At 47.1% G+C, this 132203-nt stretch overlaps 33 protein-coding genes across 33 annotated transcripts in view; 16 read left to right on the plus strand and 17 right to left on the minus strand.

Moving 5' to 3' along the window:
* Positions 1–6702: 6702 nt before the first annotated feature.
* Positions 6703–7731, minus strand: F5Y00DRAFT_227052 (mitochondrial import inner membrane translocase subunit TIM21). Its single transcript, XM_048006424.1, has 4 exons — positions 7354–7731; positions 7114–7298; positions 7009–7063; positions 6703–6958 (listed from the first exon to the last, which is right to left on the minus strand). The coding sequence occupies exons 1-4, from the start codon at positions 7612–7614 to the stop codon at positions 6767–6769; spliced, it is 693 nt and encodes a 230-aa protein (XP_047868510.1). The 5' UTR covers positions 7615–7731; the 3' UTR covers positions 6703–6766.
* Positions 7732–7938: 207 nt separating this feature from the next.
* Positions 7939–10053, plus strand: F5Y00DRAFT_227054 (GTPase-activating protein ZNF289). The gene is made up of 4 exons (XM_048006425.1): positions 7939–8153; positions 8219–8354; positions 8434–9351; positions 9417–10053. The coding sequence occupies exons 1-4, from the start codon at positions 8082–8084 to the stop codon at positions 9755–9757; spliced, it is 1467 nt and encodes a 488-aa protein (XP_047868511.1). The 5' UTR covers positions 7939–8081; the 3' UTR covers positions 9758–10053.
* Positions 10054–10549: 496 nt separating this feature from the next.
* Positions 10550–12160, minus strand: F5Y00DRAFT_258430 (Ribokinase-like protein; the record flags this gene model as incomplete). The annotated part of the gene is made up of 2 exons (XM_048010704.1): positions 10550–11703; positions 12073–12160. 2 exons carry the CDS (start codon positions 12158–12160, stop codon positions 10550–10552), a joined length of 1242 nt encoding a protein of 413 aa, XP_047868512.1.
* A 629-nt stretch (positions 12161–12789) lies between these two features.
* Positions 12790–15277, plus strand: F5Y00DRAFT_227058 (adenylate cyclase associated N terminal-domain-containing protein). The gene is made up of 3 exons (XM_048006426.1): positions 12790–13177; positions 13301–14417; positions 14496–15277. Exons 1-3 carry the CDS (start codon positions 13134–13136, stop codon positions 14937–14939), a joined length of 1605 nt encoding a protein of 534 aa, XP_047868513.1. The 5' UTR covers positions 12790–13133; the 3' UTR covers positions 14940–15277.
* A 14-nt stretch (positions 15278–15291) lies between these two features.
* F5Y00DRAFT_176097 (acyltransferase ChoActase/COT/CPT) lies at positions 15292–18185 on the minus strand. The gene is made up of 4 exons (XM_048004932.1): positions 17668–18185; positions 17543–17594; positions 15807–17469; positions 15292–15720 (listed from the first exon to the last, which is right to left on the minus strand). Exons 1-4 carry the CDS (start codon positions 17746–17748, stop codon positions 15594–15596), a joined length of 1923 nt encoding a protein of 640 aa, XP_047868514.1. The 5' UTR covers positions 17749–18185; the 3' UTR covers positions 15292–15593.
* Positions 18186–19424: 1239 nt separating this feature from the next.
* On the plus strand, positions 19425–21960 carry F5Y00DRAFT_258433 (glycoside hydrolase family 16 protein; the record flags this gene model as incomplete). The annotated part of the gene is made up of 8 exons (XM_048010705.1): positions 19425–19525; positions 19597–19814; positions 19866–19974; positions 20022–20091; positions 20144–20422; positions 20473–20585; positions 20644–21003; positions 21069–21960. The coding sequence occupies 8 exons, from the start codon at positions 19425–19427 to the stop codon at positions 21958–21960; spliced, it is 2142 nt and encodes a 713-aa protein (XP_047868515.1).
* Positions 21961–22358: 398 nt separating this feature from the next.
* Positions 22359–23882, minus strand: F5Y00DRAFT_176122 (Metallo-dependent phosphatase). The gene is made up of 3 exons (XM_048004933.1): positions 23027–23882; positions 22878–22959; positions 22359–22823 (listed from the first exon to the last, which is right to left on the minus strand). Exons 1-3 carry the CDS (start codon positions 23551–23553, stop codon positions 22455–22457), a joined length of 978 nt encoding a protein of 325 aa, XP_047868516.1. The 5' UTR covers positions 23554–23882; the 3' UTR covers positions 22359–22454.
* An 81-nt stretch (positions 23883–23963) lies between these two features.
* Positions 23964–26876, plus strand: F5Y00DRAFT_227062 (DUF590-domain-containing protein). The gene is made up of 4 exons (XM_048006427.1): positions 23964–25331; positions 25381–25489; positions 25544–26531; positions 26583–26876. Exons 1-4 carry the CDS (start codon positions 24348–24350, stop codon positions 26665–26667), a joined length of 2166 nt encoding a protein of 721 aa, XP_047868517.1. The 5' UTR covers positions 23964–24347; the 3' UTR covers positions 26668–26876.
* A 317-nt stretch (positions 26877–27193) lies between these two features.
* Positions 27194–28602, minus strand: F5Y00DRAFT_176138 (uncharacterized protein). The gene is made up of 2 exons (XM_048004935.1): positions 27646–28602; positions 27194–27475 (listed from the first exon to the last, which is right to left on the minus strand). Exons 1-2 carry the CDS (start codon positions 28078–28080, stop codon positions 27227–27229), a joined length of 684 nt encoding a protein of 227 aa, XP_047868518.1. The 5' UTR covers positions 28081–28602; the 3' UTR covers positions 27194–27226.
* An 805-nt stretch (positions 28603–29407) lies between these two features.
* Positions 29408–30945, minus strand: F5Y00DRAFT_176131 (Pex12 amino terminal region-domain-containing protein). Its single transcript, XM_048004934.1, has one exon. It carries the CDS (start codon positions 30790–30792, stop codon positions 29503–29505), a length of 1290 nt encoding a protein of 429 aa, XP_047868519.1. The 5' UTR covers positions 30793–30945; the 3' UTR covers positions 29408–29502.
* A 492-nt stretch (positions 30946–31437) lies between these two features.
* F5Y00DRAFT_258438 (uncharacterized protein) lies at positions 31438–33208 on the minus strand (the record flags this gene model as incomplete). Its single annotated transcript, XM_048010706.1, has 4 exons — positions 31438–31678; positions 31747–31894; positions 31950–32856; positions 32951–33208. The coding sequence occupies 4 exons, from the start codon at positions 33206–33208 to the stop codon at positions 31438–31440; spliced, it is 1554 nt and encodes a 517-aa protein (XP_047868520.1).
* Positions 33209–34619: 1411 nt separating this feature from the next.
* F5Y00DRAFT_273161 (fungal-specific transcription factor domain-containing protein) lies at positions 34620–38197 on the minus strand (the record flags this gene model as incomplete). Its single annotated transcript, XM_048013122.1, has 3 exons — positions 37553–38197; positions 36586–37488; positions 34620–36522 (listed from the first exon to the last, which is right to left on the minus strand). The coding sequence occupies exons 1-3, from the start codon at positions 37888–37890 to the stop codon at positions 34620–34622; spliced, it is 3144 nt and encodes a 1047-aa protein (XP_047868521.1). The 5' UTR covers positions 37891–38197.
* Positions 38198–47899: 9702 nt separating this feature from the next.
* F5Y00DRAFT_258441 (mitogen-activated protein kinase HOG1) lies at positions 47900–49517 on the minus strand (the record flags this gene model as incomplete). Its single annotated transcript, XM_048010707.1, has 9 exons — positions 47900–47975; positions 48063–48246; positions 48301–48379; positions 48430–48786; positions 48853–48952; positions 49011–49054; positions 49121–49250; positions 49347–49394; positions 49462–49517. The coding sequence occupies 9 exons, from the start codon at positions 49515–49517 to the stop codon at positions 47900–47902; spliced, it is 1074 nt and encodes a 357-aa protein (XP_047868522.1).
* A 4509-nt stretch (positions 49518–54026) lies between these two features.
* Positions 54027–58004, minus strand: F5Y00DRAFT_227081 (glycosyltransferase family 35 protein). Its single transcript, XM_048006428.1, has 7 exons — positions 57206–58004; positions 56772–57092; positions 56437–56702; positions 55864–56373; positions 54890–55806; positions 54763–54835; positions 54027–54700 (listed from the first exon to the last, which is right to left on the minus strand). Exons 1-7 carry the CDS (start codon positions 57357–57359, stop codon positions 54299–54301), a joined length of 2643 nt encoding a protein of 880 aa, XP_047868523.1. The 5' UTR covers positions 57360–58004; the 3' UTR covers positions 54027–54298.
* Positions 58005–59901: 1897 nt separating this feature from the next.
* Positions 59902–61619, minus strand: F5Y00DRAFT_176385 (G protein alpha subunit). Its single transcript, XM_048004936.1, has 6 exons — positions 61248–61619; positions 60809–61154; positions 60627–60755; positions 60439–60568; positions 60152–60390; positions 59902–60093 (listed from the first exon to the last, which is right to left on the minus strand). Exons 1-6 carry the CDS (start codon positions 61372–61374, stop codon positions 59994–59996), a joined length of 1071 nt encoding a protein of 356 aa, XP_047868524.1. The 5' UTR covers positions 61375–61619; the 3' UTR covers positions 59902–59993.
* A 5195-nt stretch (positions 61620–66814) lies between these two features.
* F5Y00DRAFT_273167 (uncharacterized protein) lies at positions 66815–67705 on the minus strand (the record flags this gene model as incomplete). Its single annotated transcript, XM_048013123.1, has 1 exon — positions 66815–67705. One exon carries the CDS (start codon positions 67703–67705, stop codon positions 66815–66817), a length of 891 nt encoding a protein of 296 aa, XP_047868525.1.
* Positions 67706–69022: 1317 nt separating this feature from the next.
* On the minus strand, positions 69023–72214 carry F5Y00DRAFT_251173 (uncharacterized protein; the record flags this gene model as incomplete). Its single annotated transcript, XM_048009805.1, has 5 exons — positions 69023–69276; positions 69404–70081; positions 70142–70229; positions 70295–71880; positions 71980–72214. 5 exons carry the CDS (start codon positions 72212–72214, stop codon positions 69023–69025), a joined length of 2841 nt encoding a protein of 946 aa, XP_047868526.1.
* A 4104-nt stretch (positions 72215–76318) lies between these two features.
* Positions 76319–77819, plus strand: F5Y00DRAFT_176482 (alpha/beta-hydrolase). The gene has a single exon (XM_048004937.1). The coding sequence runs from the start codon at positions 76662–76664 to the stop codon at positions 77688–77690; it is 1029 nt and encodes a 342-aa protein (XP_047868527.1). The 5' UTR covers positions 76319–76661; the 3' UTR covers positions 77691–77819.
* Positions 77820–80736: 2917 nt separating this feature from the next.
* F5Y00DRAFT_227107 (uncharacterized protein) lies at positions 80737–81952 on the plus strand. Its single transcript, XM_048006429.1, has 2 exons — positions 80737–81140; positions 81209–81952. Exons 1-2 carry the CDS (start codon positions 80922–80924, stop codon positions 81533–81535), a joined length of 546 nt encoding a protein of 181 aa, XP_047868528.1. The 5' UTR covers positions 80737–80921; the 3' UTR covers positions 81536–81952.
* A 595-nt stretch (positions 81953–82547) lies between these two features.
* F5Y00DRAFT_227108 (uncharacterized protein) lies at positions 82548–84925 on the plus strand. Its single transcript, XM_048006430.1, has 3 exons — positions 82548–82980; positions 83038–84272; positions 84332–84925. Exons 1-3 carry the CDS (start codon positions 82780–82782, stop codon positions 84504–84506), a joined length of 1611 nt encoding a protein of 536 aa, XP_047868529.1. The 5' UTR covers positions 82548–82779; the 3' UTR covers positions 84507–84925.
* A 1599-nt stretch (positions 84926–86524) lies between these two features.
* On the plus strand, positions 86525–89919 carry F5Y00DRAFT_176528 (vacuolar protein-sorting protein BRO1). The gene is made up of 4 exons (XM_048004938.1): positions 86525–86892; positions 86956–87385; positions 87437–88588; positions 88641–89919. Exons 1-4 carry the CDS (start codon positions 86615–86617, stop codon positions 89775–89777), a joined length of 2997 nt encoding a protein of 998 aa, XP_047868530.1. The 5' UTR covers positions 86525–86614; the 3' UTR covers positions 89778–89919.
* A 2141-nt stretch (positions 89920–92060) lies between these two features.
* Positions 92061–94454, plus strand: F5Y00DRAFT_258451 (transport protein Avl9-domain-containing protein; the record flags this gene model as incomplete). The annotated part of the gene is made up of 4 exons (XM_048010708.1): positions 92061–92266; positions 92335–92761; positions 92818–93030; positions 93081–94454. 4 exons carry the CDS (start codon positions 92061–92063, stop codon positions 94452–94454), a joined length of 2220 nt encoding a protein of 739 aa, XP_047868531.1.
* A 1234-nt stretch (positions 94455–95688) lies between these two features.
* Positions 95689–97951, plus strand: F5Y00DRAFT_227114 (uncharacterized protein). The gene is made up of 2 exons (XM_048006431.1): positions 95689–96451; positions 96515–97951. Exons 1-2 carry the CDS (start codon positions 96060–96062, stop codon positions 97653–97655), a joined length of 1533 nt encoding a protein of 510 aa, XP_047868532.1. The 5' UTR covers positions 95689–96059; the 3' UTR covers positions 97656–97951.
* A 241-nt stretch (positions 97952–98192) lies between these two features.
* F5Y00DRAFT_227117 (Protoporphyrinogen oxidase) lies at positions 98193–100758 on the plus strand. The gene is made up of 3 exons (XM_048006432.1): positions 98193–98781; positions 98860–99522; positions 99588–100758. Exons 1-3 carry the CDS (start codon positions 98278–98280, stop codon positions 100401–100403), a joined length of 1983 nt encoding a protein of 660 aa, XP_047868533.1. The 5' UTR covers positions 98193–98277; the 3' UTR covers positions 100404–100758.
* Positions 100759–102577: 1819 nt separating this feature from the next.
* On the minus strand, positions 102578–106764 carry F5Y00DRAFT_273176 (SNF2 family N-terminal domain-containing protein). Its single transcript, XM_048013124.1, has 2 exons — positions 104024–106764; positions 102578–103971 (listed from the first exon to the last, which is right to left on the minus strand). The coding sequence occupies exons 1-2, from the start codon at positions 106466–106468 to the stop codon at positions 102655–102657; spliced, it is 3762 nt and encodes a 1253-aa protein (XP_047868534.1). The 5' UTR covers positions 106469–106764; the 3' UTR covers positions 102578–102654.
* Positions 106765–107194: 430 nt separating this feature from the next.
* F5Y00DRAFT_227123 (uncharacterized protein) lies at positions 107195–108515 on the plus strand. Its single transcript, XM_048006433.1, has 4 exons — positions 107195–107304; positions 107384–107661; positions 107821–107912; positions 108087–108515. Exons 2-4 carry the CDS (start codon positions 107555–107557, stop codon positions 108218–108220), a joined length of 333 nt encoding a protein of 110 aa, XP_047868535.1. The 5' UTR covers positions 107195–107304; positions 107384–107554; the 3' UTR covers positions 108221–108515.
* Positions 108516–109004: 489 nt separating this feature from the next.
* F5Y00DRAFT_273178 (uncharacterized protein) lies at positions 109005–110643 on the minus strand (the record flags this gene model as incomplete). The annotated part of the gene is made up of 3 exons (XM_048013125.1): positions 109005–110055; positions 110109–110192; positions 110262–110643. The coding sequence occupies 3 exons, from the start codon at positions 110641–110643 to the stop codon at positions 109253–109255; spliced, it is 1269 nt and encodes a 422-aa protein (XP_047868536.1). The 3' UTR covers positions 109005–109252.
* Positions 110644–116378: 5735 nt separating this feature from the next.
* On the minus strand, positions 116379–117138 carry F5Y00DRAFT_258457 (60S ribosomal protein L33; the record flags this gene model as incomplete). Its single annotated transcript, XM_048010709.1, has 5 exons — positions 116379–116476; positions 116537–116637; positions 116694–116789; positions 116957–116966; positions 117114–117138. The coding sequence occupies 5 exons, from the start codon at positions 117136–117138 to the stop codon at positions 116379–116381; spliced, it is 330 nt and encodes a 109-aa protein (XP_047868537.1).
* A 2876-nt stretch (positions 117139–120014) lies between these two features.
* Positions 120015–121925, plus strand: F5Y00DRAFT_227134 (glucose-6-phosphate 1-dehydrogenase). The gene is made up of 4 exons (XM_048006434.1): positions 120015–120445; positions 120508–121447; positions 121502–121613; positions 121709–121925. Exons 1-4 carry the CDS (start codon positions 120158–120160, stop codon positions 121710–121712), a joined length of 1344 nt encoding a protein of 447 aa, XP_047868538.1. The 5' UTR covers positions 120015–120157; the 3' UTR covers positions 121713–121925.
* Positions 121926–122923: 998 nt separating this feature from the next.
* F5Y00DRAFT_227136 (P-loop containing nucleoside triphosphate hydrolase protein) lies at positions 122924–128176 on the plus strand. The gene is made up of 11 exons (XM_048006435.1): positions 122924–123398; positions 123462–123539; positions 123613–123640; positions 123703–123790; positions 123845–123899; positions 123961–125860; positions 125921–126099; positions 126164–126333; positions 126398–126825; positions 126952–127817; positions 127904–128176. Exons 1-11 carry the CDS (start codon positions 123228–123230, stop codon positions 127928–127930), a joined length of 3990 nt encoding a protein of 1329 aa, XP_047868539.1. The 5' UTR covers positions 122924–123227; the 3' UTR covers positions 127931–128176.
* A 320-nt stretch (positions 128177–128496) lies between these two features.
* On the minus strand, positions 128497–129123 carry F5Y00DRAFT_273182 (uncharacterized protein; the record flags this gene model as incomplete). Its single annotated transcript, XM_048013126.1, has 3 exons — positions 128497–128704; positions 128780–128898; positions 129004–129123. 3 exons carry the CDS (start codon positions 129121–129123, stop codon positions 128497–128499), a joined length of 447 nt encoding a protein of 148 aa, XP_047868540.1.
* A 511-nt stretch (positions 129124–129634) lies between these two features.
* On the plus strand, positions 129635–130938 carry F5Y00DRAFT_258461 (uncharacterized protein; the record flags this gene model as incomplete). Its single annotated transcript, XM_048010710.1, has 3 exons — positions 129635–129657; positions 129725–130859; positions 130915–130938. 3 exons carry the CDS (start codon positions 129635–129637, stop codon positions 130936–130938), a joined length of 1182 nt encoding a protein of 393 aa, XP_047868541.1.
* Positions 130939–131348: 410 nt separating this feature from the next.
* F5Y00DRAFT_176805 (uncharacterized protein) overlaps positions 131349–132203 on the plus strand; it is a 4646-nt gene continuing 3791 nt past the window's right edge. Inside the window, exons 1-2 of the mRNA XM_048004939.1 lie at positions 131349–131683; positions 131733–132203. The exon at positions 131733–132203 is cut by the window's right edge and continues 275 nt beyond it. Coding sequence (XP_047868542.1) covers positions 131513–131683; positions 131733–132203 — 642 coding nt within the window. The 5' untranslated portion in view covers positions 131349–131512. The remainder of the gene's footprint in view (positions 131684–131732) is intronic.

Consider the following 132203-nt stretch of genomic DNA (forward strand, 5'->3'; position numbering starts at 1 on the left):
TGCACGCTAGCCATACCTTTAATGCCGCTTTCCCGCAGGATGCCCGTCGAAACCTGCCCCGGTATGCATTCCAACCCTAGAGTCGGATCTGTGTATTGGCTGCCAGGTCTCATCCCATCCGTCGATCGACTCGGGCCTTTAGCGATCTTTATTTGGCATACAAGACAACGTCGAACCATGGATACTATCCTGCCTCCGAACACTGAGATGGTGCAGTCCTTCGGGAATATCCCCTTGACCGCGGAACGAAGTGGACTGACAATGAGAGTTTCGGAAGACCAGGCATCCACCATGCTGTTCCAAAAAGCCCACACGCGCCCTTCTTCCATATACCTACCAACTAGATATCATATGACAACATTGTAGATATACCCTGATGCGTATCATCATTTCGGCCCCTTAAACAGCACAACGCGGCATTAGATAATTCTGCAGGAGGGTAGGTAGGCTTCATAATACCCTCCCGAATTTTAGATATGGGAATGTCAATGTGTGTAGGCGACCAGGTAAAGCCTCGAGATATACCATACCCAGCGGAAGACAGGAAACCAGGTTACGGATAGTACAAGTTGATAGAAATTCCCCATAGCCTCACGGAGCGGGCTCCGAGTCTATCAGAGAGGAGAAACACACGTCCGCATCCGTCATCGAACTACTTCCTACCGGCAACCGCACATAGAGCTTACCTTGCCGCAATAGTCCGATAGTTCAACTAGAGATTTGAAGAATATAAATAATTTAAATTTACTCTTTATAATTCGTTGGCGGTATAGTCATCAATTCCTATGTAGTTAATTGCCATTTTCTGGGATTGCCCCGGGCCGTTTGTCTCAAGGGAGGGCGATGAATATTTCACGATACTTAGCTGTTCCAAATAATAAAGTATTCATGTATAAGACTTGATCCGGTATCTATGTGTCCGAATTCCAATGCCTCTAACGGCCTCTTCAATATAAGCATTATCTTTCAGAAACTAACCCCTATTCATGATAGAGCAATATATACCTACAATTCAAATCCTGGACTACTTCTCAAGTAAGGTACCTAAGGCATTTAACACACGCATATATCGTAACCCATAGAGGTACAGTGAGTAGAATATTATTATATACCTAATATATGAAGAAGCTCCCTTTTGGATTAATTTTAATAATTTTGTATCCTTTTTGTTCCGTTAATATAGTGGCTATTTTATCGCTAAGCGTGCTTCTTAGGATGTAATAAGGTGGTAAATTGAGTCTTTTGCTTAACCTCGATGCATATTAGTAGGATCTAGATTACTTCACTTGACAAGTAGCTTGTTAATATCTTATGTTTACCCAAGTAATATGAATATGTGCTTCAACTTATGCCATTGCCCTCTTTATAGCTTCGCTGTCGCCGAAGCCCTCTGAATATTGCCAGAATTATGCCAGTTGGCGTTCTACCACCATACTCCAGGGGTCAGCTTTTTGCCCCCCTATGCTAGGTAGTATACTAGCTCTGCCTTGTTACTCTCTATAGCTGCGCGCCGAGCTGTCTCAGTATGAATACCAAATACTCTTAGGAGGTAGATAGTCTATTACGCCCTCCAGGCGTTACCGATTTCGTCATCAAGAGGGCGACATTGTAACATGGCTCAGCGGGCATTGAAAGCGTATTCCGTGCTACAAAGATAAATCTGACGAACTTCGGTATACATATAGATGTCTTATAATTATGCGTAATCGGGTTCTTCATAAGATACACACTCGGATATACTTTCTCTTTCTACCCCTATGCTGGAGCTGGTATGCCAACCCTCCCCAATAGGTTGAGTGACTAAATCTACCACTAACCTGTTAAACGGCCTGTATCGTAGGCATTCCTAGCATATAAACGATGAGTAAATCTTCTCCTTTAAATTTTCATTACTATTTTAAACCTAAAGGCTTCTATCTTGAAAATGGTGCCCTAAAGGGCATGCTTGAATGTTACGCCCGCGTTACCAGTACAGTCATAATCAACTATTAACACTACCTTACAGCAAGAGGACTCACAGAGACCAGCTTATAAGCTTCACAATGTAGATTAGCAAATCATTTGCCGGAGGCTTGGATAATCACTTGAAACATCGCCATTTACCTTAAAGTCGAAGGACCTGATTATTTCGACTTACGTGTAGCAAGTACAGATCTAACTGGAAGTACGATTATAACTCGCTTAAACAGATTCACTCTACCTAAATCACGGATTCAATTCATTCTGTCAGTGAAAATACCTAATATAGGCATACGAACTTCCAGTAGCTAGGATCGTTGAGTAGCTGGTTGAAATGTAATGTAACATAAGTTTCAGAAGTCCATTCTATATCGTTTTCCGTCGTGCCTAGAGGTACCTTAGGTAGGTAGGTAGGTTAGATAGTTACTATTCGTCAACGTAGACTACTTCCAAGGCAAGGTCATAACCAGGGCTGATATGTACCTAAAGCCCACCGTGACGAATGAATAGCAAGTATAGCTTCACTGCTGCTTTATTTATTTAGTATACAAATATAAACGGTCCACTGATTCTTGGGATTCCCACTATACCGGCGCGATTAAATTCACACTAGTTCACGAATATGATAAATGGAGCATGATGCCTGCCCCTTCTAAATTGAAGAAATTTAATAGTTTCGTATCACAAAGGTAATTGGGTTTTAAACGCTGTTGTAATGGAAAATCAACTAATCAGCATAGTATTATTCTCTCACTAGACCAGTATTGTTACCCCTTTACATAAAGTATATCCCTAACTACTCCTCGGCTATGAGATAGACATCTAGGGGACTTGGTGCTCTTGATGACATATTCAAAACTAGTAATATCTAGCCTGGTGACTTATCATAAGAACCAATTTAGAAATAGGGGTTCCAGACTCCGTTAACAATTCGTAGTTCGAGGTGGAGTTAGCTTGCTCCGGACGTAACCTGCTCAACTACCAGCACGTACTCTTCCCCGGCCAACCTGCAACCAATCAAGCTAGCGAACTCATATTCGGATGAGCTCCCTTCCTTCGGGTCATAACTATCCCGTATCTAATTTAGCATAGCCCTGGGCTTCCCTGTTCACATGTTGATCATGACATGATTTCCTAGCCGCATAGTCATCTGATTACCGCCGGCCAACCGGTAGGCCGGGTAGTGGCCGAATTAGGTGAAGTAAGAGAATGATTCGGGAAAAATATTTGATTGCAACTACACGTTCTAGGCCACGTAAACCCTGTACAGTTTACGGCATTTAGCAGTCCTGTGTCTCCCGGAGAGGCCTATGGAGGCCTAGATCGAGATGATCTGTCGCGGCTTAGCCCTTCGGAGGCTCTCAGCTTAGATAGCTGCTAAGTTTGTCCATATCTTACGGCCGAGCAGGAGACAGGCGATGTCCTGGTAAATAGTCGTTGGGCACCGAAACCTACATATCTGCTAGTAATCTAGCAATCTGGCCCAACTACCTGGAAGGACCGATAGGGCACCACAATTGAAACGGTTTGAAACGCGTCGAAGTCCTACCGCATTACTGGAATTCGTAAAGGGGGAAGCCTGAGAGGCCCGGCAAGGACCAGTTCGAGTATCACGACACCATCGGGCATGACGAAACAAAACGAAATCGTTGTGCTACCTGAAGTTTAGAAGAGTTCCGGATTCTCCGTCATACACGAATTATCTGTTAGTGGCAGATGTATACATGACCCATCCAGTTCAATGGCAACATGCCTGCTTACCCTATACCAAGATCGAACCCCAGATGAGTGAGGCGTTGATCAAAATCCGGGAATGCGGTTAGGTAGTCTTGACTATGAGATTTTCCCTACACCATTTCCCGTTATCAGCTTGTTCTTGGCCCCCTATAATAAATAGACGCCACCTGTAAGTGCGCTGAACACCGCAAAATGCACCTTTTGTTTTAGACTTTGTACCCCCTTGGCAACTTCTCCAGGTTCCGGGGGTGATCCCGACTTGTCTTCACCCCACCTAACGATAGCCCAACGAAGTACACTGGTTGTGAAAACCCAAAATACTTAATGTATGTTTAACCTTTAGGCTTGACCATGCATTAGTTTTCGACCCAGATCCTCAGGCTCGGTTCCGGTCCAGCATATAAAGTATTCCAGCTGATTTTCCGCTATAGGTTTCATTTTCTAGCCTAGAGATATATTTGGGGGTTTCTGTAAGTCCTACATGGTGGCAAATCACTTATTTCCTTCGGTACTTTGCGATAACTACGTTAAAACCTGGCAGTACCAACTTATATACTTCTCCTAGTATACTGAGTTCCTTTCTAACATGTATCTATACGCTGACTTAGTCTTAATAACTTATTTCAACCGTATCCGAGGAACTATTTAAGTAAATTCCGAGGAAGTGACCGTCAGAGTCCTCATGAATATTAGAATAAATGTTTCTATATAGAACAAGGAAATACTGTTATACGATGATCAGGCGCCATATAGTCCTAATGAGATACTATATTAATATCCTCTATATTTGTTCTAAAAATCAGTTCCAACTTTACGTGGTTTGCCGAAGAATAGTATGTACGTATCACAAACAACCCCGGACTTTTCTCCGTTAGCGTTTTATGTGGATTGTATATGTTTTCATCCTCTATCTCTTGTGATACAATGTCTTACAAGTTAGAAACTTGACCGAATTAGGGATCGTCTGCTTAAGGCCATTGCAGATCGTTTGTGAGCGGCAATTCTACTTCATTGAAACAGATACGAGGTACTACGGACATCGAGAACGGGATTGTCGAAGTTATTATTAGAGATCACATTACTTAAGCTAAACACCTAAAGATCCCTTGAACAGTAACTCAGATAGTTTAACCATATTACATGAAATAACGGCACGTTAAGGAAGAGTACATATTTCCGTATGTACCTAGGTAGGCAGGTATAACTCGGCACTTCCGATAAGAGTTAGAAACGACATAGCTGAAAGACTATCCATATATGTGGTAGTGTTAATAAATATACTCAGGTCTCTCAGCTGTTACTTATATTCTAATATTTCATTGTCGGCACACATCTCATAGAAGATTGATAACAATACAAGTTCTCAGCGTAAAAGTGGAGGCACGGATTCAGTAGCCTATATTTTCTCAACTAGGTAAGAGAACTCGTTAAGTATTAACTGAAATGCAGTTAGAAATAAGCGTATCTTAAACACATATCAATCTACATAGTATAAATTGATATGGGAAGTATATTCAGTAACATCTAAATATATTGGCTGTTAAGGGGCAAGAGCACGGATTACGTAATCCAATTCAGTAGGTAGTCATCCACGTAGAAAATCTCATGGCTTATAAAAAGAGATAGATATATAACTATATGCTCTATTTAACTAGGTACCTATTGGCAGACTCGTGGTTTGCTACTATATTCTACAGGCGCCATGAACATGAAAATTGGAGGATAGTCTTAAGTCGTACTACAACCAAAAGGAACTATCTTCCACGATTTAATGTTGCTACCTTATTATTCAAGATAGCCTTCATTAATATAGTTATTCTAACAGAAATTACAACTAAGAGAAATATAAGAGTTTAGTTATAAGTATTTAGCCGGAAGAATCTTCTTGTTAGGAGACACCTCTAATCATTTAACAGAGGCCAGCCTACTCCTTACTAATTTTTAGGATATAATTATACTCAACTGCAACCTACAAGAAATAACGATGGCCTTGGAAGATAGAGATATGGGAAGCAATCTAACGCAGTTATCAATCTGAAAAACCACTAACTTTGTTCGTATTCTACTTAGTAGGACTTCGAGTTTGCCTCGTTGTCATATTTACAGGTGTATGTAGTTATCTTATATGAGCATAGGCCTTTCAAATTGAATGAGATACGGCCTAGCTGTCGTAGTTACTGGCCCGAAGGGAAAATGTTTCTCTGCCTGATCGGAGTATAGCCTTGAGTTTTTGTTACTTATATGAACAGTCTTTCTATTATTGCTAGGGGTAACCGCATGATTATCAACTGGCTCTACAAGGCTGGCTATGCTAACGTATTTATGCATTCATGTAAGAGATAGCTAGAACTTACTCTCTTAGTTAATTAATGATTACTCTTACTATACTCATATGATACTTTCACTGACACAGTGACCTTGGCATGGCACTTGCACTGTAGCTCCTTTTTTTGGTGAGTCTTAAGGCTGCCTACTATAAGCCTGTTATTGAGCATGAATGTAAATATTGGTTCCAAGAGAAAATGAAGTGCTGTAATAGTATATTAGAATACCGGCTTACCATTTAGTAACAGGCACTCACTGCTGATCCACCCATGTGTAGGTATGCGTTAGATATTTAGGTACCTAAGACAACTAAAACATCCAGGGCAACCCCTATTTTAAAATATTCAAGAGTATTCCGTGAAGCCATTGGACATTTCGCGATTACGAAAATTTAGATTCATTTGAGCTACTGAACGGGCAAGTAAGAGGGATACTGTTCTGAGAGTATTATATACGTAGAGCAGAAAAGAGCTTTTTCGTCGTTATATGAATACGGAAGAAGCGGCGGAGAGAATGGTACACAATGAGTCTAAATGCACTTGTGTTGGAATATATAATTCAAGAAAGATAATTTGAACTTATAAAAGCAGTTCCAAAAGTAGATGAAGGGCACCTAACTTGAATCTTCATAGAAGAACGCCCACGGAAGCCTAGTCACCTCCTAGTTACTTTGGGACACGATTTACTTGAACGGTCGTTTCGATATCTGTTAAGCTAACAAGGGAGGTGATATATACAATACACCCTATTTCCAGTTCACTCCGAACAGTTTGAAATTCCTCTTCCCTTCACCCGCAGGCTTAGAATCGGCGTTCTCTAGGTAAATCCTCGAATGGCCCGTGATGTCAATACAGAAGTACTTGTATTCAAAGTCGTCGCGGTTGGCATATTTTATTAGATGCGCATTCACCACACCGTTATTTAATGGTCCTTCAACCTATACGATGTTAGGCCCGTTAAACCCCACAGTTGAGGAAGTAGACTTACATAAAAGTGCATGATTAGATGCTGGTTACCTTGTTCATCCTTATACTGGGTTGACCTAATATCGTTAGCTAGATAATAGACAATTCTACTTGAAGGGTATCATACGAAATCGGGCGGGCGCGGCGCCACTTATTCATAGTCTCTTCGCCGTGTGCTATGATTTTTTTACTATCGCCAAGCAGCCGTACGCATTCCGGATCCTTCTTGATTCGGTCGACGGCTCGGTTGAAGTAGGCAGTTTTACTATCAGGGGAGAATACGTCCGTATAGAGGAAATAGCCAACACCTCCCTAATTAATAATACCTTAGCATACTGTTAAGTGATGCGATAGACGGGAGCTATACCGTCAAAACCAAACCAACTACGACTAGGCCGAAGTTGAAGGTTTGCTGCGTGGCACGCGACGCCTTCTCACCGACGGAGAGCTCACTCCAAGGTACGAATCCATTGTCGTTGAATGGCGTTACAGCTCTCCTCTTGGAAGCAGCTGAAGCAGCTGAATTGGTTGGTTGGCTATGATGAGTAGCGTAGGTACGATAGGCAATTGTAGGTTGTAATCGTGGGATGATAGTAGGAGAACCGAATGACCGGATTGGGAGCTTCATTACGGCGGTCTTAAGTCCATCGGTACTTGTACTGTCGATAAGATTGCTTTTTGTGATGGGTTGAAGCTTTGCGCTTTGCGACAGAGAGAGAGAAGCAATGAATGGAGCTTTAAATTGGAAGTTAGTTGAAGCTTCTGCAAATGCGCCGTAATGTGGGTACCTACGGCCCCACTCAACTACCGTACCGTTGAACGGAGGAAATTTAGCACTATTCTAGTTCTAGACTAGCCCTATTTTGTTTAATAGCATGTGGGTCCAGTGGCCCATTCTTTTGAAGTTGGCATTTCGCGAAATCTGGCCGAACTCCCTGATTTCAACGTCGACTTTCGACTTTCAACCGCCAGCCTATCCCCCTTTTTTCTCCTCAGCACGTCGAATAACAACGAACAACGACGTCTTCCCCCTACGCCTCAACACCTCTATATCCTATACTGTGCATCCTGCCCGAACGGGGCTTAATCAGCAAGATGAGTGCGCTTGCAAGCAAGCAACAATCGCAGAAGATCTTCGAGAAGTTGAAGACCAAGTCAGCAAATAGGGTGCGTGATAAGCCACTTATCGTCGCGATGAATACGTGTTTTCAATTACTAACGCGCACCCAAAGATATGCTTCGATTGCGGCCAGAAGAATCCGACTTGGACCTCGGTACCCTTTGGCATTTACTTATGTCTCGACTGTTCCTCTAACCACCGAAATCTCGGTGTCCATATCTCCTTTGTCCGCTCCACCAACCTTGATCGTACGTCGCTTTCACGAGTTTAGCCTCGAGTCCCAGGTTCCCAGGTTCCAATAAAACACAACGCTAATAATATATACAGAGTGGCAATGGGATCAATTGCGTATTATGAAAGTTGGCGGCAACGAATCCGCCACCAAGTACTTCCGCGCAAATGGCGGTAGCGCCGCACTCGCTAGCAAGGACCCAAAGACCAAGTATCAGTCTAATGCCGCGACCAAGTACAAAGAGGAGCTTAAGAAGCGGGCCGCACGAGACGCGCTCGAGTACCCAGACGAGGTCGTCGTCACTGACGTGGCTGGAGAAGGTGCCGATGGGAGTGCAACTCCTTCTAGTGAGCCAAATGACGACTTCTTTTCTTCATGGGACAAGCCGTCCATCAAGAGGCCTACGCCGCCTATCTCGCGAACTAATACGCCGCCCGTTGTCGGCCGCACTGCCTCCCCATTTCTCAACGCCGGTGCCAACGGCAAGGAGATTTCCAGGTCTTCATCCCCTCTATCTAAGTCTGACTCCGCATCCGATGCCAAACCTGCTGCCAGTCGAGTCACCACCTCTGCTGCACTTCGCAAGACAAACCCCTCAGCGCCTCGCAAAGCCAACGTTCTGGGCGCAAAGAAGACTACTACTAAACTTGGAGCAAAGAAGGTTACAGGAGATATCATTGACTTCGACGAGGCCGAGAAGAAAGCTAAGGAGGAGGCCGAGCGAATTGCGAAATTGGGCTACGATCCGGAAGCCGAAGAGGCCGAGGTAAAGCAGACCACTGCATCCAAGACGGAAGCTTCCAACGTCGTCTCACCCACGCCAGTGAATCCGCGTGGATACGGATCCGGTCACTCTCGCGAGAAGTCGGCAGCCGAGGTTGAGAGGTTAGGCATGGGTGTAGGAAGATTAGGCTTTGGACAGGTTGGAGGTGGCAAAGCCGCCGCCGGCGCCGCGCCCAAGAAGAACGCCGGTGGATTCGGCTCGGTTGGACCAGTCAAAGCAACTACCGAAGGTAGGTTCCATCATTTTTACAATCGTGTTTACCGTTTGGCAATAACGTACTAAAATGTCTACTAGATGACGACGAGCGTTATGCCCGAAACAAGTTCGGTAACCAGAAGGGAATTTCCTCAGACGAGTTCTTCGGAAAGGGCTCTTTTGATCCTAACGCCCAGGCCGAGGCAAAGACGCGTCTGCAAGGATTCGAAGGTGCTACAGCTATTTCGTCCAACGCGTACTTTGGTCGGCCCGAGGATGAAGATCCCGCGGATGACTACGGCGACCTCGAAACGGCTGCCAAGGATTTCGTCCGCAAATTCGGTATTACCGCCGGCGATGATTTGGATAACCTCACAAGCGCGTTAGGCGAAGGCGCTACTAGACTCCAGGGCGCTATTCGTAACTACTTGAACGGTTAAGTGATCTACCTACCTAAATAAAGGACAGTAGTTAGAAAAACGTAGCGGGAACTTCAATATCACAAGCGGAGAAAGAAAAGCTGGATTCGGCCTCTACACTATCGATGGGATTGGCGGGTCTTAGGAGGCGTCGTGGTGGTGTCGCTATCAAGCTAGCGCTGAGACCTGTATAGGAGATGGTCGGTCGGATGGTAAAAGGGCTGTTACGAATATAAACGGCTTTGCCAGCCCACGACTTGGACGTTATAGAGCAATTGGCACGGTACGCATAGTAATGAAACTTGATTATATACCTACCTACCTAGGTACCTACCTAGGCACCTAACATATTGCGAATTTGGCGTGACGTATGTCAGAAAGATTTATAGGGGGCAGTTAGAAGATTTGTCTAGGTTAATAACTCGGCCGTCGACTTTTAACGCGATTATATTAAAGGTTCAAGTGCTTATAATCTTGTAGCTGTTACTCATTTCTAGTCTAATCAACCCGGCAGTATAACAATCCGTCGCCACTCTAGACAGGTAAAAAGATAAAAAAAAATAAAAAAAGTCGTAACCAGACCCCTGACGTGATTGATTGATTGACTGTTGGATCTATACCAAGCCACACATACCCGCTCTCATTTTTCTATTACCCTCGCGTCTCCGCAAGACAAACAAACATCAGATCCTTGAATTCATCTAACCTTAGGTACCTAACCCTCCCGTCTATACATCCATCCATTCGTTCCCCCTTTCACTTTTCCCTCTCCTTCCGTTTTTTGGTATTTCCTCACGCTATGTAGTTCGCTAGCTAGCTAGTGAAAGCCAGCCTATCCTTGAATTCTTGGAACCTATCATCGACGCGGACTCCGTTCCACGTTTCGCCGCCTTCCGTCATCCCTAGCGTCGGCGTGCCGACTTGCTCGATGGCGAAGCTGGCCGCGACGCTGCCCCACGCGGCTGCCTCTTCGAGGCTCTTCCCCCTGGCCAAGGCGACGGCTAGGGCGCCGAGGAAAGTATTGCCGCCGCCGGTAGGGTCGACGACGCGGTCGGGAGAGCCGGCGTGGTATGCGGGGAGCCAGCGCTCGACGCCCGGGTCGACTTCGATTTCCTCGCGGGCGACCATGCCCTCGGGGTCCTGCAGGAGCCCCGCGAATAGCGCCTCCATGTCCGTATCAGGCTGCAAGCCGCCATGTAGCAAAGCGGAAGGCTTCTTGCGCTTCGGCTGCTTGCCGGGGACTTTGCGCTTTCGCCCGCCGTTCCGCGCTAGGTAACAGCCCTTCTCGCCGGCGCGGACCACGATGGCGAAGGACTGCAGCGGCATGGAACCTAACAGCTGCTCGCAGGCGCGCTCGATAGCTTTCGTACTAATCTCACCCGTTTCTGGGTCTAGCCCCGAGTCGCCCATAAAGCCGGCTAGTTCGGAGTGGTTTGGGCTCATAACGTCGATGTGAGGGAGGGTGTTAGTACAGTTTAATAGCTCGTCCGAGGTACACAGATCCGGTACGGGCTCCCAGATGAAGATAGGCCTGGGTAAGGGGCCACCATCTGCGCTGCTCAGACCGCTCCGCCTAGCGCGGATCTCGGTCACGAGTTCGCGGCACCGAGTCGGCGAGCAGATGAGATGAAAGGAACGGGAGGCGAGTAGAGTTGGCGTGAGATCCTCGGCGGTCAGGCGCTTCTTGGGGGTCATATAGCGGAAGGCACGATTCTGATGCTCGTCATAGCCATTCCAGCCGCGTGTAGTAAGACGCTCGGGCGTAGGCCGGATCAGCACGGAGGTCTCCCAGGTGGATATGAGGTCTTGTAGGGCTTCCGGGAAGTCGGAACCTTTGTCGATGATCCAACCTACAGTGTTTGAGAGCGGCGGCGGTGAGAACAACCGTGCCCCTAGGGCGGAGTAGGTGCCGGCACCGCCGAGGATATCTCTTACCGGGGGTTGCGGCGGCTGATATTCAATTTCATCTTGAGATTTAATTACGTTAGTTAGAGTGTAAGTTAGAGTGTATTGGTTAGTTTTAGAGCATAGCGATACTGGTCAAATATCACCGTGGATATCACCGTGGCGTATGCTCGAGAATTCGAATAGTAACATGTCCCAAGTCCATGTCCCAAGCGTACTTAAAGTTTAAGTAGTATCATAGCTTTCCGTTGATCGATCCCACTTGGTCCAAATGCAGTCAACCGATCCGACCCTCAGGTGCCACCAAAGCACCAAAGCACCAAAGCTTTGGCATTCACGATCACGGGTCGATGGATGACGACGAGCGGATCCAATGAGAAACGAGTACCTGTTCTCGAGAGACGAAACTAAGGAAGGGGGATGTACCGTACCTATAATAAACATTCCTAAGGTGACGAAGTCTATCTCTTGAGAAGGCGTCTCGCCATCCTCGGTTTTGGGCACATTTTGGTCATCCATAGCTTATCCTTCTGTCTCTCTTTTTTCGAGTCTTAACTTAATATTTCTAATTCTCCTCGGATGACTGTTAGGTGTCATATCATGTCATGTACGATATCATACGGTCGGTGTAGATTTTGGAGTGCATGAACCTCAACCCTAGACCGCCCTCTTTAAATGTGGCAGTGGTAGTGAGTAATAGTTATGTACCGTTAAGAAGGTTTGCGCCTCAACGGTCAAGGGAATATTTGATAGGCAGAAAAGAATCGACCAGGCTGAGCTTCTGCATGCAGCCTCACTTTTTGACGGTTGTTTTTCATATGAAATTTGTTGGTTTCTTGGTTTTCGGGTGGGATGTAAGTTACAACATTCGAGTTGTATGGAATGTGAGGTAGCTAATAAATTATGTATCAAATTATGTATCTACCTAAGGTACACCACTGTACACGCTTTCGTTTAGGTCGTTTGGAGGGACTACACTAGTGTAATGCCTGCAGGTAAAATGCATCTATAACCAATCAACATTACAATAGCATGGACCCACCTATACTATTTAGGATAAGAGACCAATCGCGTTTGGTAAGGGGAAGCCTGGAAGGTGAAAAAGGGTACGTATCCATCCCCTGTTGGTAAAGCTTCAATCGTGCAGCTTCTTGGCCGTTGTCTGAATTTCGATTTCGAATTTCCTACTTTTATTATTGTTGGCCTCGTCGTCATCATCTCGATTATTTCTCCTGCCTTTCATACTTAGGCATCAGCATTTTACATACAAGCACATAAATCTCTGCTCATACTAAGTTGCTAGTTCGACTTGAGTATTGTTCGTTCCTTTCTGTATCGAATTAAAGCGCCCATCTATATCGCGAGTTCAACGTTGTCTCCCCCTCCCCCCTCCCCCTGATCGAAGCTTCGAAACGTCGTAACGTTGTTTAAGTCCTAACTTTAGAAATCCTTAAGCTGCAACTGTCACTTTCAGCTAGGCGCAACTGCCAATATGGCTCAGAACCATATACATAATTTAGTTACTCTAATCAAGAGGTATGTTGTGTTATGTACCTCCTTATGACAAGTTGACAAGTGTTATGCATCCTCGGCATCTTAGCTCTTATATCTACCCCATCTGCAGCTGAGATCTACTGATATTCTAACTCCCAAACTTAGGCTAGAAACTGCTACTACTCGCCTGGAGGATATCGCTTCGTCGACGATAGAACTACCTCAAGCTGTCCCTGCCCTCACGGCTACAGTCGCAACCCCCAGTCCGTCTCACACGTCGAGCCCTATAACGCAGCAGGCTATCACCGCGCCGTCCCCTCCTGCACCGGTGCAAGTGCCTCAAGAGCCTTTACCCGAGTCTATTGAAGAATTCGATGCTTTCATCGATCAGTCGGTTGATAAATATGTCAAGGCTAGCAACAAGTTAGGCGGCTTGATCGCCGAACAGGCTTCTAAAGTCTTGGAGGGGTTCAAGCAGCAGCGCCGGTTCCTGCTGATATCTACCAAGGCTAAGAAGCCCGACATAACGGGATCGGAGATGGTCGTCTACCAGGAACTGCTCAAGCCCATCAACGAGGCCCTCATGGCCGTCGGCAGCATTAAAGAGTCCAACCGCGGTTCTGATGTTTTCTCCCAGCTAAGCGCTGTTTCAGAGGGTATCATGGTGCTAGCTTGGGTCACAGTCGAAAACAGGCCGTACAAGCATGTTGAAGAGTCTCTGGGATCAGCGCAATTCTTTGGGAACCGAGTGTTGAAGGAGTACAAGGACAAGGATACCGACCAGGTTGAATGGATCCAGTCCTTCTATAAAGTATTCCGTGATCTTGCCGACTACGTTAAGCAATATTTCCCCAACGGTATCCCCTGGAACCCGTCCGGACAGCCCGCCTCCGAGGTCGCCAAGTTACTGGAGTCCGCTCCGGCCACTGGTGCTGCATCTCCGCCGCCCCCTCCTCCCCCAGCTGCAGGTGGTGCCCCGCCGCCGCCACCCCCGGGTCCGCCGCCTGTTCTTCAGATCAAGGATCAAGCCGCGTCCTCCAAGCCAGAAGGGATGGGCGCAGTGTTTAGTGAATTAAATAAGGGCGAGAGCGTGACCAAAGGCCTCAGGAAGGTCGACAGGTCAGAAATGACACATAAGAACCCGGCGCTGAGGGCAAGCTCGACCGTCTCGGATTCCTCCGCCAGGGGCAAGAGTCCCGCGCCCGGGAAGAAGCCGAAGCCCGAGAGCATGCGCCTGAAGAAGCCTCCCAAGAAGGAGCTCGATGGCAACAAATGGTTAATCGTACGCGTCTCCCCTCGCCTCTTCTTCTACTAGAGGTTTATTTACTCCCAAGTGTCACGGAAACTAACAGCCCACCAGGAAAACTTCGAGAAGCACCCCGAGCCGATCGAGATCGAGGCCGAGATGTCGCACTCGATCCTGATCAGCCGATGCAACCAGACAACCATCATTATAAAGGGCAAAGCAAACGCGATTACAGTCGAGAACACGCAGCGACTTAGCATCGTAGTCGACTCTCTCGTGTCCACCGTCGACGTGGTCAAGTCGTCCAACTTCGCCCTCCAGGTCCTCGGCACTCTGCCCACCGTCCTGCTCGACCAGCTCGACGGCGCCCAGATCTACCTCAGCAAGGAGAGCTCTTCCACCCGCATCTTCTCCTCCAAGTCCTCCGGCATCAACATCAACGTCGTCGCCGGCCCCGACGACGATTACAAGGAGATTCCCCTCCCCGGCCAGATCTGCTCGTATTACGACGAGGCCAAGGGCGACATGGTTAATGAGATCGTCGACCACGCCGGTTAAGGGGTTATAGGGGTTTGTGCCCTGTGTATGTACCTACATAGGTAGGTAGGTACATATATGCATACTTAGGTCATGGGCAACTGTGGAAAGTAGGATTGGATTGTGCAGCTCGTTTCGATCTACGTAAGGCCAGATACGTTTGAAAGCACGTTCTACCGGGGGTCGAGAGCGCGGTTGAAGAAAATTAAAGTAGTGTAAAGCCAGGATATACCCGGGCGTACTCGCGACCTCTGGGTGTCTACAGTTCAGTGCCTACCGTATCGCCTAAATAGCATGTCGTATTTAAAGCATTCACAACTAGAAATATTCTCATATTTAAACATAAGAATTGAAATAGACCATCAAGTTATTGCGTGACTTGTCTTCTTGAATTCTTAATTTATTCCACAAAGCTACACGTTAGGTAGCTACTAAAGCTAGCTTCTAGGTACATCATATAGAATATCCACCAACACCGATCCGATGCTTTACACTAGAAACCTAGGTAGCGAAACCAACCACAACTGTCGGGGAGAAATGCTCAACGCGCCAACAAGTTGCGCGACTGCATGTACCTAATATATATATGGGGTGAAAGACGGTAACATATCATATCTTCTATTCCTCTCGCTAACGACATAGATAAAAGCGCACGCAGAAAAGGGCCTATATTCCTTACAGCTTAGCCTTGGGCGGCTCGATGGTAGGGAGAAGTAGGTCGCGGAGGTCGTTAGCGGCCTCGTTGATGTAGTAGCTCATCTTATCGCTGCCGAGGCCCTTGGACACGATGTTGAAGTTGAGACTGTTAAGAGTAGGTACGTTAGCATTTTTGTCTCTTGCATATATATATATGGGCGACTAAAAAAGAAAAATAATAATAAAACTCACCTGTTCTCGTTGATCATATACGCAATTCCGAACCCGTCATCGATGACCTGGCTCCAGCCGTAACCATTAAAGAACTCGGAACTAAGTTGGCTGGTAGACAGGAACCAGGAGCTGCTGTAGGCGTAGGCCGGATCCTTGTAGATGGCAGGGAGATCCTCGCCCGGCTCGAGCAACTTCTTAAGGCCGAAGAGGTGGCGGTCGACGCCCTTGCCGTCGGACGCAGCGCTGATGTACTCGATATGCGCCGCGACGGCCTTGCGGAACAGGTCCGCGCGGTCTTTCTCAGAAACCTCGGGGTCGGCCATGGCGTTGCAGAAAGCGACGCTCTCGTCTGAGACGGTGCGACACGTCTCTGTACGCCCCTGCTGGAAGCGCCGGGTTGCGGCAGACTCGTACGTTGGTCGGTTCTTGCCGTACATCTTGTGGTACGCCAGCTGGATCACCATCTGCACATACGCGTCGGGTGAGCACTTGAACTTCTTGATCAGGCCCTTGCCGTAGGCCTGGTAGGCCTGGACCGCGAGCTCGTGCTTTCCGATAACCTCGTTGAAGTCTCGGATCGCGCGGTCGATCTCTGCCTGCACATCCTTTGTGACTTCAAAGTCGACTGGAGTTGGCTCGGGTAGGCTGGATCGCACCGACGGGTCGCTGAAGTCAAGCTTGTTGCCGAAGATGACATCGTTGACGTAGTCGTTCAACCGGTGTGTGGGTGTGCCGTCCATCATGCTATGCTCGCCCAGGAAACCGGACGTACCGTTGTCGTTCACAATAAACTGTAGGGGCTTGTCATACCATCGGTTCTGGCCGTCACCGTGCCAGTACTGGTGTGCGCGCTCCTCGAGAGTAACTGGCGAAGCATCGTCTAAGCACACAACGAAAGAGGCGGATTCAATGGCTTCGATAGCCGCCTTGTTCTTAGGCGAAGCGTCTAGCAATACCTTGCGCGCGTCCGTCCAAACATCCCTGTTCTCGGAAGTGAGAGCACCTACTGCAGGGGCGCCCTTTGCAAGGTCATAGATGCGGGCGAACTGCGACTCGAGCTCAGAGGTGTTGAGCTGCTTTCCGTCGACTTCGTGGGCAACCTTGAAGAATTGGTTCTTTCGAATGACAATAATGTGCTTGTGGTCCTTAGGGTCATATTTGACAGGGTGATCGGCAGGTCTCGCTGGTACGCGGCTGGTGTTGAACATCCACTTGTAGCTGTCCATGCAAATCGGCAGTTTCTTCATGTATTCAGGTTCGAGCGAGCCTGTGTCAACTTGCTTCTTGAATTCGAGCGCAGCGGTGGTCAGGGCCGCGGCGCGCTTTGCGGGGTTTCTCCGCCGTCGGTCATCTCGGTGAGAGTAGAAGTAGCTGACATAGGGAACAACGGGGTCTCGATAGCTTAGGTACGCTGCGTCGTTCCACCACTCGTATAACCAGTTCTTGTTATTGGGGTTTTCACGCCGCGCGATCAGTTTCTCCTGTAGCTTCCGTCCTACACCCCCAGGTTTTATGAATTCGTCGACGGCCTTCTTACTTGCGGCATATTCGACGGGGCTTAACAAGGGATGTAAGCTCTTTACGTAACGGGCGGCCGTCTCTTCGAGAGTCGGGACCGGTAATCGGGGAAGCGAATCTTGGAATCGGAGCATTGCGCCTTTTGACTTGTCCTCCACATACCCTATGCCGTTTTGTTAGCAATTATGAATTATGAAAAGTCGAGTCGCCTTCTCTCTTGCGCTTATAGAACTAACCTGCGGGGAGGGAGCTGTTGCTCCGTCTCGCTGCCGGCGCCATTAATATACTCTTTATAGTCGATAAAGGTTAGCTTTGCGCTGTTACTCGATGATATTCAAAGATTAGGATTCAGAGCACGCACCTTGGGTGTTATACTTTGTCTTATCACGGGTATTCTCAGAGCGGTAGCCTGTGCCCGACTCTTTGCCAACGAACTCAACATTACCAAAGGTGTTGTCTCTGAATACAGAGTAGAATACGAAATGAAAAAGGGAAAAAAAGAAAGCAATGACCAACAAGCTAGGTCGTACTAAGGCTATCTCGCGAGTCGTGGGTACTATGTAATGTAATCAAAGGAACCGCGGTATGATGCGGTACTAATGGTGTCCTTGTAAGTGTGGAACCTAGGCTATTTTCCTTGAACGGGGCTCCGTTAATGGAGTGTTGTTAATTAAGGGAATTAAGGGAATTACATAAAGGCGGGCTGGCGGGTTAAGAGTACCCTCAACTTCGTACCTACTACCAGCGGTTAGCCGATAAACCGTAGCTGCTTCAACCGCGAACCTTAACAAAATGGCGTCGGCACTGCGGCACTGCGGCAGTATGTCAGTAGTGTATGTCCGGAAGGACGCAAGCTACAGCCGCATCTGGAAATTGGCTGTGCAAAGTGGATTGCTTCGGCTGCCAGATCCCCGATGCCGAGGTAAATCGAATCTATGGATCTCTCGTTCCCCAGATTTACGTACCCAACTTATTTTAACGCTTTAACCGCGACTCGCGGGAATTTATCTTGTGGCTTGGCCTCACAAGATCAATTGTCAAATGACCTAACCCCATAAACCGTTAGCCACACCCTGTTGATTTCCATTTTCACATGCAAAGCGCATTTCGCATCCGATCCACATCGCGCTGCTGCGTAACGCTTACTTACTGCTTCATATGATTTCGAAATATTCTAGAACGATGCGACCCAGATGTTTGGTTTATTAGACTTTGAATTGATTGGATGGATACCATTACACGGACCAGACCTGCATATAGAAGATCTAGCTCACAGTTGAGCGTTTGTTATGTTCACTCAGATCTATCTGTATTGAGTGCCAAGCGAAATGCAAGCAACTCGACAAGTTCGCTTTTCGATCCTCTCCCTTGAAAACCAACAGCAAAGATCTAAGAACGGTCTTGATTAGGTGAAAAGGCTATGCGATGGCATTATGGTATTCTAAATGTTATATTATCCACCTATTGTTCTGTTGAGTGGCACAAGGAATGGAGATCCGTGCTTGACGCGTGGGAACATGGAATCTTATTTATCTATACATGAAAGGTATTGAGTTAGTTCAACATATTTCAAAAAGATTATACTTCAAGGCTGATTAATCAATCTATTTTTCATATATTGAAGTCGATATTGCAATCTTCAAGAGACTATCAATCATTTAACCTCTACGTAATATTAAAGACCCAGTAATGAAGATGACGAGAAGTCTTCACGAGCAAGTCAGCATCTTAGCTAGACCTGAGACTTTTCTCCGCGTTGCCAGAGCATCCATGTCTCACCCGCGTTAGCTATAGCTTCCGCTGCAACTTCAGGTCTTATTAGCATTCTCAATCCCACTACCGCGTCTTTGTTGTATAGACATTCCACCAAAACCGCGACCATGGCTATCTCAACCATTTGCTTCAAATGCTTCAAATACGGGCTTGAAGTCCTTCGTTTTAGTCTTCCAATCCCAGGCCAGGTCGTTTCTTACAGTTCATTCTTTTCTCTGCTAACAAGCTTAGTCACTCTTTTACCACCACCTTCTCTTCTTACTTCGCTCTTTTCTGAGTCTTCAAGTCGCTCCTTTACTTTATATTTGTCATTCTGGACATTCGTTTGGGATAATAGTCGCCGCAATGGCAACGGGATATTCACTCACTACGCATTATGCCGGCCAGGGGCTGCTTGATAGCTTCAGTTTCTTTACCGGGAACGATCCCAGTCATGGCTTTGTTGAGTATGCATCCGTGTCCAACTGTTATGGAATAATGTTGTCTTATATATACCTATCTAACTATATTGTAATAGTTATCAAAGCAAAGAGGAAGCTTTAGCTAAGAACCTGGTTTCCGTTGAGAGCGATTACAATAGCGTGAGACTCGGTGTTGACTCAAACAATACATATTCGAGCAGCGATAAGGGGCGCCCAAGCGTACGGCTAACGAGCGATGATGCCTTTACCCACGGCCTTTTTATTGCGGATATCTATCATATGCCGGCGTCGACATGCGGCACTTGGCCTTCCTGTTTGTTCTGATTATCCCACCTATCGTAGTTTGATCTGACATGTTCGTTAGTTTGGGCTTTCAATAACCAAGAAAACGGAGCGGAATGGCCTTCGGGAGGTGAACTAGATATTATAGATGGCGCCAACACCGCTCAACGAAACTTATACTCTGCTCATACGTAAGTACATCTATCTACAAGCCATGAAGCCCTACTAAGTGGAGCAGAACTACAGGATGCAAATCTCCCAGTGCTGGTTTCACTGGAAAGCAAGGTCGAGCAAACTGCTCACCAACAGTAAGTCAAGTGTGATAACTGTTGCAGGACATAGCTAATACGTAGAACTTAGCTTGATAACACCGGCTGCGATACCGTATCCCCTCCATCCGATACTACTTCATATGGCGATGCCTTTAACGCCGAAGGCGGCGGCGTGTACGCTCTAGAGTGGGATTCTGAAGACCTGAAATTATGGCATTTCCCACGCTCTACGATTCCCGATAACATCGTATACGCTCACGTCCTAGGACCAGACCCCTCGACCTGGGGACCACCACAGGCCGTTTTCGGCGGCTCTTCTTGTAGTCCTGATGAATACTTCTTCAACATGAGTCTCGTGTTAAATATAGTAAGTTTGCATCACTGGTAAGGCTACAATATACTCATACGGGGTAACAGAACTTCTGTGGCGATTATGCAGGCAAAATCTGGGGTAAAACCGACCAATGCAATCGTCTCGCCCCTACGTGTGAGGAATTCGTTGCCGGGAATCCTGATAGTTTCCAAAACGCGTAAGTAATCATATAAACTACCTAAGGAGTGTCGTTTAGGAGCTAAGTGTAATGGAAGTTACTGGGATATCAATTTCATCGACGTATATCAAATGGGACCGTTGTCAGACTTAACGATACCGCCCCTTTCCATAAACGCTACATCCACCAGTATTTCATCAGCACCTAGCGAAATAGAGACAACAACCAGCGTAGTTCCAACCCATACCCGCACCATCACGTTATCCACGGTAAAGCCTACCGAGACCGGCGGGGTCTCGACACATCCAAGGGATATTAACGGCCACACTCTTCTCGGGTGTTTCCAACCCCACGCGACCTACGAGTCGTTTTCTCAGGTTAGATCGTCGGCAGATATGGACAGCAAAGCCTGCGTGTCTGCTTGTGCCGGACACAAGTATGCCGGTGTGCAGGGCGAGTAAGTACCTAACCTAACACATCAAGCAACATACTTGTCATCGGTTATACTAACCCGCATCACAGCACATGTTACTGCGCCGATACACTCGAAGAAGCAAGCGGAGTCGAGAATGAGCAATGCAATACGCCGTGTCCTGGAAACGGACATGAAGTCTGCGGCGGCCTCGTCAACCCTGCTTCTACACAAGGTCCACCTAGCCACTCTCTCCCGACGAATTCCTCTGCATCAGCACCTCAACCTCACCACCATACCTCCTTGGACAACATCCTACTAACCGTCTACGGAAACCTATCCAACGAACCAGCGCCTCCAGCCGCACCCGCAATGGGCGGCCGCTACGACGACCACGACCACGACTACCACCCGTCAGTAAAGCCAGCGCATAACGCGCCGGTAACAACAGACGTAACCATAACATACACAACCGTATGTGCCTCGAACCCAGCAAAACTAGTAGAAGTAGAATACCACACAACAGTAACATACGCCCAATGCACCTGCACCAGCACCAAATCCCAACCCGAACCAGCCTACCCGACGACAACAAACGTCCCTCCCCCTCCCCCAGCAGCAGCCCTCGCCGCCATACCCATGAAGATGTACAAGGCAACATGCCACGCGTGCGGTCCGCACGGCGAGAGCACCGTGACGCTCACCGTGCCGAACGCCGTGTATACCTCCTCCCAGGCCGTCGTTACCGCTACGGCCGTGCAGACCGTCATTCCCCTCGTCAGCAACGGGACTGGGACTGGTCTCGCGAACGGGACGGCCGCGGCCGTGGCGATGGCTACTTTGACTCCCCCGCCTCCACCGAGTCCTCGACCTACTAGCAATAACGTAAAACCCCTCGTGGCTGCTGCGGCTCCTCGCAGCGAGACTTTGAGCGCCGCGCAAATTGTTGGCTGGGGCGTGGCGGCGTGGTTTGGTCTGTTTGGGATTATGCTTGTCTTATGATGAAGTCTACTTACTTTCTATGTTTCCTTCCATTGTCTAATTTCATTTCTTCGGGTTGGTCAGCTGTCTACGTTTCCTTTCCTTGGGCTCTCTTGTATAACGTGTATGATGCGGAGTTTATGGAATTGGGGGAGGTCTGGCGTGATAACGATGACGAATTTTTAAGGATTCGGGTTTATAGGCTTTTATGCTATGTTCGATTACCGGCTAGCCCGTGTCAATACCCAGTAAACACTTTTCTTAACTATCAAATACAATATTATCTTCGTCCTCTATTTCGGTATTCACAAATGTCGCTTTAAACTTTTCAACCTATATCCAAACCGGCACGGTATTCCGTTATTAGTCCAATAACTATTAATCTCCCGTAAACTCGGGTATGACGGCATCAAGCCCCTGAGATATAAACCCGCCTGTCAACTTAGGATGTGGGTTTAATTACCACTTGGATGCTATTCCTTGCCAATAAGCCTTCACGTAGCCCTCCTATGATCTCAAATTGTGATCGTTATAGGGGCCTTTCTACTCAATTTCCCCGAAGTCCCGTTCTGCATACCAGCATTGATCAGGATGCTCCGGTTTGCAACTCCTCCGAGGAATAGCCAGTGCCATAAAATGCTAGTGACGCCGTAATACAGCACCCTGTATACATCCAGCCAGGCCCGGTAGTCGAGTACGTTGTAAAACAACCCTGGCTTCGGACGAGACATGGCTCTCTCGTACTGCTTTTGACACTCATCCCAGAACACGTGCTGCAACCCCCGGCCACAGTGGACATGGCCAAACATGTGCACTTTGGGCTTTTTCCGCCATATCTCTCGAAGTAGATGAGGACAACCAAGAGACAGATCCAGATGATGTTTCTAAACCGATATATTTAGATACAGTTGTTGTAACTCACAAGGGTGCTTACTTACTGGTGGAGTATGCGTAACAAGAATATCCGTATCTATGGGCACGGTGTCTTCCCACGGGTTTTGGTACGATGCGTATTGGAATCTGTAACAGTAACTTATATTTAGAAAGCATATCCAAACACCATAAAAAGGGGCTGGCTTATACATACGCATTATCGGGCCCACCGCACTCAGGTATATCAGGGGCACCGTAGATGTTCAATTTCCGCCCCTCCTGAAAGTTAAGGGTGATAGATTGGTGCTCAAGATAATGTATTGTTCTCATATCAACAGAATCACCACGAATCTTGTCTTCCTCCGTCCTAGAGCTAATATCGAACCAGCTATCGTGGTTACCACAGACAACAATCTTGTGCTGGTGTGGTAAAGAGGCCAGCCAGTCGATTTGTTTTTGAATGGAGGCAGCTTTACCGTCATTCACCAGGTCACCGCAGTGGATTAATAGGTCGCCATTAGGAACATTTTGAACGATAGACTCATGCGTATCCGATAAGCACACAATCTTGATGGGGTGCTTTCCCCGTGGCGGTCTAGTTCGGTTACTGCGTAGCCATAAGACTATGTGGTATATGTAGAATATAAGCCCCTGAAGAGGCGCCTCTAGAAGCCAATCTAGTATCGTCGGACGCTCCCAGATGATGGGGCGGCGTAGGCCGAGCCGAACGAGCAGTGCCATGGCGATGGGATTTCTGTTTGCTGCTCTACGACTTATTGGGTAGTTGATGAGATATGAATGTTAAGGGTTAAATACCAAGGGGGTAAGAGTAGCATCGCTTTTTATCAAACAGACAAGAAGCAACATAGTGTCATAGCTATATCCCGGTTCCGAAGTTTATTTTAAAGTTGGACCTGACAGAGATGTCGTCGTGTTCCTGCCGCCGCAAAATGTAACAGCAGCAAGGATCCCAGCTAGCCTTAGAGGCCCATTCGGCACAGATCCCAGCGGAACGTGCTCGCTAATGACACCTACGAACCCTGTAAAAATGCGCTAAAGCTTGCTGTGGGCGACAAGTTTAAACTGTTTAGAGCAGTTTATAGCGCACATCACCCAAAAGTTTATCGCGGGGCATCTGGGCATTTACAGGGGACGCACGGGCCAAGGTGGCATGTCATCAATCTGTTCAATCCAAGTGGTCCCAATCGCATCAAATGCGAGATGACGTTGATCAACAACTTGATTTTATTGTTGCCGATTTTCCTTGATATCGGGCCATTCAGCTACACACATGTAGGCGTATGTAACACATGTACACTTACCAAATTTAATAGAGGATCACAATCTTATACACTTCCTACAATCGCCCCTCCTAAGAAACTTTTCATACCCTCGATTTTCTCTATTAATACTTTAATATCCCACCAAATCCAAATCCTAGACCTAACACATCACAATTAGTTGGGCGTCTATACTTGGGCAACTCAAGGCGAAAGGCCTCACCGAGCCGACATAACTACGACTATTGCCAGATCATGTCGAGCATCCGGTCTCTCTATGCCTCCGACGGCGGTCACCTCGGGGGCAATATGGACGTAGATTATGTCGTTCAGTACAAGGTTTCCAGCGACAGAGCTGAGGCCGCGGCTGGCTTCACTCAGCTTATTGAAGCCCTCACTAAGGTTGGGCTCGCTACAGAAGTTCGATACGGCGACGGGTCTTCCTTATTGGTCTTTGTTAAAGTAGCATCTGAGAAACATCTAACCAATCATATCTATCGCGAACGTGTTCAAGATTGGCTGTATGGCGTGCGCATTACCACCCCTAACAAGGACGTGGCTAAAGAATTCGCCGACCAACCTGTCACTGAAGCTGAGCGCCTGCGTACCGTTTACTTACTGATCACGAAGCCCAAGAACCAAGGCGGTGCCGGTATTGCGCCTAAGATTGGCGTATGGAAGGATGTGGAATCTATCTTCCCACTTCATAACCACGCCTTCAACCGACGATGGATTAAGCAATGGAGTACTAAGTACTTCCTAGACGACCGAGACCTCGACCAAATTCGCGATAAGTTCGGCGAAAGCGTTGCTTTCTATTTCGCCTTTATGCAATCCTATTTCGCATTTCTAATATTCCCGGCAGCATTCGGCTTCGGCGCTTGGCTTATCCTTGGTCAATATTCCTGGTTCTATGCTATTGTTAGCTCCCTCTGGTCTATCATCTTTTTCGAGTGGTGGAAGAAAAAGGAGGTCGATCTCGCCGTCCAATGGGGTGTTCGTGGAGTATCTCGTATCCAAAGGCCCCGAACGCAGTTTAAATGGGAACATGAAGCCATAGATCCCATCACCGGCGAAGCTGTGAAGGTTTATCCCCCAATGAAGAGATTGAAGACGCAGTTGTTGCAGGTTCCCTTTGCATTTGGCTGTCTGGCAATCCTTGGGGCTCTCTATGTCTTCTGTTTTTCTATCGAGATCTTCCTTACTGAAATTTATAACGGCCCATTCAAATCTTACCTGGTTTGTAGAACCTCCCAGTCGGGTGATATATTATCTAATGCGTTGCCAGACTTTCACGCCTACCATAATACTCACCGGATTACAACCAGCACTGTCGACTATTCTTAGTAGTTTTGCAGAGAAGCTCACTGATATGGAAAATTATGAGACGATAGACAGTAAGTGGAGTCTTCCGATATTCTCTGGTTTATATATCGTTGACATCTATATAGATCATCACGCCGCCCTTGTTCAAAAGTTATTCATTATTAACTTTATAACCTCTTATACCCCCCTTTTCTTGAGTGCATTTGTTTACATGCCCTTCGGGAACCTTCTCGTGCCATACCTGGATATTTTCAAGATCACCGCCGAACAATTCTCTAGCGAGGAGTCCATCACTACTCAGGGCTTTCAGATCAACCCTGATCGTCTGAAGAAGCAGATGATATATTTCACAGTAACAGCGCAAATTGTGAATTTCGGTCTTGAGGCTATTGTTCCCTACGTGAAGCGCAGGGCATTCAAGGAAGTTGAGAGAGTTCGATCCGAGGGTAAGGCCTCAGCATCCAGCGACGTCCCCGAAGAACACGAGTTCCTCGAAAGAGTTCGCAACGAGGCTCAACTTGACATATATGACGTTACTGTTGATTACAGGGAGATGGTTGTCCAATTTGGTTACTTATCCCTCTTTTCGGCGATTTGGCCACTTACGCCGCTTTGCTTCTTAATCAATAACTGGGTTGAACTCCGATCAGACGCCATGAAAATTGCTGTTAGCAGCAAGAGGCCTATTCCTTGGAGAGATGACTCAATCGGACCATGGCTTAACGCCCTCGGCTTCTTATCTTGGTTTGGAAGCCTCGTGAGCTCCGCCATCGTGTATCTCTTTAGTGGTGATTCCGAGGGCCCCGGCGGCGACCCGTCCAACATTGCTGCGTGGGGTCTCTTATTAAGCATACTCCTTTCCGAACATGTCTATTTAGCCGCGCAATTCGTGGTTCGATACGCATTGAAGCAGATGGATTCCCCCGGGCTTCAAAAGGAGCGAGCTGAGCGTTTTGCTATAAGGAGACAGGTGCTAGAGGAGAGCTTGGGGCCTGAAGCTATTGAGAAACCCCTGCCTCCCACACCACAAGTTGGGGAAAGGATTACCCGGGAGTCCTTAGAGGACCAAGCTCGTGAGATATCCACCGTAGGTGGAGGAACCCCTGAACAACTGTAAGTTTCTTCCAAGGCCCAACTAGAGAGCATTTATACTAATTTCTTCAGATTCTGGTTAAGACAGCAAGGGATGGATGAAACGATCCAAATAGGCCGTAATCTAATTTCACAGGCGAAAGCGGCCAAGAACTAGGTGCCTGGGCAACTTTGTATCACCTAGGAGGTTGTAGAAGAAGTCCTTGTAGTTGTGTTGTTGACTATAACGGTGAGCTTGGTGGCCGAGTAGTCGAAATTGGTGTTATAACCCAAACAATAGTAAATCATTATTCACGTACTTTACACTGTTATATAAGACAATTGTAATAATAGAAGACAACTCAGTAAGCTGCTGTCATTATCTACGTAAATATATGGTCTTCCCGAGAGATCGAAGCATATATTCCTCCTATAGGTTCCGATGTGCGAGACTTCGAAACACAAGTCAAAGGCATAAATGTATTGAAGTATGGGTTGATATATCATCTATCAAACTTTTAATAAGCCCACACCCCATCCAATACAAACCCAACCCATGCCGCTAAACAAAAAGGAACAGAAAGTCAATGTTTTCCGCTAAACCCGCCCAACAAGAATAGCTTGCTCGGTTTGTGTCTCCCATTCGTCTCCGGTAAGACTAACTTAAAATAAATAAAACTAAATAACTGTAGAATAACGAAGAAGAAGAAGAAGAAAAATAAGAATAAACAATCTAGTTAACACCGGCGCCAGACGTAGCTCCAGCTCTCAGAGGCAGTAGTATCAGGGTCCTTGCCGAAGTAGCCGTACTGAGCGCCGTCGGCCTGGAGAGCGACGCGGAAGTTGACGTTGAGCAGGCCGACGTCGCCCTTGGAGCTCGTGCAGGGCGAGTACACGACCTGGTCGTCGGGAACGGTGCTATGCGCCGTAACGTCTTGGCTCACGCGGCCGGTGCCGCTGTTGGCTAGGGAGCCCCTGATCGTGGCCTATGTGGACATGTTAGCTACCTAGGTAACTATCTCTACTACTTATTCACTTGGGTACTTATATCAAGTACAAGCGATAAACCTTCCTTTAAAATGGCAAAAGAGAAGAGAAAACGATAATAATAATTTTTTTATAAAAAAAAGGCAAAGTAGTTCAAAACAAAACATACCGTCTTCCCAGCATCCTCGCTCCAAAAGCTCGTAACGTAATAATCCAGCGCGGCGCCCGGGTCGAGCACCAGATGGCCCTTAACATACACGTCCTTGACGCCGACCTGCCAGCCGGCCGCGGACCCGGCGATGGACAGGTGGGCCTGGCAGTTGACGGATGCGTCGGCGGGTGCTCCGCCGGACGTGGTGCTGGTGCGCGCCTCGAACGAGTTCAGCCGCAGCGATATGTCGTCGAACCCGCCCGTGCGGTCGACCGCCGGCGAGGCCGACGGGCACCCGCTGCCCGAGTAGGATACCGATACGATGCGGGGCGGGGGCGACGGCGCGTCTTCTCGCGTGAGGAGGAGGAGTTGGGGTTGGGGGTTTGCGGCGGGTGCGGCGGGTGCGGCGGCGGCGAGGCTGGCGAAGATGGGGAGGAGGGTTGAGGTGCGCATTTTGGGGGTTCTTTTTGTTTTATATCGTGGGTGAGTTTGTTTGGATTTGGGATTTGGGTATAGATGAAGTTGGGGATAGAGATGGAGCTCTCGAGGACTTCTGATTAAAATATAGATATATATAAGGCAACTTTGCTTGTCCGTACGATTATCTGATGAGTACCTATGGAGATCTTCTATTCCAACAACGGGCGGACAATACGAGTCTTTATAGAAGACGCCTCGTCCAATACATCATCACATGAACATGAGATATCCCAGGAGCGCAACTCACGCATCAGCTCCGCGAAGCTAAAAAAGAAATCTCGAACGCCATCGACATCTGCAAATCGAAATCAAGACTGCCATTCTGGGCCAGGGTCCATGGCCCAGCCCTTTTCGATAATTTCGCCTCCTAATCAAGAATACCATCCCATTTCATCCCATTGCCATCACCTTACCTACCTACCTAGGTACCTACACGCGCGTCTGTCCGCCACTATCGCATCCAAACGAAGTAACAAATAACGGTAGCGAACTTCTTCGCTAATTCTCGCGAGCCCTACCAGCCAACGGTAAGAAGGTAGCTGGGGCGTGGGCACTTTAACCATATTAACCAGCTGCCCATCGCGTGTCCGGGAAAAAAGGTCGTTGGAGCCCCGGGGCCCTGAAGTAGTTAGGTGAGACTCTCAATCTTCCCACTAGATCCCAGCGCCCCGGGTAATAAGAAAAGAGACGGACGCTGCGAGCAGGGTATCCGTGATAGCAGCTGGTCTAGAATGCCTCGCTCAGTCCAGATGTCAGGTTTTAATTAGCGGTGCGCGAGACTGGGTCAGTCTAAGAAGCCTTTCGACCCAGTGCTCGGGCGTGCATTGTGGACAGTTTTGCATCGAAAGACTTGGTAACGAATATATTCCTAGTATATTCCTGGGCCCGTTCCGACGTGCTGCGTCGGCGACGAAAGCGTGGTGTTTATTTTCGCATCGAGTCTAGATCTCGTCTTGCTTCTATTTATGGAATGTGTCGTCGTGGCTCTAATCACCCTTGCCGGCGAGTAGAGCAAGCCTAGACCAACGTAATCGGTCCATTGCCGTCTGAATTGCTTGCACCATTGCAATTATAGACTATCGAGGAGCTTTGCAAATGATTGACAGCTCTTCTGGAGCCACCTGCAGGACCAATAGACGAGATTACTCGTTCGTTGTAAGAAGCTCTAGTCGGGATCCATGGCCTGTTGAAATAAAACCGGCCCATCTAGACGGATATCTTATGGTGATGGACCTTGATAAATATATGTCCTTCATTAATAGTATACCTTAAAGCCTCATGTTGTTCATCAGATACTCCGCCTAGGCTGTAGCTTTTTGTAGATGCTACCCCAGACGCCGGTGCCTGACCCAATGACACATGCAGTTGCAATATAATCCAGATCCCAAATCTTAATTAAACCATAATACGTCTTAGACCCTCCGTGCCGCCGAGGACCCGACGTCCTGTTACGGCACATCTACCCTGGCCGCTTTCCCACTTGCCGGCTTGATCGGCCATAAACTCTTCCTGTCTCTGATGTGAACCTTCGATCCACCTATGTATGCAGGCATAGCAGTAGACCACACCCGTCTGGCAAGCCGTCGCCGTCGTGATTTCGTCTTCGCAGATGGGGCATAGCTCAGAATCTTCTGGCGCAGGTACAGTGAAGATAGGGAGCATTGATGGAGTAGCAATTGGCGCATCCTCTGCTGACGGTATCTTAGGTCGTTCCTCTTCTTCCTTCTTACTTTTCTCGTCGTGACCCTTCTTCTGCGGTACCTTAACTCCCAGCGCGGATAAACCAGACACGACAGGTGGCGGTAGCTCGAGGTTCTCGGCAGCCTTCCTCGACAGCTGCTTCGCAAAGTCCGATGCGTACCACCATTCGAGGAACTTCAGCGCAAATATGCTGGTCGGTAGTAGGACTGACAAACTGCTTAACAACCTCGGTCCCATTATTCTGGGATTGAGGAGACTGGAGGCCGTAAGGGGCGGGTTTCCCGCCTTTGGTTTGCTTAGCGCCTCAATGGCCCGGAAATCTGCTTCATTCATCCTACGCATCCTAGTGCCGATGAGCCATAGGAATGGATTATGGTATTTACTGCCGTCGAATAGATAGGCTAGATTAAAGGCAATGATGCTGAAGTAGTAGGCGGCATGTACGCTTGGATAGATATTACGTATGAACCACTTGTAATAATGTAACAGTCGCTGCTTAAATGTCGGATTCGCAGGCATACGGGTATAGTTTGCACCGAGAAGGGCTCGTGGGGCTTCGATCTCGTGGCTCTCGTCCAGCTTCCGCTTTAGGTACGGGAGAGCAACCATAACAGCCAGATTCTTCCAAATATCCTTCTCGCTCAACTTAAGAGTTTCCCGTACCAGCTCCGGGGCGCGGGCGGTAGCACGAGGTACCTCTGCCTGCAGCGACTTTTCTCGTTTAAGGCCATAGAAGTGTTCAGTAAAGCTGCCGCCGCGTGTTCGTAAATAGTGGCGCTCGATAACGAGCATTGCGAGCGCGTAAAGCTCATCGAAGGAATTAAGGACACGTAGTAAATAACGGGGGTATCGATGAGTCGCGACGGTGAGAAGGTATCGTAATGTCGGTGGTAGAAGTGAGTTAAGCTGTTGTTCTGAAAGTAATTCAAACAATGAGGGTTTCTGGTCGTCAAAAGTGCCCCGAAGGGCTGTGACGAATTCCATCTTGGCTATTACTAGCGCGAGGTATGCGAGGTATGCAAGCTATACCTCAATTTTCTAGGTTGCTTGATTGTTAAGAGCAGAGCATGTTTTTGTAGGAATTTAAAATGTAGATTGAAGCACAAGCCGACAAGACACGACCCAATCCAAATAACAACTTTATCTATGGAAGTTACGAAGTACATTACTCGGTACAAGATCGACGAGATGCCGAGGTTGACGTAAAATGAAAGGAGCTCGGGCCATGATTACTGCTTACCTAATATAACCCCATAGCCTATCGGTACCTGCTGTTAGAATAACGTAAAAAGGATGGCGCACCTACCAGCATAATTGTTAGTAGACTACGCCAGTTATTTGACGCATTTCTGCTGTGCATACCTAGGTAGTGTATGTACCTAGGTTGACGTTAGATACAGCGATGGTATCAATCCTACGTCCTTTTCCCTTTTTATATAAGCCGTAATACATATCCTTTAAATTGTTGAATGAATTTCTATCATGTTTCTAATTTATAGCTATAGGTAGAATAGTCTTAATGCATACTTGAGCATCAACAAAATATATAGGAGGAATCATTGTAAAGCACAGCATACCTCTCCCGACTCCAACCAGACCGAGTTTAGAAATAGGATAAAAAAGTCTAAGCTAGTTATCCATCCACGTCGCCCAAGCCATGCCCGTAAATCCAGGCTCATATTCTTCATCTTCATCGTCGTCCGATCGGTAAGCCGGCCGGTCAAATTCGTCCTCGTCACCTAGCTTATCGAGGGAAGTATCATGGATACTGGGCAGAAAATGCTGCATAATTTCGCTGTATTCTGCTGTGACATCGTCCGAAACCTTCCAAAATGCACTTGGACCAGCTGGGCCATGCGGATCGAAATCCCTAGACATCTATTTAGCATACACGCGACACATAGGTAGGTAATAGCAGCTAAGGTCCAATTAACTTACTTATCAAACCAATGACCCAACACTCCCTTAGAGCTCTTAACACCACCAATCTGGACGCTCTCACTACGCCATCTCTCTTCACCGTTGAAAATTGAAAAGGTTGTCCAGTGTACCTCGCCTTCACGGGTCAAGCGAACGGTACCTTTCTCTCCAAGCACTTATCAGCAAATTCAGATATCCCGGAAGCGAAAAGGGGAACGTACCTTTCATACCTCTCAAATCCGAATTGGCATTTTCATCATAGCTGTCGTCAAGCGACTGGGAAATTCCCTTGAAATGTACAACTGGCAGTTCTTGTCCATCCTCGGGCCCAGGGGGCTCGATACCAGTCACACGAACCCTCATAAGGATTAGGCGCGTGGCTTGGCCAACATCAAGAGCAGGTCGAGGGACATTCCGTGGAAGTTGTGCGCCTTCGGCGAAGTTATATATGTGAAAGTCTGTATAATCCAGGAAGCATACTATGCGTAGCCAAGTCCCTGTGACTCCATACGGGTCCTGATGTTCTAACGGATTCGGGACTTTCAAAAATTCCGGCTTTCGAGAGATAGAATGTGGTATATAGCTTTGGGGCCATGTTCCTGCGAACGGTGTGTCCCAAAAGCTCCTACATAGTGGAAACCTCGCAAGGCCAAGCCTCTGAAGGTTCGATCCGATCACGATCATAATGGCTTCGGCTTTCTCCCAGTCCACACGGTCTGTGTCGTCATCCATAAACGGGCCCCATTTCGTGTTTGCTGTGTATCGCCTTAAGTCGTATACCATAGAGCAGGCATACGGGCTCATCTTGCTTTCTCTTGTCTGATGGGACTCTGGCCGCGCATACAAAATCGGCACTCCAAAAAGGCAGTGTAAATGTGCACTCTTCTGGTGGTCCTCCTGTACGGATGAGATATCGCTATCCGAACAGACGCATTCTTTCCGAGCGCGCCCGAAGATGGCAGACCGGCACAAAAAGGCAGATTGGTTAGTCTCTTCCTCGAATATGGAGTGTAAAATGTCAGCGTTACGGGATCTCAGATGGGTTGTTAACGGTAATCGCTCAGTATCGGTGGCAGCGTTCTGGAGGAAAGACTTGACAGTGTCATAAACGAAGGAGAGTTCATTTTTCTACGTAGGAAAGAGTTAGAAATTGAACAAATTCGAATTATGAGTCAGCTAGACATAGTAAACACAAGCATGTAAGGTTCGAGAAGTATCGTACCTTATCTTGGACACGATCTCTTCGACCTATACCCTGTAAACGGACGACATCGTGAACTGCCTGCGTCCAATTTACGACGGGCTTATTTAGAGGATTATCATAATTATTAAGATAAACAATCCTGAAAAGTGAGGTATTCCCATTGACAATATGATAGAGGTACTTGCAAACGCGGGGGATCCATCCTAAGTCGGAGGGTTCGACGTAGCCAAGGACATGTTGCACGATCTCAGGTGGAAGTTCAGTTAGAAGGACCATCTTTTTGGCATATACCAGAGGGCAAGCGAGGCAATCTCTCGCTCTCTCGCTTCTCCTACCAAGGTTGTGATGACGGCTCGTTGGGATGTAAGCTTAAGCCACGAGGGGGACCATACGGAAGTTTTGCTGATTGGGGTTCAATGAAGGTAAAGAGGTGGAGAGTTGGATGATTACATACTTACGATTGGGAATTGCTGCAAACTAGTCCTTAGGTAGGAACCTACATCGGAATTAATAATTGCATATAACCTTATACATCCATATGTTAGGTAAGTACTCGGATTTAACACAAGAGCGTGCCTTCTACATACGAATAACCCATTGCGCCATTTCCATTATTTAAACCTAGGCAATTCTAAAAGTCCGGCTCTTACCTGCTTGAGCTTAGAATGAATATCGCTTTCCTACCACCGTCGACGTATGACTTCATAAATTTAGATGTATAGTGTATGTATTTGTACCCATGGAACCCACGGACTTTACTACATAATGTATTTAACTTCAGTATTTAACTTCACGACGCTATGTACCTACCCAATTAACCGGCAGCCAGGGTCTCGCTTCCATTGCGACAGCTACCATGTACATATGGATACCTTATGTAGTGTCACATTGTCCAACAAGGATATACCCAACTGCACCTTTACTAGGCAGTAGTTTGTACGGGGTATTAAACCCCCCACGTTCCGCATTTCCAACTATAATAGCTAATGTAGCTCGCACTACCTAAAGGCGTGTGTAGTACTAGTACATATATAGTCCCGACAACTCACGATAAAATGCAGTAAGAATTTTAGCCTTGGCAGAAGTATTATAGATTCAACACTCGTGCTTCTTTCCGGACGGCGTTAACGCTACGTGCAATACCCCAAGGATTCCAACTCGACCAACACTATTTGACCTTCCTTCAGCACTGACTGCTAAACTGAACATGTCGGCACTTAGACTGCAGAATATCAAAATGAAAACTCCCCCTATATTCAAAATGATGATGAGTGTATGCCTCCGCATGCTTTGTAACGAATATTCGAATAATTTTCTCCAGTTTTTGGTATATTGTAGATTGTGTATATATATGTATATATCAAACAGCAGTAAATATCACATAAATGCGACAGCGATGTGGTTGTGCGACACCGTTACGTCGTGTTGGGTATATGATGCGAAGTCGCGGTTTTTGCGTAGTTACAATAGTAAAAAGTCCAAGGGTCCAGGGTCCAAATACTCTGGTAGACGCTATGATCCTCGTTAAGAAATGTTTTTAATGTCGCTTGTCCGTAATCCGTTCCTCCTCATACATCAGTTAGCCATCCTCAGATTCTCGTTCATCATGCTTCTGTATATTCCTTGCTTCTTCCTTCTCGGGAGAGGTTTTTTTTGTTTCGTTGTATTTTATCCGTAATGGGCTTCGCTAAACCACGGTTGCACCACTGTTGAGCTGGATACAATTGCTCAGTAGCGTTGCTCCTTCGTGCAGCAGCTCCCACCGTGTCGACTCGAACGAGTCCTTAAGAACTACAAGTAGAGTACTGTTATTGTTGACACCCCTCATCCCTTTGAGGTCTTCCGGTGATGCCACCGAACCAACTCTCAGCAGGTACTCGCGCATCTGGCTCATTTTCTCCTCGGTAGTATTCGGAATGGGGACACCGGGACAAGGGCCCTCCAACGCGAAACCGTAGCACCATACAACTAATGCTGCGAAGTAGAGCACCCATGGCCGGTTCAGGAGGACGTCGTCTCTGGCTAGATACATCAAGATACCCGATTGGTGGCTGTAACCCTCCGAAGGCGATCCTGCATTTTCGGGGAGCAAAACTGAGCATAGGAATTTAGCAGCGTAAAATGTGGCGTCGCGAGCTTTTGCAGACGGCGCCCAGAGGTCCTTCATTCGACGCTGCGCACTATTTAAATCCTGTGTACCGATCGCTCTACCAAGTAGGCGTTTGGCGCGAGCAAATATCTGACAGTCGACGATATCCACGTGCATTGCCATGTGTGCTAGATGATGTAGCACCGTCCTACTTTCGAATACTACATTAGCTTCGTTCCGCTTGTCGTAGCTATACGGATCGACCACCGTATCAGCGCGTTGCAGCGACTTGTCGAAGTCTGTCTTCCACGAGTCGAACGCTTTCGTAAGTGTTGAACGCCATTTGTCACGGCCCCCAAGCGCTTGTTGCACGCCACCGCCGAGCGAGCTGACTTGCAGGTCACGCTGGTTCATATGCCAACTTACGCTTAGCAAACCTGCCATGAGGATCTGTCGGCCGAAAGGATTCGTCTGTACTTCATGCCCCGCAAGAGTCCGCTTGAGTCCTTCGAGAAATGAGATAGGCTTAATTCCATTAGACATAAGGTTCGCCTCGATCCTACCGACCTCAGCGCCGCTTGTAGCCTTCCATAGCTTATCGTCACAAGGGAGGGGCAAACGCATTTCGTGTGCCACCATCACGGTCGAATGCCCAAACATCGTAGCATGAATCGAATCGATAAGAAACGCCGCGAAAGCTGCGCGCCTAGTAGTCTCGTTCGTTATCCAGTGGTTCCACCACTCATCCGGCGTATGCGCGAGTCCCGAAGTAGAAGAATGCCGAGAACTGTTCGCTCCCGACTTCTCGTCTCGTGGGTTCGGCGGCGAGTCGAGAGCAGATTTCCCAATCAGGGCCCTCCCTCTCCGCATGAGCGTAATGGTAGTCGCATGGTGGATGTGTGCTCGTTCGTGGAGCTCCCTCGTTGAGTACATCTTTTCGTAAAGTTCTAGTAATAACAGAGTCTGGAAGGCCCAGATCTTCGCTGGCGGTCGGCAATTCACGTCCATGAATATTTCCCACCTCAGGTGCCACGCAAGGAAGTTAGAGAGTTGAGACCCAGCCATGATGACCTTCGGCCCGTGCGTTCTATCCAGGCAGGCAGCACCTATTGCCATCACTGCTATTAACAACAAATTCGGCGTCCTATCCGGCGAAAACGTCGGTTTGTGGAGGATAGGTATCTGATCGCTAAAGTGAACCCAGTAAGAACCTATATACTGCTGCATCATCTTTCGGCTTAACATATGGTTCTCGTCACTTCTGTCGCCTTCTAATATGCTTTCTCGTTGACGCTCCACCGGCGCATGATCGTTCTCGTGGAATCTCTCCTTAATAAAGTCAAAAATCTCTTGGCTCTTTTCTTCAGATAAGAGCGACTCCGGGAGGTTCGGGTCGAGAAGATTTGTGACGGCCATGACCTGCTGCGGTTGATTAGACGGCGGGAAATATCCCAGAGATGCACTTTCGTAATACGGCATGCCATATTGATGCTCCGCATAGCTAAATCGGACTATGTTAGTTCGAAGAATATTACAAGTCTTAAAATCAGCCATTGATACGTACTTAGCATATTGATTTGGTGGCATTACATGGCCCACCTGTGGTGACCCGTTAGGATCATTGGTATTAAAGAGATATGCAAAAAAGTCTTCGGGAATAGCAACGTATGGGGACTTATTTAAGACGCCGTCACTACCAAAAATTGGAATGGTAGTTTGCGTCGCCATCTGATCCAGCAGTACCATTTCGCCATTTGATTGAGAATGCGAATGGTCATAATCGTTAGAACTTTGGGGTGCATAAGCTTGTCCAGATTCCCTCGGCATGTTACCAGCGGTTGTCGTTGCGAAATCTGAAGGAGGTAAGGTGAAAGGCGTTAAATTTTGCTGAGTGACGTATGGCATCGTCGGGGCAGACTGAGGGGTATTGGCGAGATGCCCATGATAGCCGCCGTGCTGGGTGGGAACTGGCGACAAAACGCCATAAGGGGCACCGACGCCGGTTTGGATTGTCGGTCGTGGAGGGCCCGAAGGAGAGTGGTGCGGATGTCGCGCACCATGGGGAGCGGGATAACCCTGCTCATGATGCATATAGCCGTCAACTCCGTTTGGATGACCGGCATGAGAAAAGTTGGCGGGCGGTGTATTTGATATCGGAGTATAAGGGGTACCGATAGTATCTTTTGGTGACTGGTATTCATAGTGAGCTCCGCGTCCTTGAGTATAGCTTGGCCCGAGTCTATCGGAATCGGGAGAAACGGCACTGGGCGTAGGGTACGGAGGTCTTACGTTGTCGACAGGAGAAGACTGGCTAATCAAAGAATCTTTCCGATTCAGCGCAGACCCTTTCGCAGTATGGCGATCCTTATGACGGTTACACAAGTCGAGTCGGACGAACTGGCGCTTACAATCCTGAAAGTCGCATCTATATATCTGTTTCGGCGAATGATTCAATTGGTGCCGATAACTTTTCATATCCCACCCAGTTAGTAGAGCAAGAATATTAGTATTATATACGGAATAAAACTCACAGATGTTCAGCCCTTGAATAACTCTTACCGCATCCCTCAGTAGGACATTCGAATTTCTTATCCAGACCTTTGCGACTCCGTCTTCGCTTTCTCACGGGACCATCCGAGTTGGACGAATTACCGTTTTTCGTGTCACCGTCACCTGCCTGGTCGCTCTCATTGCCATCGATATCCCTGTCAGGAGAGCGACTCCGACGACGCCCTCGCTGCGGGTCATCTTCATGCTGAACGTTCTGAGGCGGCGTTGGCTCCTGGACCTCGGTCATGATGGGGCTCGATCGCACGAAAGGTATAGATGGTTTAACGTCTCTAAGCAGTGCGGGGAGAACAGAAGTCATGTTCTGTTAAAGCATCATGGTCTTGCAAAAAATCGTAGCGCTTCAATTCCGGGCCGTTCGCGGCGAATGTGTCGCACCCCTCGTGGGAAGGCTTCCTGTCGCACCTCGAACAGAATAATAATTGGCCAGTAACGCTTAGAGTCGCACGCGCACACCTTCTCTCCACCTCTCTCTATGTGCAGTCCTAAGTAGAAAAGTATTGGACTAAGAAGCCACTCCAAGACGCCCGTTGGTGCCACAGTCGGACGATCTAAATGTGTTACAACGGAAGAGCCAAACTACTGCAGGCGTGCAGGCGCGCAAAGGGAGAGAGAAGGACAAGCAAACGAAGAACAACTTATTCGTCCCAACCCAAATAATCGGCTGCGCTAAGACCTAACAGTGACGATTGTTTAAGATGACCTCGAAACAAACGACATGGTCCAAATTAGAGGATTATGGTATGGTTGCCACATAACAGTCCAACAGTCCAAATCAAGGAATTATGTACCGAGGGGACTATATCTTGAAGGTATCGATCGCCGGGTAGTAAGCGAGAGAACGGAGCTGAAGCTGGAGCTGGAGCTGGAGCTGATTCGATACGAAGCTAAGGAGGGACACGCGATGTTCGAGCCAGAAAGACATAAACTATCTGGTCTGAATTTACCTGGAATGTCTAGGCCGGGAGGAAGATGATTAGTCTTTTTAGTTCTGGGGGGTCCCACGTCTAAGAGAGTTCGAAATTTGTAAATGCCGCCCATTGCGGTAAATTGCCCATGGAACGGAAGGCGCTCTTTTAAGGAGCCCAGTACACACCTAGCAGCCTATCCTCGTAGGTGGCTAGGTACTGGTAGTTACCTTAACGAAGCTAGCGCGGCTGGGCGGGGTTCAGGTGCGATGCAATTAAGTGGGAATTCTCGAGGCAGTATGTAACACCGAGGAGGAAGGAAAGTACCAAGTTGGGTATGTTGGGTATAAAATGCGCTGGGAGGTACATGATTTAATAGGTTAGAGTACAATGCCTCGGATACCCAAGTAAGTACCTACATGCAGGTAGGGGGAGGGTCCCGGAGTAGACTGGAGTAGGAGTCCAGTGACAAGACATGGGGGAGTCTTGATTTGTAGATGCAGGGAAACGACAAGCGGGAAGACCAATTAGCTACAAAATAGTAAATAGAAGCACGGAGCACACTATGCGCCGTTCGGGATTGGCTAAGAATTTATATAGCAAACGATCGGGACAAATACTAAAGTCGGAACTACCTACCTGTAGTTACCCAGTTGAAATAGAACTACTATTGCTAAAGGATAATAACTGAACTCTGTATGTGGTATATATGTGTATATACCAACTAACAACATGAATAATTCATAGTTAGTTATATCAACCGCATACTAGTTGGTATAGTACATAGACAAGTCAGGTATATACGAAATACAGAATCCTCAAAAGTAAAAGATCGGTTAGGTACGTGAACCAGGAAGACGCTTATATATGGTAGAGGCAAAGAGAACAATCCATCCGCGCTCGAGTACCTACTTGCTTAGGGTTCCATTGCAGAAAGGAAAAGTCTCGGACTGCACGTTGTTGCGAAGACATGACACTCGACAAGGGGTCTTGACTGGTCCGCCTATGAACAGGAAGACAGGGGGAGAGGGCTATTGTCGGAGGAGATAGAATGAGTGTGTGTTGTTGAGCGGGAAGAGGTCGGCGAAGATAATAATGCGGCACCAGAACTTGGTCCGAAACCGTGTGTCTAAGTCGCACGCGAAACCGTAGGACAAGTAGGACGATAGGTCGGTAGGACAATGTAGGAAGGATACCAACTAAGCTAATGAAATAATGAAAGAGACGCATATGAAACGTACCGAACTAAATGACAGCTTCTTACAAACTATCATGTACGAACCATCTCCAACAATACCGATAAATGCTGCACGGTAAATCCTTCGTCTGAAGTTGCCCCCCTCCGAACGACCCGGGTCTGACCGGTATTGATCGGTATTTGCTGAAAACCGGCGGTTAAAGTCGATTGAGGAGAAGTAGACACTTATGTACGAAACACTCGTGTGATGATGAATCGGGTGAAGCGGCTGAAAAGGGGAGTCGTAGCGGCGGAGGGTCGAATTGCTAAAATAACAATTAAAAGACCCAGAGAATAGGATAGCAGTCTGAAAATGTGGGAGAAGGCGGAAAATCGAGGTGGGGGTCCTCATTCTTAATAGCTGCTAATACTTGAGAGCACATATGACTATTTCTAACTGGGATAACCCAACTAGGCTGCTAGGCTGCTAGGATAATAGGAAGGATGCTGATGGCTTGCCCAAATTGTGGAGTGCAGTCCCCTGTACGAAGCCAAGACAACCACCTGCGTCTAATAAATGCATGGATCGTTATATGTAAGTAAACACATGACGCTTTGTACGCCTCTCTCCATTCGATCGTATAATCGTATTCTGGGGGCGAACAGCACACGAGAGTCAGAAAATAGAAAAATATGACATGTATGCATACACGCAAGCTACCTCCCCGACCTATCAACCATTTCTTTTAGTGTTTGTTATAGGAGCACACGTTGAGGTCTGGGTTATTCGTTGCTTAGTTAGTTACCCCTGACGTCTCCAATTGCGAAGCAAGTCCGCAATCTTTATTATTTATTACTTACCTCCAGAAGACAATATCAAGCCTTAAAGATACTCCCCCTCATTTTTACCACAGAGGAAATTCACAACCAGGGGAGGGGAATCGAGCAATTAGCATAGCATTCGTAGGGTCGGTTGATATTAGAGTTCTTCTTATAGGTTAACGACTATGGCAAGCGAGGTAAGACGGGCCTTCGACTCCGTCCGGGTGGGATGTACTTACAACAAGTTAATTTGGAAATTATTAGTTATGTAGTCTTTTGTTTAACTCTAACACAGAATCTATAAGTCAAGTCGAAGCTTGTATATGATTGCGTATAGACCTAGGTAGTCAGTCATAAGCCCGTAACTAAGTTATTTACTTGGCCGGCACCATCTGTCATTCTCGAAGTCTGAACTTAACAAAAGTCTTGACTTAACTACGTATTAGTGACTTACCGCTTTGCTGAATACTCCGTGGATATATTACATACATAGATGTGTGATCCAGTCGCGTGGACCCCTCCATTCGGAAAACAACCAAACCACTAGCGCCGGTGGTTAACGAATTACCTACGAAGGCACGGGATAAATGTGCCATGGTCCCTTGCTGCTCATGTCGTCTTACCTACATAGTACATCATAAAGGTCCCTATGTGGTAGCAGACGTAGCTTTTTTACCGTTAGCCCCGCAGCCTAATATATGATATATTTATATAAGGTACGTAGGTATCTGCAGAGTGGGATGACTGTAGGTAGCAGTGTGATTCTTTATATACATTAAATACAGTATAATAGATGCAAGGTACCACTTTGGGATATTATAACATATTTTATAGGTCTAGCATTGGCTAGACGCCTTGAAAAAATCATTGACAAACAGTAATGTCATTCGAGGTACGTAAAAGTTGGACTCATCGGGCTGCGCCGAATAAATGTTTCGTACACATGTATACTGTATTGAAATGTATTTGCAGTGGCTTCAAAACCAGGGAACCCCAGGACAAAGGTAATAATCTACTGGCGGATCAAAGTCTAAAATCTCAAGAGAGGAAGGGTCGGTTTGTGGGGACTGGGGTCAAGCCTATTAATTGGTCGATTTCTCCAGGTCTTGGCAAGATTTGGCTGGGGATTTGGCTGGGAACATCTACTACATACATAATGCATTAACGCGTGGATCATTATGCACGGGATGCATTTGGGTTTCTACACATTTGAAGTTCCACTATGCAGCCTAAAAAACGCTTTTCTCCATCTCCATCACATCTCTCATAAGACAGTGTCTCACTTGTTTCCCAAGAATATTGATTTTATTTGAAGTCACGAATCGCAAGAAGAACCAATATACATGGCTAGGAATACTCAAAATATATGATCGCATAACTAATAAGAAAATAGCATACGATTATAACTCTCGTAGGTCTGCATCGTGATCACGAGTATCAAGGGTCAAACCTGGCCACGATATACCCTTAACTGTTCTCGGTCAAGGTAATTTTCAGCTGGATGACGCTAGCACTGCCTACCAGCATGCAGAGGGACATCGTGAGCAACTACCAAGCCGCCTAGCCGACAGCCGACAGCTGACAGATCGGGACATATCTATTCATTGGTGATGGCTCTTTTACTTTGCCTCCCCGCACCCCCCAATTTTTTTTCTTTTTTTTGCCATCCTTACTTTAGATAGATTATAGAGCACGAAACCCTAAGACCATCAGATCATTGCCGTCATCAACTACAGGGTGTGCCGTGGGCCCGGTAAGCTCAGGGTCCAAACTGGTGGGACGCTTGCGTGATCATATTGATTTTAAAGATCTGTCGAGGCATTGGACCGAGGAAGTAGGTAGGCCGTTCCCGTACCTACTACACTTCAGGGTTGGTTCCAAGCGGCCGGCAACTTAATAGCCGTATTATTCCTTCACATTATTCAAAGGCTCGACACCGTCCCTAAAACTCTGAATGTTGAGACTTGGCCACAGAACCCCCGGTTAGTCTCGCTACCCGATTGGACCAGAATCTAAGAAACCCAGGATCAAAGTGGCATTTATAATTTGGCTAGGTAGTCAAGGCTCATAGGTAGCCAAGGACTTAGACAGGGCTCAGATCCGTAGTCCCCGTACCAACCTACAACGAAGTACGTGTGGTTAGAGATCAGTGTTCACAGATGAAGCAAGTATCGATGCGGCGACTACGCGCATCTCATCATAATACGAGAGCCATGGTACAAGTAAGCTATGTTACATGTACATACATAAACCATAGCATAAATCGAGTATAGCGCAGTCTGCAGGTAAACCCCGCAGGTGTTCACTTTGGCTAGAAGGCAGAAAAAGCTCCCGTGGAGGGTCGTGTCGCAGCGGCACGTTTGGGAAAGCTTCTGGAAGCTGACGAAGAGACGCACGGAAGCGTCGGAATTGCCCATTCGGCTCAGTCAAATTCCTCTCGGCATCCCAACCAACCCCAGGTAGACGACCTGCCTGCCGGACTCCCGCCTTGGATCCCTCCATGATACATACCTACATAGGCTAGGTACGTACGTACAGATCCATTGCTCGAGGCGGCCGTTTTGGCAGCTGATCAACTAGCAGGAAGATGATTTGTCGGTGCTATCAAGGGGGCGGGCGGAAGCGTCAGTAAAAAGACAAACAGAAAAGAGGCAAAGAGTTCAGCCACAGGCAAATTGGCAGGGAGTCCGGCTGCAGGTCGACGAAAAGGGATAGTCGGGGAAGGAGACGAGTCGCACAGAGAAAAAACTGGAGTGCATGATAGACAGCTCAGCACACCAATATTGGCAGTCTCATATTATTTGAGGTGGCAGCTGGGTGGGAAGGTCGGACAAGTGAAGTTAGGCCACGATAGGTACGCTCTCTAGTCTCGGTGTAAAAATTTATCAGAAAATCCGTAGTGGAGGGTAAGTATGTTCGTCCGTTTCCTCCATCTATCATACATAGCGGCTATAGAAGAAGTATCGTTCATTTTCTATTTCCCGACAGTTTCTATTTAACAAGAGTTGCAACTCCAGCAAGCCACAGGAGTAACTAACTTAACGGGCATTGCTATCACCTACTATAACCAGTTTTGTCCCCCATTAGGGGCAACATTTATACCCAGCAGGGCCCGTCTGGAGTTCCATCGCATATGCCTCCCCGCCAAGGAAAGGCGAGTAATGGCGCTGACAAACCGCATAACGTTGAGGAAATTCCGTAACTCCACGTGCCTGGCTTACGTCCAGTTACGACTCGGGAACTGATTTGCGGATAGAGTCTAGAGTGAGGCTCATGATCGGCATCCCGACAGACGTTCCCCCTTTTCCTACCGCAGCCCTGCTCGGACGGATGAGATCTTAGTGGCTATCCATCCACCACCCGTGGCTAGCAGAGATCTTCCCCCGTGGCACCTCCTAACCTCCTGCATGAAATCCGAACGAGATAGCGATGACGACCGCTTAGGAATATCTCTGACGCCATCATTCCTCTTCGGCGCCTGGGATCTACAAAGGCAAGCTTTGGTAGTTAGCGAATATTTCATGTACGAGAATGCCGAAGCCCGTAAGCAACGTAGTCAACGGGTTTGTGGAAATGATATATCGAAAAAGCCCAGGTCTTGGCACCGGCCGAACGGTGTGTGGCCAAGTCGAAAAGCACCGGATCTACTACTCCTTGCCTAGTCCGACGAAAACCACTGCAGTTGGTGTAAGGCCGAGATCTCATCCCCGTAAGACAGGGGCCATAGTGGCATCGTCTTTGGAGGCTGACCGCTAGATCAACTTTAAACTGATTAAGATCTTCTAGAAATATCAGGAATCATCTAAATTTTGGTGATGGTGTAAGTGTTGCTACCCCCTTGGCAACGGCCGTATAACGATCCATCCAAAATTCGAATTATATACACTGTGCCTTAAGCAATCCTTTTTCATGCCGTGTTGAAGACCGAGTTCATATGTATCTTCACCGAGGTGTTTGCTGTATGGTTTGGGGACATCCCGTAACTAAGTCGATAGAAAGCCTCTGGGGTCTATTACAATGCAGGAGTTGCCATGCATGCCTACCTTTTAATGTACATCTAACTATACTATCCAGATTCATAGCCAATACTTCCCCTTACACTTGGACGATAGAACGTTTTTGTCACACGTACCCCTTGTCTTTCCACATCTGGACTTACTAATGTGTACTCCCAATTTAAGTGACCGCGTCAAAAGTCGTCTGAGACAACTAGATATGTACGACCGGGTGATTCGACACTATGGCTAGGTTCTTTATGTGCCATATATACCCAACGTCCGCCGTATGTATATCGATTACGGAATCAAAATGAGTCGGTCACGGAATAGGTAGGTCAAACCGATGTAAGCCTAATTTAATCCAGAATACCGATAGAACACGAGACTTGAAGCAGAAAATTTCTTCCTGGACGATCTGGGATACGTTTTAGAAGCACGGCTTGTCCCGAACCTAAAAAACTTTTTCCTTCGCGGCAAATATGCACATAAGTATTCACGTGTGCTGGAAAGCGCTTGCTTAACTGCTAGCAACTGCAGTGTAGCTAGACTAACTGGTTAGAATCACTAGATTACGTATCTAAGAATGGATTAACCGCCATAGAAATATGGCCAGTAGAGGACATTTCGGTATTAGAAACGGGAACAGCTTGTTTCTATGGAGCAACAACACGACGACTACTTGGTACCTACTAGTTATATCTTATAATTATATGCTATGAAAGTTACTTAGTAGGTCCTTCTGAACTTGAGACTTCCTTGCTAGTAACTAAGCTACCTGTTATTCATCTACAGATATACCAGGTAGATAGGTAGGATCAAGTTGAACGTTAGCTATGCTGGGAATTAATGCAACCCGCTCTCTAAGCCCTAAATTCACACGTTTATAACCTCTAGTGTATCGAGTCGTCTAGTTCCAATATATGACACATATGATATTTCTTTTGACGGTAGTAGAGTAGAATGATTTCAACATTCTCCTGAATCATAACCACCCAGCCTACCTAGGTATATACATCGTTCTACTCGGGCCCCAATGTTCCAATGCCGTCGTTCAAGTACAGACAAATGTTCAACATATCTCTTATTTTACTCAGGCAGATATCAGTTAGTTTGTGTATAACGTACCCCAAACCAGAGATGCTGAATACCTATCTACCTCATTATTAGAGACGGTGCTAGCAGCCGCCCACGCCCCCTTTTCCTTACACCCCCCACGCTAAAAGCAAGACATGCCTCAGCTATAGATCGTGTTTTTCACCAGATTACATCACAAAGCCCGGATATGTATGCAGCTTGAGATCTCGCCTGAGTTACCTAGTCGCCCAAAATCTCTCGAGTCACGGTTCTGATCACAAGAAGGACTGGGCAGCGAATACACCAGTAGAGAAGACAGGAGCTGAATCCGGATATTGGCATTGAATATATACATCCTTGCATCACATCACATGCTGCAGTCGGACATAACCGATATGAGTGCAGGTCCTACCTCGGGAACGAATTCCCCAGCTTTGGTGAGGGGGATCTCTCTCTCTTTTACCTACTCCTTTACCTCCTTAAAGCAGGCCAATCTAATGCATAACTTGGCCCTGACTGTCCCCTAATCTGGAAACCGCAGCATCGGTGTGTCTGATACTAATGAAGACACCAGTACTACATTTTATGACGTATTCTATGAGGTTGAGATTATTGTTATGTGTATAACGCTGGAGTTGATGACCGTAAGGGTATGGGTGTACTAACCAGTCTGAATATTAGGCGACGGGGTACGCGGTACATTGTTATTAGAGTAGACTTCGAAGCATTGCCCACTTGAGACCAACATACCTATCATTTAGCTATTGTAAGCCGCACCTCAATCGGTGAGAACTTAGGCTGCCCTACCCCTGACTATGGCTATCATACCAAGTCGGATGAAACACTGTCATTTTGTTTTGATCGATATAACAATCATATATTCCCGCCAAGCTAAATTTCCCCGTCGATACACAATGCCAGAGTAAGAAACAAGTCCTAAGTAAAGCTATCATGACCACGCAAAGTACCATGGGGTCTGCCCCCGAGGATACAAACCGTAACCTATAAGGGGCTTTACGAAGAAAGCAGATATCAGTATCTAGACTTCAGCACGGACGGGAGCCAGAACCACGGAAGACATACCGATATCATCCAAAAGAAGCCCAGGCCAGTGATACACAATACACATAAACGTATCCCTCCCGAGCTAACTACTTACCGCTTATCTATCGACGTGAACCTTAATCATCTCGCCGAGCCTTTGTTCGATCCAACTAACGTTATGCATACTCTCTTTACCAAGTCCATTTATCTGTATACTCCCCCTACCAACGACTTCCTCCTAGTCTATCTACCTTAGGTTAGGTACCTATCACCCATTCCCATTCTTACTATTCAAGCCTACGACCACAGCCCTAGACCAGCTCTTCAGACCGACACCTGCTCCCGCACATAACCCTCCTTTGGAGTCATCTAAAGTATTATAACGGTAATATATAAGTTAGGTAAGTACCTAGGTGCTCACAAGAAACACCACTTACCACAGAGACCTGTACACTAGGTCCTCCTCTCTCCACCAGCAACCACCTATCATCATGCCCTACCATCTAATCCCCCATCCTCCCTGTCATACGCCCAGACCTAACCACCTTACCGTAAAAACAACTTCCGCAGAAATTGCTTCCCCTTTCCAAGGACCTCAACATACCCCTAAGAAGCACCCCATTTAAAACAAACCATATCACATAACATCACCGATAAAGCCGATATATTTACGTTGGGGCTAAAGCTTTCTATTATTTTATCCCTTTTATCATATCCATACCGGGAGTATCTATTCGTTCGGCCTCATATTCGAAAAAAAGGTCGGTCGGTCTGTCTCTTATTGATTTGAAAGTAAAAAAAATAAAAAAAGGCCCAAGCTCCTGGCTAACTGTTCCTCGCGCCTTTGAATGCTTCATTGTTACTTCGTAGCCTCGCGGCATCAAAAATTGCTTTTGACGCTGTAAGCTTGCGCATTCTCCCCTCCCTCTCATGTCCAACCCTAAGAAAAGGAGAATGTCCACCCCACAGCTAGCGCTTGTGCCCTCCCCTTGACCCCCGTGTTACGCTTTATATTACCGCCGCGTAGAGCCTCGCTGCTCTCTATCCATCAGCAGCCGAATTGTTATCCTCATATATTCCCGTCTTTCATATACTCCTCGCTGATGGCAAGTCCCCCTCTCCCTCGAAGGAAACTGTTCATGGCGTAGTCCAAGCCAATAACACTGTCTCGAAACGCCAGGACATGATTCGAATCTGGTGTCGTATGCGGGTTGCCTTTGACCGTAAGATCGTCGCCGTAAACTATGCTTGCCGCCTGTAGAAACGCTCTGAGAACTGCAACGCTCTCTATTGGCCGTTGAAATGATCCTCGTATCCGACCGCGCTTGACTCCATGTTGTGATAGTCAAGAATCTCCGAGTACCTGTTGCCTCGAAATTGTTAGTCATCGACGCCTCACATGTGGATTCGGCTAGACGAATGCTAATTCAGGAGGCATGAAAATACTCACATCATGATCTTCCATGTGTCTACAGGCAAATCAGCATCGTTGAAACTCCAGTCGAATTTCTCCTCAGCGACAGGTTCGTCGGTGGGGTCGTGGTAAGGAGCAAGGTATTCATGTGCCAGCGCGTCGGCAGCAGTGATTCGCTTCTTAGGGTCGAATACTAGCATGCGTTCAAGTAGATCGACGGCTACGCAACGGTCAGTAATGTTTACAAGATAGCGTATAAAATTTGGAAACAAACCTGCTGGGTCAGCGTTCTTGAACTTGTTTTTAAGAGGTTGCCGTTCCCGTTTTGGTAAAGACTTGACGAATCTCAATGTCTACACTCTGAGTCAGTAGGAGTCGCCAAACGATAGGGGAGTCGACATACGTTCTCGCTGGCAATTGTGTTGATAACATCATCGGGAGGAGTACCGAGCAACTCAGTGATGATGGAGAACTGATTGACGTGGTCCTTTCCAGGGAATAACGGCTTTCCCTCGAGCATTTCGGCGAAAATGCACCCTGCACTCCAGATATCGACTTCCACGTCGTATTTCTGCCAGGTGAGCATGATCTCCGGAGCGCGGTAATATCTTGTCGAGACGTATCCGGTCATCTGGGGATCCTGAACTCGAGCAAGACCAAAATCGCAAATCTTCAGATCGCAGTTCTCGTTGACCAAGATGTTGCTAGGTTTCAAATCGCGATGGACGACGCCAGCGGAATGGACATACTTTAGACCTCGCTATATTTTTCACCCATCAGCCCTTTATCCCCTATCACCCGCAAAACGCGGAGAGGGCACACGCACCATGATTTGGTAGAGGAAATATTGGATGAACTGCTTTTCTAGAGGTCTCGACGTGAGGAGTCGGTGCAAGTCTGTCCCGAGCAGTTCTGTGACAAAGTAGCTGGTAGACGTGTTAGCGCATTATGATAGGCTTTAGGCTCTGTTCTGGGTATGCATACATGTCTTCAAGGGGCGAGATGAAGATATCGTTGAGGGAAATGACCTGGAGACTGGCGTGAGTAATGATATAATGATATAAATCTCGTCTAGGAAGACAACTTGAACTAACATTTTCGTGTTTGAGGTGTTTCAGTAGCTTCAGCTCTCGGTACGTTCTCTTGGCTAGGACGGGAGTGCTAAAGGGCTTCATAATCTTCTTGACAGCGACATTTTGATTTGTGAGCTGATCTTTCGCGGAGCTGCACGAGGTTAATTTCAAATTTGGTTAGTTATTAGGTTCTAAGATCGAAATTGTTCGGCGCGGTGGTAAGCAGTTGGGCAACGACATGACGTACCAGACCAGACCAAAAGCACCCATGCCCACAGGCTGCAGATCCGAGTATCTATATTGTAGAATATTATGTCAATTCGGAGTCGGTTGGTAGGCGGCACTGCGAAAAGCCGGCATACCTAGAAGTGATCTCGAACGTCGTTCCGAAGATCTGAGCTCGTACGAATTCGGCCATGGCGAATAACGAGCTATGGTTTATTATAGGAGGCGGGGTGGGTGAGAAAGTTTGAACGGCGATCAAAAAAATAAAAATAAAGGTGAGACGACGGAGAGGGTTGTCAGCTATCGAAACGAGGGGGGGGAACGAGGGGCAGAAATCAAAGATAGCCGTGTACAGTTAGGTTAAGTTTACTGTATAAGTCGGTACCTAGGGGATAAGCGTGGCGTAGACAAGTATAGGTAGACAGACTTTAACGACCTTTCCTCTCATCAGTTAATTCTTTTTCTCCTCTTCTTTTTATTTTTCTTCTTATTCTAATTTTGAATGGGCAAATATAGAAAAAAAGAAAGAAAAAAAGTATAGAAGGCCAAGTCCAAAATGAATGGCAATGTTGAAAATGCCGTTGAGAGATGGGAAAAGTGGGATGAAAGAACAGGATTTTCCAGTTGAGAGAGTTGGGCTGTGCTGTGGATAAGGTTTTTGGAACACGTCGGAACGGCGATTCGAAGACACTTTTCCAGTGGCGATCGCGATCGAGGGTTTCTATGTAAAAATAAGAAACAAAAATGCTAGACCTTTTACCTCTTAGCAAGTAACGCTACCTAGTACGTACGCTATCTACGTACGCTATCTGGCTATGCACCTATTAAGGGCTACCCCTGACCATTCGCGGTGCGGGCGTTGCGGGCAAAGGCGTGACAAGTGGCTAATGCTATGCGAAAGCACCTAGTGTATGGATGTATAATAATAGGTAGAAAGTACTGTACAAGTAAAGCCTCTATGGGAGCCTACTAATAAGTATGGGCTTAGCCTGTCGAAAAAGTACTTGTACTAAACAGATGTAGGTAGAAGAGGTAATTGGAGGTTAGGTAGGCTGGTAGGAAGTCAGGGTAGGTGTGAGCTATCGCTCTACCCTTATGTGCTTTGAATCACTAGTGTAGTAGGAGAAGCTAGGCCCACTTATAAAAGAAACTACATGTACCTACCTTGGTAAGGTATTGTAAGGTACCTCTTTCATACCTACTTACATACATAATTTCAAGTACCATAACCACACGGGTTTAGTCTAGGTATGGTCTAGTAATAAACAGTTGTCGTTTTCAAGACCCGAGAGCCTCCAATAACGAATGCGTTATTAATTTCGTGCTGTTGCCGTTGTTGTGTTGCAACGTCCGTGGAATAATATAAACTAACTAGGCTCAGTTTAGCGATAGTACAATAATATCAGATATAGGATATAATCAGTCAATCATGGGAAGAGACGATGCCATGCCATGCCGGTTAGCATGATGCACGGCTATCTGATGTTTCCCATCTCTGATACCTTATATACCTAACTTGCAGCCGGTGCCCCAACATGGCAGTTAGTAGTGTATGTTGTATCCTTATGTAATATGTAATAATAACGACTAAAAGATACAAGTACAATGCATATGTGTATACAAAATAGTTCAAGGTTATATACTGTTATCTATGAATAGTAACAGAAACAAATCAGAGTAACAAGATCAACCACGCTCACCCCCCAAAACTAGGATCGTACAGAGAAAAAGAAAGGAAAAAGGAAAAAAAGAAAACTTTTTCAAAGATGGGATTTGACAGAAATGCCGTCCCAAGGTTGTCCTAATATTCTAAATGCGAACCTGACCGCACGTGGTGGGAAAAACAGGGTGTCGATCTCTGCTGGCATCCGTTGATAGGTAGCGTTCGACAATATAAATTCTTGAAGTGGTGGGAAGAACGAGGTGCCGACCGGGTCTCAGTAGGTGTTACACGAGGATCGGCCCGTTAAAGCTACCTGTTGCGATTATATATTATATATATACCATATAATGTATATCCAGGTGTAGGTAGGTTAGGTATTGTATGTAAATACATAGTAGGTTGGTAGTAAACCCGGAAGCAAGGGTTTTGAGTCTCATCTCGATAGATGAATAACGATTGGCCTGGCCATGTTGTGTTATTACTCCCCCAGAGATAAGAAACCAATGCTTTAAGAGAGCTGTCAAGCCCGAGGCGGCACAGCATGAGGCTCTTAACCCGTGAGTTGCATTTATGATAGGACCTACAGATTGCATTGATATCTTTCTATCTAGTGCCGCCCGAGCTCGCAAGATTATTTGTCGAATTTATGACAACGACTTCATCGACGTTGAAGCAAGCGCAAGCACATGCACACCGAGTAGGGGATATGTTGAGTTGAAGATGCATAGATGCATACATAGGACTACTGTGTATACCTAGATGTTACTACAGTAGATGCAGTATTGCTTTTGCGTTGGTGAGTGTCACCCTGATGGTAGGCTAATAAGGCCGACGACACTGGGGTTGGCCGGCAGAGGTTCCAATAGGTACTTCCGCCCCCTTAAATAGGTACTTCCGCTCCCTTACAGCGCTTTGCCGATTCCGAGCCATACTATGTACCTATGTATGTAATGTATGGAAAGTTCATCTTCCGAATCATAACTCGACGAAGCTGCCAGGCTGCGAAGGCACCTTCGATAGAAAATGCAAGATGCCTGCTCTGAAACCAGCACCGGCAACCAATCAGGTGTACGCTATTCTCCTCTTAAAGACGAATGACGTCATGCTCCGTTACTCCTCCGCTGCCCCTCAATTTTGTATAGGCGCAAAATCCCCAGGTAAGCTGGTAAGCAAGGTACATCCCAGGTCAGACATGCTGCAGTCGGCAACTTGATCCTACTTTGATCCGCATCTCCAAGTGCGCGGGTATGCTGGCAGTAACATCCATGGTAGTAACTAGGTAGTAGTAACACCCAGACACCCAGTCGCAATAAATAAAGAGATTTGTTAATGTGATTTATGCTAATAAGCCCTTTGGAAGGGCCAAGTAAAATGCCCTTCAGGATCCGACCGTATGCATGGCAGGCCCTTCGCAAGGTATCCGACAATCGAATTCTACGCGTACCATCGCCGATGCATGTATCCCATCAGCCTCAACCTCCGTCCGCTGTCCGCTGTACACTATGGCCATAACATCCCTACTGCCCTATAGGGCCTATAAGAGCCACTAACCCCAAATCGCAAAAGAGGGCCCGTGACCCGTTTTCCAGCGGCGCTAGCACCTGAGATCCTTAGGTAACGGAACGAGGCGGTCTACAAAAATTGCATAGTGTACCAATCGAGGTACCTAACCTTGTGGAGTTGGTCGTGCTGGTCGTGGTGTTCCTCACGATCCGGTCAAAGGCTTCTCGGCTCACCGTCCTGATTAGGTAGTAAGTCCTGCATAGGCAGATAGGGTACAGCGGAGGAGGAGGGGGGAGGAGTTCGAAATGGCCAGGGCACGACTACATACGATGACGTATGTCGATTTTCCTACTCTCAATCGGAGGACAGACCGGGCCAACAAAACCCTAGAAGTCAAGACATCCCCATATGAAAAAGAATTCCGGGAGTTGGGGAAGGACGAATATTGGACATATTTTGACGTCTCCAGATCTTCACTTGGGCACTTGGAGGACATGCGGACCCGGAGCATTCGCTCCATCAGTTATACTGTGTAGGTATCTTATGGGTTTGAATTTGAACTTTACCAGATGCTGACTTATTAGATAAGCAATCTGGTAGGGGTAAACCGTAAAGGTATAAGACCTATTGACGTCATTCTCAGGTAAGAACGGTAAGAACGAGAAACCGGCGTGCCGCATACACTCACACTACTTAACGTATGACATCGTTAGTTAGCACCAACACAAACAATCCTACCTTATTTCCAGTATGTTAGAAAGCCCAAGCATATTTGGTCATACAATATCGTACGAGAATAAGTTTCTTTTCGCAAGACAAAAAAAAAAAAAAAAAAAAACTTTAGCTAGGGATATCGTCATAGTTACCTCTCTTCAAGGTTGGACCCTGAGAACGTAGATAAACAACTGGACCCTGACGATCAATTCTCATGTAAGGCTGAGGGATCGTCTAGGGGATCATCCGATTGTCAATTGACCGGCTGGCTGGTCTGCTATATACATAGTGTACATATGTACACCTTCTTAGTCCATCAAGCAAAGTCGTCACTATCGACGGGATGGGAAACACGTAGGTACCCGGTGAGAGAAAATATCACATTTCTCTCCCGCTCCGTAACCAGCATATCCCTTCTACATTCTACACTTTAACCCGTATGTCTAGGTGTTGTCTAGGTGTAGAGACACCATGCTCGGTGACATCACCGCCGGCATATTCCTCGTGGGGTACAGCACCAATCTTCTATGTAGACCTAGGCCTTTCGCTTAACCATTACCTAAAGTTAGACCCCTTTTCTACGAGCCGTCATAGACTACTACTAAATACTGTACCTGGCGCCGACGGGAGTCGCTCAGTGCCGACGGACAAGTAGGTGGTGACTAGGGCCAGGGTTAGTTGGTGGCTAGTAATCCTCCGGCAACTCTAGGTTAAGAGGTATAATAAATAATTAATTGGTTCAACGGCTTTACATCCGAGGCAATATGACCAAGCAACCGTAGCCCTTTTGTAAGATGGTATGGTTTGCCCGGAGCCGGCATATAGACATCACAAATAGAAGATAGATATTCATTATCCTTCCTATCATAATTGAAGCCCCTATTCCTAATTTCTTCATGTACCCAGGTAGTAACCCCTTCACTATCCCGCCCCGTCTCAATATCTGCTAACTAGGCTGCTCGCGAATAGTTCCTTACGATACGCATTTTCACCCTGAGGGATCATCATTACCTATATGCAATTCCTGAGCGTGGAACCCCTAGTTATATAACCACGCGTAGGTTACCTAGATGGTATACTTTCGAAGAAGGGACTTATACTGTGAGGGGCTCGACATTCCAGATGCCCTCGGCGTACTCGTTAATGCACCTGTCCGAGCTGAAGAAGCCCATCCTGGCGACGCTACGGATGCACTTCGAGACCCACTCGTCCTGGTTGCGGTATTCGTCGTCCACCATCCTCTGGGTATCGATATACGATTGGAAGTCGTCCGACACTAGATAGTAGTCGCCGTGGTCGCGGACGGCCGAGATCAGCGCGTTGAAGTCGTTGGAGTCGCCGAACTTGCCGCTCTGGATAGCCTCGAACACCTCGTTCAGGCCGGAATCGATCGCGTGCGAACCGTACGTGTGCGCGTGCCGCAGGTCCTCCACGTCCTCGGAGAGCGTGCCGAAGAGGAAAATGTTTTCTTGCCCGATTTCTCGGGTGATTTCGATCTAATAATATTCGTGAGTTTAGTTTCCAAACCGCAAATAAGAAAAATCGCAGCCGAACTTACATTAGCTCCGTCGCATGTGCCAATGATTAAACCACCGTTCAGAACAAACTTCATGTTACTAGTTCCGGACGCCCTATTCATGTGTTAGCTGCTGATTTATCCCAGCCGATAGTCGTCCGGGACTCACTCTGTGCCGGCAGTTGAGATGTGCTCGCTAATGTCGGAAGCAGGGGTGATCATCTCTGCCTTGCTGACGTTGTAGTCTTCCAAGAAGATGACCTTTAGGAGATCGCCAATATCGGGGTCTTTGTTAACGACAGCGCCGACGCTGTTGATGAGGTGGATAATCTGTTTTGCCATCCAGTAGCCAGGTGCTGCCTTTCCGCCGAAGATCGAGACGCGAGGTAACTGTTTCTTCCTCTCTTCGGGGCTCAAGGCCTTGAGCTTCAGATACCGATAGATGACACCAAAGATGTTCAGCTGCTGCCGCTTATACTCGTGGATGCGTTTGACTTGGACGTCAAATAGAGACGACGGGTTTACCGTAACGCCCGTGGTGCTCTTGATGTACTTTGCAAGCCGGACCTTGTTGGCATATTTAATCTCAGCCCACTCCTTTCTGAATGCTTTGTCGTCGACAAACGTCTCTAGCTTATTGAGGAGCGTGAGATCTTTTAGGAAACCGAGACCGCCAAGTTTACTAGAAATCAATTCTGAAAGTCGGGGATTCGCTTGATGCAACCACCTTCGGGGCGTGATTCCGTTGGTGACGTTGGTAAATTTGTCAGCGCCGAATATATTGACAAAGTCCTTGAAGATGGTCGTCTGGATGAGGTCTGAATGTAGTTCGGCAACGCCATTGACCTTATGAGAACCAACGACGGCTAAGAATGCCATACGGACCATCTTTGGCTGAGATTCTTCAATGATGGAAACTCGGCTGAGTATGTCCCGGTCATCTGGGAATTTCTTTTCCACGGACTGTAAAAAGAAGAGGTTGATGTCATAGATGATCTGAAGATGGCGAGGTAGGAGATGTTGTACTAGGCCGACGGGCCACTTCTCTAGAGCCTCGGGTAAAACTGTGTGGTTCGTGTAGCCAAACTAAAACAGAGTCAGCAAGACAGAGCCAAGTATGGCTAATTGCTAGAGGATACTCACGGTTGATGTGACTATCTTCCAGGCCTCATCCCATTCAAGGCCTTCTATATCTACTAGAATCCGCTGGAGCTCTACAATGGCTAGTGTTGGGTGGGTATCGTTGAGCTGGATTGCGACTTGGTCGGAGAATTGACTCCAGGCACGCTTCGTCTTCTTGAATCGGCGGACGATATCGTAGAGTGAGGCAGCAACCCAGAAGTACTGCTGCTTAAGGCGAAGCTCCTTTCCGCGGTCGAGATTGTCATTCGGATATAAAACAGCACTGATGGTCTCTGCTCTCTGTTGGTCTGCTACCGAACTCTCATACTCTCCATTGTTGAACTTTTGGAAGTCGAATTCACCACTAGCGGCTTTGCTGGACCACAGTCGCAAGTTATTAGTAGAGGACGTATCATAGCCAGGAATCGGTACGTCGTAAGCTACGGCAGTGACAAATTCACCCCCTTCCCAAAATGCTACCGTCTTTCCATTTTCGTCTTGGGCTTTGCGAACGTTGCCGTAGAATTGGATCTATATTTTCTGTTAAGCAACGTCACGTAAACACAGGTAAGAAGCCATTAGATAGTAACTCACGTCTACCGTGACATCGTGTCTGGGAAATTCCCACGGGTTGAAGTCGAGCCAGTAGTCGGGGACCTCGACTTGGTATCCATCGATAATCTCCTGCTTGAAGATACCATAGCGATATCTTAAGCCGTAACCCCAAGCGGGATAGTTCAAGGAGGCGAGACTGTCTAGAAAGCAAGCTGCAAGTCGCCCAAGTCCGCCATTGCCCAATGCAGCGTCGTGCTCTTGGCCAATGATATCTTCAATACGAAATCCAAGCTCGTCAAGGCCCTCTACAGTAAAGTTAGCTACCTTTTAACCATCCGATCAAACAGAAAGAAGTCAGCTATGCCATTCATTACCTTTAGCAGTGGACTTGGCGCCAATGTTGAGCATAGCATTATCTAGAGCACGGCCCATCAAGAACTCCAAACTCAGATAATAGACGCGCTTGCTATCTGTGAAGGTCTGGCGCTGTTGAGTTTTGGTCCACTCCTTAACTAAACGATCGCGGAACGCTAAGCTTGTAGCCGAGTAAGCAGCCGACTCGTCGCAGTTGAACATGCTACGAGCCAAGGTTGTCTCGACATGGCGAACAACCTCCTTCTCAAACTCGTCCTTTGTCCTGAAGCCTTTATATTCGTGCTTAGTCCATGTCGCACGTTGAGGCTCGGGGATCGCCGCTGTAAGAGGATAATAGGGGTTAGTAAGTGGTCCGATTATAATGATTAAGGAGGTGATCCCTTTAGGAAATGATCGAAGCCACCAGAGGAAAACAAGACTTAGTTATACGAACCTTCTACAATCTTGATCTCGTTGGCTCCAAAACCCGTGAAAGTACGCTTATGCTTCGGACGAGAGATACCCGCGGGGCCTACAGAACCGGATATGTCGACAATAGGTGCGGCTGTGGAGGGGCGGCGCTCCCTGGTTGGTAGACTCGACGCCATTCTGGAACTTTGAGCTTATAGTTTGAAGCTACCCCCTGAGATAGGATGAAGTAGCTGGAATTCACGGAAAGCTGGGACTCGATAATTAGAAAGAAAGAATTACAACCACCATCTTCTATTACAAGTAGACGAACGATTAAAGACAGGTTGGCACGACATACCAAGGTAGGTCTAAGAAAGGAGCTAACGATAAACAGCAGCAGCAAGGATAGTCGATGATGGAATGAGGGGGCGGGGTTAGTCGATGGAGATTGGAGCTTGCTCTTTGTGAGTGTAGAGAGCTCTGGTTCCTAGTCCGATGTCGATCACCGCGGGGTACTTATACGGTTGATATCCTCTCCCGTAACACGACAACACTTCCTATCCCACGAACTAGAGGAAGAATGAAAGTAAAGAGGGAAAAGTTCAAGAGGCGAACAAAGGAAAAATTGCGGGCATCAAGGCAAATAAAGGGGGGGGCCATGGCCGGTAACATTTAAGAGGAATCGGAGCCATGGTGGATACTAAGTTGTCGGGTGGGGGAAGAGTTCCCAGAAGAAATCATGCCACAGCCAAGGCACGATGACGAAGGGAAGCCTGTGGAAGATGCAGGCGCTATGCTGTAGAAGTATAGAACCGTAACCAATTGGCAAAAGCGGCAGCCGTAGGAATTTGCCTACCTCCATGTAGTACCTAATGTATAAGTTAGTTACGTATAACCTAACATCTCCCAATCGCTACCTATTATTCTACTTTATTAGAGAACTGACATGCGAATAGGGAGAGGTCACTGGATGGATGGATGGATGGAGCTCTACGGATAGTGCGGAGAGGTTATACTACCTCAGTATGTACGATTAGAACCACTCGTGTAAGTCTAGAGCTGTCAGCTAACGTTGTACCGGCCAACGGTCTAAGATACCTCTTATAAACTAGTATGGTATTAGCTGGACTGGAGAACCACTTGTTTTCCATAGGGAGTACAAGATGATTTCTGGGGAAATATAACTCGTTATGCTGTTACATAGCTATATATGTCGCTTAGGCACATGAGATAGGCGTATAGTAGTATACTAACGTGAAGCGCTCAGTTATTTAATATTGCCCCCCTTTTTGTCAACACCGGCGTATCAAAATCTCCCACCCAACGACGACTAGGATATGCGGCTGGAGGTCAATATCCGAACCTCCATAGCTAAGCTAAAGACTCGCAGACGGCGGCTCTGTTAACGGTAGCGCGTCTGACCTAGCATTTGCAGCATAATACATACTTCCTTCTCAAGCAACTTACATGGATAATTTGCTGCGTCTTCGAGACGGCTATGTCATAACGCTTGTAGATGTTACCTCTCGCAACGAGGTCGTCTGACTGAAACGACCATCCTCCATACATAGGTACCTAACATACCTAGATACCTACCTACAGCACCATCGCAAATATAAATCATACACTCTTTTCCCCAGCCTCTCCTTTCCCATTGCCGAGATGTGCGCAAAGAACGTTAATAATAATAGCAAAGCCCATCGAGACTCTCCCTTATAAGTTCTGGATGTTCTAGATCCCATAACCCCGCCTCAGTTTAGAGAAAACCCAACCCCTCCCCCCTCAATCCCTGTAGTTTCGCGCTATTAATAACTAATTGGATTCATACATACGCCGTAGCGTTTCTCTTGGCATTGATGATTTACATACCAGCATACATAAAGAAGATATTACATGCATGTGATACGAAGTCCTTGCATTCGAAGGCTTCAAAAAAACGGAAAGGAAACCCCTAAATGTTGTAGAGTTGCGAATTATGATAGGGCAATAAATATATGGGGTCGTTAACATGATTGGGACGGTATACGCGGGTAGACCTTTTAGTTTCTATTCTGCTAAAGTTTCTGTAACTAAGTATAATGGTAGGGTTATATGTAAAGTATTCTAGTTACTATATTGATTCTTAAATCATGTTTCATGGTATGTCCTATACTTCGGTATGTTCAAGATATTCGGTTGAATTATATGGTTATAAAAAGGAAATACAAGGGGGCATATGAAAAGATGCGAATCAACATTTGACACGACTATCATACATAAACCAACGTAATGCATTCATGACTCTTTTTTTCCTATTGGGTTTAATGCGCTTCGCATCATTTAGATGCTATTTGTTGATTTATTCCATGAATACCTGACGGAAAGGGGTATCTACTGATAACTATCTCATGGGACGTCGCCCGACTATGAGCTACCAACTTTATTTTCCCAGCGCCTATGCAGTCTAGACTCGTCTATACGAGTACCTTCGGCACCTCCCTATCCCGTCGTCGATCCTCTGTCGGATGTTGTCTGTAGTGGTGGTGCCTGTCAAGCATCGGGCCAGCTTCTTCCTCTTCTTCTCTAAGTAAAAAATGAACAATAACCATCTCTCGCCAGACTCTTGCGGTCAGTATTTTTTTCTGCCTGCCATTCCACGTCATTCCCATATGCCGAAAACATATTAAAAACCTGTGAAATTGTCGAGGCCCCTGACGCCTTGCAAGAAAAGACAAAACAAAAGAAATCTGTGTGGTTCCCTGCCTAAAACTCCGGCCCAATGCTTTTGTGGTTCTCACTTTTAGGGGTATAACATAAGCCCCGGTGAGCCATAAACGGGTTGAAAAACGAAATCACAAGATGCCAGAGTCCTTAAGCGCATTATTAAGTATCGTTTCCTTTACGGCGGCGAATACCAGCCGAATATTGGATGTGTCTGTCGCCTGGGTTAAGCTAAATACGAAAGTCAGCAACTAGAAACTTCGTTTTTAACTGGACACTTGCGACATACTGAGGGTATAGATTCAGGTGAGCCCTATTAACCTGGTTGAATCTCCATAGCAGGTATTTTGCAGCTTTATTCACATCATTGCCACCAGAGTAGTCCGGGAAATAATTGCCCAACGGCGATCTAGGAAGCTTGACTTTAAATATGTCAACCTTGTTCAGGAACAGTATTATGCTCGTTCTCATGAACCATCTCGAGTTGACAACCGAGTCAAATAGCAACAGGCTTTCCATCATCCGATTCTACATAACGTTAGCGGAGATAAACTTCGGACGATTTGCAATAAGTACCTGGCTACTTTCTTCGAGCAGCACCTGATCGTACTCGCTCAGCGCCACGCAAAAAATAATGGACGTCACATTCTCGAAACAATGTATCCACTTCTTACGCTCGCTCCTCTGTCCGCCAACATCAAACATGCTAAAAGCGCCAAGTTAGAATCCGTACTATATTAGAAGCGCTATTCCGGAACTCTTACTGGATACTGAGGGCTCCCATCTGGAATCTGGTCTCGTAAATACCGGTCGTCTTCGTCCGCGCGCGGAGGACGTCCATTTCGTCTGGCAAGTAATCCGGGGCGCAAATTCGCGATACTTCGTCGAAAAAACTGCAGCAGTGGTAAGCAAGAAACAACCGAACCGTATTGGCTTCTTTACTCACTACTCGGCTGAGTCCATCAAATAGAATTCCGTGGCGTGCTGCATGAGCCGCTCGATGCATGGATCATGCCACAAGGCTTGTACTGCCGTCGCAACCTTAGGTTCGATATGTGCTGACGGGCCCGATTCAACCGTATATCCCAGTAAATAGTCGCAGTACTCTTTGGTTTCGTCGCTACTCGCTTCGATATCGAATTGATCCATCGCGATAATAACGGCTTTGGCGCATTCGATCAAGTTTTTAAAGACGGTGGCGCGGTAGTTGAATAGTTCATCTTCCGAGTAGCCTTTCAAGTGTATTATCTTCATTTGCTTGACAATTGTCGATTTTCCGCTCTCGCCAGATCCTGTTGAATGAACCTTATTAGTACCGTGGACCACGAGGAAGATATCAATGGCTAACTAAACAAGAACAGGAACAAGAACAAGGATAAGCTTACCCAGCAGAAGAATCTTGCATTCTCGTCTCAGTCTCTTCGAATCCTCATCGAGTGCGCGGTCTATAGCCTGACTCCGTTTCTTTTGCTCCTCTTCCTCCTTATTGGAGCTCATGCAAGCTCCCATCATGTATAAAGGTCGCGTTGGTCTGAGAGCCAACGCGATTATGGGTATTTGAATTTGAATCGGTTAATGGCAATTGCTGATTTATAGAGCGACAGGGCGCATATGTGATCCGCGATGGTTGTCACTCAATGGCGCATTCTTCTTCCCCAAAGGCCAAAGGGTTCGTGAACGGGTAGGACTTTACTCGTCGCGATAGTTCCGTGTGAAAAAGAAGTTGGAGTCGACAACGGTGTATGGTGTATGGTTATTCGCACAATTCAAAAGCTAAGAGGGGAGGTACAATTAAGACCGTGTTTCTTTGTTTGACGGGGTCGATGGGTGGCCTGATAGGTTACCCCGGTAGATACTGTCTTAGCGGTGAAGAGAGCGCTTTAGTTGTGGGTTCTCGACTGAGGTAGTTTTGGGAGTTTTTTGGGAGTTTTGGGGGATTTGCGTTGTTTGTCAAGACGGAGTGATGCAAATACAGCGAATAAGCGAATGAAGCGGTAATCAACAGAATATGACGAAATTGATTGGCAAGAGCTGCAAGAGGATATCTAAAGAAGGGAGGTGGTCAGCGCTAACTATCCCCTTAGCCTTAATGCTTAATAACTTGATAAGTTTAGGAGTTAAAAATGGAGGTGCATTTGATAAGGCGGTGTTGCGAGAAACGTTGTCAGGCTAAGTTGTAGTGTAAATGGTAAAAAAATAAAAAATAAAAAACAAGGGTACAATCCCGGCCGCGCCGGTGAGAGTCGGGGAATAGGTATGAAATAACTATACAAAGTAATTCGTGTATTATACATAAATTGTTGATATTAAATATTAAACCAAACATTAGAAATATTGGAAAAGGAATTAAAAAGGATTAGAGTTAACTAATTCCTTTCTTCCTTGTATAAGGTTCCTTTCTTGTTTGTTCACGGGATTACCTACCAGACTATCGCCAGAACCTCTACCTTTACGTATCATAAAGCTATAGTTCTGCGGCCGTCTTCGTCGCTTGACTCTCCGTGTAACGACGTAATGAGGAAATCCATAAACGGGTGGCGTACAATATAATAGTCTTAAAGACGGGACGGGACGGATGCGAGTCCAGGGGGTTGCGGAAAGGATTGCAGTGCACACAAATGCGATGGTGATCTTCAAGTCTGGCAAGATGGCTGAAGGTTTGAGATGGTAAGGTAAAGAAATAATAGAGGGAGGAAAAAACTGGCTTGGCCTTGCAATGGCATAGTGGGATAATAGAATGTAGTAATCGGGCAGGTAATTGAAATCGGTATGTAGGTAGGTATGTATATACGTATATACACACATAGGACTAATAAGCAGAGGGGGGGGAAGCAACATTGAAGCTGGTAAGATTGACTGACGATGATATTGGTAACGTATATAAAATTGGTTGTAATTACTTACAATTTTGAATTATTAGCACACACACAAACAGACACACAATTCCAATTGTCTTGTAAGTGAACAGCGGTAACAATAGTGATAATTCTTAAGAGCTTAATAGACCTTTTTTGATGAGCTTAAGTTTGGACGGGAAAGAATTGTTCTAGAATGGATTGGGGGATGAGGAGAAAAGACGGTGGGAAAATGCCGGCCGGTCACGGTAATCAATTGAAGTTGACGTTGACGTTGACGGGATTTTTACACAAGCAAGACTCACGATGTAACTCTCTTGCAGGGAAAAAGAAAAAGAAAAAGAAAAAGAAAAAAAAGAAACTTATAATAAAGAAAAACAAATATTAATCAATCATGCTTCTCGAATTTCCACTTGTGCAAGGTCACAACAGATACACTACCTAGGGCCTCTTCACCGTTTTTCAACTTGCATCTAGGGCTCCCCTCTCAAATTCTCCAAAGTCTCCAGAGCCCCGAAGGGCTGAACTTTTTAATGGTTCATTGAAAACTGATGGGTAGAGTTTCGTCAGGTGATTGGCGGTATGGATTTGGTATGAATTCGGTTGCATTTGGTACCATTGTTCATTGTTGTAGACCCTTGCAACCCTTGCAGCCCACGCCTGTTTTAAAGGTGTGCCTGCCGACCTAGAGCAAGGGGGCTTCCAATAGATATTGTACTATACCTGTATTATACCCGTATTATACCTGTATGCTTTCAATTGAAGTTGTGCATGACTTTGACTTTTTTGCTCATGCCCGTCCAGTGCCCGTAGCGTCGGGTTATGCCGCATATTAACTGCGATAATACCTTATTATGTTAGGTACGTTGAGTTGATGTACGCACATACTTGGAAATACCTATTCTGGTACACGCTACCCCTTACATTAGGTACATAGTGTATATATATAATGTCTCGACTTGAAATATTTTTGGAACTGAACAAGCATATAAATGGCACTATTGAAGACGCACCTGCGCGAGGTCTCATACATCCAATTATATAATCTAAGTTTAGGTCTACATACATCGGACTGTACATACATGTACCTACCTAGGCAAGCACTAACGTACAGAGGTACATACCTTAGCGGGTGGATTATGTACGAAAGCTCGTTAGCTCGTTGCCTTACGAAAAATGACCCACAAGAGCTTCGTTTAATCCCCATAGGCTAAAATGGCCAACGGGGATTATGCCATCTCTACATATCTCCACGAGCTGCCGGCGTTAAACAAAGCAAACCACATGGGGCCCCATCCATTCTTTTTTAGAGCTCCTTAAATAAGGCAATCACAATCGTTCAGTCGAGATCAATTGATGCGAATTGTCGAGTCAGCGAGTCAAGCGCACGGAGGGAATCGGAAACAAAGCCACCTTGGTATGCTTCTTCGCGACTAGCGATATTTTCTCTATTCCATTGGCCCGGTTATCTGTCCATACCGTGTTATTTTATCACCTGCAGAAAAAAAAAAACCTGTGGGAAAGCATTCAACACTACAGTGTATGTATGTCTGTATGTATGTAGGTATGCTGCAATGCATGCAGAGCCAATTGGCAGCCACCGCTTCCCGATTCAATTCGAGCCGGTCATTCGCTCCTTGTGCGTCCTAAAGACAAGAATGCATCTATCAACGTGCTCAGGGGTAACTTGTGTAGCAGTCTAATATGTTTTGGTCTGCAAAATGGAAGCTCGAGGCAGCGAGGCAGCGAGGCAGCGAGGCAGCGAGGCAGCGAGGCAGCGAGGCAGCGAGGCAGCTGGGTAAGCAGGTAGGCTACCTTATTTACGAAACTAATCTCTTAACTTATTGATCTGACTTCTCGGTATGGTCCCATTCGTCATCTCATAGGTGGTGTCCCTTGCTAATGAAGCTTTAAGCGTCAATTCACCGCTCTATAATTAGAGCAACGGCCGGGTACGCAGATAGTGCTCATAAAACGGGAGGACCAGTCAGCGGCACCGACCGGCGACCGTTAAGCAGGGATAATCAATATGATAATCAATATCGTTATGCTTTCATTTTTCTAACCATATTTAGTTGCAATTGCATACATCTCGCGCATTTCGCAACTCGGCTACTGTTACCCTACAAGAGGTAGCTAATAACATAAAATGACCGATCAGAATTCAAGATCGGCCCAAGGAGTAGGCACTTACCTAGGTGCCTATATATATTTACGTTAGGTATACTTACATATACTTTACATATAGGTGAAGAGTCTAGAGTCTTTGTAATACCTACGTCGACTAAAGGTTTATCTTTTGAGGCTTCGTCACTGACGACTGACGATTACATACGGAATACCCCTATCTTGCATCCTATTACTACATGACAACTTGCTATTATACCATCATTATCATAAAGCGATAATATTATGTGTCAGCAGCAGCACGCTTAATGGCCGAGCCACAAACCACGGCGGGGCCTCCGTACACGACAACACTATTTTGCATCCTTTACTCTCTGCGGTGAAGTAGTTTCCAAAGACTTATGTTTCTATATCCAATCAAGAGAAGCCTTTTGGCTATCGCTGAGTTGGTGAGCGGAGATCTAGTTTACAATCAAACCGTTCAGCTGGTTGATTCCACCGGGTATGTCTCCAACTGGTCACCGCCAGCTTCTCACCTCTTGCAGATGACACTGCATATTACTCCCTCTCTCGTCAGACACCTCCCTGCCCGCGTGTTTGATGTGCCGCGGAAAGGCGCTTCCTTGACCTAAGTCAGACACGCATTTCGGTGTCGGAGCCCTATACCTCGGTCATCAAGCGCGTAGCTGAGATGTGTTTCGGTGAATTCCGGGCTAGACAAGAGCATTTGGAAAACAAAAACCAATGGCATCGAACAGTAAATTTCTTGAGCCTCATATTTATGAGAGCCCCAATCATAACGCTGTTTAAGCACTCCTCGATAATCTCAGATAGAATGTTCCATATATTCTCTCAACAACGCTTTATACTGACGTTATCTTAGTCTAATATGGGTTAGACCCCCCCCCCCCCCCCCTTCTCCCCATCCCCCCTTCTTTCTCTCTCGCTCTTGAGATCAGTATAGGTATACGATATCCGTGCGTAAACCATGGTTGTGTTCCATCATTCTCATAGTGCATCAGAGGATGGATACCAAGGCCAACTGATCTAGAACCGCTGCCTTGAACACGAGGTCTTGTTTCATAAGAATTTAGAGAAAGGAGTTAACTAGTAGGTACATGATACCGGTACTCCAAGATTATGCTAGCACAGCCTTGCTACAGGGCATTCGAAACTTCTACATTCCTTCTAGAACATGTTCATGCGACGCACGTTCTTCCGAAGCCTCCTTTTCTTTATTCTTTCCTAATCCCGACTCCTATGGTGTTTTCGTACTGTACTTATCTCCTCTTACGTCAGTTTGATTTTCATCCTGAAAGGAAATCCCCTCGGTTGACCGGGAACTACACTGACTACAGGCATCACACGTGGCATATCTCGTCTGTGCTCTAATTCAGCAAGGTTCTCAACCATGGCGCCAACCACGTGTCGTCCGATTCAGCCTGGGTTGATTTGATTAATACGTAATGCTCCTACATACGGCAAGCATGCTATCAAGTACTAGCAAAGCTTCGATACCGTCTATGCAGTAAACTAGGACACGAAATATATACGAGAATAAGAGCCGATTCTAAGAAGCGTACGTATACATAAATATATAGTAGTAACCCTAGCTAGAATGGTCCTTCCAGACCGATATACTGTTTAATTCTATCCTTACCACAGGAACTCAACACCACGGATATGTCTGTTTAAGTCCCAAAACCGCGTCTCTCTACGTAGTTTCGCAGTTTACTGCCTGTCCTATGTTACACAGTCATTTATCCCATTATGCGGCTGTGAGACGGGTCGATCGCAATCTCATTTCGGGATCATTGGGTGGATATATTTAAGACAAGCATCGCGATTCTATGTAGTATGGGCAAGGGGGCCTGGATATCGCGAGCCCCAACCTCCTCCCCCCCATAGCACGCGAATCGCGTCGGAACGCGGCTAGCCAAGACGATAGTTCGTCCCTCCCCCCTTTATCCTCACTCTCTCCACCTTATTCCCCAGTCGCCTTTCGCAAAACTTGGTTCGACGACTTTCCCTCGCATGACAGCCTCGCATTTTCTCGGAGCGGCGGCGAACCCGAAGACGACGCCCCTGCGCGCGGCATTGCGGACCATTTCGCGCTGCTGCGCTCTGCGCTGCCCTTGGAGCCTCCGTTTCGCGTTCTCTTCCGTCTCCTCGCTCCGCTCCGCTCGTCCCTTTTCTCCGCCCACGCTGCCGTTGACTTGCGACAGGGTCTGCGGCGGTCGGATCCGAGTCCCGCTTCGTACCGCCATGCGCGCTGGGACGTCACCGTCTACTACCGACGATTCGTCTTCGTTATCGTCGAGAAGACCCACGGCGCTGTCACCGTCTTCTTCTAGTGCTTCTCCTATGGGAGCAGCGGTGCTATCCCCTTCCGTCCCGTCGTCGTCGTCGGAGGTCGCTGGGAGAACTCTGGAGGCACGCTTCTTCCTTCGTCCGAACGTCTTGTCCGGGTCCGCATGATCATCCCCGAACATGGCCTTCTCTACTTCGTCGCAGGAGACAACGACGCGCGGATCACCCTTAACCACGCGCTTTTTCGTCTTCCCATCCCGTCGAACTTGACTGGCACCGTCACCGTTTCCGCCGGAGAGCATGCGCACGAACGTAGCTTCGATTTCGCGGTCCAGGTTCCGCGGCTTGGTGTTGCGACAGCGCTGGGAGCAGTAACTCGGCACGTTGCTACTAGAATCGTGCGCCGCCGCCACAGTATTCGCGCGGCGTGAGCTTATAACTCGGCCGCACGAGCGGCAATAGGGAGTCGACTCGCCTCCTGGAAGAAGGTAGTATGGCGCCGGTGTTGCTTGCGACTTTCCGGGCCGCGACCATGAATCCATCCAGCTCATTGTGATTGGAGACGGCCAGATGGTCTGTGGGTTGAGTAAAGAGAGGTAAGGCCGTAGATTATGTCTCTTGGATATATTTACGAGACCGAGCATATATTATACAGGGTAGATTACAGGGTAGATCTCAAGAAACCCGTACGACGGTAAGTAGAAGTTTACTAAACGGAGACTTATTGTTTGATTAACCTCCAGTCCGAATCATCCAAGTCGTAGCTACAAATACTCCCAAATAATGACGTCACTTGCTAGACAGGAACTCTCAAAGAAGTTCTAGATCAACGGTACTGAAGTGGGTATTTTATCCTCATTGTAAAATGGCCGGTGATCTTATACACTTGTAGTTAAAGAGATCTACTAGACCAAGCTTTAGCTCCAGACGAATCTCTATCGTATAGATAGATACATAGGTAGTAGGGTAAGTTCGTCTAATGCTTTCTATGGACACTCTAAGGTTGGGGATTATCTACTATATCAGTCCTTAGTAGGCTTATAAACAACGAGACAGGTAGCGAGAAACATGGGTAAACAATAATGAGGGCATAAGCTATCTGGGTAATCTCATAGTTACAAGACAGCATCGACGTTCACGGTATGCAGAGCCAAGTCTAAGCAAACCCGCCAACCTCGTAGTGCATCCCATTGTTATTACAATAGTAAATACCTAGGTAAATAAATAAAATTCAATAAGGCGGCGTCCAGTAGGTATTCCGCTCGACTAGACTTATATCCAAACTCGCATATCCAAACATACCATCATCAGCAACTCGTATCATCGCTATACGCCTCCGAAGGCCAGAAGAAAACACAACCTGCCTGCCTTACCCATCCTAGATCCCCCACCCCGTGTAGGGACAACACATCCCTCCCGATGTCGAAGAGAAGTTTTGTTTTTTTTTTTAAAAAAAAAGCCAAAAGGGAAAGGGGTATACGTCGAGTGAGCAAGTAAGTAAGTAAGTAATATATCGATAATCGTACCGTGCCAACCATAAGGTATCATATCATTAACATCTTCGCCGTCGATAACGGTTTATATCTTTTTTTTTATGTGTCCGGACAAATATGTAGAACCGCAGTCGCGCGGCATCGTCGTGATCTATGGCCCACCCACCACCCATTTATTCTCCTCGCCGTTAGCTTCCTATATATATGTATCTCTCGGCAGTGGTATGGTGTATACGTACTAAAGAGAAGCTATGTAGCAACTCTCTTACTGGTGTAGGTATGTAGGTAGTGTAAAGGGGGGCTCCGTGTGGAGAAGCCAAGTAGTTTAATTATGACTCGAGAAATGAGGTGAGCTATTAGATAGATAGGCGCGCACTAGTAAACGCCCGCTCTGCTAGGGACGGGCGGGCTTTCGCTAGTAGGAGTGACTGAACCGAGGGACCCAAATTTACGCTCCGTGTTTTTTCGAAGGGAGATTTGGAATCGTGGTTTCTTCTCCCAGCTGTTGATGCTAGCAGTGTCTCCGGGCTGGACCGTCCTAATTGAACTTGGGTCGAGGTGGGATTGCGGGAAGATTCCCCAGCCCTTTGACGTTGTGCCGGACCAGCACCAGTGATCGGTGTAAGCCCCTGATGAAAGTAAATGTGTTAGTTGCTGGTTTGTAAACCCCCGGATAAGCTTCGAGGATGGAGGATGCTTGAAGAAGCTCGGCCGCTATCGTAAGTATAAACGAGTAGAGAGTAGATAGGAACTTACAGCCAATGTTCTTAATAACGTCTCCTTTATCGAATTTCAACCACCTATCATCACCGTTCTTCTGGTTCCATTTCCATCGCGCCACGGCTTGCACGTTACTCGTGCCCTGCATTTTGATCTCGGTCTTGGGCGGTGCATCGATCTGAACGGAGTCGGCTTCAAATGCTGCACGCACACCGTCGTGCCAGCCGATACCCCATTTACCTTCGTACTTGACTGGGAACTCGATACCGATTATCCTAGCCCCGATAGCAAAGTGCAGGACTGGATCTCTACCAGGCGGCGAGCGCATAACCCCGTTCTGTATTTTTCTCGTTTCCGTCGCAATAGCAGAGGGTAGTCTGGAGAGTTCCCGCGAGAGCCCGACCATGACGGAGAGCATCGGCGGGTGTGGTAAGTGCAGATCAAAGTTGTCCCTAAAGGCTGGCGGTATCTCCGGCGCTTCGACTACCGTTAACCCAGGGATGACGGGGAGTGGACGAGGGTGTCGTGCCAGATGAGCAAATAATTGGCTCTGGTTGAAGAAAACCGTAGCATCACTCTCTTCGACTGTCTTGCCCTCTTGAATACAGAATAAGCATCCGTAGAGTTGTTCTTCTACGTGTCGAATTTGCAAATGGCTCTTTTGGAGTATACGTAGTCGAAAGCCGATGGAATTGGAGGTAAAACTTCCCGAGGCTGGGTAATATGTGAGACTAGATCCATGGATAAGGTGAATACGGGGAAGATAGATCTTACAGTCGTTATTTAAGTCTTGCTCGACCGACTTAAAGTCGATCTCGAATAAACAGTGATTACACTTTGCTACAACGGCCATTGAAAAGCCCTGTCTCCTCTGTCAATACTGCACGCGGGATCAATGTGACGTATACAAACCATATCATGACTTACACCAACGGGCCGTTTGATTTTCTTGAAGCCGAGCCGGCCAGCCATGACCTCTTCTGCGCCTTTACAGAACCCTTTGAGCTTGTAGAAAGAGCTATACGGACCTATCGAACAGTCCGGTTCTCGCGCGGGGATGGGCTGCTCGTCCGGCATCGGGTTTTCTGCGTCGACCGGGATCAGGCCCGAATCTACGTTACCTGGGACCTGGGCGCTGGGACGACGGGCCATGAGCGTGGACGAGGAGTGGTTGTTAGTAATGGTCCCCATACTGGAAGATGTGCTGCCGTTCGTCGTTGCGCGTTGATAAATGGGCGGGAGTCCGGTATACTCTGGCGGTTGCTGCCCCGGACTAAGAGGCTCGACCGATAAGACCGAATTCCGATGATGTGCGGTAGAAGCGGCAGCGGTTGTGGGGCTCATGCAATCGACTATATCGAAAACTGAGCTGTTAATCGACTCGGTCGACGGGTGGCGAGTGGTACGACGAGGACCCCTCTCCTGAGCTCTCTCGTGGGCTCTTTCTTGGGCTCTTTCCTGGGCCCTGGCTAAAGAAGTCTGCCTCGGGGGGAAGCTAGGGATTGGTGGGAGGGCAGTCTTTGGACCCTGGGTGTTAATAGCAATGTTCTCGGGGATAGAAGGGGTGCGACCAAGTACGGAAGATGTATCCGAAGGTGACCGGCTAGACGAGGGATCAAGTAGTTGTCCAGGCCAACTAGCAGAACCCTCGTTAGAAGGTGATCGACTAGCAGATGTAAAGCCGCTGTGCGATCTATATGTTGAACCCTGCGTAGAGTTAGTCCAACGATTCCGCTTCCTAGGAGACTGAGACCCGTCGCTAGTCGTCCCTTGGCTCTGTGAAGCCGCGCGCATTCGGCCGTCTTCGACGTCCCTTTGAGTTAGGGTGAGAGAGTCGTCGGTTTTGCTACGAACGCGCAGGGGGCCGGCGTGGCTACCGAGGGGACTAACCGGTTGTGCTGGAGGGATGGTCGGGGAGTCGTTGGGGACGGGGGGGCGACGTTCCCATCGGTCTCCCTCGACCGAAAGATCCACGGGACTGACAGGCGGGGCCGTTCCGACCTGCCACGGATCGGCCGAGGGCGGTCTTGGCGGATGTTCCGAGGTGGCATCGGATACTTCGGAGCGGTGCGAGTTGCTTCTTCGGTCGAGGTCGCTTACCGATCGCGGGGGTAGATTCGCCTCCAGGCCTTCATCGGGGCCAGCCACCGCTCCCATCATACTTCTTAGTTGCAGCTCTGTCTCTTCCATCAGTTTCTCTGTCGACATGGCCGCTGGAGGGTTGACGATAATACTTGTTGATGGTATTTGTATTTGCCCATAGTGTAAGTTATTCACGTGGTCAGGGGCTGCCGACGGTGCCCTACTCCTTGGGGATGGAGACCGTGGTAATGATGTTGGTGCGGGAGCAACCAGTTTCATCCGTTTGAGGATATCCACGATCTTTGGTGCAGCTCTCCTCGAAGCTTTTTGCAACTCGTCGAACTTGGTGGGATCGAAGTCGTCGGGCTCGACATAGTCGTCGAAATCCCATAATAAGTCCTCCAGTTCGGATCGAAACTGCGCGATTTCGTCTATTGCGCACGAATAAATTCGTCAACTTATTAACTTATAATTCTCGATTGGCCTATTATAATTCCTAGACGAATAAATGCGAATAAAATAAATCTTACCGTTCTCCTTGATCGCATCAACAAAGTTGACGCCATACTCTTCAAAGTTCTTAGTGCAAAGCGGCTCGATCCGCTTCAGCGCCCGTTCGCCTTCTCTAACTAGGTTTTGTGCCGCCTTGAGCATAAGCGGTGACGTTTCTTCGTCAGCATTCGGTACATTTTCAATCGCTGCGTTGCCCTTTTCTACAATCTCCCTAAAAGGCGCGATCGCGAGCCGCTCGACTTCGTCCGTCATGATGGGCTAGTAGTATAGGTTAGGTTAGACAATTGTGAGCGTATACCATCTAACGCAAACGGCGATATATATTAATCGTCGTGGAGAGTCGGGGGAGCTCCAAATTTAGCAACTAGGATGGTGGAGCAGCGAGCCGGCAGGCTGGAATCCTGGATGTCTCGCGACTCGGTCTTCACAGTAGTTTTACATCAAGGTTGCGCAACAACGTTTGGCGGAGACGGTGACACATAATGATAATGCGAGATGACAGGATGAGAAAAGGGAAAAAGGAGACAGAAAAGAAAAATGAGATATCAGATGTAGAAGTTCACCCCGCGGCACAGGGAAGGCTGAACAATACCAGTTGGAATGGCGACCCCCGAATTCGCTAGAGTCCGCAGCAACTGAGCGATAGCTTACATCCACAGTATCATCAATTGCCCGGGGCATAACGGAACTATCAAGGGTCGAGTGGCGTCTTTGGCCAATGCAGAACAGACCAGTACATGGTAGGTCATGGACCCCTGGCTTGCGTGGACCGTGGACGCTCAAGGATATCAAGGGTATCAGGACATCTGAACTATGTACTCCATACCCGCGTAGGCATATCCAAGTCTAGCGTCACCGCCTGCCAAGCCTCTGATTGGACTCTACACAGTAGGGAGGTTATGGTGCCGTCCAGTATCACCCCCAGCAGTTCGACACCGACAGGGGTGGTGCACACGTTCCACTGGCCGGCACCTTAGCGCTTCCCTACCATTGCCTACTACTCTGCTACCATTAGCATCCACAGTAAAGACCTTAAAGACCTCTTGGTTGCGAATCTAACGTCTTAGAGGATCCTTGTTACGATCACTATCACAATCTAGGTTATATAGTATGTCTAGGACGAATGAGGCACACTAGCTTTGATAGGAGACGTCGAGATTCCAAATTATTAGATACTAACGTTTAAGAAACCCAGAGAAGGGCTTTTAATTCCGCAGGCTTTAAAGCGTTATTCCGTACGGATCTGTACACAGTACCGAATTCAGCCGTTGAGGCGGTGCTACATATACCATGCGGAACTGCCACGTAGTAATAAGGTACTGTGACATATGGCATTATGTAGGAACATATTTAGGAGTTATTGTGTACACTAGGAAGCACTGGGGAATTAGTTATGTACAATACCTGACATGCCTAGCATACCTAACAATCGAAATCGCTCAAAGTCCAACGGGACGATCTTCAGATCACAGTGTCACCTACTTCAACAGTATGTACTCTCCGGCAGTCTCCCATTACTAACCCAGGAGTTTGTTCGGGTTGGGGTAAAAGAGCGGGATGTACGGACTCTACCTCGGCCAAACTCGACCAATAAGCAGACAATCCCAAGGCTTGTCGATCACTTTTTAATTTTTATACATGTCAATTCTCCATAACTGAGTCCGGGGAGGTAAGCATCTAAACAATTGACAGGCAACTGGCACCTTGTTGATTCCAGGAGACTGGAAATGAGTTGCGTGTAGGTATGTACCTGAGGATAGATGCATAAAGACTGGTTGACGAGATACCTACATAGGGCAGAAGGCTTTGCGATGGATGGATCTGAGTCAACCCACCATCGGCAAATGCATCTCCACCGAATCCTGTACCTTTCGGACGAATCAAGGACCTCGGCCTATCGCGAAGGAAGGTTTCTTTGCTCTTTGCTGACTGGCTACCTTTACTATGTACCGTATTGTACAATGCACATTTCTTCCCTAAGCTCATCCCTCCGACGGCGATCCAAAGGCTACCCAAGCCTGCCCACGTTACGCTGTAGAGATATGAGACATGCATCACGCATTGATAAAGGATCGAACCTAGATTATTCGCATCGTTTACGAATACAGTATGCCATTAATAGCATCCTGTTTTAGCTTCTACGTCATGGTACAATACTATGTATGTCTTCAGAAGGTGAAATAGTGGTTCTCGTTGGGAGATTATATTCCCAACATTAACAATACCTCTTTAATCCTCATCGACAGGGCCATGTGGAAATAGATGAAATAGATAAGAGAGAAGACGAAAGTAGCCATAATAGACGAGAGAATACCTAGTGTACCTAGTCCCAAAACCCAATTCTCAATCCCCATTTTCATCCCACCTAGGTAGTCAATGGTCTATCTAGTCAGTGGGGGGGACTTTCACCCCGGACATGCAGCTGATAAATAGTGTGCATGTACGTGCGAGCTAGCCTACATTACTTCGTCTTGGCATCAGGGCTGATGTATGTACAGAAGACTTCCAGGCAGCTGGAATAAGGCAGAGTATATGTAGGTAATATGTATGCGGCCCGGAAGCCTAGAGAAAAGTTGTGTCGGTATCAGGGGAGGCATTCAACGAGGCAAGGCAGATTCTCCAAAAACCTACTCTTTATCCAGTTCGCAACCACTCAATTACAAAATACATAGCCCCGTAGAATTTCAAGGCGCCGGACAACTTAGGTACCTTAGAGTTATGTTTGCCTACTTCTGCTGAGTGGTGCGGCTGAGATATTGTTACCATTACCGCCGTCCACATTCTCGGTATCGAAGAGCATGAGCCGGAAAGATTCTCAGCATGGTCTCAGCAAACGCAGACGTTTACACTAGGTACTTTACAGCTTAAAAATTTAGCTAGCAAGCAAGCAAGCTTCTCGAAGACGTCAAACATTGACGAGTTTGCCAGTCCTCGCGGCAACGTTCGCTTGGCATCGCGTACTGTATGTATCACCAACCCTCCACTTGTTCTCGATATTTTCCGAGGACTCATCTGTGCATTTCTGTATTTTATCCGACATTGGACGCAACCCGCAACCTACCTTACAGACAATAGCTCACGTGCGCCTATTGAGGCTCAACGCGCATTGGTCCCCCTGAGTAACATGAGCTTAACATGAGCTGGGTTATGCGATGGTGTCATTGGGGTAGGATAGAGTAAGTAGATCGACAACAACCTTCCGAAATTCGGTTCCCAAGACCCTGATGTCTTGGAGCCATCTCGCACCTAACCGAATGATAGGTGTCAATACATAACCAAAACAGACCACGGAGAGTTTGTTCACCTTGTAGAGCTGTACGTATTGTACTTGTATTGGTAGACTGGAAGAATCCTTCAATGGAGCCATCTGGGCTAACGTGGTCGGTTCCCCACTGATTGCTCCCACCCAAGACCACCCAGACCACCCAAGAACTACCTTACCTGCTTGCTTGGGTCCCTCCGTTCAGGGGTTAGACATGCCTTATCCTATCGTCTTCACCTTGACGGGTTCACATGCTAACATACTATAGTCAAGACCCTCTTATATAGCACTCTTAGATGACCAGGTCTCCCCTCTCATCGATGCCACCGTAGTATTCGCGAGTTCTTAGCTTCTATCATGTAGCTGCCCCTTGCATTTGTTTTCGCAGATATGGTGGAGATTATCGAGTCCACTCGGGTGAATTCAACGTAACATGCATTGCATCGTTTCTATAATCTACCTATGTATGTATGTGTGCTACCTTTTTAAGTTGTCACCAACAACGTCCATACATAGTATATGTAAGTCGGTCCCGTGCTACTTCTACTTCGGAGGACGCCGACAACTTGACTACTACTACTTGAGAGGGACATGTTTCTAGCACAAGTATGAAACTTGAGCTAATGCGATGTTCCTAAATTATACGATAACGGTGACTTATACTACGCTGACTGTTGACTACCTACCTAACGCTACTATGTACAATTAAGTGAAGGAGATGTGATTAGGGTTATTGCGTATTACAAGGACTCCCCTAGGTTGCAACAAATCAAATTAGATTAAATGGATAACATAGTAAACGCCGTCACCACCAATCAGGAACGGTGGATAGTTGATGGCGAATAACTACACTATTTTTGCTAACATCTAATACGCCGTAAGAGTGGCATGTGTTTAATGCGTCCCACTTGATGAGCAGGAGAGCAAACAAAGGTTGAGTAGAAGTGTAAACGACGTCATTTAGTAATAGTAAGCGCAGCTGAGAACATCAGATACCACGATAGAAGACTCATACGATACAATGTGTAATTCAAAGTAATTCAACTACCGCCTGGGCCCTATGAGTGACTCCCTGCCTTACACGGTAGTAATGACTGCTAATAACTGCCAATGAACTCAGTGATACGAAACTCATAGGTCATAAACGAACTTTATGCATCAGTCACTAATTTGACTGCTATTATCTATCATGTCTATCATAAGTATGTTCATAAGTATGTTCAAGAAAGGGGATAGCAATTTTTAAGCTACAAACCTCAGTCGGTATATCTCGACTACCTACCTCATACGTCCTTATATAATATATGATCAATATAAACATATTGCTTATTTCCAGCGCCGCACCTATATTAAAACGTCAGCTACCTATAATACACCACCCCCCAAAAACCAAAAAAAAAAACTCAACAAGTAACATCACAACGACGCAATCGGAAAATGTCCGAGACAATCCGTCTCCCCCACAAACCCGACGCCCCGCTGTCTTACCAATTCGTACCGGGACAGGGCCCCTTGTCAACCACCCATCTCATCGTCTACCTCAACGGACTCATCGCCCCCCAGTCCGGCTGGCGTGCAACTATAGACCATCTTCGACGACGATGGGATGAAGGCGGCAGTCGCAGCGCTAATCACCCAGCGCTACTTACCTACGACCGCTACGGTCAGGGCGGGTCCGCGCGCGATCCTGCAGATGACCAGCACGGCGGGAGCCATGACATCCGCGAGGTCGTCGCGGACCTGCACGTCTTAGCGCAAGAGATACGGCGCACCAAGATGATAAAGGATGCGGATGCCTCGAATGAAGATGATGGAGCAGCAGCAGCAGACCAAGTGCCCAAGCCCAAGTTAATCTTCGTCGCCAACAGCATCGGCTGCGTCATCGGACGTTTCTACGCCCAGACGTACCCGGGCTCCACGGCGGCGCTTCTATTCCTCGACAGCAACATCGCCAACAGCGACCAGGTATCGCTCTTCCCGGACCCGGACGCGCCAGGCTTCGACCCGCACGTCCTGCTCCCCCCGGACTCGACGGTCGCGGACCTGCGCCGCACGCGCGCCGGCTACGCCGCGCACTTCCACCCCTCGGCGCCGAACCCAGAGCACCTGGACCGGCGAAACATCATCTCGCTGCTGCCGCTTTCCGACGGGCCGCCGCTGCGGGGGGCAGAGCCGGACGAAGGCACGGGGCCGAGGATCACGGTCGTAGGGCACGACTGGGCGACCTTCGCCGAGGAGGGCTTGCGCGGGTCCATGAACGTGCCCGAGGGCCTGACGAATAGGTACGTGAACCCGCCCTGGGCCGCGTATAACGAGGGACTCGCGCGCCTGACGAGCGCGGATAGAGCGCGAGGGCCCGTGATAGCGACGGGCTGTGGCCATTTCATACAGAAGGATGATCCGGCGCTGGTTGCGGAGCTTACGGATGACTTGCTACGGAATATCGAGGCGGATAGTGCGGCATAGGGGTAGGAGGGGTGGAATTTGAGGTTTACCAACATACTTGGCTGGGTAACCTCCCTTTTGCTCTTACATATCTACCTACCTAAGGTAACGTATGTATGTGTGTGTGTACGTATGATAGCCTTACGAGCACCGCGATGAGTTTACGACTTGCCATTTCGGCCATTATACCTGATAACTAGTAGTAGATAGACTGTATTAGGTAGATACGAAGCGACGTCGATTCCAAGGATTATCTCCCTACCAAAACCCATCTTCTCCATGCGACGCGCATTTAGTTGCACGGAAACCCTTTACGAGCAACGTTTCTACATAGGTAGTTACCTAACACAGCCAGTCGAAAGGAAAACAGTTACCTCCAAGCCATCTATCTATCTACCTACCTACCTTAGGTACCTAACCTATCTGCTACCGAGTCTCTGCAAACCAAAATTGCATGATAGATAGATAGATGGATAGGTGGATAGGTGGAAACGGCAAGTTACAACGTTGCGCGTCACGTAGTATTGCAGCGCGAAGCGGCTCTCCATTGGGCTGAGCTTTGACCCTATTCTTAGAACGGCACCATACCACAAGCGTAGGTAGTAAATTAAGTTATTGTCCTTATTATTTCCGAATGCACCGTGATGTGACTGCTACGGCTCGGAAATGATCACGCTCGATGCTGACTATGATCCCCGCTGCTTTAGCGACTTACCGACAACCCCATGGGAGAGGTTGGAGAGGTCTGTGAAGGACATGGAAATATGGCTAATCCATCTATGGCCTAAATAGCGACTTACCCTCATAACTAGGTAGTATTGCTAGCTATAGCTACTTAGGCACGTCGTTTTAGATCTCTGTAACCGGACATACTAAATTCTACACTATACTCTTACTAGGGGAAGATAGGGGTTCTTCGCTTCAAGTTTCTGTTTGTATATAAAGCTCTAGAAGGCCCATGCATGCCCAGGGAGACTGCAGAGATGGACATATTCTTATTTAGCGAGGACAACATTCGGTATAGCCAGCAATCTGAATACTTAGATCTAGCCCCCAGTTTTTAGACCATGTTAGCATGGCGTATATCACACATATTCGTTGAAGTAGTTTTACCATACAAACTTATTAGCAAGGACGAGACCGCAACGGACTGCTAGACGACGCACAAGGGATAGCAATTTTAGTTCTCTAGTCTACCCAAGGGGCACTATGCTTAAGTTGGTAGAGGCTAGTGGTGATCAGCCCCTATATATAGCCTTCCTATTTGCGGTAAATCTTTCCTATACAGGCTCTTCTTTGGGGTACAGCTCCTCCGCAAAATGCTAATTCGTATATACATATATACTAACTACAAATAGTGTAGTAGGCTATGTGAGTCAGGGGTCGAGTGATAGGGGTTTGAGGCTTGTTGAAACCTGGGGTTAGCTATAAGTCATGCCGGCGGCTTGATAACTTTCCGAGGACTACTAGTGTAAACTTGTTCCATGAGATAATTCGGCAAGGAGCTTCCTACAACGGTAACAAGACCGCTACCGCTAAGCGTCACATGGGCGAACGTCGTTATTATATACACGCATATCCTTTACCTAAACGTCCCTGCCGAACTCACCGCCGAATGGCGCCGTGGAGGCTCCGAACAAGTCCAGCCGGCCGCGCCAACTGACCATTCGCGGAGCTGGTAGGCCGAGAAGCGCATATCATGCGAACTCCGCCAAAATTATGCACTCAGATCTTGCAGTTATTCATCCCCAAGGGCCTACCTACTAGGTAGGATGTTGATGTTACTCCGAAACGTCTGGGGGCAGACAAAAGTAGACGATATTCACTAGGCCAATATCTAGGCACGTAGGCTAATTCTTGAGAATAGGAGACAAGAAATGAAATTTCAGCTAATATATAGTAGCACAAACCTATGCGGGTGATTATGGGGTGCTGTTCCGGAGTTTTCGGAAATCTGTTATCACCCAACAGCCCGCCGAGACTCTTTCTTCACGTAAGTTCTTCTCCTGAAGCGTTCGACCGCCATCTGTTTTTGACTGGAGATGATCCACTACGTTTACCAGCACATAGGATCAAGCCAATGGGCTCTGGGCCCCATCTCGAGATGCGGGTGTCGTTGTCCAAACATCAAGCCAAGCCTAGCCCTATATTGGTACTTGGTGGCACAACGCTTGATGAATATCATTGGAACAGAGCGTGATGCAATTCTGCACGTCAAAAGCCACGAACTCGATAGCCTTTCGGCATTACGATGACGTGCATGCGCTAATCGACACCACTAGTATAGGTTAGGTACGTAAAGCGATATATGACATATAATATCGATGAATCGTTTTCTATCTCAGGATTTTCGCATCCCGTTCGTCCTGCTGGTGTTCATATCCGAGCTCATATGTAGCGGTGAGGGATGACTGAACTTGTCTGACTTGTAATACGTATTTGGTATGTGGTATATAAAATAACAACAAATATTTCAGTAACTGGTAACTGACGGCGCCATCCTCTTTAAATCAACTTCGAAGGGCGACTAGTCCACGTGGTCGCACACTACGTGTATTTTAGCCTGGTGCAACTTTGATTCATAGATCTTAAGCACGTGGAATTAATGAGACATTGACTTGAAGCAATCGCCTTCTTGGCAGACTAGTATAAATAGTTAAACGTAAGTAGAAGAAAACGTAAGTAGAAGAAAGAAAACGATTGTACCATTTAACGTTATTCTGGAATAACTACTGAATATAAAGTTTATTGGTTATAGTTAACTATTGGATCAATCTATCTCTGAAACTCAAATTGCCCTTTAAAGTTTAACGCATTGGCCACCCCACAGATCTCCCGTCTCATCTTCTCCACTTTACGGCTTTTCCAAATGCAGGGTCCGATGCTCGGTAGGTGGCTCGATTTAGTTCCACTGTCGTCATTGGTGGCTGACCACGTTAGCTGACCTGGAAACGAAGAAATGACATGGGATCGATCCCTAAAAAAAATTATGGCCTTGTAATAATGTGGGCGGTCTACTGAAGTGGTCTGCTGCCTCTGTGCCTCCTCCTCCTTCTCCTCCTCCTCTCTTTCTACTCTACTCCCACACCAATGCGTCAAAACGAGGCGAACCAATTCCAATCCTTCTTCTGGTGTGGTCATTTTTATCCTACCGCCTTCCCCTCGCGCGCATTAGCAACCCTAGTAATGATACTTCTGAGTTCAACCATAGCCTCGTTACTTGCTTCAGTTCTTTGATCACAATCTTTCCAAATGCCGCCGGCTAAGTCAAAAGCGAATCACGACGACGCAAAGTCGGAGACAGCAAGCGTCAAAGATCGGAACGGCCACGGGTCTAATCATAACCAATCAAATGGGAAACTTCGACGTGTTGGCAGTTCCACGGGCTCACAATTGCGAGACGTAACAGCCGTCAACGGCGGCTCCTCGACTGCACCAACTTCCGCGTCACAACCAAACCACACTCCAGGGGTAAACACCAACTCGACTATTCTATACTACTCTTCCAAGTTAACTTACCAATTTTTTTTTCAATATAGTTGCAATGGCCGTCCTTTGAACGAGATGTCCTCCACGACTACCGTCGCAAATACCTCCTCCACACCCCGACCGCTTTTGCCAACCCATACCATCACTGGGTGCTTTCGCGACCAGGAATCGGCTTGCAATCGCCCACCATGGCACGGAAATTAGAATACCGACGCCAGAGTAAGGAAAACCTTACCAAGGTCGTTAGAAAACACTTCAATGCCCTCGGGGTACAGGAAACCGATGTCATTGTTGACTTTGTTCACAAGGTCAGGAACCCAGGCGTTGGGAAGATCAAGAGAAACAAAGATTTACCACACTCTTCCCCATTACCATGATACATATATATATACCCCACGAGAGCGAGAATTATTTGTCCTTCTGGATTCGGGCGCTACTTTATTGTTGTAGATACAGCATCATCGTTATTGTATCTCTAGACTCGCATCGAGTCTTTGCATACATTTGGGTTTCTCGCATTTTTTTTTCTGCATTATCCTGGAGTTTTAGCGCTTGGGTGGGACCCTATCACGGAGGAACAAGGGCCGACGACTATGACGAATGGGTAGCATAAAGGGACACTCCGAGGCTCTAGGATAGGGCTGCTCAGGTATATAAGGGATCAATTCGGGATTGTATTATTACTGTTGTTATTAAATAGAAGTCGTTATCTACCTCTGGTACGAAATATTTCTTATCGTGCATATGTAGAAGATGTTTATTATTGTTGTTTCCACTCTGTGGATACCTCTTTGGTTCCTGGCTGCCACTTTTTTGAGTTTCGCGGCTCTGTAGTATTAGCGTTAGACCGAACCCCTCACGCGGGACCCGGACGCGCTCAGTTCCAATTACTAATTAAATAAATTGAGATTGGCCGCGCTTCTTAAGTGGCACCGCATCTGGCGTAACTCGGAATTCAATTCGAAAATTTCAGGTGGGTAAAATGTATGCAGGCTACCTATGTACCTGCAAATTTAAATATGTAAGAGACAGAGAAGGCCTTTAACATTTACTTGTCTCGCTTTGAATAAAACCAAGCTAATAAGGCTTAACAGTAATGACATATTTTAAAGGTCGTGCGTGATAAGGGTTGTTTAATTGATATTAGTGCGTAATAGGATGGCTATTGAGACTAGTACTAGATAAGTAACCCGAGGTTATCTACATAATTTACCCGTAGACAGTTGGGCATATCGATAACCTAGTGTAGTTCAGCTGCCAGGTGTTTGTTGATCGCTTGCCGGCTGCTGAAGATTCCCGACCGGACAGATGCCGGGATAGGTACATCCGTATTTATTGTGGCTGATCCCTCGTGGCTTTCCACATGTCGGGCAAGCTTTCCAATTTGTGGGGCAATTGGATGATCGAGAATCTTCCCGTTTACTCGGCATCGTATCTTAGCGCAAAAAAAAAAAAGTTCGAGCGTCATTGTAACGAACGGCTCCGGAGTTGCATGTTAATCATCTTCACTTTTTCCTCTACGACATATGCAAGCGTGACTGAATAGCTCTCTAAATACACACGATATTATGAGGAATTTTGATATCTGGTAGAATTTGACGTGCGACTAGGAGTATTTAATATGAATTCGACTCTATTCTCAAAGGCAGCGTCAAAGGCAGCGCTGCCCTCGCGCATACTCTCCCCTGTTCATATATATAGAAGGCAGAGATTACGAAGTAACTTACGAAAGCGCGCGCAAGCCAGCACGATATGTTCTCTGTCAAAACGACCAATTATTATAACGAAGCAGCCTGGATACGAAGCCGTATTGTGCAGACGGGTATGTTAGTTTCTTGGAACTCGAGTTATACTTCTACTAACCATGTCAATATTATAGTCCTTCCATGCTAGTCCTACTTCTCTCGCTATTAAAGATCCATATCAAACCCTCGGCGTTGGGAAATCTGCTTCACCGGCGGAAATAAAAAAAGCTTACTATGGATTAGCCAAGAAATTCCACCCGGATACAAATAAGGACCCGTCGGCGAAAGACAAATTTGGCGAGATCCAGTCCGCGTACGAAATCCTGTCCGATGCGAAGAAGAGGGAACAGTACGACCAATTTGGTGCCGCCGCCTTTGATCCTAATGGTGAGCCCCAGCCGGGAGGAGGCGATCCTTTCGGGGGTGCGGGTCATCCATTTTCGGGGTTTGGGGGACAAGGAGGTTTCGGTGCGGGCTTTAATTTCGACGATCTCTTTTCTGCATTTGCTGGTGGACGAGGGGGGCCGTTTGGTGGAGGAGGCCGTTCCGGCGGACGGGGTCCATTCGCTCAAGAAATACTCGTTGGAGAAAATATCGAGATACAAACGAGCATATCATTCATGGAAGCGGCTCGAGGAACCAGCAAGACGGTTACGATACATCCCCTTGTGCAATGCCCTAGTTGCAGCGGAAGCGGTCTCAAGCCGGGTACCAAGCGGTCGGACTGCAAGTCTTGCGGCGGTACAGGTACACAGGTGCACCTCCTATCTGGTTTCCAAGTAGCGACTACTTGTGGGGCTTGCAAAGGTACTGGCCAGACAACGCCTAGGGGATCAGAATGCCGGACGTGTTCCGGGGCCGGAGCCGTTAGGGAAAGCAAGACTATTACTGTAGACATCCCGGCGGGTATTGAAGATGGGATGAGGCTACGATTAGACGGCGAAGGAGACGCGCCTGTCACTGGCGGCGCGGCGGGACCCGATGCTAGAACGTCTCGAGGAGATCTCTACGTTTTCGTCCGGGTAGCGCCGGATCCTAAGTTCAAGCGATCAGGCTCCGATATCCTCTATACTGCAACTATACCCTTAACCACGGCGTTGCTGGGTGGTGAGGTGACTATCCCGACACTAGATGGACAAGTCAATGTAAAGGTTGGGACAGGCACGAACACCGGTGACAAGATCACCCTACCTGGGTTGGGTATGAAGAAGCTAGGTGGTCGGCGCAACGCGTCGGGAGACTTGAAAGTTGAATACCGAGTGGCGATGCCGAAGTATCTCTCGGCCAAGCAGAGGACAATTGTGGAGATGTTGGCAGATGAGATGGGTGACAAGACAGCTAAACGGATAATGAATGTTAAGATGCCGGGGTAAGAAATCTGCCAATGTCTTTACATGCGTCGGTGTATCTAATCCAAGTAATTTACAGATCCGGAACCCCAGGAGAAGCAACAAAAGATGACGACCCTGCATCACATCGAAATGAAGGATTTCTAAAATCTATATGGCATAACTTGACAAACCATCCAGCCCATCAAAGGCCAGAGGACCAAGGGCATGATCAGAATAAGTCTGACGAAGATCCGAAGAAAAAATCTGATTAGGGTTCTAGTTAGGCTTATACTATACCCCTTGGGTGTCGTCTCTGGACGAGTGGACGATATATATCCCCTTATAGCATGTACTATACTTACGCCTTGGGATATAGGTGGTTAAATAAAGCACTAAAAGTTTAGAAATGGAGATTGGAACTGCATGGATGGTGTTGAGGCTGGATTGGTGATATTCGGACATCGCCCGTCGAAGCGACTTACTGGCGAGAGCAGTCTTGCGCGCCTCGATACCCGAAATGGGATGTATTTAGCTTGTATATTACGCATAGGGGCTCCAAGGAACGTCATATAGTGCGAGGTCACTCTCCTCAATTCGAGATATACGATGAACTGGACTTGGGATGGATGACTAAAGTATATCATTCAACTATGTAGCTAGGTATGTCAAATTCCACGAAGCTTCTCCACAAGGATATCTATCCTTCATGTATGTAGGTAATAGACGATGTACGTAAGTATGTCGGTATGTACATAATGTAAGTAAGTAAGGTATGGGGCATTGATAATGTACGGAATTGATCTTACAGGCGGTCGCAGAAGCGGTCTCGGCAGGGTGGCAGGGTGAGCCGCGAGGAGGGAAACTGGGAAGCAGCCTTATTGAGTTTAAGGTCGCAGCGACGGCCCGCTAAGCGCCTACATCCCTTGCTTCTTTCTCCACGAGTCTCGAAGCTAACCGCCTGAAGGACCAATCATGGCACATTTGGGGCGGAAGAGGATTGCAGGCTGTAGCCAATGACGTACGATAGAGGGCAAAAGACCCCTCGTCACCTGCATAAGTGCGCTTGCTATCTGTATACTAGGTACTGTTTGGTAAACCGAAGTTAATGCTATGTTCTATGGTATTATTGATTGTATAGTTATCTTTAAAAAAAAAAAAACAAAGAAAAGGGAGTTTAAAATGTCTGACACAAATTGGAAGATACAGAGGCTTTGTGTTATAAGAGGGGTAGGATACATATTTGAACTTTAGAAAATGCCAATAGGGACCTATGTAGTTATGCCAATAATTTAATGTAACCTTGATGTCCTTACTGTGAAGTACCTATGCAAGTACCTTTTTAGTAGCACAACATGACTTAGGTATTATGTACATATGGTATATATGCGGGATTATAAGCTTAATATAAGCCATTAAGAGGCGTCTCGTCTCGTATGTTAAGCGCCATGTTACACATCACGTAAGTTATCATAGATGTACGGAATATATGGCTTAGATTGCCCAACGTTAAGTGAGTTGAGTAAATTAAGGCTTCGGTGAGATTCGGTACAATATAATAGATATATACAGTACCTGGTATGTACACGCAGATTTTATTACAGGGCATTTGCTGCTAACGATTAACAATGCCCTACCATCTCATACTCCGCACCAAAACCCCACTATACCCAAGTATTATGGTACCTTTGGGATAGCTGTCCCGACTGCCTGCCCCACTGTAGATACGTTTAAGCCTTAAAGATTGAACCTACGGCGGCTACTTCCATAGACGCCTGCCCAGAACAACTTCAAAACGTCCTTGTCGTTACTAACCAGCCCGAACCTCCGTTCGCATGGCCACTTTCATGTGTCTCACTGCATTCACCAACGCGCTGCGTGTCACTTTATTTATGCGTCATCTTAGTTGACTAGCTCTCACTTGGTTCTACTCGACTCAATCATCTTGCGTCTTGTTGCAACATAATTAATTAGGCTACAGGCTACATACATTATACACTCCGCACTCTACACTCTACGCCCTCTCCCACCTCGTCCAATCCAGCCTTCTGCAACTTTGCTTTTTGGACGACAGCATGTTGGAAGATACACCGACTCCTGGTACAAACTTACCTTCAAAGAACTAACTTGGAGCGAGTGTCGTGTGTTAGAAGTGGTGACAAAATTCACGACCAACAATTCATAACCTGATCTAGTGTCCATCGTCGATACAGCATCAAATTACACCAACCCCACATCTCTTTGTACCTTTCGTACATACGACGATAGACTTTTCCTACGAAGCCTAGGTACTTTTCCTTAAGACAGACAGGCCTAGGAAATATAATATTAGAGAGCGAATTTACCGCGCAGAAGTCTTCTACTGCAATTCGCATCTTCCGCCATGACGCAAACTCCCATGATCTCGGTGCCTCTAAAGGCTACCAACGAAATCGATTGGATCACCCCGCTTAAGACCTACATTAGAGATACTTATGGAGATGACCCTGAAAGATATGCAGAAGAATGCGCAACGCTCAACCGCCTCCGCCAGGATATGAGGGGTGCGGGCAAGGATAGCACTTCCGGGAGGGATTTGTTATATCGATACTACGGCCAGCTCGAGCTGTTAGATCTCCGCTTTCCTGTGGATGAGCAGCATATCAAGATCTCTTTTACCTGGTATGGTTATTCCTGCAGAGGTCGTGTGTTAGTACTGTATCAATTCTGACTTGAGTATGATAGGTTCGACGCATTTACCCACAAGTCGACATCTCAGTACTCCCTCGCCTTCGAGAAAGCTTCGATAATATTCAACATCTCCGCTGTTCTATCTTGCCACGCCGCGAACCAAACCCGCTCCGAAGAGGCTGGTCTGAAAACCGCTTATCATTCCTTCCAAGCCTCCGCCGGCATGTTTACTTATATAAACGAAAACTTCTTACATGCGCCTTCATCCGATCTGAGCAGAGATACCGTTAAGACTCTCATTCAGATCATGCTCGCGCAAGCTCAAGAGATATTTCTGGAGAAACAAGTTGCGGACCAGAAGAAGGTAGGTCTACTGGCAAAGTTATCTAGCCAGGCGGCCTACCTGTACCAGCAAGCCCTCGAAGGAGTTCAGGAAAACGTTAACAAGGCCATCTTCGAGAAAGTCTGGCTCCTCTTTACTCAGGTAAGTCGTTCTGCGGCTCGAAATGAAGATCATTGACTCACTCGTATCCAGATCAAAGCCAGCTTGATGAGCTCAAATTCTCAATACTATCAAGCGCTTGCAGATGAAGATGCGAATTCTTATGGTGTCGCCGTCGCGAGGCTTACGGCGGCCGAAATCCAGGCGAAGGAAGCTAGTAGAATGGCAAATAATTTCCCCAACACCATGCCGCCTAGTTCGAACTTGAGTGCAGACACGGGAATTTTATTAACGGAAATCACAAAACGAAACCTGACTACCATTCAGGAGAAATTGAAGGAATTGATAAAGGACAACGACTACATCTACCACCAGACTGTGCCAGCGGAGGCTAGTTTGGTTCCGGTCCCGAAACTCCCTGCAGCGAAGCCAATACCCGTAAACGAACTATATTCTGGTCAGGATATTCAGCGCATAACTGGCCCAGACTTGTTCGCGAAGATCGTTCCGTTCACAGTCACCGAATCAGCAAGCTTATATGACGAAGAAAAAGCGAAATTAGTCCGCGCAGAGGCCGAGAGGGTTGACCTAGCCAATAGTGAAATGACCACCAGTTTGGATTATTTGAAGTTACCAATGTCTTTGAAGCTACTAAAAGGGGGTGTTGATCAAGAGATCCGACCAGATGGGGACTTCCAAACTTGGTGCGATGATGTTGCGGGGCATGAGAATCCAATTTCGATATTCGATACGCTACGAATAGACAAGGATGCAATCGTGACTGTGCTGGATAGATGTTCGAAACAGCTGGATATGGAAGAGAGCGTTTGCGAGAAAATGAGATCAAAGTACGAGAGCGAATGGACGCAACAGCCAAGCTCACGGCTTACGACTACTCTACGAGGAAATATTAGAAGTTACAGGGAAGCTTTAGATGAAGCAGCGAAGAGTGATGGCCAGCTCTACACCAAATTTCGTCAAAACGAAGTGGCTTTTGAAGAGATGCGGAATGCTGCGCAAACGGGCGAAGTTGATGCGCTGTTCCAAGCAGCCGTCAATAGAGTTAGATCAAAGTCCAGCGGCGCGACAAGCCCAGCTAGTAGCGAGGCGAACTTGTTGGATGCCGATTTTGACGATGGCAGTCCCAGTGTCGCAGAGCAGATAGCGAGAGTTGAGGATATCCTTAAAAGGTTGAACCTTGTTCAGAGGGAACGGAATCAAGTACTGAAAGACCTCAAAGAAAAGGTACATACGCAAAGCGCAAGACCGTCCGTATTAATAGGCTAACGAACTATAGGTTCACAACGACGATATCTCACAAATCCTGATTCTCAACAAGAAATCGATCCCGAACTTCGAGAAAGAACTATTTCAGTCTGAACTGGAGAAGTTCCGTCCTCACCAAAACCGTATCCTGCAGGCTAATCATAAGCAAGCCTCTCTACTGAAGGAACTGCAGGCATCCTTCGGCCATCTCCTACAGGACAAGCGCGTACGGTCTGAACGTAGTAAGTATGAGGCCATACAGCGACAAAGGAACATGGTAGTCAGCAAGTATAAGAGAGCATACCAAGAATTTCTCGACTTAGAATCCGGCTTACAGAGTGCTAAGAACTGGTATACGGAGATGAAAGAAACGGTTGATAGCCTCGAGAAGAATGTTGAGACTTTTGTTAACAACAGGAGATCGGAGGGTGCTCAACTACTTAGCCAGATCGAGCAAGAGATAGCCGCGAATAAGAGCACTCAAGCCGAAGCAGAGCGGGAAAGACTCCGTGGTCTGATGGAACGCATGTCTATGGATCCTAGCACATCCCCGTCGCCGAACCCGGGCTCGAACCGACCTGTGCCGACACCGCTCTCCTTTTCAAATGCTCCGCGTTATTCACAAACGACCAGCGCCTCTGGTCAATATCAAATGCCAGCTTCCCCGCCGCCAAACCAAGTCAATTATCCGGGGTTTTCTAGCCCTCCGACAAATACTACATACGCACCCACACCACAACAATCATTCACTCCTAACCCGCAACATAATAGCCAACAATTTGGCCAGGCCGCGTACAATCCCAGCGCTTGGGGCCGGAATCCTGGCCCGGCGTCACCACCACCAAACCAGACCACCTTTGGGCTTGGTGTCGGAAGTAGAGGTCCTGCTTCGCCTCCACCTTCACAGACATCATTTGCGCCGCACCAATATAGTACATATGGAAACCCGCAAGCTCAGGCATCACAACAGTACATGCCTCCCGGTTTCGTACCGCCTCCGCCACCTCCCGGGCCTCCGCCGTTAGGACCACAACAGACTATTCACTATTCGCAACAACCACAAGAGTACGCATACGGAGGTTCCCAAAACGCTGCGCCGCGGTCAGCGCAACAGCAGCAGCAACAGCAACATAATGATCCGTGGGCAGGACTAAACGCTTGGAAGTAAAGGATTGAGGTTACGATGATGACGAGGGAAACGCTAGCAATGATATTAGAATTCTAAAAGTCAAGTGTTTGATCGCGAAAGTCGTAGTCGACTGGCAACTTTAGAGACGTAACAGCTTGCTAGGTTTCGAGTTAATAGCTGTTCTTGGAAGGATGCGTGATAAAATATCAGTTAAAACCGCGAGGTCTACTGAGGATGGTTGCTCATTAACTTATTTTGGAGCCTGGATTTTATGTTGATAGGATTCATAATCCATTACATTTACATATTACCTTGACGCTGTCTACTTCCTGACGTTTTCACCAAGGTGACAGCCGTTCACGATACCAAGGACGATTAATTGTATGCTATATGAGCATTTGCACTCATGAGATGTGGTAACTAACGCAGCGTAATTGATTACAGACTCGGGTTCACCTACAGGTAGGGTCTCGGCAAGCCGCATAATAGAAGGCGGCAGGCAGTGAGTTCTCTCGACGTGATCATCGAGTCCAACAGATACGATCGAACCAGACAGAAGTTCGCGTGGGATTATGCCGGACGAGATCCCATCCCATTCGTACGGGTGAGCGAATATGCAAGTCTGCCTCTTGGAGCAACTGATAGCCGAAGAGACCTAGTAGCTAGGCGCCGCACACATGCATATATATAGGTAGATATATATACGGTAGGCATGTAGATGCAGATGCAGATGCAGATGTGTAGATAGGAGTTGAAAAGTGCCGGCGGGCAAAGACGCGGAGATAGAAAAACAAAAACACACATACCTACCTCTACCTATACACGCATACACACATATACCTACATTAGGTAGACTGACTCAAAGGGGGTGGGATATTCCGTCGAACTGCAGTGCAGGATCGGTAGGTTTTAATGAACGAACGTTCGGGGGCTTGGCAAACAGTTGATGCTGCGATGCGGGAAGAGCTATGATAAGTCGACGTCGTTTATGCAATGCAAGACAGTTGGCATGGCATACATTCGCCACATCTTTTTTTTTGTCCCTTTCCTTTCGTACATAGCCCCCTAAACCGACCTAGCGCGGGTTGGACGAGGGAGAACGCGGCAGCGGGATATCCGAAGGGAACTTCCAGTGTTGAAGATGTTGTTAGGTATTAGTATCTGTTGTATGTATCTGAAGTATGTAATACTATGGGAGTGCGGTCTGTAAAGTAATATGAGGCGATCCTTATTATGGCGTTGGTTTAGCTAGCATTTTCTGTAAGTTGGCTGTATTGTACATGTAGGTCTGAGATACTTTAGGTATACATATTAGGAAGTCCAACCCTACAACTTAACGCGAATGTTTTAAAGAATAAATAAATAGAAAGTTCGTCGTAAATTCTTAATCGCTACACGTGATTGGAAGATGATGTCTGCATGGAACTTCCACAATGCAGATAGACACGCATCTAGGTATGTACGGGCTGTTTTTCAATAGGACTATCGGTGCTAAAACCAATTGACACTAATAATTGACCGCGGTGGATTATGGATAGGTGGATAGGTGGATAGTGGGTAGGTGGGGTCTTATTGACATCGCTAATTCATTGGGTGTGGGGCCACCCTGCAGCACCTGAAAGAAACTCGATATTATCCAATCTTCTGGAATTTCTCCCATGAGCAAATACAAAAATACAAAAATCCAATACGTACATACATAACATACCATAACAACAGTCCGCTACATGAAAACAACATCTCGATGCCGCATGAGGCATTGAAGATCATGTATATTACTCCACCAATGGCATTTATGTGACCTAAGCTGAGCTGCCTTGTTATTTTTTCCTTTTTCTAACATTTCCTTGTTGACCGTCGATGGGGAAAAAAAAACTGCTGTCAGACATTTGGGAACCTGCTTACACCTGGACTGGAAACCGGCCATTGGCATCACTAAACTTTTCAGCCTAGCTCCAATCCGACTCGATTCTAGGCATTCAGCTAGTCTCGAGCATTGGCGAACTTACATCTTTGTCCCGCTATCCGCTATTGGAGAATCTTGACTTGGTTCTCCCTAACCGCCGCACCTTTGCCTAGACTTATATTCCCCGAGACTCTGTATGCTACCAACTCACCGCCTCCGCTCGTTCCGCCGAGCTTCTTAACTGTTTACGGCTCGAAGTAAAGACTCGAAGTAAAGAAATTATTCCTGCTAGCTCGGCATTGACACGATCGACTTATATACGCGTTTATTATCGTCAACCTACTTCGTCCGAGTTTCCACGTGCGCGTCTCTTCCGTCCGTAATTTAGGCTGCCTCTAGGCACGCGGGTATTTATTATGGCTACACCCAATTCTGGCCCTGCTGGGGAGGGAACCGGGAGCAGTAGAGCGGGCTTCGTACCATTAGTAACGGTTGTGGATTTTCACCACCACAGAGGCCCTGAAGTTGAGAGATGGTTTGGTATAGAAGAAGGACAAGACCCAGCAGTCGAGTATGACTGGCCATTGCTTCCGTTCATGGCTTTAAGTGACGGAGCCCACGCGTGAGTTTACTTTTCAGTATAGCATCTGTCTGTATCTAGTACAAATCCGAGCTCATTGGACTATATAGATCAACCGAAGACTTCTCGTATTTCACTCTTTTACGACCAGCTAAAGACGGCTCTCCTGCGACATCGCTCTTCGGAATAGCATGTACGAGGCAATTGGATGCTTCGCAATTGCTGGTTCGGCCCTCCGACGTGACGCGCTCAACGGTACAGAAGGCAGTCGTAGTAATAGCAGATAGCCCACAGTTCTTTGGCATGCTGAGGGAACGATTATCTGTTGTTACCAGTGCGTGGTTTGCCCAACGCGAGTTCGGTGATACCGAGATCCTGCGGAGGTTCCAGGAGAGCCTTGCTGAGGAGAAGGCACGCGGCCAGATGAACGAGGAGGTAGACAGGGATCAATATCTAGGCATGAGCCTTCGAGAACTCGTGAGGGAATTCCGCTGGCAGACTTTAGTGCTCTTAAAGTGCTGCCTCTTGCAGCCCAAGGTAAGTAGTTTGATACGGTTCGTTGTCGACCCGACTTATACTCACCAGGATACTAGATGCTCTTCTTCGGCACGCGGTGTGAGCGCCTATGCATGATGCAATTCTCCCTTATCTCTTTAATACCCGGATTGCTTAGGAATCTCCAAGACTGTGCAGGGCCGGAGCTGAATAACTACGAGAAGAATTTGACTCAACCGACGAGTTTGAGAACTAGTGATCGAAACTCGTTGCTCTCATACATGGGACTTCCGTTACAAATATTTGGCAAGGTAAAACAGTTTGATTTATAAATGGGGGCATGGGTTAATTGTCTATATAGGGGAGCCTCTTCGGACCATATACGCCTTTACAGCAATTGGATATTCTTGCGGACTTCGGCACGAAATCATATATAGTTGGCAGTACGAACTCATTACTATTACAGCAAAGAGACCGGTATAGCGACATACTAATCAACCTCGACGAAAGCACCATCAATATTACTTCTACATCACTCCGCACTGCATTAGTACTCTCCCACTCCGACAGACGATGGATCGACTTTATCACACAAGAGGTAAATGACACATGGGACGAATCCAATCCGGGCCGGCCGAAGACGATGGGATACCGTGGTAGCGAAGAGTTCATCCGTCTTCAGTTTGAAGAGTACCTCCTATCTCTCATCTCTTCCGTTAAATACCATAACTACCTCGCTAAAAACGCGCACAATCCTAAAGCAACCCTTCCACACATCGAGGGAGACCCCTCTATAGACTTTGGCAATGAATGGGTGGAATACTGGATGAGAACCGAAAACTACCGGATATGGGAGTCGCATACGGACTCACATTTATTTGACATTGTAGAACCGAGGCATCCCTGCGCTGGCGGACTTTCGATTGATGATGTTCAACGACGGATTCAGCAGCAGGTACAAGATTTACATCTGGATGAGAGGTTCGCAGTTGGCCGGGAAGTGCTAGGCAGGAATCTAGCAGCGGGACGCGATAAAGCAAGTACCATGTTCAACAAGCTATATGCCGATATGGAAGCCCTCCGTGAGGCGCAAAGGAAGCGCGCCGAGGAGTCCCAAGCGACCCAGGCTGCGGCGGAGAAGAATGGGACCGCAGCACATACCGCGGATTCAACAAAGGCTCAAAGTGCGCCGAGTTCTGTTGGGGCGAGAGCCGGCGCTTACATTGGAAGCTGGACTTCGTGGGCGGACCAAAAGCGGAAACAAGGATGGGGCCGGTCGAGTAATACTTCCAACGGGACAGGAGGAGGTGGTGGCGGCGGTGGTTGGGGATTTGGTGGTCGTAAATCAAGGTCTGGGAACACAGATTCCAGCAGCGAAAAGAACACACCATTAAGCAGCCCTGCACTTTCTTCACGCGGGTTTACCAGCATGGAGAAGATTCAAATGTCAGATGTACAACACCGAGCTAGCGAGGGTCACGAGAGAAGGCCGCTTACGCAAGATAGCTTTGACGAGAGCCTGCTCGATGCCGCGGGCTCGGCTGACGAAAGCGGGTCTTCCAGTGCGGGCAGTCCACGGAGAAGCACCGTCCCGGAACGCAATGGTAGGAATGAATACGCGAAACTAGAGAGCGACGACCATGGTAGTATTACCAAAGTAGCTACCGAAGGGAAGGACGACATTAAAGAAGATGCCAAACGGGAGGAACCGAAAGTGTCCGAAACTACTACGTAGTGATTAACTCGTGGAATAAACCTATGCGCGATCAAAACATATGAGACGAAGGCAGGTCTCAAAAGAGACACCGGATAATTAATCAGGCAACGAACCACGTTCTACGACTTAACGAATGGGAAATCCGGTATGGATACCTAGTAAGACGCAGGGGAAGGAGAAGGGCGCAAATCCACTATACGGCGACCAGCGCTAGCAGGAAAGAATATATATACATAGAGAGCGTATGAGAGTATGAGAGATATGACCTGGTTACCCCTATCCTCTTGGATATGAATCAGGGAAATAAGACTAAACAAAATGCCCAACCTCGCTCAATAGGCAGGATCAATGAACGTTCATATTAAATGTTCTAAGTTAGCTAGGTAGATAAATGACGATTCGTCTGCCCCTGCAAAGTAAGAAATTCATGCTGAAAAGAAGAGAAACTGTGACGTCGAGGTTGCTTTTGATGCTATGCTGTAATCCGTAACCCGGTCGTCTTTCGTGATACTGATACTGAACGTATTGTGGATTGCTTCACTTGGAACTAGTGGACCATGATTTTGTGTTTGATAGATAGGCATTTAATGTATTTGTAGAAAGGTAATTTATTGATGCTATTAGGTATGAATGAGCTTGAAGATATATTAACTACCTAGGTATTACCGTAGGATATTTAGGTACTTATAAAATGCCGTGTAGCACAACTTGTTGTGCTACTTGGAAAGTTTTGCCGGCGAAAACTTTCCAATTAAATACGTTGAAAACCAAAGCCGATGGCTTCAGTTTTAGATTCCGATTACCTACAGCGCAATAAGTAAAATGTTGAGGCTATCGTGAGTTTACGGGATACGTATTCTACCTTTGCTGCCAACTAACCGCATTTGGATATTACGGCTAAACTCGAGCCAATAGGGTAAATGCAAACTCGTAAGGTTTTACTAGCGTGGAAATCCGACCACCCTACAGACCGAATTTAACTTAGGAAAGTTTTGACATTAATCCTCATTGGGAAATGCGAATTAAAAAAACAAAACTTTCAAATTAGGAGGTAGTTAAGCAAGCAAGAAGGTTACGTTTATCATTGACGCTCGGACTTGCTGAGTCACACACGTGACTATTCCGCACGGACTACCCACAGGCAGGCACAACTGCTACCTAGATTGGTTACATAATCCTGCCTGGTAATCTTTAGTGGTTGAAGGTACAAGTGTACTTGCTATTCTTTATCTATATTTGAGGCGGTGCGTGCCATTGTGACAAGGGAAATTGCTCTCCCATATTCCGGCCTCCTCTAGATCCTCTCACCTCCAACAACGTCATTCTTTTTTTTTTCCCCGACAACAGCATTGACGCTTGCTACCTAGGTAATCCGACACGTCTATTTGACGATTTACACCGTTACTCACTGCGCCGAGTCTTCGTCGAAAATCACAAACCTCAACAACAACAACAACCCTATTAATCCGTGTTGTGGTGCTTTGCCACCGCTGTCGCCTCGCGATCTAACTTGACGCGCGGATCGCTTTCATATTCTTACCCTATAACAGTATCTTTCGCCGACTATTACCTACCTACACCTTCCAATAATCTACTTTACGTCGAAAATAGAGTTAGCCCAAGATGTCTATCGAGGTTTCTATGAATACGCCACTGGCGGATGCGCTTAACATGGCAATCCAGCCGAAGCTGGTGGAAGTGGGCTGGGCATCAGGTGGCGCCGACGACAGCGCGCTGTCCGAATATATCATTTTGATGCTTGTTAATGGTAAAACTCAGGATCAGATTGCTGCCGAATTAGCTGGCGATCTTCTTAGCCTTGGCCCTGACGACCCTGGCGCACGAGACTTCGCGAAGTGGCTCTTTGACCAGATTGAGTCTTTGAACTCTCAACTAAACGGAGCCCCGCCCCAGCAATTGGGAAACAACGGTGTTGGAGTTCCCCAAAACGCGCCGTCTTCCGCAGAACAGGATGCGGATATGACTATGTCCCTCGACGGTCCCGAGCTTAACGCGTAAGTTCTTACTATTAGAATTTCATCTCCTTATGCCTTTTAACGTAAGCTAACACGAACCAGTCCCACAGGTCCTAGATCTATGAGAAATCCCAATATGCGAGGCAACCGAGAAAAGCGGATGCTCGGACAGATGAGCAAGGCTATGGATCGTAGTCACGACAATGTGTTGCACCGCGTCCGAGGAACTGGCAATGAAAGGATCAACTCCCATCGAGCACCTCCTACCGGGCCGAGGGGCGGTTTCGGACGTACCAACAATCGTGCAGCTAACAACCGTGCGGCTGGGTTTGCTGCTCATCTAGGTCAAGCTGGTGGAGCCTTACCGAATATGCACGACGCCAATGGAATGCCTAATCTGGGCAATGATATGAATTGGATGATGTCTGGCGGCGGTACTCCGGAGCAATTATTCCAGCTCCTCCAACAGCAGAACCAAATGATGGGGCAGATGTATCAGCAGCTTACCCAGCAGAGCCAGCCTAATGGAAGACCTAACGGAAGGTCGCTTTTCGACCGGGTACAAAACCCGCGAGGTGGTAGGCGAGGAGGCCATGTCAACGGTCACAAATTCCACCAGGGAGATGGGCATATTGTCAACGAGACGGGTGCCGACAAGGAAGACGTTGATATGACGCAGGCTAGACGTGAACCGCCTAACCCCGAGACGATGGTTTGCAAATTCAACTTGTCATGTACCAACAGGGATTGCAAGTTCGCTCATCAGTCTCCGGCGGCACCGCCGAATACCACGGTTGATGTTAGCGATGTCTGTTCATACGGCGCGGCATGCAAAAATCGGAAGTGTGTAGGTCGCCATCCCTCACCGGCAACCAGGCGCGCGCATCAGAATGAGCAAGAATGCAAGTTCTATCCTAATTGCACCAACCCGAGCTGCCCTTTTAAGCACCCGGATATGCCCCCTTGCCGGAATGGAGGCGATTGCGCTGTGGAGGGATGCAAGTTCACTCATCTCCAGACCATGTGCAAGTACAAGCCATGTACCAACCGTTTCTGCCCATACAAGCACGAAGAGGGACAAAGGGGAACATTTCAGGATAAGGTCTGGACTGCTGATGGAACAAGAGAGCATGTGAGCGAAAGGAAATTTGTGGATGCGAATGGCCTCGAGGAGCTTCTTGTGCCCGGTGGAGAGACTGGGTCGGGCCAAGAAGCAGCAGCAACAACTGATACTATCATGTGAATTTTGAGGGAAAGGGGAATGTTTTCGCGATGGATAGAATTTACGATGATGCAGCAGAAGTGGGAAAGGGTGGCAATGAATCAACATTCTCAACGAGCGAATGAGGGATAGGGGAGGGAGGTCTGAGGTCTGAGGTCTGAGGACTGAGGGGGAAATTCTCAATTCTAGAATTGCTATTGATACAGGCGTTAGGTCGGTGATAGGAAAAGTCAAGGGACTTCAGTACATCAGTACATTACAATATACCCAGATGCATTTTGTGACTTGAATGAACAATAATACAAAGATTTCCAATTCATCTCGAGTCTTTACTTTACTATAACTAACTAATGTGACTTTATTCATTAGGTACATAAGAGATATGAACATTTAAGCAATAGTTACGTATGGTATATATAGGTACCTAGGTACATAGGTGTTGGGACTATTCAACGGGGCAGCTTCGACTTATGTACCTAAAAGGTAGGTACGAAGTACAAAGTACCTACGGTTAAAGTAATTTCTATGTAAAGCAGTGGCAGCTCGAATTCACCACGCCACTCCGTACATTTCTCGTACATTTCTCCGAGGTAAACTTCAACATGCCACCTTCAATGCTACGGCCAGCTATACTACGTATGCAATGACTCCCAAACACTCAGAAGACGTTCTCGTAAGTCTTCTGAGGTCTACATACCGCAATGCACGACATGGTTCTCCTACTCGAATATCTACTCGAATATCGACATCTCCGACCTCACGACAGCTAAGCTCCCTGGTGACTCCGAGTAGTCTTCTTCACTCGTCAATTCGAAAGCAGGTTGCTTGCTCTCGATCTGGGAAGCCCCCTCGGGTTCATTGGGTTCAAAGCCAGACATTTGCAACCGCCAAAACGCGCAATGGCAAGACACGGGAAATCGCCGTTCTTGGTGGCGGCATCACTGGGTTGACTACGGCACACTACTTAGCCCGTCATGCCAAGAACGCGCATATCACGCTATACGATGCGTCTCCTAAACTCGGTGGATGGATATCTGGGAACTTGGTATCGACACACGACAAGTCTGATAAAGTCTTGTTCCAGTCTGGTCCGCGCGTGCTTCGGATTGGAGGTTTAAATCCCGAGATCCTCGTCTTCTACGATGTAGTGGGTATACACCTTCGCGCGACTGGGCCTTTTTCGACAAAATAAGAGCTTCGCTAATGGTTACATCCCCTACTTCAGTTGCTAAACTTGGGCATCGAGAAGAAAGTTCTAGGTCGTAAAGGCCCTCCCCCTGCTCGTTATATATATTACCCAGACCACCTAGTCAAGGTACCGACAACTGCTATCACTCTGGAGAACGTTTACCATGCTGTCGAATCCTTTCTTACTGAACCCCTCTATGACGGGGGCTTTGGGGCCTTGAAATCCATTTTTAAAGCTTACCTGTCACGGAAGAAATCGCCTGGTTCTTTGCGTGATTCTTCGACATTTGAAGATGAATCCGTGGGCGAGTTTTTAGGTAGGCTTTTCGGAGACGATCGGCCAGTTAAGAATATAGTATCAGGCATGATGCATGGCATATACGGCGGCGACGTATACAAATTGAGTGCGAGGCAGACGATATTCAAATCTCTCTGGCGTTCGCACAAATTTCAGAGTGAGCCTGGCACTGTCTTGGTGGAAGCCAAGGATCCGATTCTTATTCGTAGCCTCATGAGCAGTCCTAATCGTTATAAGATCCGGGAGTTGTTTGAGAAGGCTGGTGTGGCCACTATTGCGTTTGAAGATGGCCTCCTCACCCTCTCGAACAGTTTAATTCAAGATTTAAAGAATCAGAAAAATGTAACGATCAAAGCTAGTAGTCAAGTTACTTCTTTGAAATATGAAAGTGGCCAAGTGTCGGTAGGCTTTCTGGACTCACCCAAGAGTATTATATAGAAGTATGCTCTGATGCTGAACTTCTATAGGTAGCTTCAACGATTACGGCGAACAAAGAAAAGCGGCAACAAACGAGGCAATACGACCAAGTAATCAGCACCCTTTTCTCCAAGCATCTCGCCGAACTGGTTCAACCTAAACATAGTCTCCCCTCCCTGGAAGATACTCACGCCGTAACTATCATGGTTGTTAATCTTTGGTTCCCAAATCCAGACCTGCTCGGAGACAATCGCGGCTTCGGTTACCTTGTACCAACCACGACACCCGACAACGACGAGTGCGTACTAGGCGTGCTTTTCGATTCGGAAATCGAGATGCGCAATAATAGTCCGGGTACAAAGCTCACCGTAATGCTGGGCGGCCACTATTGGGACGGCTGGACCCATTACCCAACCGAAGAGATGGGGCGCGCGATGGCTCTGCAAGCCGTCCAGCGCCATCTCAACATCCCCGTGGATGAAGAGCCCGTCTCGTACGTGCGCCTATGCCGCGAATGTCTGCCACAACACTACGTAGGGCACCACGAGCGCATGAAAGCCGCGCACTACGACCTCCTCGACGTCTTTAAGGGCCACCTCACCGTGGCCGGCCCCAGCTACACGAGCATCGGGGTGATGCCAGCCATGCGCGCCGGTTTCGAAGCCGCCATGCGCGTCGCCCGCGGCCGCGGCCCCCCTTGGTTCGAGCTTGAGGACGACGAGCCCATCGACATTGGCACTTTGATTCACTCCATGGAGCCCGCGCTCGCCAACAATGTGCCGGACCACGTCGGCGCTACGGGGCTCGAGGCTTTCTCCAAGCCGTATTTAAATACTCTGCTCCGCGCTCAGGTAAAAAGACCTTGAGACGGATAGGTGGATGGATATGTGAATATTACCTAACCTATGCATGACTTGGGTACCTACCTAGCTTTAGAAAAGGGGGACCGGGGACAGGGGACCGGTAGTGTGTTGTACGTGGAGATGTAATTAATGGTGCATTGGGAGATTAGGATATTATATACGCCTACGGGGGTTATGATACTATGTGAATACCAGCAGTAGTACTTACTACCCATACCATAGCGAATGACACAACAACTCGGTTAAGCGACGAGTTTGGCCTACATACCACCTAAAATACTTCTTTCCCATCTATATTGGTTTTGAACAATTTCCGATTTACATCCCATAGCTCAAGTTAGATCAATCAATCAATCACCTTGGGCAACGTAGATAAAAGTACCTGGGTGCCTAGGTATGCTTTAAGTCACTTTTATAATTCCATGTTGCGAAGCTCACGACTGGAAAAAACAATTTTTTATATCACAAGTCTAAAGATACAAGACTGGGGAAATTGATTTTTAATCCAGAAATCTGCTCAATGATCATTCAGCCCTAACCCAACGCCTAAGCTAATGCTGTAATGTATGTGTGCATGTATGTACAATGCCGCACGGGATGGCCGTTGCCCTCTATTATGTCTATAGTCTATATTTATGGGGTATCACTTCGTACAATTCTATACGTGCCTCCTTTTCTCTCTTTTTCTTTTGTAACGCTGGTAACGCTGGCAAAAGAAAAAAAATACAATTCTTACGCTGATCGTCTCCCGCGCTGGATGTGTATATGTGGGCCTTATTCTGGGTTGAAGGATGGGCTCATTTATGTTAGTGCCCTTTTATCATATATGCCCAAGTGCCGTGGCGTTAACAGTGAGAGGTCGTGGTGTCTTCTCTCGTTGATAAGGTAGTGTGGTGTCGTAGGGTACGAGAATGAGGTGATAGTTTCTCGGTATTCTTTAGGTAGGCCGTGTTGTATTGCCAAGTATATATTTAGTCTTAAACTCGGCCAGGAAAATTGGCCCCAACCAAAATACTTGGGTGTGGGTTCGGGGTATCTTCTCCGGCTTCGTGACATCGTGGGGGTGTGGTTATTCGTGGTATTATGGTAAGGTAAATGTGTTCTGCATCGTAAACGGGTCGGTAGCAACCCAAGGTACCATGCTCTCTTCTCGCTCGTAAGGTCAGTGCAAGTATATACTGCAAAGAGAAACGATGGCCTGGAATATGGAATCACTTTCATGTCGTGTCGCATATCCAGTTAGTCCATCCGGGAAAGTAGGCCCCCAGCCTAAAATCCTGATAAGGATGGCACTCGCTACTGTGGTGGATAGTTTAGGTACTCCCTCATGGGATATTGGTAAGCAAAAGTACACAATGCACTGCTTAAAAACGTTTTGAACGGTGATACATGTTGACGGATGTGGTCAGGGCAGGTACATACTGCGATGACGGGCGGTGATGCTAGGTAGGTTGCGCCGTGACATGGCGCATCGAGTATTGATAGAGGTTGTATAAGGTATCGAAGTATGCAATAGGTCCATCAGAAAACAGACACCCAAACTAATCATAGGCGGATTGTGTATTGTCACAGTCCAAATGTGTATCGTAATAAATGATGTGGTGATTGTCCGGGAGAAGAATGGTACTATGATGTTCGAGTCCATTCGTAGATCTTCGGAGAACAAAGGCTCTCTAGCCGATGAATTCTGACGGAAGATAGCAGATGTGCTTCGTATGCTTAAATAGAATGTCGGGATTGTGTGCGAAATACTCGATTGTGAGATCTGAGCAGGTACGTGTTGCGAAGACAAACAATGTTCTTCCAATAGATCGGGTATCTCTGATCAATAGAGTCAATACAGGTATGTGCTGTAAAGACGGTTGCTCTTTGAGGTATCAACCCTCTCAGACAATGGCGACTACTCAGGTATATGCTGCAGAAGCCAGGAATAAAAAGGAGTTCTTGACATGTCGTGTATCATGCCTCAATATGTGTGTCATAGGAAGACCTTTTTTTTTTTTCCCTGTTTTTTCTTCTTTTTTTCTTGCTAGCTGGAAAAGACGTGGGTTGTCGGATAAGTCGACAACGATACTAACGATGAGATCTAACAAGATCTAACGACAAGGAACCCAAGGACGAGTCCTAATGAAAAGAGCCAATGTCGGGAGCTAATAACGTATATGCATATCATACATCGTATGATCCGGCAGAGGCCTTTCGAAGAAGGTAGTCTGCCGTTTTAGATGGGCGTGGTAGCGGGCTCGAACTAGGACTACTTGGTAGCCTTGGATGCTCCAGACACCTCAAGTGCTTCAAGCACTTCAGGTGGGTCGATCGGCTTATATTCTTCGTCTCCCAAGAGCATACGCTTCTTGCACTGCTCTTCCACAGATTCTTCCTCTTCTTCTTCTACGCCCCAGACTCTTTCGACGCGGGCAGCAAGGACTAGCTTCTTGACGCACGAGTTGTAGATGAGGCACTCTACCGACTTCTCTGTGATGAAACGGATTATCTCTACTGGTCTCGTCTGTCCGATCCTGTGGGCACGGTTGGATGCCTGCACGTCTTCTTGCGGATTATCCGACTGATCGAAGAGGATGATCTTGTTCGCCGCAGTAAGGTTCAGTCCAGTGCCACCAGCCACAGTGGTAATGAGGAAAACGGGGATATCGGGGTCGTTCGTGAAGCGCTGAATCTCCGGGAACCGATCTGCCGTATCGGTGGTTCCTGTAATACAGCAATACGGGATATCCGCATAGTGTAGAGCTTCTCGTAGGATATCTACCACAATTTCAAAACGGCTGAATACCAATACACGATCACCGTTCTTCATATAGCCGCGTACAAGTTCTAAGAGCTTTTGGACCTTGGGGCTATCCTCCCATGATCGATCAGGAACATCATAATGTCGGATTCGCTTAAAATATTTGCAGTCGAGGTGCAGTTGGAAGTCGGTCTTGTCCAAGAAAGTATCCGTGAAACGTTTCTTGTAGCGCTCGTCTTTGTCCTCGACACCGAGTTCCTTAGCAGGATAATGCTTCCACAAAATATCTACCATCTCCAAGACCATTTTATCGGTAAAATGATGACGGAAGAGTTGATGGTGGATTGCCGCCTTTCGGAGTGACACCCATTGGTGCGCATCCTTTTTAGCCTTCTTGACGCCGTTCGGTAGTACGTATTTGCCTTTGATCGAATCATAGATCTCTTTCTGTGTTTCATGCATCCCCACGATTTCGAGGCGCTCCGTCTTAGGAGGTAGAGCGAGGACTTCTTCCTTTCGTCTCTGCAGAATGAATGGAGCCATGACTGCACGGGCACGTTCAACACGTTCTGACGCAAGCGCTGCAAAGTTAAGAACATCTTTGCTGGGGACCTTGGCTTCGAAGATTGTATTGAGCGCATTGAACTTGTCCTTGTCGAACATGTCGGGTTCGATAAAGCGGAGGATGGTGAGGAGTTCTTTTAGATTGTTCTGTACAGGCGTACCGCTGAGGATAAGGCGCCATTCAGTCGGTACCCGCATCATCTGCTTATAAATGAGGGTGCTCTGGTTCTTGAGTTTGTGGCCCTCGTCGAATATGGCGGCCTAAACATTAGTTAGTCAAGCTCATATACATAAATGGAATGGGTTCACAAACATATGGCTCTATAGCTTGGAGGAACTTAAGGTCCTCGCGCTGTCTTTCAATTTGCGGGTAGGTGGTTAGGACGACGTGGTGCTGCTTTGCAGTTCTAGGAGAGATCCCTCTGCGGCTTGAGCCTGTGTACGCCAAGACCGAGACACCAGGGGCAAAGGTTTCGAATTCCTTTATCCAGTTCTCGAAGGTACTCGACGGCACAACTATTAGATTCGGCCAAGGCGGTCTAGAACCCGGCTTGCGCTCCGACTTGACTAGGTGAGCGATGAATGAGATGACCTGGCAAGTCTTGCCGAGGCCCATGTCGTCAGCGAGAATGCCGCCGTAACCTTTTCTGCGCAGCAAGTCCATCCAGTTGAGTCCAACCATCTGATAGGACTTGAGCTTGATGTTCTCGGCCATCAGCTCGGGCTTCTCTTCAATCGGTAGCCGAACCAGAGTAGATGCCTCGTCTTTGGACTCGCCATTCTTATCAAGACTCCAGGTGGACATGATACTATTTATCTCCGCTCCTCTTCTATCACACTCGTCGATGACAGCTGTTGCTGCTTCGCATGCCTGTAACCAGGACTTCAGCTTCTCTACAATGTTCTCGCCGATGTTGACCATTCTAATCTTCTTCTTTGATTTGGCCTTGTCCTGTCGCGAGACTTTCTCGGCATCGGCAATAGACTTGAAAGGACGAGAACTGCCCATCAGCTGGGCGTCTGCTGTAGAACCAATCATGCGGCCCAGATTCTCAATAGCACAGGTGTTGAGATACTCGAGGACATTAGAGAGATCTTCCACAAGTTCGTCGGGGTCGGGGTTAGAGTCTTCGTCAGAGATTTCATAAACCTCGTCCGCTTTAAGCTCATCACGCTCAAGTTCTTCATCAGCCTTACGCTTCTTGGGTGTATCAACTTTTGTCTTCTTGTTAGGGGGGGTAGGAAGGTCGGAAGCTTCAGGCTCTAATTGATCCGAACCTCTCTTTCGCGATTGAATCTCACTCTTGTCAATCTTAGATTTCTTCATTGGGGGTAGATCTTCTACACCCGATTGTCTCTTACGAGATTGAGCAAGTCGGGTTATAGAGGGGAGTGAGTCTGACTCGGAATCTGAATCAGGATCGGGAGTCTTATTGCGACGACCCTGCATGAGTCGGCGACCGCGAGGCATTGCCTTAGACGCAGCCGCCTGAGCAGCAGATGATCTGGTCTTCATATCGAGACTGTCGTCTGGCGATGACTCTCTTGATTGTGTTAGACTAGTAATAGTTGAAGTAGGTGAAGATGATATAGAGAATATTGCAGATGGCGTTGAAGAATGTTTTCGTCCTTGTACAAGACGTCTGCGAGGTGGATTGTTGTTAGATGTGTTTGATGTAATTGAATTGCTTGAAAGAATTGAGTTGCTCGAACTTTGTGTGCGAGAAAGTTGTACTGAAGTTTGAGAAGAAGACTTGGTTGAATTTGCAGAAGTTGGAAGCTTTTTCAAAAAAGTTTGCAAACTATTTCGAGGGGCATCGCACCCTGAGGTATCTAAAGAGGTGGGGGTCAATGCGAGGTATTCATCGTCGCCAGGTGCACGTTTAGTGCTTGCAGTGTTACAGGTGTTGTTGGACAATGCACTTGTAGCTTTCGACACCGAAAGAGACTTGGTTGGCCTTCCCGTCAATGAATCCACGGCTTTCGAAACTTGCCAGCCGACATCCTTCTGCAATGCTTCCTTGCAGGCCCGAATGGTAATTCCAGGTACAGCCCTTTGGACAATCTTGTAGACTTGACTTGTCAAGTGCCGAAGTCTGATATCACGAATATCATTAAGAGAGATGTCCGCATTTTCAAACCACGTAGCTCCTGTTCTCGAAACCGGGAACGATGGGTTCTTCGCGAAAGATGAAGGGCGTATATCCCCCCGAGTGGGTGTTTCGTCATCTGAGCTATCCTGCTTCTTATAGTCCTCTAATAGATCATCATCCGATATATCTATATAGTCTCGCCGGCCTGCGGAAGCGCCAGCTTTCTGCGGTGGTTTATGCATCGTAGGTGGTCTGAATGACGTTCCCGCTGGCGCCATTAATGATCCTACTCTACTTGCTACTCCAGGCTTCTTAACTAGTACATCCGAGGGCTTTGCCCGACTCTCGGCCTGGAATGGAGACGAAGCAGGCACTTCAATAGCTGTACGTGGCGTATCAGGCACCAAAGGAGAAGATGGCAGTTGCGGAGCTCGGTTTACTATTTGAGTAGGTTGAGTAGCTCTGTTAACTATTTGCGTTGGCTGAGTGAAATACGGTGAGACTCCATCATTAGCAAGTTCGTCGATGTCATCATCATCTATCTCAATATACACCGCGCTGGAGCCCTGTGCTCGACAGCTGGGCTGGCCTTTCCGACTTAATCCTGGAGTACCAGGGATTGAGGTAGAGCCTTTGCCCGAGATCGACGGAGATGGCCGTCCCATTTTAAAGAACGGATACTTGGAAGTAATATATCGTACTAGGGACTAGTAGTTTCACAATGTAGATATCTGGCTTGAGGTTAAGATAAGAGAGTATTAGGTAGGTAGGTAGGCTTGATTATTTATCGTGAATGAATGATGATTCTGTGAAGAAGAATAGGCAAGTGCAATCAGGCGAGAGCTCATGCCGAGAGCTAGATATCGTTAGAATGAACGGTCTGTGGGTGGGCTATACGAGTCTGTAAACTGGAGAGGTTGGCACAGAGGATTTAGGAAGGTTATTAGATTAAAAATAAAAGTGACTTTTTTTCTTTTTTCGACGTTAAACGCACAGGAGATAAAGTGGGTGCACGCGCCTTGACGCGGTAAATTATGGGTCCGCCAGCGCTACAGGCGCGCTATCAGCTGACGGTACATAAAAAAGTTTAATTGATTTCGTACCTGGACCGTATGCTGACAGAGATATTGAACCGAATACTTGAGAATTAGAAGGACATTTTTTGAAGATATAGAGACTTTGATTGTGGATATGCACCCATTCATCATATTTTCCGGTTTTGTTTGTTTCAATGGACAAAGGCTAGATCAAAAGGTGCGCAGATTGAGGAACAAGATACTTAGGTAGGTACATTGCTCAATAGGTACCTAGGTATCTTTATACGTCGGGTACGTATATACACTAGTTATGTAAATCCTAGGGTGATATAGGTCAAAGCTCCTTCTGTTATCGGCCCATCCAACCTACCGGCTACATCCCATTGAAGGTAATAATTGAAGTTTATGTACGGAATACTGCTAGCCAACCTTAAAACAGGCAGCTTTTGAATAGACCAATATACGTAGGTACATAGAAGCCCCACTCTTATCCATCAATTCCTTGAGCCTCACTGATGCCAGGACCCGTGCTGCCGTGTCTAGATGAGCCTCAGTACAACCAGTACAAACCACAATAAGATTGTTAATTCACAGCTACCTACCCAAGTTAACATAACAATCTCAGCAGCAGCAGTTAAAACAACTGCCGACGTTAATTGCTAAAATCAAACCCAAAGAGAAAAAGAAGAGGAAAAAAAAGAAATACGAAAGACAATGGCTACTCGTCGTATCGTTTCCACACAGAAAACCATCCTCGACAAAGATGACGACAGTACCCCCGGGCAGGAACAATCGAGCAGCACCGCGCCAGCCGTTCCAATGTAAGTGCCTACCTAAATGAAGTCGAGTTCACCGAACGTTTAACTGTCTCATAACATCATCAACCCTCTTGCCTTCTAGACTTACTCCTTACTCTCAGCCAGCTCCCCCCTATTACGAACGTGAAATAGCATAGTTAGTCAATCTAACACTGCCAATAGCGACGTAATTATCAAATTGCTAGCCTTCACCTTCGCCATGGTAGTCATACCAATTGGGTCTTACTTCTTAACAGTGAACACCATCTTCAAAGGTAAAGCCGAAGCGCCCGCCCATGTCCCTTCCTCCTCCATTATAATATCCTTGTTTTCTTTTCTTATCTTCACCAGTTTGCAAGCACTGCATAATACGTACCTAGCCACGCGACGTATCAATCTACCTACTACATTACTCTTTCCAAGCGCGCTAACAAGTATTGACTACCTAGGGAACTCCACGTACGCGGGAGCCCTTGCAGCTATCATGGCAAACGTTGTCCTTGTAGGCTACGTGATTGTAGCCATGAATGAAGACCAGTCAGAACAGCTGGCCGCGAAGAAGAAGGAGGGGAAGAAGGATTAATCAAAGATATCCAAGAACTTTACTTCAAGATATCTCTAGTTATATGGGAAGTTGTTCTCACTATGGGTTGCTATATTCGGGGGGCTAGACTTATTAACTAGATGTGTAAACACGCTAGGAAAGTAACGGCGGTCTATGTCTTTCCCAAAACCATATCTCAGCCCGGAAAAATCGAAGGAATCATGCCTTAGGTACCACACATATGTGCCTTCGGTTACAAGCATTTAGCACATAGCATGCTAACATCACTACGAGTGATACCACCTCGGAAATGGAAGCATTTGTATTCGGAATTCCTCCTTGGTAATATCTTTATTAGTTACGTGGCCTATTTCGTAAGTACTATTCTCCCGTAGGTTTGATAAGGATTTACGCTTGGAAGAGTTTGCCATGCCATATTGTGAAATTGACATCCAGTCAAATGAGTCAAATGCGACATTTGTATTCTAACGGATGGCTTCTGGTAAGCCACTGAGTGCGGTATACCCTTGCCTGTCCGATCCCTTTTCCACATACCACGTGGGACTCGCATATATCCGCCCGTAATGGGGTCATGAAGAATAGGGGTATTAAGGATAGACGATAGACTATGAGACGAGGAATCTCGCCCGATCCTCCAAATATTCCTAACATCGTGAACATAACCCTCCACCAACTCCAACTCCCCTTTCTGATGCTACCTTATCATATTCATATTTCACCAAAGCCTCCTCCCGTGCCCGCAAATGCGACGTTTCAGTAAGAAACACCATACCAGATGCTTAATGTCGCAAAATTCGTCCTTATGAACTTCATCTTCGAACCCTACTCAACATTTAGGGTACACATATCCGGGTCAATCCATAACCTCTGGTCCATCAATGATCGTCAAAACTGTATCTTCTAGAATTGCACCCCGATCGGGGTTATAACATAAAAAAATTATTCATGGGAATGTCGGATGTCGTAGAGACAAGGGGTATCTTAAAAGAGGCATTAATATGTGTGAATAATTCCATCGCAGAAGCAATATCGACTCGTTCGTTAATAGGCCTAGGATTTCCCAAATCGCTTAAACCAACTCTTTCGCTTCTCCGACTGTGGTCGCTCTTCCGAGTGCCCGCTAGGTGCCGCAGCTTTTGATGGCTTCCTTAATATTCCATTCTCTTTACGTGGATTAGGTGGTGCGAGCCCCAGATTTGGGGTTTGCGTTGCCTGACCAAAGCTAATGCCATAGTCGTTTACTGGTTCCTGTCGTTTTGGTGGCGAACGGCGATCGATTGAACTATTATCGCTACTAGTGGGATCAGTCTGATATCCCGCCGGCTCAGCTAAACTTCCACTACCGGAACCGGACGCAACTGTCTCATACGAGCGGTGATTGTTCGGCATGGGGTAGACGTTCTTATCGACAACCACACGGGGGTTCGCGTACGGATCGGACTGCATTCTCGAATATCTATTTCTCGGACCCGGGTTACCATGACCGTATGGAGCGTTTTCGTATCCTTCGTGGTAGCTTTCTCGGTGATTAATTACGGCCTGTCTGGGATCGTACATCGTACTTTCTGGTCGGAACCCAGAATTCGGTCGACCTCCGTAGTAACTATCTTGGGGAAAGCGCGGACCGTTGTCTAATGGTGTCTTCTGTGAGATGGTGTACACATAATTAGGTGAGGGTGATGGAGAGATATATTGCTCACTTCCGTAATAACTTCCTCGCCTGCTAAAATTAGCTACTGACGCAGTATCTGATTGGCGGCTGTATGCGCCATCAATGGCAGCTTCGAAAGCTCGAATGGTATCAAGAGGCCGTTCCGATCGGCTTCGAGTAGGATTCGATCGGTCGGGATCGGCTTAAACAACGGTTAGCATTAGAAATAACTAGATATATAGACATTATACTGACTAATTGGGTTGCCATAAATATCCTTGTGTTGGAAGGAGCGCAGGGAGGCCGGATTAATACCCCCTTTGGATTGCGCTTCCATAGCTATATTTCAGGTCAGTATACGCCGTCAAGTGTTTAAATATACGGTTCGGGAAAGATATGGCAACGCACATGGTTCTAGTTCAGTCATAGCTAGTGTAGGGTCAGTTTTGCCGTGAAGTCGATTGGCTTCCTTCTCGGCTGATGTCTCATGAGCGTTGTTGTTGTTCTTGTTATGAGAGTTCGAGCTCCTGTGAGATTTATCGGACCGAAAACTAAACGCTCTTGACTTCGGTCGGACCCGCTCTGGTTTCTGCGGCTCGGAAGGCTTTACGGGTATCACTGGCTGCTGCCGTTGCTGCTGCCTTAGTTGTTGTTGTTGTTGTTGCTGCTGTTGTTGTTGATAGTAGTGATGTGGAGGAACGGGAACTTGTTGTTGGTAAGATTCGTCGCGGTATTGCCCTTGCTGCGGCGGCGTGGGCAGAGGGTGATGGCTGTAACTTGTAGACGCCATTGTCTCGGATAGGCAAAGGCCAAATGTTTTATCGCTCTTGATCCCTGAAAAAGATTGTCCACTGGTGGAGACGGAGAAGCCAGAAACGATGGGCGAGTGGATCGGCGTTCGATTGTGATATGCAAGGAAGCGATCGTGGAAAGCGTAATCTTGAATTTGACGGCCTTTTCTTATCGCAGACGGGCTGCTGCTCAGCTGCTGTAAGGTATGTGTAGCTACTTTTTTTTTTCCTTTCTTTTCTTTTTGCGATAAGAGCAGTGAGTGACCCTTGCAAGCGGTAACTGGTGCGGGTCTCCCGGGTATCTCTGTCAGTCAAAGACTAAGATCTTCAAAGACCTTAATCAACACTGTGCTAGACAAAGTGAAAAGCGGCTTGATATCTGACAAGACTATCGGGGCCCGGAACCTCGGATTTGGTTGTTTTTCGTCTTATCAGAAATATTGATGCAGGACACTGATCTACAATATGTATGGCGTCTCTGTATGTCTGTATGTAATGGCTATGCGTGGTGTTGTGCGACCTTCGCACTGACTAAGTAGAGTACTGGTATGCAGGATCAGGCGGTGGTTGCGTTGCTTGCGTTGCTATCTTTTTTTTTCTTATGCGGGTTGCAAGTTCTTAATGTCAACAGGACTGTTGGTGGGTGGTGGGTGGTGAGTGATGGATCAGGTACGGTACCTCGAAGCTTATTAGTCGTCTCAGGATGGGCCAAATTCAAGGAAATGTGGTTTCGCGTGGCTGGGATACAAGTCCAGGACAAGGGTAATAATGGCGTTTCTGGGCAGTGCCAGCAATTACGTTGCCTCGCCAGATGCCAATGGCTTTGTCCAATAGAATAAGATCAGAACCTGACCGAATAACAACTTGACTACCAACCAAAATCACTCGTTCTTCGACTGTCGTATTGCACACAATACGTATCAACTCCGGTGCCTTGGCGATCTATTTCTCTTTGTGTGGGCGGGTATGTACCCGTATGTGGTATTCAAACGGCCAGATGTGGTATGCTGGTATGTAAGTGAATCCCCCAGTGGTACGACCGAAGTCACTTAACTAAATGATAAGTCGAATGATTGGTTGATTTATTGGATGATTTTAACGATTGAATTTTTATAGATTGAGATCTCCTATTGAAGAGAGTTTGCATCCGTGGTACCCGTTGTACCCGTTGCTGCCGCTGCCGAACTTCAACTGAGTTAGATCAGACGATTATTCTTGCACGGCTTACACGTGCGATTGAGAATGACGATGAAATTTTGGTGACGTCAATTAGCGATTTCCCGCTGCCGCCAATTTTTAAATAGTAATGGGTTGTTTCAGAAACGATCGCTGAAGGTAGGGATTCGCTCTATCCTTCCGCCAGTTATGCGACCTGGGGAGGAGGGCTAAGAGGAAAATCGAACAGTGGATCGAGGGGCTGCTTGTCGAGTTGTCACAATTGACGCTTACGAGTTGGCTTGTTAACTTGTCTATCTGTTTCGTATAGCTCTGCAAGCCTCGAGTATGGTAGATCGCCGATTGGGTATTGCAGGTATTGCAGGTATTGTAGATATTGTATTGAAATTCACATAAAAATTAGACGACGTATTAGTGTACTCTGCAGAAGACTTGAGGCCTTGAAGCCTTGAAGCCTTGATAAGTGAATGAATACTAGGTAGATATAAAGCGAGTGTAATAGAGACAACGCATTGGATAGATTGCCATACAGCGAGTGAAAGGCGTAAATGTGTAGTAGAGAAAGAAGTAGTGTAATAAGTCGAAGTAGGACGGGGAAGAATTACATTAAACGACCGATCTCGTCCCAGTCTCACGGAATCTTCCAATACCTGATGTCTTTCTTAATGTGGCCCTAGAAGAGGCAAAGATGCATGTCAGCGTGGGTGGCCTGACAAGGGTACGAAGTAGTATAGACGGGAATGTTTCTAGTTCAGTTCCCATATGCGGTACGTACCTCGTACATCTCGTACATCTCGGCCTAGGATAGGTCAAGATAGGCTATCGATAGCGGAGACAGACTTAAACAGGGATAATGGCTGGGCAGATATCATCACTCCACCAACCAACCAGTTCATTCAAAAAGAAACTACCTTCGCTTCCTGCAACACCACTGTGGCCTTTGATTTTTATTACTCATCTACCTTTTACACGTAGAAAGCGCTTAAAGATTTCATCATTTGTCTACCTCGGTAGCGTAGGTACCTAGGTAGATAATAAGATCAACCTCGCCTCACAATATAAAACTCAAGTCAGGGATCTCTTTCGGTACTCGACGTGTTTAATTCGGTTCCAGTCATAAGTCCTCTAACCAACACATCGACAACGCTAAAGAGCTTGCAGCAGAAAACTTTCATTCTAGTTGTCAAGTCGAACAACCCATCAGGTACTAATTGTAGGCTCTATACTACATAGCTTCTGGCCCTGCCGTGATCGACCGATCCCTAACTGTCCTTTGCCTAAAAGCGGAGGTGGGGAAAAGCTGGCACTGCCCCCATTGAATCGTCACCATGGGGAATACGAATTACCATTCCATTCCACCACCTCTTTGCTCGCGTGTGAACGAGAGTAATAATAAGAAATTTCGCCCTTACAGATCAAATACATAGTATTTTACAGAAAACGGAAGCCCGGGAATTATGTCAATGTTCCGACGTATTTCAAGTGAATATTATTTTGGGTTTCTTTTCTAAGCAAGAAAGATTTCTTTTAAAATCCGGAGAATTCACTGGCAAACACTTGTTTTAATAGATTTGTTGAAAAAGGCCCGGTTTATCTCATCATCGAGAAGAAATCTAAGAAATATACCAGGGCTATACTTCCGCATTCGGCAATCAAGTAAAACAACGCTGACCGAATTCCACATTTTACTATTTCCTATCCTATCCGAGCAGAAGAGCGACAAAAGCTGCGGCTAGCTTTGGCGAGACTCGGCCTAGACTCCGATGTGATTACGAATGGACACCATCAACAACTCGTCATCGTTCCTGAACAAGTTTGGTGTCATCCACCACCACGCAGAGATCAGCACAGGGCCAAAAGAATATTGCATATTGCATACATATCGCCAAGATCTACCCTGCGGGAATACACTAATAATATTAACTTGTTCTATGGAAGAGGTACAGCTAGATTAACCCGTGTCTAAGTGCTTGTATGATATGGCCATCTAAGTAAGGAGTTCCCAAAAGGTCGGTCTAAAGTCACTTGGAGAGGTCGTATTTGTGTGATTCGTGACACGGCAACGAATAGCTTCGCACATCTACATATGTAGTTAAGTCTAGTCCGTCCCCCCTGATAGGCATCGGTCGGTTTAAGTTGGAACCAAACTCAAAAGAGTGCAGTTAGGTATCTCCTTCATACTACACGCATGGGTAGATGGGATAGCATATGCATCCGTCTCTCCCGAACATTGAATCTTCTTTTTTCTCACGTAGAAATTCCTACCAAACGGACTCGACTCCTCCTTGTCCTAGTTCTCCCATGCATAGCGGGTCGCAAAATACGACCATGGTCTTGCTCAACCAGTCCTGACTAAGAGACAACCATATGCAGCCTGGCCTCTCATTTTTGGAAACACTACCGATAGAGGAAATAATGATGGTGTATTGGCCGCGCGGTAGCCCCCAATGGCAATGCAACTCTGCACTGGCATCTGGCACACACCCACCCACATCGGCTTATCTTCACTACCTAATCCTGTCGAGAGAAAGACGCCCACAAGACAACTGAAAACGAGATAACCTTCCAGCTACCCGAAGCCACAGACGTCTTCTATCACTCCTACATAGGCTGAGAATGTCGCAACCCCCGATCACTCAGAAATCAAGGTTTTACCCGTCCAAGAATATAATTTTTTTTCTTTCCTTTCAGACGACAGACGCACCTAAGGAGCAGCAGCATACTTTCGCCTCCGTATGCTAGGGGCCCCTGCTGATCAGTATATGTAGGTAGGTAGTCAATCTTGCAAATGCGAAGGCCGAGTAAGACCGCTCTCCATGTATGCGGCGGCTAAGCGATAATGTAAGAAAAGTATATGATATTCGTTTCACGTGATTGGATGTTGTGGTCTATTGAACGGACATTTTATATTGGCTACCATATTGGATCACGAGCATGCATGCTGTTTATTACCTATTATTTGATTGATAACGGGCATCTCGGAATTCCCAAGGTTGGATCTGGATTGTCCTGCTGTATGACATGGTAAAACAATGATCGGCTCATGGTTATATTGAAAAATAAACGGAGGTTCGTAGTCAAACACGATGACATGACCTCCGGAGCTCCGAAGCGAGCATGTTTTTTTTCTGGGGAAGATAATTGTCGGTAGGAATCTATCTAATTTGTATATTCGGAATTTGAATCTTGAAGGACTTCGGTATTGCGTATACCATAGCTTAGGTAGCTTCACGCCTGGAAGGACGAGTAGCCAGCCTTATCCAGTTTATACAGCATACCTTTTAACGACATACAACACGATACATGAGATGTATAATAGGCTTGAATTCGGAATAGGTATTACTTAATAATATCAACGGACCAAGTAATAAGCATGCCGTCTTTGAATCAAGAGTAAGTAGTGTATATAACACTCTTAAGGAAAACCCTCGCAAAACCTTGCTATACGATCTCATCTCATCTCATCGTAAAACAAGGTAACCTAAGATTATCGCAAACTCAAACCCTAAACTCCCCACGCATTTCTTTCCAGGGTAATACCGGAACTAAACTGGCGTACGTCTACGCCTACCTACCTACCTAACCTACACCGAGAACGTGTAGCCTATTAATAAACTCCGGACCCGTGGGCGCGGGTGCCTACGTTATTCCGCATATCACGAACGTCAGCTTTCTCGTTCTGACGCCCGCTGCAAGTAGCCTGCCGCAGCTACCCGTATCGTCCCCGACTTCTTGACCCCACTGTCGACGTGTATTGTTCTTTTCATCTATAGAATTTCGGACTGCTTAGCTCATGAACTTAGGATGGTCCTTAAGCTCGATAAGGTTGACTACGTGTCTGGGGTAGATCAGATGGCTCGGGTTCAAATATGACGAAAATCCGTCTGCAAGCTCTTTGTCCTATTCAAGTTATCCCCCCTCCAGAGCCTCTTGGTTTCACATATAACCTGTGACTTACGATATCACTTGTCTTGCACTGCCATGGCAATAAATCGGCGCGGTCTTGCTTATGTCAGGTTGGCCCAGATCTGAGTATAGCCTTAATGTCTTGTGTAGGAGTATAGGAACTTGAAATACCTAGACATAGTAAGTCTTAGAGGTTAAAACAGACTCGCGTATTATCCGCTCCGCAAATCTATAACCTTTATCCGTCACGTTCCCTGAACTGCTCGTGGAAATATGTATGAAGTAACGCATGTAATTAGCTATGCCACTGATATTTGACAATCTGATCCATTCCGTGAGTTCAATATCCGATACCGCCCATCCTGAATCATTCTCGATACATCGTCGGTTGATCGCAATACCCGGAGGGAAGTTCAAAAACTATCCCATCCTCTGTCGCATTCCCGGCTCCGGGGGATCGAATATCATGTTCTCGTTAAAAGGAAACCGATGCCAAATCAGCAATTCACAGACGAGACTCCATGCAATTGCAGGAATTCTTTCTTTTTAATTGTTGATGCTAGACGCAAGGCTGGAGCCTGATACCTTGCCTAACCCAGATGCAGCCAATCATGAGAACCGTCCACACTACCAACTCCGGCCCTATCCCATCTTATATCGACGAAGGGTAGAGCATGATACGAACTGAAGCACCGAAAGACTTGGAGGGGAGGGGAGTGGCGAACTTCGCTCGGACGACGCCGGAGTTGCCTGAATGTAATTATTAGCATAATATCTTTTGGAACGGTGAAGTAGGTAGAAGAGACATACCGTGAGGTCGGGTGACCTTGCCCCAGATCACGCGGATCTTGGTTCCGCGGATCTCCCTCTGGCCCTTGTAGACATACGCGACCTTCTTTCCTAGGTAGAAGCTGTGCCAAATATGTTAGGTTCAAGCTGAAGTAGTGTTGATAGTTCCCAAACCTACTTGGCGGCGTTGGTGTCATCGACACCCTCGATCTTGATCAAGCTCGTCTTGGGGTGGGTGGTGTGTCGGCTACGTTGGTAGCTTAGGTGACGTCCCCTAAAATACAAATCCCAGTCAGTCTTTGCTTCATTCTCCTATATGTGCCCGATTGAACAATGTCGTCGTGAATTCCTATGAAAAAGCGGTCGGAATATCGGGGGAAACCCCCGGTCGTTCTCGCAAAGGAATTGGCTCGAGGGTAAATAATTCATATAACTACTCACTTGACGTATACTATAGGCAAGACAAATTAGTATATATTTTAATAATTGACGTTTTTTCCGAGTAGACTCATGTCATTAAATTGGGAGGCGCGAAGGGAAGTGCTTTACGCGATCGCGATAATGCCGGATCAACCCTGTAGATAATCATAGTACTTACATCTGTGACCTGCTTCTGAAGGCATCTTGACTGAGTTTTCCGCGGCTCTCAGAAATCCGAAATGGTACTGGAATCCGGGAGAAGTCTTTCGCAGAAGAAGACCTTTGTACGCTGGGCGAGTTTCTGTCGTCGAATGTTGTGACGACCAAATCTCAAGGTGGGTTAGGCTTGACGATGGAGGTTGATTGATGGAGATGGATTGGTGCGAAGTGCTAAGCGAAGCCCTGTTGCAACCACAGAAAAAAACATTTTTTTGACTTTGATGTGGTGGCTGAGAATTTCTTATCACTGAGCCACATGTGGCTTGGATATAAACCCCCACGTATCATTAAGATCCCCACTTTACTAATAGGTTAGGTACCGAAGTACATTCCTTACCACCTTCTAGAAATTAAAGTTCTCCGAAGAACGCTCCGAGACGCCCGAACAATATGTAAACTCAGGACTTTGGTAAAATCATAAGCACCAAGAAACCAAAAAAGAATCTTATTACATACCTCATATGGCTTTCAAGCCTACAGAAATAGCCTACAGAAATACCCAGCATATAATCAATCAGACGGACATACTGGAATCCACAGTGCTCATGACCTTCCGTTTTTTTTTTTGAATCGGATTTAATCGGTAGCACTGCATAAATCTTATCTCCATCTAATTCCGCGAGATCGCAGCTCTTGAGTGCTACTCTATCAACTCATAAAGACAAGCGGACGAATGGCATGCATGCATAGTAGTAAAGTAACACTCAACAGATGACTTACCAATATCGCATACCACTACCCAACCCTTATAACGTACAAGAGTGGTTTGGCCATCTGTGCCGCTTCAAGTTGGGGCCAGCAGTTATTAAGTCAAAGTGTTGACAAACACTGATCCGGCGTTCTCTTCAGCCTACGGCGGTCATAGCTACCTACCTACTCATTAACTTTCCATGTATCATTGCCATGTCTCAAGCTATTATCATTCAATATTTTAAGTGTTTCGTTTGTTAGTCTTGGACACCTCTCACAAATCCCGAAGGACAAGGCATTAGCGAACACAACACATGGCTAGTCGAGTCTTCGCGATGCTACATCTCATCTTGGAGGCGAATTTGTGTTCATTACAGTAAATCACCCTGTCAAAATCGTGCCGCGGCCTTCCGTGTGATACAGCGGCACTGCATGCACTCTTTTCCGCCTCATTACTAGTCTATCAATAATCCCTCACACATTTGTGTGCCAAGTAGGTATGACCGCTGCAAGAGGCTCACTTTACCACCATCCCGTTGCAACCATGTATTAGCCAGGTGGTTTGCTGCCTGTAAAACTTGGGAATGATAAAAACAGAGATTAGGTCCAGGGATAGGTAGCAGAATAAAAGATCTGCCGAGGCATATAGCGGAAACACGCTGAGTGAGAAGGGAAGCTTACACAAATCCATAAATCCCACGGGATGCAACAAGAGGCGCTTCGCTTGCTCGCCCCGCGGCCGCAGGACCCTTCCGTTGAGTCTTAAATTACCCCGCGGCCGACGCAGCAATTGATATGTTCCCCACCAATGGACCAGCTTAACCGTCCCTAAGTTGATAACAATAAAGGTGAGCTTTCGAGTAAGAGTTTAGATTTAGACAGCTTCAGGTAGGAGGTCTAAGCTGCTGTAAGGGAAGGATTCAAAAGTAAGCTCTCTTCGGCTCCCCACTACTTTAATAATACAGGTCCATCCACCATGTATTACTACGGTCAATTTAAGCCGTTCTCGGCCATTTTCCCTTCTACCGCCGATGTCTATTGGTCAGCAGTACCTAGTAATTGAGCGATCAAGGTATTACGATGCTATTATAAGCAAGTAGTACACACATACGTCAATACCTCAGGGCTTCTCCTTTCAGAATTGTACGTAGTGTATATCTTTTGCTTTCCGCTTACTCATATAGTTTAATAGTTAATAGACAAGATGTATTTACCAAAGCGAGGCTAGTAGGCGGTCTGGTAAAGTATGCCTAATTAACTTAGAACTTTAGAAGGCTAATGAGTCAAGCTTTTCTTCTTCGTTTTCTTCTGATACATGAAGCAGATGCTCGGGCTAAGTAAGGCAGGGCGAGAAAAGATAGAAAAAAATAAAATAAAGCCAAGGGTAAAAGCAAAAGCAAAATTAATGATCATACATTATTATCCAAAAGGAGTTTAGAGGTGCGGGCGTTAATAGTCTGAAAGTGCTTAGACCGTGGAAATAGCGCTCTTGCTAATACGGCTCCGATGACATATTTGAAGGACCAACCCACTCTTAACCACCTAAAGTGAAAGTACCTAAGCACATCCTATGGACCTGATATCGGCCTTAACAATCAATTACCGCCTGTGACCGACAGCTATTCGTCCGTCCCGCCCGGCCAAACCAGACATTACTTCCTTCAACGACTTGATCCCTCCGCCTTCCACTCGGTCCTTCCCATATTTTCACGACATCTTTTTCCCCAAACTACCTAACATAAATCCCTCTTTCTATCATTCACTGTTATATTATTTCCGTCTTTATAATTATTATCCTGCCCTACCGGCAAACCAGTCGCAATGGAATCCCCAGCAAGGTGAGCTCACAAATACCCCGCCCCCGCCCCGCCATTCAATCATCAAAATCTAGGTACAGAGAGCTTCAGGATTGCGCTTGCGAAAGCTATTATTGCGTAACTCTGTCTCTTTTTTAATAAGGACGGAACTTCCGGAATTTCGTATAACGAATTGCCTTTTTATGTACGGAATATGGACTAACAATCCCTCCCTAATAGTGGTGTGGAGCTGAAGGACAACACGGTCATCGTGGTCCTCGGCGCATCAGGAGATCTTGCAAAGAAGAAGACGGTACGTAATCAATGACTATTTTACCACAATTTAAAGCTCCCTATCTAATTTAAGTACTATAGTTCCCTGCCCTCTTTGGCCTCGTAAGTATTTACATCAAATCCGACGTGCCCGGCGCGGCAGATTAGGAACTAACGCACTCGGAAGTACCGCAACCAATTCCTCCCTAAAGATGTCAAGATTGTAGGATATGCGCGAACGAAGATGGACCACGAGGAATACCTCAAGCGAGTCAAGTCATATATCAAGACGCCCACCAAGGATTTGGAGAAGCAATTGGCAGAGTTCTGCGAGCACTGCAGTTACGTGTCTGGCCAATACGACCAGGACGAGTCCTTCTTGAACCTCAATGCTCACCTTGAGAAGCTGGAGGATGGTCGTAAAGAAACACACCGTCTCTTTTACATGGCCCTCCCCCCTAGCGTATTTACTATCGTCTCTCAACACTTGAAGAGATGTTGCTACCCTCCCAAGGGTATCGCGCGAGTTATCGTAAGGACATTCTCTCCAACGCAGCGTCTCGAAACATATTTCTAATTTTTCTTTGCGATTAGGTTGAGAAGCCTTTCGGAAAGGATCTTGAAAGCTCGCGCGAGCTACAAAGGTCTTTGGCGCCTGACTGGAAGGAGGACGAGTTGTTCCGTATCGACCACTATCTTGGAAAGGAGATGGTGAAGAACATTCTAATTCTTAGATTCGGTAACGAATTCTTCGGTGCTACCTGGAACCGACACCACATAGACAATGTCCAGATCACATTCAAGGAACCCTTTGGTACGGAGGGTCGTGGCGGTTATTTCGACGAGTTTGGAATTATCCGAGACGTTATGCAGAACCATCTGCTCCAGGTTTTGACGCTGTTAGCCATGGAGCGACCTATCTCTTTCTCGGCAGAGGATATTCGTGATGAAAAGGTCCGTGTACTGCGAGGTATCCCGGCTATCGAGCCGAAGAACGTCATTATCGGCCAGTACGGAAGGTCCCTCGACGGCACCAAGCCTGCTTACAAGGAGGACGCCACCGTTCCCAAAGACTCGCGATGCCCGACCTTCTGCGCTCTAGTCGCTTACATCAAGAATGAGAGGTGGGACGGCGTTCCGTTTATTATGAAGGCGGGCAAGGCACTGAACGAGCAAAAGACGGAGATTCGAATTCAGTTCAAGGACGTTACTAGCGGTATCTTCAAGGACATTCCCCGAAACGAGCTCGTGATGCGAATCCAGCCGAACGAGAGTGTTTACATTAAGATGAACTCTAAGCTGCCTGGATTGAGCATGCAGACGGTTGTCACAGAACTCGATTTGACATACCGACGACGATTCTCGGACCTCAAGATTCCCGAGGCGTACGAGTCGCTAATTCTAGACGCGCTTAAGGGTGACCACTCCAACTTTGTCAGAGATGACGAGCTTGACGCTAGCTGGAGGATCTTCACCCCCTTGCTACACTACCTCGATGACAACAAGGAGATCGTCCCAATGGAATACCCCTATGGTGAGTAGAAAACATAAGCCGGTGTTACTGAACACGTACTAACCTGCATAATAGGCTCGCGAGGACCGGCGGTCCTTGATGACTTTACATCGTCATACGGGTACAAGTTTAGCGATGCTACAGGTTACCAGTGGCCGATGACATCTGCCGCGCCCCCTAACAAGTTGTAAGTAGATATCGGCATGGCGTTTCAGCGACAGATTTTGGGCAGTCTTTAGACTTGCATAGAGCGGGCAACCCACTGATATCTTCCCCCGATAGTTAATTTTTAGTCTTGTACTGGCGGTATCCATCGCGTGCGATGTTGACTAGACTACTGGTAAAGGGGCGCATGAGAATGTCAAGCTTGGGGCGCGGAACGAAAAATGTGATCTCCTTTCAACGTGGGATCTTCGGATAGGGGGCGCGCGGGACTATTAATAAGGTCTGCCACCGATATTTCCATATCCATAGAAAGCAATGTTATGCTCTGGTTTAAGCAATTTTTTAAGTCGTGATCTTGATGTCTTTGTTTCATAAGGTGAGGAGCCTCCTGGATACCGTATGGGACGACCGTGGGCATATCCATTCCACATAGGACTTTTAGCAGACGTGTGGTAAGGATTGCGGGGGTCCACTGCTGTAGACTGTAAGCTGATTGACATTGATATAAATGCCAAGGCTAGATGTTATGTAGATATGCTACCATACCCACGGTACCATTACTGTCATGCATTGAGAAGTACATACGGCTCATAGTGATAGATGTTGGACAATAAAGATAAGTATCGGTCGGCTGTAATCCCAAGACTCGTGAGTTACTCTATGCTCATTCATTCAGCCGCGCTACTTTTTTCAATTAAAAAGATTCTATTATGATGTTTCCCGCGGATCACGCTGACTATGAGAGTTAGGTACTCATCACCGTAAGCTTATTGCATTTACCAACTCCCTATCTCATCATTTGGTTTAGGGGTTGAGTAGGTACTTCGAAACCAAGGGTCGAAGGGTTTGATTGTCGACGTTTGTCGATGGTTTCTATTTTCTACATACCTTGTAAGCTGCATGAAGACGGGCCAAAGGGATGAATACTACCTAACGTATTTCCTGGTAGGTTGCATGGTAGGACTTCGAATTAGCCCGATCGCCTTCGATTTTGACATCTACATACATATATGTAGAGAGTGCACATAACTAGACCGGCCAAGACCGAGCTCGGGGAGCCTTAGGACACCGAAGCTATGCGCATAACCCACATCCGCATCATTGTTCTTCTCGCCGTATAGTTATAATACGCCGTATTTAGAGAATTTTATTGGACCCGCGATTGGTCTGGACTTGGGCTAGATCTTGGATGATACACTACATACTAACATAGTACCGGCCTCGCGTATTAGCGTAGGGTAGGGCGGTCCTGGGCAAGGCAGAATTTACATAAGGGTAGAATTAAAGATTCATGGGTTTCGATATAATGACATTGTTTTACCTGGTTGATCATTTCCATCCGCCCCCTTTTGATTCGCACAGCTGCACCCAAAAGCGGGTTTATGCCCCCCGACTTCATAGACTCGCCCAAAAATAGTATTAGTTTCCTGTTTCATCTCGGTTGGGTTATTAGCCCGGTGCTTGGCGACTAGTCCATCGCCTCCAGGCAGCAGGCTACTAGGTTACATTTTACATAAAGTCCTAGTTATCTATATAGGACCCCTTTCCTTATAGATTTAACGACTTCATATGTATATATGTATATGTAAGGCATCTATCTATCTGGGTTGGTTTGCTATATGGCAAGTTGTTCGCCATGGGGACCGAATCGATAGACCCGAAGGCGACCTCAGAGTCTGCCGTCGACGAGAAGAAGATGGCGCCGCCAACTGCGTCTGCTGATAATGCGATTACTACGGAAGAAGAGAAAGCGCGGCGCGATGCTAAGCTCCGGCCGGAAAGGGAGGCTGCTTTTAGCGATTATATTGTTCGTTGTCTCATCCAGTATCACGAACGTATTTGGATAATTGCTGACGCCACGCCGGTTTAGAGGATCTTCAAATATGCTACCTTCTGGGATTTCCTTCTCATGGCTGCTGCGGTTATAGCAGCCGGAGGATCAGGTGTCGTACGTATGAATCTTTACAAGTAGACTTACTTTGAGTATATCAGATAAAGCTAATAGCGTGTCTAAATCGAAGACTCTTCCACTGATGAACGTTGTGTTTGGTAAGGCTCTTTACAAAAGTACGACTAAAAGCTTGTTGTAGATGCTTATTAGTCTATAATAGGTGCACTCGTTGGCGACTTCAATGGCTACTTTCTCCCTGTTCCTACGAAAACGGAGGCTGAATTTAGGGCCTCTCTTAATAGGAATGCGTAAGTTTACATCGTGATGCTATGGGCTAGCCAGCCGCTGATTCCATATACAAGATTATACATCTTCATTCTATTTATTGCGAGATTCCTTCTCACATACATTAACAAGGTATATTAATACTTATACTTATCACTTAATGTTTAGAATATCTACTCACTCACAGCAATAGTTTGCCTACCGGCTGATTGGCATTCGGATGTCTGCGGCTATCAGACTCGATTATCTTCGCTGTCTGTTCAGCCAAACGATCCACGTCCTGGACTCAATGCCCCCTGGTGCTGCAGCAGGGACGATCACGACGACGGCGAACACGCTTCAGTTAGGCATTTCGGAGAAACTTGGCGTTTTCGTCGAATTCGTCGTCATGATCATTGCCGCTACTATCATCGCATTTGTATATAACTGGGCCCTTGCTCTGGTTACATGCTCTGTCCTTCTCTTTATTCTCGTCGTCGTGGGCATTATCGTCCCATTCTACGTCAAGGGAACGACCAAAGTCGCCAGGGCGGAGACCAAATCGACATCTGTGGCGAACGAGGCTTTCTCGGCTATCCGTATGGTGGTTGCGTGCGGTGCCGAATCCCAAGTTGCTAAACGTTTCGCTGTCTGGGCTCAGCAAGGACAGAAGCATGGCCAAAGGATTTCGCCTCTTATTGGCATGCAGCTGTGTTTGGTTTTCTTCGCGTTTAACGCGGCATTCGGGCTTGCGTTCTGGTATGGATCTAGATCGTTTGTCGAGGGCCGACTCGATGATGTAGGTACTATCGTTGTGGTACTTATGTCGGTCATGATGATGATTATTTCCATCGAACGAATTTCGACGCCACTCATCGCAATGGGTAAGGCTACGGTAGCTGCTTGCGAATTCTTTACCGTCATAGATGCCCCCCGACCGAGCACCGGCGAACTTAAGGAACCCGACGTTTCAGCGAGCGGCGACATTGTATTCAAGGACGTGGATTTCGCGTACCCGAGTCGGCCGCATGTCAAAGTCTTAGACCAACTTAACCTTCGAATCGAGGCGGGCAAACTTACGGCTATTGTTGGACCTTCTGGGTCTGGTAAAAGTACTATAGTCGGCCTGATCGAACGATGGTATACTCTACATGACCAATATATCATCGCGAAGGCTATCGAAAAGGACCCGGCAAAGGAAGCAGCGAAGAAAGGCAAAGGAAAGAAAAGCCAAGATGAATCCGACGACGAAACCCCCGCTGCCCAGGTTGAAGAGACCGGTCCGGCCGTAGAATTAAAGGGGTCAATAGCTACCTGTGGCCACGAGCTCGAGGAGATCAACCTAAAGTGGTGGCGGTCTCAGATCGGGCTTGTGCAACAAGAGCCATTCTTGTTCAACGACACCATCTATAAGAATGTTGCGTACGGTTTGATAGGTTCAGAATTTCAAGACGAGCCCGAAGAGCGGAAACGAGAGCTGGTAAAAGAGGCTTGTAAGGAGGCCTTCGCTGACGAGTTTATCGACCGGCTTCCAGACGGATACGAGACTCTCGTCGGCGAGAGCGGTACGAAGCTATCGGGTGGTCAGCGTCAAAGAATATGCATCGCTCGAGCCGTCATCAAAAGGCCTAAGATCCTTATTCTCGACGAAGCCACATCCGCGATCGACGTCCGAGGCGAACGAATCGTGCAGGCAGCGCTCGACAAGGTATCGCAAGGCCGAACTACCATCACCATCGCCCACCGACTCTCGACGATCAAGAAGGCCGACACGATTGTCGTTTTGCAAAAAGGAAAGGTTGCCGAGCAGGGGACGCACGATTCCCTCCTGGAGAATGATAAGGGTGTTTACTATGGTCTCGTCAACGCTCAACAGCTTTCGTTAGGAGAACACACTCACGCCGAGGACTCTGAAGGCCCGGAGGAGGAAGAGGACCTGGGAGCGATTCTAAGCCGCGAAAAGAGCGCCGCGGTTTCCGATGCTGCGGATGCGCCCAAGACAGCTCAGTGGAAGAGAAGAGGTCTATTCGGAAGCTTTGGACGATTGCTATACGAGCAGCGAACTCGTTTCCCCTTCTATGCGGTTATCGTCGTGGCCTCCATGTGCACAGCGAGTAAGTAGGAACAATCAAAGCTCGTGAGAAAGGCTTGAGCTAACAAGTAATACCTATTAGCATCGACTCCCCTGCAAGCCTATCTCTTTGGGAAAATCGTCGTCGTCTTTGCTTACATAGATGATATACCTAAATTTACGGCTGAGGCCAACTTCTGGTCCTTGATGTGGGTGGTTCTCGGTATAGGTACGGGCGTAGCATACTTCGTCCTGGCATTTACGTCGAATCATCTTGCTCACGTAGGTATTCCCGCTGTAGTAGATTTGTCTACATACAATATACATACTAAACTTACAAACGTAGTATATCTCCGCGACATACCGACAACAGTATTTCGAGAGTATCTTGTATCAAAAGACATCCTTCTTCGATGAAGAACAGAACTCGACGGGTTCGCTTACGGCTCGAGTCGGGAGTGACCCGAAGCAACTGGAGGAACTTCTTGGTTTAAATATGGCCATGGTCTATAATTCGTGAGTATCCCTCGACTTGGACTTGGGCATCACGGTTACGTTCTTACTAATACGACCTATATAGATTCTTTACTCTCATCGGTTGTCTAGCTATAGCCTTTGCCTTCGGCTGGAAGCTCGCCATTGTCGCTACGTGTGTCACGATGCCTATAGGACTTGCAGCGGGATATCTTCGCCTTAAGTACGAGCTCGAATTCGAGAGCCTGTATGCAGAGGTCTTTGCCGAGTCATCTAAGTTTGCTGCCGAGGCCATCTCTGCCTTTCGAACCGTTTCTTCCCTTACCCTTGAGGACACCATCGGCGATCGTTACGAGAAGTTGCTTAGCCATCACGTCGTCGAGGCTTACAAGAAGGCGAGGCTAAGGACGTTCGTATTTGCCTTCTCGGAGAGTGTCGGTTTAGGTTGCCAGGCTCTCATCTTCTGGTATGGCGGCACTCTTCTGGCCTCGCGAGAGTATAATTCTTTGGACTTCTTGGTTTGTTATATGGCGGGTAAGTGAGAGTCGATCCTTATTTGGGTGAACTGGGAGCCTACACATGAGGTGATGCCTAGCATATACCAGAAAACCCCCGTGTTACTTATAAAACCCGATTTACTAACTACAATCCTTTAACCAGTCATTCAAGGAGCCGAGTCAGCAGGCCAGGGCTTCGGCTTCGGTCCCAACGCCGCCCAAGCCTCAGCAGCCGCCAACCGCATCCTAAGCATCCGCGAGACTCGCAACAAGGACCTAGGCGATAGAAATACTAGCATTCCCGACACACAGGGTGGCATCAAGATCGAGCTCAAGGACGTACACTTCAAATACCCCTCGCGCAACGTCTCCATATTCAAGGGCCTCAACATCACGATCGAAAAGGGTCAGTTCGCAGCCCTAGTCGGCGCCTCCGGCTGCGGCAAGACGAGTATAATCTCTCTTCTCGAGCGCTTCTACGATGTTCAGCGCGGGCAGATCCTGGCGAACGGCACAGACATAGCACAAATCAACGTATACGACTACCGAAGGCACTTATCGCTAGTGGCCCAGGAGCCGACACTGTTCCAGGGCACGCTGCGCGACAATATCCTACTAGGCGCCGACGTAGCGGACGTCAGCGATGAGGACCTACACGCGGCGTGCCGCGACGCGAGTATCCACGAGTTCATCATGTCGCTGCCCGAGGGCTACAACACCGAGGTCGGCAGTCGCGGTGTCTCGCTCTCCGGCGGCCAGAAGCAGCGTGTTGCGATTGCCCGCGCTCTGGTCCGGAAGCCCGAGGTACTACTTCTCGACGAAGCCACCAGCAGTCTCGACTCCGAGAGCGAGAAGCTTGTGCAGGGCGCGTTCGAGAGAGCCGCTGCGGGCCGCACCATGGTGGTTGTTGCGCACCGGCTGGCTACGGTGCAGAATGCCGATGTTATTTTCGTTCTGGGCGAGGGCAAGGTTTTGGAGAAGGGGTCGCATAATGAGTTGCTGAAGAAGAGGGGTGTGTACTGGAATATGGTAAGTCGTGCTTTAACAAACCCCCCGCCTCTCCCCCTTTTTCTACGGGGATAGTTGAACAATTGCTAATATTGCTTCGTATTTAGTGCCAGAGCCAGGCCCTCGATAGGTAGGGGAAGACGTCAAGTATAATGAGGATGAGTATACGTAATAGATAATGTATATGTGGAAAATATAGGGACTCAAATATGGCTGCTGGGGACGACGGCATGTCTAGGTACCTACCTACCTATGCAGCATGATCTCGCAGCGTGGTTTGGGTCGGTTGGCATACGCGATTTTTAGAAATGCCCATTCAGCTCTGGTCTTTTGTATAATACGAAGTCAACTCAGTGTAAATAGAGCATATGATATAGACTTGGAATGTTCATCATGATGTTCGAGTTCGTTAAGACTGCCTAGACTATTCGTTAGCTTGGTTTCTTTTCTATAACAGACTGTTTCTTTAATAGGTACCTGGCATACAGGATTAAACAGCTATGCCATCTATCTATGATATGCCACTTAATTCGGTGTGTACAGTCTTTTGTCCTCAAGATAGCTTTCGTAAGATTCCAGCTATTTACAAGCAATTCAATCAACATGTGGCGATATTAACAGCAATACATCGAGGCTCTATGCGAACTTCAAGCCACCTATATGTTTCATTCGGTCCGGTGATGGAGTTGATAATAGCTCCTTAGTTTTTGGATTGGCTAGGGTTGGCAGCTTTTGCTGACTGAGCGGCGGCTTCTTTGCGACCGGCATATATTGCATTCATTAACATGGCCATATGGTCACAGTCGTCTCGTAGAGAGTCGATACGGTTTCTGATCTTCTCTTCGCAGGCTATTCGTTTCTCGAGCGCTGCTATTAACCGCTGAATTTGCTGCTGCTGATGGTTGGTCCTAGGGGTATGTGTTAGTGTTTACCTTATATATTCTTGCGCGGTAAGACGAGATATAAATAATTAGTAATCTTACATTTCCTGTGCTTCGTCACGGTAGTGTTTCTTAATCTTATTCTTTATGCCAGTTAACTTTTCTGTATAATCCTTGTCGATGCCCTTCTGGATCTCGGCCCGCTTCGATTTCCATCTGTCCTATATAGATTGGGAAAGACGTAAGCATCGAGTATTTGTGGGTAGACTATATTCAATAACGCTCAATCATGATAAGGTACACCAATGAATGGTAGATGGGCATACGATGCTTTCCATAGCCTGTGGTATACTTGTGCTTGGCTTATAGTCGATGCTAAAATTCAATTCAGCATCAGAGCCTGAATCGACTTCAGTTGGAGTAGGCTCTTTGCGACGAGGAGCCATTGTTAGATAAAGTTTCTAATGTAACCAGCTTATTGTATGTATCGGAGTGAATGCACAGAACTGGCTATTGGCTATCAACGGGGATTTTGGGAGCTGGCGAGTGTAATCTTCGTTGGTTGGGTTCACGTTCTTGTTCAATTTGGAGTAAATCCTAGATAATTTATTTTTATTAAATCTTTTGATTAAATTTTAATCGTCTACTAAGATTTTAAAGTTTCGAATTTTGAGAAAGAGTACCTGTCATTACGGACCCGTACACACGTATACATCGTACTTGCCCTCCTCCCTCCTGATGGCTATCAAGTTCTAATACCCCTTTTATTACATAATCATACAACTGCCGCTAAAATATGTATTGTGCTTTTTATTCCGAGGAATTGCCGCTTATCAAGCCTATCAGCCAAAAAATAATTGAAAACCAGACCCCACTGAAATTCGGCCTTCTCAATTCCCCATACGCTGTTTGACTTGCGATTGACTTGCAATCGCGACGAGGTCAATTCAAGTCACGATGGGTCTCGCAGGTCCTAGGATGTACGAAAGGCTTCATATATATTCTACTTTTAATATGTGCTATATGCTAATCTGTATGCTTCTGTAGCCGGCGAAAGCTCCAGCACGATCCGAATAATACGAAATGGAGCCGTGACGAGACCACCTTCGGTCAGAAGATTCTGCGAGCTCAAGGTTGGGAGCCGGGGAAGTTTCTAGGAGCGCAGAATGCCTCACACTCTCATTTACACACGGCTGCGAGCGCCGCCCCTATAAATGTCCTCCTAAAAGACGACACCATGGGTTTAGGTGCGAAGCCCCGGCACAAACAAAACACCGAATGCACTGGCCTTGATGTCTTCAAAGATCTCCTCGGCAGACTGAACGGGAAGTCCGAAGAGGTAATTGAAAAAGAGAGGAAAGTGAAGTCAGAAGTTAAGACTTGCTTGTACGTAGAGAGGAAATACGGCACCATGAGATTCGTCAGTGGAGGCCTCTTGGTTGGAGACCAGATGGCAGGATTGACCAGCACGACTACCAAAACCGAAACTCCTGCAGAGGATATAAAGGAAGAGGGTATCAAGGAAGAGGATATCAAGGAGGAATCAGTCACCTCGTTGGAGGATGTCCCCGATCGCCCCGTGAAGAAACAGAAGAAGGAAAAGAAATCCAAGAAAAGGAAAGCAGAAGACGTTGATTCTGCAGATGAGCCCGACGCCACCACTGAAAAAAAGCGAAAGAAGCGGTCAAAGGATAACACCTCACAGGATGATTCGGCCAGTACTGTAGAGGCTGAAGGCTCTAGTAAAAAGAAGAAATCGAAGAAGTCCAAACAGAAAGATACCGAAGGATCAGAGCCACACGAGTCGGAGAAAAAGAAGAGCAAGAAATCGAAGCAGGATGCTGAGCGCGAGGTTGAGAGCGACGACACGCCTATTCTGTCAGAAGAAACCCGGGTAGAAAAGTCTAAATCTAAGAAAGATAAGAAAGACAAGAAGGAAAGGCATAGGAAGAAGGATAAGAAGCAAAAACAATCAAACACGTCGAATTCATTAACGGATGCATCTATTTCGGCGGACACTTCAACTCCTGCGTCCGGCACTACCCCCCAAGAGAGTGGTGCGTCGACGCCCATTGGGACGGGCACTTCAACTCCTCAACCCTTTTCTGCGCGACATTTGGCTCGATCCCGCCACATCGCATCGAAACGGATGGCCATAGCCGATTTACAAGCAATGAATCAAGTAAGTATTTGACCAGGAAGTTGTTTGTTTTGCCAAATGCTAATTATTGGTGTAGATTTTCATGGTGAAACCGGTTTGATATATAATATTAGCGACTTGATTAATCGGGGTGTTTGCATAAGAGCGCTTAGGCTTTGATACCCGTAGATATATGATCCAATATAAGTCTCGATCCAAAATCGAGAAGAGAAATGAAGCTTAAAATGGGCATTAATAGTAAAGAGACCAGCTGCGCAACCAAGTCTCCTGTGAGCTGCCGTAGACAAAGATTACCTAGTGTTTATACGTACGAAAATAGTTGCATGCTTTTCTAGTAGTTAACTAGTAGTTGGTAAACAAACATCGTGTTAATATCGTGTTACATGGTGGACATAATAGGGAATATCTTATCTCTACATGGCTAGGCCTAGGCTTGGGCTTGGGCTTGCATATCCGGGGTCTTATGGCAGGGCTGAGTTAGCCCCAATTCACCTCACCGCATCGCGCGATGCTCACTTCTTTTTCAGGTATAATGTGTTTTCAAAATACCCTTGTCATCACTTTACTTGAAAATACTATGCTATTACGTCAATGAGGCCCTGTTTATTCTTCCTTTTCAATCAATAAATATACGTGAGAGGTTGTTTATTTTCATCTCACCGTCGTATAAAAGGATGACGGATGAGAGGCCAAACCCATTGCGTCGGGCTGGCTCGTTTCCGCTCCAAGATCAACGGCAACATCGAAGCGACTCTTTACAGCAGTTCGCTCATAATGTACGGCATGTTCCGCCTCAGGGTCGGGATCGCGTCCACTTCGTAGCTGAACCTGAGGAGCTTCGTCCAGTAGGTATCGCTTATGAGGGGCTTTGAGCCTTAGTTAACACATCTATAGTATGAGCTTGTCACCGATGATCGATATGGACATACGCCAATCCTCATGCCATTTTCTCGTACAGGGAGAGATTATGCCAATCCACAATATGCATATGCTCAGCCAATGCCAGTGAATTCGGCGCCTTATGCTACGCCGTGGCTAGATCGAGATCGTCGTAGCCGTCGCTCTACTGCGGACTCATACCTCTCAGATCGTAACCAGCCTTACATACCAGCGAGGAATGAACGCGGAAGAGTCAGGTTTGCTGAACCAGAGAGTTTGCCGCACCGCTTATATCCTCACTCTTCATCGCCATCGCCGCCCGCGCCACCTTCCAGGTACTCAAGCGTCTATACAGAGGATGACCCCAACAATTCGGATTCGGAATCTTCTATTCGTGACCGATCTCGTCCAAGGTCAAGGTATAGCCGACACCAGAGCTCGTACGTGGGCGACTCAGATTCGGACGAAGCAGAAGGCTTCGATGAG

This window comes from Daldinia vernicosa, assembly GCF_022497035.1.
Source record: "Daldinia vernicosa strain CBS 139.73 unplaced genomic scaffold F5Y00scaffold_6, whole genome shotgun sequence".
NCBI lineage: Eukaryota > Fungi > Ascomycota > Sordariomycetes > Xylariales > Hypoxylaceae > Daldinia > Daldinia vernicosa.

What these genes read in the sequence shown, in the direction of transcription:
- F5Y00DRAFT_227052 (XM_048006424.1), bottom strand. Translation starts at nt 7,614, where the DNA reads ATGAAGCTCCCAATCCGGTCATTCGGTTCTCCTACTATCATCCCACGA. An exon ending in TAGTTGGTTTGGTTTTGACG is followed by an intron (nt 7,299 to 7,353) that starts GTATAGCTCCCG and finishes ATTATTAATTAG; the next exon opens with GGAGGTGTTGGCTATTTCCT. An exon ending in ATCTAATCATGCACTTTTAT is followed by an intron (nt 6,959 to 7,008) that starts GTAAGTCTACTT and finishes AACATCGTATAG; the next exon opens with GTTGAAGGACCATTAAATAA.
- F5Y00DRAFT_227054 (XM_048006425.1), top strand. Translation starts at nt 8,082, where the DNA reads ATGAGTGCGCTTGCAAGCAAGCAACAATCGCAGAAGATCTTCGAGAAG. An exon ending in AGACCAAGTCAGCAAATAGG is followed by an intron (nt 8,154 to 8,218) that starts GTGCGTGATAAG and finishes GCGCACCCAAAG; the next exon opens with ATATGCTTCGATTGCGGCCA. An exon ending in CCGCTCCACCAACCTTGATC is followed by an intron (nt 8,355 to 8,433) that starts GTACGTCGCTTT and finishes TAATATATACAG; the next exon opens with AGTGGCAATGGGATCAATTG.
- F5Y00DRAFT_227058 (XM_048006426.1), top strand. Translation starts at nt 13,134, where the DNA reads ATGGCTCAGAACCATATACATAATTTAGTTACTCTAATCAAGAG. An exon ending in TTAGTTACTCTAATCAAGAG is followed by an intron (nt 13,178 to 13,300) that starts GTATGTTGTGTT and finishes TCCCAAACTTAG; the next exon opens with GCTAGAAACTGCTACTACTC. An exon ending in ATGGCAACAAATGGTTAATC is followed by an intron (nt 14,418 to 14,495) that starts GTACGCGTCTCC and finishes ACAGCCCACCAG; the next exon opens with GAAAACTTCGAGAAGCACCC.
- F5Y00DRAFT_176097 (XM_048004932.1), bottom strand. Translation starts at nt 17,748, where the DNA reads ATGTTGAGTTCGTTGGCAAAGAGTCGGGCACAGGCTACCGCTCTGAGA. An exon ending in CAACAGCTCCCTCCCCGCAG is followed by an intron (nt 17,470 to 17,542) that starts GTTAGTTCTATA and finishes AAAACGGCATAG; the next exon opens with GGTATGTGGAGGACAAGTCA. An exon ending in TATATGATCAACGAGAACAG is followed by an intron (nt 15,721 to 15,806) that starts GTGAGTTTTATT and finishes TACTCTTAACAG; the next exon opens with TCTCAACTTCAACATCGTGT.
- F5Y00DRAFT_176122 (XM_048004933.1), bottom strand. Translation starts at nt 23,553, where the DNA reads ATGGCACTGCTCGTTCGGCTCGGCCTACGCCGCCCCATCATCTGGGAG. An exon ending in TGCGGTGGGCCCGATAATGC is followed by an intron (nt 22,960 to 23,026) that starts GTATGTATAAGC and finishes TTACTGTTACAG; the next exon opens with ATTCCAATACGCATCGTACC. An exon ending in TTGTTACGCATACTCCACCA is followed by an intron (nt 22,824 to 22,877) that starts GTAAGTAAGCAC and finishes ATATCGGTTTAG; the next exon opens with AAACATCATCTGGATCTGTC.
- F5Y00DRAFT_227062 (XM_048006427.1), top strand. Translation starts at nt 24,348, where the DNA reads ATGTCGAGCATCCGGTCTCTCTATGCCTCCGACGGCGGTCACCTCGGG. An exon ending in GCCCATTCAAATCTTACCTG is followed by an intron (nt 25,332 to 25,380) that starts GTTTGTAGAACC and finishes ATGCGTTGCCAG; the next exon opens with ACTTTCACGCCTACCATAAT. An exon ending in AAATTATGAGACGATAGACA is followed by an intron (nt 25,490 to 25,543) that starts GTAAGTGGAGTC and finishes ACATCTATATAG; the next exon opens with ATCATCACGCCGCCCTTGTT.
- F5Y00DRAFT_176138 (XM_048004935.1), bottom strand. Translation starts at nt 28,080, where the DNA reads ATGCGCACCTCAACCCTCCTCCCCATCTTCGCCAGCCTCGCCGCCGCC. An exon ending in GCGAGGATGCTGGGAAGACG is followed by an intron (nt 27,476 to 27,645) that starts GTATGTTTTGTT and finishes ATGTCCACATAG; the next exon opens with GCCACGATCAGGGGCTCCCT.
- F5Y00DRAFT_176131 (XM_048004934.1), bottom strand. Translation starts at nt 30,792, where the DNA reads ATGGAATTCGTCACAGCCCTTCGGGGCACTTTTGACGACCAGAAACCC.
- F5Y00DRAFT_227081 (XM_048006428.1), bottom strand. Translation starts at nt 57,359, where the DNA reads ATGGCGTCGAGTCTACCAACCAGGGAGCGCCGCCCCTCCACAGCCGCA. An exon ending in GACACGATGTCACGGTAGAC is followed by an intron (nt 56,374 to 56,436) that starts GTGAGTTACTAT and finishes CAGAAAATATAG; the next exon opens with ATCCAATTCTACGGCAACGT. An exon ending in GGAAGATAGTCACATCAACC is followed by an intron (nt 55,807 to 55,863) that starts GTGAGTATCCTC and finishes ACTCTGTTTTAG; the next exon opens with TTTGGCTACACGAACCACAC.
- F5Y00DRAFT_176385 (XM_048004936.1), bottom strand. Translation starts at nt 61,374, where the DNA reads ATGATGGGAGCTTGCATGAGCTCCAATAAGGAGGAAGAGGAGCAAAAG. An exon ending in ATGCAAGATTCTTCTGCTGG is followed by an intron (nt 61,155 to 61,247) that starts GTAAGCTTATCC and finishes TTCATTCAACAG; the next exon opens with GATCTGGCGAGAGCGGAAAA. An exon ending in TGCTCGAAGAAAGTAGCCAG is followed by an intron (nt 60,391 to 60,438) that starts GTACTTATTGCA and finishes AACGTTATGTAG; the next exon opens with AATCGGATGATGGAAAGCCT.
- F5Y00DRAFT_176482 (XM_048004937.1), top strand. Translation starts at nt 76,662, where the DNA reads ATGTCCGAGACAATCCGTCTCCCCCACAAACCCGACGCCCCGCTGTCT.
- F5Y00DRAFT_227107 (XM_048006429.1), top strand. Translation starts at nt 80,922, where the DNA reads ATGCCGCCGGCTAAGTCAAAAGCGAATCACGACGACGCAAAGTCGGAG. An exon ending in AACCAAACCACACTCCAGGG is followed by an intron (nt 81,141 to 81,208) that starts GTAAACACCAAC and finishes TTTTCAATATAG; the next exon opens with TTGCAATGGCCGTCCTTTGA.
- F5Y00DRAFT_227108 (XM_048006430.1), top strand. Translation starts at nt 82,780, where the DNA reads ATGAATTCGACTCTATTCTCAAAGGCAGCGTCAAAGGCAGCGCTGCCC. An exon ending in AAGCCGTATTGTGCAGACGG is followed by an intron (nt 82,981 to 83,037) that starts GTATGTTAGTTT and finishes TCAATATTATAG; the next exon opens with TCCTTCCATGCTAGTCCTAC. An exon ending in ATGAATGTTAAGATGCCGGG is followed by an intron (nt 84,273 to 84,331) that starts GTAAGAAATCTG and finishes AGTAATTTACAG; the next exon opens with ATCCGGAACCCCAGGAGAAG.
- F5Y00DRAFT_176528 (XM_048004938.1), top strand. Translation starts at nt 86,615, where the DNA reads ATGACGCAAACTCCCATGATCTCGGTGCCTCTAAAGGCTACCAACGAA. An exon ending in ATCAAGATCTCTTTTACCTG is followed by an intron (nt 86,893 to 86,955) that starts GTATGGTTATTC and finishes TGAGTATGATAG; the next exon opens with GTTCGACGCATTTACCCACA. An exon ending in TCTGGCTCCTCTTTACTCAG is followed by an intron (nt 87,386 to 87,436) that starts GTAAGTCGTTCT and finishes ACTCGTATCCAG; the next exon opens with ATCAAAGCCAGCTTGATGAG.
- F5Y00DRAFT_227114 (XM_048006431.1), top strand. Translation starts at nt 96,060, where the DNA reads ATGTCTATCGAGGTTTCTATGAATACGCCACTGGCGGATGCGCTTAAC. An exon ending in GACGGTCCCGAGCTTAACGC is followed by an intron (nt 96,452 to 96,514) that starts GTAAGTTCTTAC and finishes AACACGAACCAG; the next exon opens with TCCCACAGGTCCTAGATCTA.
- F5Y00DRAFT_227117 (XM_048006432.1), top strand. Translation starts at nt 98,278, where the DNA reads ATGACTCCCAAACACTCAGAAGACGTTCTCGTAAGTCTTCTGAGGTCT. An exon ending in TCCTCGTCTTCTACGATGTA is followed by an intron (nt 98,782 to 98,859) that starts GTGGGTATACAC and finishes CCCCTACTTCAG; the next exon opens with TTGCTAAACTTGGGCATCGA. An exon ending in ATGAAAGTGGCCAAGTGTCG is followed by an intron (nt 99,523 to 99,587) that starts GTAGGCTTTCTG and finishes GAACTTCTATAG; the next exon opens with GTAGCTTCAACGATTACGGC.
- F5Y00DRAFT_273176 (XM_048013124.1), bottom strand. Translation starts at nt 106,468, where the DNA reads ATGGGACGGCCATCTCCGTCGATCTCGGGCAAAGGCTCTACCTCAATC. An exon ending in TCCAAGCTATAGAGCCATAT is followed by an intron (nt 103,972 to 104,023) that starts GTTTGTGAACCC and finishes ACTAATGTTTAG; the next exon opens with GCCGCCATATTCGACGAGGG.
- F5Y00DRAFT_227123 (XM_048006433.1), top strand. Translation starts at nt 107,555, where the DNA reads ATGGCTACTCGTCGTATCGTTTCCACACAGAAAACCATCCTCGACAAA. An exon ending in ACCGCGCCAGCCGTTCCAAT is followed by an intron (nt 107,662 to 107,820) that starts GTAAGTGCCTAC and finishes CACTGCCAATAG; the next exon opens with CGACGTAATTATCAAATTGC. An exon ending in AGTGAACACCATCTTCAAAG is followed by an intron (nt 107,913 to 108,086) that starts GTAAAGCCGAAG and finishes TTGACTACCTAG; the next exon opens with GGAACTCCACGTACGCGGGA.
- F5Y00DRAFT_227134 (XM_048006434.1), top strand. Translation starts at nt 120,158, where the DNA reads ATGGACCACGAGGAATACCTCAAGCGAGTCAAGTCATATATCAAGACG. An exon ending in AGGGTATCGCGCGAGTTATC is followed by an intron (nt 120,446 to 120,507) that starts GTAAGGACATTC and finishes CTTTGCGATTAG; the next exon opens with GTTGAGAAGCCTTTCGGAAA. An exon ending in CCCAATGGAATACCCCTATG is followed by an intron (nt 121,448 to 121,501) that starts GTGAGTAGAAAA and finishes CCTGCATAATAG; the next exon opens with GCTCGCGAGGACCGGCGGTC.
- F5Y00DRAFT_227136 (XM_048006435.1), top strand. Translation starts at nt 123,228, where the DNA reads ATGGGGACCGAATCGATAGACCCGAAGGCGACCTCAGAGTCTGCCGTC. An exon ending in ACTGATGAACGTTGTGTTTG is followed by an intron (nt 123,641 to 123,702) that starts GTAAGGCTCTTT and finishes AGTCTATAATAG; the next exon opens with GTGCACTCGTTGGCGACTTC. An exon ending in GCCTCTCTTAATAGGAATGC is followed by an intron (nt 123,791 to 123,844) that starts GTAAGTTTACAT and finishes TCCATATACAAG; the next exon opens with ATTATACATCTTCATTCTAT.